The sequence below is a fragment of the Cynocephalus volans genome, chromosome 1, assembly GCF_027409185.1.
Source record: "Cynocephalus volans isolate mCynVol1 chromosome 1, mCynVol1.pri, whole genome shotgun sequence".
NCBI lineage: Eukaryota > Metazoa > Chordata > Mammalia > Dermoptera > Cynocephalidae > Cynocephalus > Cynocephalus volans.
This window is the reverse complement of record NC_084460.1, coordinates 181,168,617-181,289,732: the sequence shown is the minus strand read 5'-3', so window position 1 is coordinate 181,289,732 and position 121,116 is coordinate 181,168,617. Positions and strand designations below refer to the sequence as shown.

General features: G+C 39.9%; 3 protein-coding genes, 1 long non-coding RNA gene and 1 other non-coding gene across 6 annotated transcripts; 3 read left to right on the top strand and 2 right to left on the bottom strand.

Annotated features, from left to right (window-relative positions):
• Nucleotides 1–16,416: 16,416 nt before the first annotated feature.
• On the bottom strand, nt 16,417–78,439 carry MRPS6 (mitochondrial ribosomal protein S6). Of its 2 annotated transcripts, none has more exons than XM_063114214.1 (3): nt 78,349–78,439; nt 33,178–33,317; nt 16,417–17,035 (listed from the first exon to the last, which is right to left on the bottom strand). In XM_063114214.1, the coding sequence occupies exons 1-3, from the start codon at nt 78,391–78,393 to the stop codon at nt 16,843–16,845; spliced, it is 378 nt and encodes a 125-aa protein (XP_062970284.1). In that variant the 5' UTR covers nt 78,394–78,439; the 3' UTR covers nt 16,417–16,842. The 2 variants fall into 2 exon arrangements, with proteins under 2 accessions (XP_062970284.1, XP_062970294.1); XM_063114224.1 differs by lacking the exon at nt 78,349–78,439 and adding an exon at nt 75,170–75,320.
• Nucleotides 48,612–78,438, bottom strand: SLC5A3 (solute carrier family 5 member 3). Its single transcript, XM_063114201.1, has 3 exons — nt 78,349–78,438; nt 77,487–77,766; nt 48,612–58,378 (listed from the first exon to the last, which is right to left on the bottom strand). The coding sequence occupies exon 3, from the start codon at nt 58,048–58,050 to the stop codon at nt 55,894–55,896; it is 2,157 nt and encodes a 718-aa protein (XP_062970271.1). The 5' UTR covers nt 58,051–58,378; nt 77,487–77,766; nt 78,349–78,438; the 3' UTR covers nt 48,612–55,893.
• LOC134365816 (small nucleolar RNA SNORA51) lies at nt 64,214–64,344 on the top strand. Its single transcript, XR_010022183.1, has one exon. It is a non-coding gene; the product is annotated as a small nucleolar RNA SNORA51 (small nucleolar RNA).
• Nucleotides 78,392–80,535, top strand: LOC134365685 (sterile alpha motif domain-containing protein 1-like). Its single transcript, XM_063081927.1, has 3 exons — nt 78,392–78,420; nt 78,537–79,634; nt 80,498–80,535. Exons 1-2 carry the CDS (start codon nt 78,392–78,394, stop codon nt 79,186–79,188), a joined length of 681 nt encoding a protein of 226 aa, XP_062937997.1. The 3' UTR covers nt 79,189–79,634; nt 80,498–80,535.
• A 1,396-nt stretch (nt 80,536–81,931) lies between these two features.
• Nucleotides 81,932–92,744, top strand: LOC134390640 (uncharacterized). The gene is made up of 6 exons (XR_010024878.1): nt 81,932–82,301; nt 82,436–82,533; nt 85,340–85,561; nt 88,646–88,712; nt 91,000–91,103; nt 91,727–92,744. It is a non-coding gene; the product is annotated as an uncharacterized LOC134390640 (long non-coding RNA).
• The last annotated feature ends 28,372 nt before the right edge of the window (nt 92,745–121,116 follow it).

Here is a 121,116-nt window from a genome sequence, read left to right as displayed (position 1 = left end):
ACACTGATTTCTTTACCCTCAGCAAAGTGCGGGAACCTACACAACAGCAAGCACTCAACGGTGCTTAGACAGGGAGGCTTGGGTTGAGATAGCTGTATATTTAAATTTTTTTTAATTGAGAACTATAAACTATATATTTATGGTGTACCACACGATGTTTTGAGAGATATATACACACACATTGTGGATGGCTAAATCAAGCTAGTCAACATCTGAATTACCTCACATATTTTTGTGATGAGAACAAAATCTACTCCTAGCAATTTTCAAGAATACAATATATTGTTATTGACGACAGTCACCGTGATATACAACAGATCTCTTCAAAACTTATTCCTGCTAACTGAATTTTGTGTCCTTTGACCATCTCCCCAGCCCCCAGGCCCCCAGCATCTGGTAACCACCATTTTACTCTCTGTTTCTATGAGTTCGACATTTTTAGATTCCACATATAAGTGAGATCATGTGATATTTGTCTTTCTGTGCTTGGCTTGTTTCTCTTAACATAATGTCCTCCAGGTTCATCCATGTTATTGTGAATGACTGAATTTTCTTCTTTTTTAAGAGTTGACCTATTTATTCAAATCGAAACCTTTCCTTTGTTCCCTCTACTGAGTCTTCCTGGTTTACACCAAGGACCTTCTTCCGGGCACTCTGTGCTCCCACAGGGGACTGAGCTGCCTCTGACAGAGTCCTAAGATGAGCATTAGCATGTCCTTGTAACTAAAGGAGTGATCTGGTGTCCTAGGCTAGAGCTCAATGCCCACCCACTCCTTCCTTGTGGATGACCCTCAGGCTGGTTGGTTTTCTTCCAAATTGGTGCCAACCTAATGATGTTTCTGTGCTCAAAATTATGCCAGGAGCCAGACATTGACTTCCTATTATATTTTATGAAACCCCATTTGTATTATACTAACCCATCTATATTTTTTATCATCTGTAAAGTTGGTTCTCTTTTTGATACAAATCTGCTTTATTTTCAGATTAATTCTATTTATCTAAAACACAATTACGCATAGTTTAAATTTCATTTTACTCCCATTGATATGTCCTAACTATTTTCTCATACTATCATATGTTGATTTTTAATGATGGCATAGTAAATCCATACATAATTTATTTCTACAGTCTCCTATTGTAGAACATTTAGGTGGTTTTCAACTTTTTGATTTTATTAAAGAACAGTTTGGTGAACATCCTGTACCTTAACTCTGTGCACCATCATGATTCAAGGTAAATGCCTTCGAGTGGAATTGCTTGGTCGCGAGGATGCTTTCTTTATGGCTTTTGCTACCTACTGCCAACTCACCCTTGGTTTGTGTTTTACATCTACAGGTACTTTGCTGTACTTTTCCTTACTGATCTTTATCCAGTTTTGGGCCAGTCCATCCCAGAATGGATGGAAGACAGGGCTGTCAGAGCTGGCTCTTTTAAAACGAGAGATTTCACAGCCTAGGAAGTTTTAACTGGAGCCAGATCTCTGCATCCGACCCACTGACTAGCAGTTTGGCCTTGAGCTGGTTGCTTAACTCCTCTGTACCTTGGTTTCATCCACTGTAAAATGACAAGCATTAGCATCTTGGGTATAAGGTTATTAAGAGGACTAAATGAATTAATTGTTAACGTTAGTACAATGCTCAAAACTGGGACTGGCATATTATAAATGTTATGTGTGTGTCTGTTAAATACAAAGATGTGAGGCAGTGTTCAAGTAGAGGGTACTGCTGGTCAAAGGGTGAGAGGCAGAGGGGTGCCAGGGAGCCAGCATAACTAAGTCTGCAGGAGGGATGGTGATGCGGTGACCAGACAGAGTGATAGAGTTTGGACGTGTTGTCCCCCTAAAACTCATGCAGAAATCTGATCCCCAATGTGACAGTGTTGGAAGTTGAGTCATAAGGGCAGATCTCTCACGAATGCATTAATGCTTTCCCTGGGGGGTGGGGTTCCTGAATGAGATCTCACTCTATTAGTTCTGCGAGAACTGGGTGCTTAAAAGACCCTGGTACCTCGTCTCTCTCTCTCTCTCGCTTCCTCTCGCTATGTGATCTGCTTGTACCCTCTGGCTCCCTGCCACTTTCCGCCATGAGTAGAAGCAGCCTAAGTCCCATGCCAGATACAGCTGTCCAGAATCATAAGCCAAATAAACATGTTCTTTATAAATTACCCAGTCTCAGGTATTTCTGTTATAGCAACACAAATGGACTAATACACCAGGTCAGGTTTTATAGGTCATTGGAAGGACTCTGGCCTTTGCTCCAGGTGAAACAAGCCCTCAGAGAGTATGAGCAGAGGAGTCGTGTGCTCCTTTGCTGGGCTGAGGTCAGACCTGAGGGTGAGGAGCAGCACAGGGAGCCCCAAGAGAAAGCGCAGCAGGTTGAATAGTGTCTCCCAAAACTCAGGTCCACCTGGAGCCTCAGAATGTGACCTTATTTGGAAATAAAATCTTTGCAGATGTAATCAGTTAAGGATCTGGAGATGAGATCATCCTGGACTTAGGGTAGGCTCCTAGATCCAAATCTCATATCCTTTTAAGAAGAGAGGAGACACAGAGAGACCCACACAGGGAAGAAGGCAACGTGGAGACAGAGGTGGAGATTGGAGTGAGGCAGCCACAAGTTGCAGAAAGCCAAGAACAACAAAAGGATTCTCCCTTAGAGCTTTTGGAGGGAGTACGGTCCTGCTGACATCTTTACCTTGACCTCTGACCTCCAGAATCATGAGAGAATAAATTTCTGTTGTTTTATGTCACCCAGTTTATGGTACTTTGCTATGGCAGCCCCAGGAAACTAACAGAAGAGGCTCTTGTTGTGGTCTAGGAGAGAGATGGTGTGGTTTGGACCCAGTACTGGCAGTGGAGGTGATGAGAAAGGTTGGATTCCGGATATGTTTTGAAGTGAGACAACAGGATTTGCCCAGGGGACCAGATGGGAGAGGTAAAGGAAAGTGAGGAGTCCAGGATGACTCTGAGACTTCTGGCTTAGCCAGTGAAAGGCAAGGAAGGCTCTTGGAAGAGCATCTTGGCTGGGAAGCAGGAGCTCAGATTTCGGATGCGTGAAGTTTGAGATGCCTGTTAGGCTTTCAAGGGCGGATGCCATGTAGGCTGTTGTAGATGCCCGTGTGGAGCCTTGGGGAGAAATCCAAACTGAAGACAAAAATTGGGGAGTATATATATAGTATTTAAAACCAGAAAGCTGGATGAAATCACCAAGGAGCGAGAGCAGACATGCTGAGCCTGGGACCCTCCAACACAGAGAGAAAGAAAGGAGGAGGAACAGGCAGAGGAGCCCACGAAGGGGCCCAAGTCAGGACAAGTGCAGCCTGTGACTCCCTAGAAACAAGCGAAGGAGGCGTTTGAGGGGGAGGGAATGAGCAGCTGCATTCAGTGCTGCTGATCGGAAAGGAAAACAAGGGCAGAAGAGAGTGGATTGAGGGACCCTGACATGAGCAAGTTGAGGGGGTGGAGGCAAAAGCCTGATGTGAGTTCAGGGCATGGGGTATGCACTCCTATACAAAAGGATGGGCTTCTTTTCTTTTCTTTCACCATTATTTTCATTAAAAAGACTGAGAAGAGAGGAAATGACAAGGACCATAGATAACTCTTTTGAGGAGTCTTTTCCAGGAGGAATTAACAGCATGTTTTTGATGGTGGGAGTGGCCAGAAGACAGGAAATTTGATTATGCAGGAGGGCAGAAGGAAATTTGCTGGGACCAAACCTTGGGTGCCAGAAAGACATGGGCCCTCTGTAGTATCATGAGTTCATCTGGGAGGGAGTTGGAGGATGTAGTTACAGATGCAAGCGGGACAGTAGATGTTCAGGCATTTGTGGAACTTTTGCCTTCATTTTTTTCAGTAAAATAGGGAGCAAGGTCATCAGCTAAGAGTAAAACATAGGCAAAAAGGTACTGGAAGACTGAGAAGGGAAAGAAGGAAATATTTACCTGGGAAGGTAGAGAATTGACGGAGTAGGGAAGTATTGCTGTTCCAGGAAGCACCAAAGGCCCAAGTGTGGTTAGTGGCCCTGGGACTTAGTCAGCAGAGATGTGTTTTTCTCCAGCCATGTCAGCTGCATAGGTGAAGGCTGTGGGTAGAGTTTGAACATAATCAACAAGAGAGGATCAAGAGAGTTGAGGGAGTGATAACAACAACTGATGGAATTTAAGCTGGGTAGGGAAGGAAGTGGTGGCATGAGGAGAGAGACAATGAAAAGATGGTAGGATTGGTAGGTCCCAAAGGGGTTCAGAGAAGGGATTGTTGGAACTAGGGTACAAAAGGGAGTGAGCTGGAAAGGTAGGAGTGGGATGTTTGAAACGGAGACTTCGGATAATGTAGCTATTGGTAATTATAAGATCTAAGGTATAACCAGGGAGCGGGTAACTAAGGTAGGATGGACAGCAAGATGGAGATATCAGATAGCCAAGAGGCCAGGGAATTAGAAAGAAGCTTAAAAACCTTGTTAAAGATTCTCCAGACCCAACTAAAGACCCCATAGGTTTTGCCAGAGAGTGTGATTTAAATATTTGAACTTATGAGCTTGTATATTCAGATCTTTATCAGCTAGTCCACATGTTAGTGTCTGAAGGACAAGCTGCTGAATGGCTCAAAAAGGTCAGTTGGAATAACCCCTTGAGACTTTGATAGGGCAGATGAAGCAGGTCAAACTGGAGCTCAACAACTATGACAAGGCCCTTCATGAGGCCATCCCACAAATTTTTCCAAAAAATGTAGGTTGGAGTAAAATTCAGCAGTGTAGATAGGGCCCTAATGAAATTTGAAAAAGACTTTAAATTTGAAAAGACTTTAAAACAATACTCTGGTATTTCTGATAATAGTTTTTGAGACCATCGAAATAATTCCCTCTTAAATTCTAACTTTCTTAATGCGTTTGATGAAGACCTGATGACCTTAGTCAAAAGACACCAGGTAAACTGGGCAACCACCCAAACACACGATCTTGTCAATGTTGCTGATAAATTGTCAAAAACTCTCAAAAGAAAAAAAAAAAATCTAAAATAGTAAAAATGATGAGCCTCCAGCTTCAACAGCTGTCTGGCCAAGCCCTATGACAAAAGAAAATGAATGCCACAAGTGAACCAAAAAGGAGACTGTTTTTATTGTAAGAAACCTGGATATTTAAAGAAGTATTGTAGGAAACTTAAAATGGCAGCAAGAAAACAAGCCCTTTCAGACTTGAATAGGGCTTGAAGGAACCATTCGGGGTTTTTTCCACTCCTAACTAACACCCTGGGAGAAATGGAAATAATAATTAATGGAGAACATACCCAGGCTTTCATTGACACAAGGAGCCACCCTCTTTGTTCTCAACTCCACCACTTTACATAAATCCTTTCCTCAGAGTAAAAAAACCATCCAAATGGCAGAAGTCTCTAATAAGCCCATGACTGTATATAAATCTTTGCCCTTGCAATTTCAGGCTGGTCCACTATATGGCCAACATATTTTTCTGCTTGTCCCTTCTCCTTACTTGGTAGAGACTTTTTAGAACTACATAATACACATATCTCCTTTTCTTCAAACGGGAAAATGTATCTGCAATGGAGCCAAAGGACCAAGCAACTACAAATAAAGATGTTAACTGTCCAAGTACAAATACAAGCTACAATAACTCCATCAGATTTTTCAGGTTATAAAGAATCGACCCAATTGTCAACTCTGCCTGATTGTCTTTGGACTCAGTGCTCTATTTGCCTCCACTATCCCTATTAAGGTCGAGGTGGACTGACACAAACCTCTAATATTAAACAATAGCCATTGAGACAAGAAGCCACTGAAGGTATTAATCCCACTATAGCCATTGAAGGTATTAATCCTACATAAAGGGCTTCTTTGTTTCATGCACTAGCCCATGTAACACCCCAATCCTCCCAGTTTAAAAGCCTAATGGAAAGGATAGGTGATTTGTACAAGCCCTAAGAGCTATCAATAATATTGTGATATGACACCCAGTGGGTGCCTAATCCTCACACTTTCTCATCAGCCATTCCTACTAAAAATGAAGGCTTTACTGTTGTTGATCTATGCAGTACATTCTTTAGCACTCCAATAGATCCTAGTAGCCAATATTTATTCACTTTTGGCTGGAACAACCATCAATATAACAACTGTCACGTCCTAGGGCTACATCGAAAGCCCAACTTGTTTTTCTCAGATATTAAAATCTGATTTAGCTGATTTGGATTTCCCAGAAAGATCCACACTTATTCAGTATGTGGATAACCTCCTCTCTTGTTCTCCAAACCTCCAAACCCTGAAGGATAACAACCTTTATCTCCTAAGACTGTTCGTTTGTTTGTGTGATTATGTGTTTGTTTAATAATGACACAAACAAGAATAATAGCATTTACTGAGGGCTTTCTATGTGCCAGGACATCACCAAATACAGCTTTGTTACATCCCCAAATTGTTCTTTTTCTTTATTGAAACATATTGATTGTACATATTTATGGGGTACAGAGTTGTATCTCAATGCATGTATACAATTGTGATGATTCATTCATTCAATCATCATACTCATGCTTGCAAAACCCAATCATTTCTTTGTGATGTGCACAATTTGATCTCCACTCTTCTAGTCGTTTGGGAACATGCAGTAAATCATTGTTAATTATAGATTCCCTCTCCCCCCTCACCTCTATTAAGCACAATTTATTATTATTATTACTTATTTGTTTTGTTTTGTTCTCTTTTTTAGCTCCCACATAAGTGAGAACATTCAGTATTTCTCCTTCTGTGACTGGCTTATTTCACTCAACATAATTTTGTCCGTTAGCTTTGAAAGGCCATTAAGTTTCCAAGGAAAAGCTTCAATTTTGTCAGCACCAAGTGAAATATCTGAGACACCTGATTTCTAAGGAGGGACTGATAATACACCCAGATAGGATTAAGGGCATCCTAGCCTTCCCAAGATCCTCTACTAAAAAACAACTATGAGATTTGGGGGACTGTCTGGACATTGCTGAAACTGGATACCTAATTTTTCATTAATGGTCCAGCCCTTATATGCTCTTATCAAAACAGACCAACGAGATCCCCTTAGTTGGATGGAAAAGGATTATCGACTTCACAAAAAATAAAGGAAAGACTCATCTCGGCACCAGCCTTAGGACATCCCGATAACAATTTGTCCTTTTTCCTCTACGTACATGAAGGTAAGGGAAATGCCTTGGGAATCCTATCCCAAAAACATGGAGACCAAAATAGACCTGTACGATATTATAGTCAACAGTTAGACACAGCAGCTGAAGGTTTACCCCCCTGCATGAGGGCAATCTCCATAGCTGCGCTACTCTTTAAGCAATTGAAATTGTTATGGGTTCTCCACTTACTATTTATGTCTCACATTCTATAAAAGCTGTCTTAAATTCTCATCACACTCAATATTATTCTGAGCTGACTTACCTGTTATGAAGCTCTTTTATTATCTTCCCCTAATATCACTCTCACTGCAACCCCCACTCTTTCACCCTTCTGCCTCTCCCTTCTGATGAGACACCTCAAGACTATATTACCCTAACCGACCTGATCTTTCTCCTAGGCAAGACCTGCAAGAAACACCAGTGGGTAATGCTAATTTAATTTGGTTTACTAATGACTCATATTTAAGGGATGAATCTGGAAAATATTCTGCTGGCTCTGCAATAGTTTCTTTAACTGAGATGACTGAAGATAATCTTTTGCCAGGGATAGCTACTGCTCGGCAAGCAGAATTGATTGCCCTAACCAGAGCTTGTCAGTTAGGTGAAAATCAGAACAATGTCTATACTAATAGCAGATATGCTTTTGGGGTCGCCCGTAATTCCAGCCTGCTATGGAGACAGAGAGGGTTTCTAACCTCCTCTATATAATCCATCAAAAATGGACAATAAGTTTTTGATCTTCCTGAGGCCATCAAAAGCCTAAATCACTGGCTATCATGAAAATTCCCAGACACTCTAAATTATACACCCCAGAAAGTAAGGGCAATCATTTCGCAGATGCTGGCTGTGGCCAAGAAGGTTGCCCTAAAGAAGATATCCAACATATGAGAATATCTTTACAAGTTTATAAATTAATTCCTTTCCTCTTAAGGGAAGCCCAAATGGACACACCTCAAAGTGATCAGGCCTTATGGGAAATAAAAGGGGGGGAATGTGTTCTCCTAAAACCGAATTATGCTATGCACCTACTGAAAAGCCTGTCTTACCTACAGAACTTCGGTTTCCATTTTTACAGTATGTCCATGAGTTAATACACTGGAGCCCAGAAAAGATGATAGCCTCGGGAAAACAGTATTACTGGAAACATTCCCTTAACAGTAGCTGAGAAGGTCTACTCTTGTGCCACCTGTCCTAAACACAACCCAGGGAAACGGACACATGGCCCACCTGGACATTTTCCTACCCCCCAGGGCCTTTCGAGGTATGGCAAATGAACTTTATCCAACTGCCACCAACCCAAAGTTACAAAAATGATCTTGTTTTGATTTGCATGTTTTCTCATTGGATAGAAGCCTTTCCATGCAGAAGGCCCACAGCCTTTAGAGTAAGGAAAATACTTTTGGAGAAATTATTTCCACTTGGGGAATTCCATGTGAGCTTCACAGTGATCACAGAACTCACTTCACTGGACAAATTATAAAATCCATTTGTGATATTTGGCCTATCTAATCAATATTTCCATTGTGCATACCACCCCCAGTCTTCTGGATTGGTAGAATACACCAGGGGCACAATAAAAACTCAACTGGTCTTCCTTGGCCTAAAGCTCTTCCATTGGTATTGCTTGTTGCTTCCTACCCCATTTGGGAAACATCAATTATCTTCTTCTGAAATAATCACTGGAAGACCCATGCATTTAGAAGCAGTAGAATAAAAGGGGACATTTTACATTATTGCCAAAGCCTGACAAAATTTCTTGAAAAAAATACTAAGTTAGTCAGAGAGTCCTTTCACAGCATGTTTCTGGGAGATGAAAATTGAAAACATGACTTACAACCTGGAGACTTTATTGGAAATGATATCAAATATTCTCCACAGCCACGCTGGAAGAGACCATATCAGGTATTGTTAACCAATCCTTGTGCAGCTAAACTTAAAGGCACTGGCTCATTTATTCATATTTCTCATTTTAAAAAGGCACACACACATGAATGGACTTCTTCTATCACAGGAGATCTTCAGATGAAGTTGACTCACAACCAACTTCCCTCTTCCAACCAGGACAAGAAGCAGACAAAATCTGGGTAGACTGCTTTACCCCAAGATTCCAGACCAGGCCTGTATAAGTCTAAGACATCAGTTTTAACAAATCCTTACACTTACTTTATAATTGCTATCCTTCTTGTTTTAGGAATTTTATGTATTCTAGATATTTTATGCCGCATGAATGTGTGCCCTTGTATTTTTCAGACTTTTGGTGTTAATTTGGGGAGTATCTATACTCGTAGGTCTTTGCCAGACTGTAGGACTCATCACCTGGCTAAAACTGTAAAATGGCCTTCATTTACTTTTCTGTTCTCACCCTTTTCTCCCAATCTTTGGCATGGCATGACAATATATTGGTCAAACTATCTCAGAGTGTAGCTAAGGGAGGAAATTTGACTGATTGTTGGATCTATCACATTATTCCTATATTTATTCCTGACCAATATATGCCACTAGTGATACATGTCACTAATTTTACAGATGTTCCTAATGTTACCCTTTACCCAGAACACCCCCACCCCCACCCCCCAGAGTTAACCTTCCAGGACCAGTTTTCATAATCCCAATACTTCTACTCCATGCCTCAGTCTATCTCAAATCACAAACCTTTTTCCCTCAGGACTGACTTTTAAACCAAACCTCACCCCTGGGCCACCCCAAATTTATTCTTTCTTAGTTGATAAATGTATCGAGGAAAAGAAAAACAAATCCTTATTGTGCCAATGACTTTGACCAGTAGGTTATCATGTAATGGATCCTGGAAGCATCAATACATGATCTTGTTTTGTATGTGCTTCTTTTTCAAGACATCTTATTTACTATATATTATTGATTTATTAACACTGAACTCAAGGCCAACAGCACTGTAACTCATGCCTGAACAAAGCTTATCTAACACTTATATTCTCCCTAAGACACATCACACTTTTCTTGAGCTCAGGAACTAGACAGCACTTCAGCAACACTGGGGGCCATCTTAAACAGTGAAATCACCAACAAAAAGCACACAAATGCAAAAAACATGGCACTAAATATACCATGAAAGACATTTGTTTACACTATGAGAGCTGAAACAAGAAGGCAGCATTGTTCTGTTCGACCTTGACTGGGAACAGACTCATCAGGCAACCCAAGTTTTTTGCCACTCTCTATATATATCTGTGAATGACCACAAAAATGCCACCAGTATTGATTTTTGGTGTTACAAATATATTTTAGCAAGTAGACAACTCTGCAAATATGGAATCTGCCAATAATGAGGATCGACTGTACTGATTAACAGAGCTGGACACCTCTATCAGAATAGTATCTAGTCTTCCACAAAGAGATGCTTACATGCTGGGATCCATCTGAACAAAGGGTTCTGCATCCCAGTCAAATCAGTTAGCTCAAACAGGAGCTTTATGGAAGCAATGGAGCCTCCTACTTATTTGGAACCGAGGGGTTAAGAGCCCATTTTGCATAATACTTCTGGCATTGTCTGCTGAACAATGCATCCTTGTCTTTTCCTCACAATGGAATTGTCTCAGGGCAAACCTTCTTTGGGAAATGTGGTGATGCCAGTGTTCTGGGGACAAGATTTCAGATGCAATACCAACACCAATTCTTCCCCGTTTTAGCAACCCAAAGGACTTGAATACATTGTAGATGAAGTTTGGTTTCAAGAGTCTGACTTTTGTTAATCTTGTTGGGTTGCAGGGGAGCTGGGAATGTGCAGGATGGTTGTGGTGTGGCTCTCCAAAACCCAAAACTTCACCACCACTCACAGTCGTCTTGATTACAACACTGTTTTCCTCCTGTGGACTAACAGAATACCTCTTGCCTGTATTTGGCCCTAAGTCCATGTCCCTTAAAACTTCATTTTCAGAGAGCAAAAAGAATGCTGGCAATTTAAGCCCAGCAAATGACTGTGCTAACCTCTGGGGCTACCTTTGCTGTTTTCTTGTGATTAAGTACAGTGCCTATTCTGTTTAGAATTAGAGTAACAGTCAGCCCCACAGAACCCACTACCAGGTTATGAAACCAACAGCTATGCTTATCAGAAGATGAAAAGAAGTGTGCAAAGAATAAGCCTCTGAGAAATTCTTTTAACCCTTCCCCATCTCCCTGTCCTAACAACAACCAAGTTCTTAAATCGGTGATGGAATCAATCCTCAGCAAACTAGGCAGTAGAACTTGGTCCAGGGCATGGAAGGGCTCTTTGGGACCATCTGGTTCACTGCCCACATTTTCCATATAAGGACAGAGAGCCAAGAGAAAAAAAACTGTCCATGGTCAAGTGGCTGGTGGGTGGCAAAGCCAGGGCCTTTGAGCAGGTCTCTGAGCAAAAGTTCTATGCTCTTTCCACTACTGAATTTTTATCAAGGTGACCAGAATCCCACAAATTGCCTTGGAAAACATCCCACCAACACCATCCTTGCCTGTTGCCAGGTGCAGAAGACAGGACAGGGATTGGCAGGTAGCTTTACAAGGCCATTACAGGTGCAGTAATCTCTCTGCTGAGCCTTCCTACTACAAATGGCAATAGCCCAGACCACAGCAGAGACAGAATGAGTTGTACTTTTCAAATGCTCCCACACATATCACTTCAAAGCACACCCTGTTCAGTTAGGGGTCACTGAGCAAACATATCCACTCTCTAGTCCTCACCATCCACCTTCATGTGCACATCTGAAAACCTTGCCTCGGCCCTCTTTGTACTTCTCCACAGTGAATCTGTAGAATCACTTCTTTTCTCACAAATATGCAGGCAGCATGGGGTTGCTCAATTAGGAGGCACATCTTATAGCACAGGACTCCTGATCCTTCAAGAAACCCTTAGCAGCCACAAAGTCTCTCTTCACTGGCAGTGACTGGACCCTACCTGACTTCCCAGTCTCACCTCCAGCTACAGCCCCTATGGCTCCCACACTCCAAGCTCTTTCCCATCACACTAAACTCGCCTGCTCCCGGGGGTTCCCAAAACACAGTCTGGTTTACCCACCTCCCTGTCTCTCCCACCCATGCTCCACACTAATTGTTCCCATGCCAGCTGAAATGCCAGCTCTGCTGGACAACTTTCCAGCCCCACCCCCATTCCAAGCACTAATGAATCCAGGTCTCCCAGTTTCCATACCACTTGGATGGAATCTCAATTATTATTTTAATTATGGCCTGTGTTGTGGATAGCTGAATTATTTCCACCTCCCTTATCTGTGACAGCTTGAGGTCAGGGACACTGCCTGTTCCTTCTTTTGGGTCCTGCCAAGGGCAGCACCTGCAATGTGCATGCTCTATAAATACACCTCTGGAGCAATGTGGAGAGAAAAAGGCTCTGTGGGAAATTATGGAGCAGGGAGAAAGGTGCAAAAAGGACACCTGGTTTCCAGGAAACACTAACATTTTCTTCTGTTGTTCTCAGGTCTTCCTTTTAAAGACCCGAGATTAAAACACTTCCAAAGTCTCAGGTCTACTCATCCTCTCCTACAGTGATGAAGTCTGGGACCAGGGTCTACATGTGCAATAGGAAGGACCCAGGGGATTAGGTCATTCAGGGCCAGCCCCTCACATCATGGCCTGGGCTCCACAGATGGGCGGCGTCCACCTCCGGAAGGGTGTAGCCGGCCAAAAGTGGGCTTCAGAATAAGACAGTCATGGCTCCCAATCCCAATTCCTCCTTTGTGGCCTTGGATAAGGTACTTACTTTCTCTGAGCCATGGGTGCCTTCTCTGTAATGTGAGTGGAGTGTTAGGAGGGTAAAGGAGTAACCTGCACACTGAGCTCTTGCTGAGGGCACTCTCTCATATTCCTCAGGTGGGCTGGGGTAGACAACTGCTCTTCTAGACTCCTCCAGAACTAGCTCAGAAACACAACTCATGCTTTCAATATTCCAGTAATCTTTAAACCAAATATTTCATCTCAGCCAAAATAACTGGTATTTCAGCAAAAATCTAAAAGACTTGCTTGGGCTCCATCGTCCCTCCTGTTGGCATTCCCCGGTACAGGGCTTGTCTTCATTTAGGCCTGCCAAATGACCACACCTGTGACTTGGAAATGTATGGGGAGCAGCTTCCCAGGCACACGTCGGAGACTAGCTTCTCGGGCCCTCAGCCTCCATCTCATTTTCCACCTCTCTGAGCCCACCTCATGCACCAGCACTCCTTCAAAAAACAACCCCCTGGTTTGTCACAGGCCTGTACTGTAGCCATTACCTCTGGACTCAGGCACTGCTGACTCCTGGAGGCATTACTGTCACAGGGACTCTCACAGTCCTCTCAGGAGCTCTGCTCTGGTGGACTTGAGTCAGCACACTTTTCTCCAGGCAGGTGGCAGGGCTGGCAAAAATAAAAGTCTTTCAGGAAATACTGGAAGGAGGGAGGAGTGACTTTACAGCCCTGGACAGAGAAAGCTGAGAGGACTGTGAGGGTATCACTTACATAGTCAGCCCTGAGCACTATCTTTAATGCTGATGAGAAGCTCCTCTTAAATTGCTCTAAGAAGTCCAAGTACGGTGTCCTAAAGTGCAGCTGGGTCAAGCCAACAACACCAGTCAAGTCAAAGTACAGATGTTCCTCGACTTACGATGGGGTTAAGTCCTGATAAACCTATTGTAAGATGAAAATATTGTAAGTTAAAAATGCATTGAATACACTTAACCTACTGAACATCACAGCTTAGCCTACCCTAACTTAAACACGCTCACAACACTTATTTGAGCCTACAGTTGGGCAAAATCACCTAACACAGAGCTTATTTTATAATAAAGTGTTGAACATCTCATGTAATTTATTGAATCCTGTACTGAAAGTAAAAAACAGAATTGTTGTGTAAGTACTCAGTACTCGAAGCACGGTATCTAATGAATGAGTTATCAATCTTGCATCATTGTAAAGTAGAAAAATCCTAAATTGAACCATCACTGAGTAGGAGACCATCTGTACTTCTGGAAGGTTAATCCTGCCCAAAGTGGACCACAAATAGTCAAGGTTACAAATCCAAGGAAGATGCCCTTTTGCGAGGACATGAGCCCAAAGGGAGCATCTGGGGATGTCACTTCACCTTAAGCCGGCCCTCTTGCATTTCTGTAGCTCATTTCCCCTCAGCAACCCCTATCCCTTCATGTTTATACCTCAGAGGCCTCTGGCCTCCCAGATCTGGCCCCTCAGTTCCTTGTCATGTCCTTTTTCTTGCCTTCCATTCTGTTCTCCAGCTCAGGGCGTCAGGGTGCCCGCACATGCTGTCCATCCTCCGCCTACATCATGTGGAACGTCGTCATCACTCCCGCACCCAGCTGCCTGCCCCACACTTCCTGTTGGCAGCACTTGCCCATATGGTAGCATACCACTTAGCCTGCCTTCCCAGATAACTATCAACTCCACGAGGACAGGAACAGCAGGCTTTGTTCACTGTTCTTCTTCCAGCACTTTGCTCATGATCTTCCACTGAGGAGTGGACCACCAAACAGCACCCTGGACCACCACCAGCCTGGGCAGGAAGACTTGACCCTGGACTCGACAGCAAACAAGCAGCCTTCAAGTCACCTGCACATGAAACCTGCTCCAACCCAGGCATTCTGACATGCCAGAGGCGGCAAGAGGGCAAGAGCCCCTTAGTTCCCGAGGGCCAAGCTACGAATCAGCAGATCAGAGGGGAGGAACAGTGGCTTCATTTTGGAGCTTCCAAGGAAGGGAACTGGCACACTGCACAGCTGTCCTACTTAGTCTCCTTCCTAGCGTTCTCTAAACTGTGCCACAGGATTCTGAAACTTGCATGACCTGGAATGCTCAGTGGCATCAACTGTCTTAAGGACTAGCAAATGCAGGAAAAGAAAGTGCCAATACCACACTTAGGCCACAAGGACAAATGCTACTGAGTGGTGACAATTCATCCCAGACACCCAGGTGCCTTGTTTAAACCTGAGAGGGCAAAGACAACCTCAATATTACTGGATAGAAAAGACCAGATGGCATCAGGGTCTCCCGTTCAAGATCCCAGCTGTCCTGTGGTAGCTGTGAGGTCAAATCTGAGTTGGTTTCCTTATCCAGAAAACAGGGATAACAATGCTCCCCATGGGGCTGCTAAAAGGACTAAATGAGACCAAATGTGTGCAGCACAGCATATGGCATGCAGTGTGCGCTTAACATGCTTTGAGGAAAATGGGAAGCGTACCTCAGATATAACACCCGAGCAAATGGAGACATAAATGGTCTGGTTCATGCTCTTGCTAGCCCTGGTGGGGCCTGTGCTTTCAGAAAATTCCTAATAAAACAGGAAGTAGCATATTTTCCCAGGTGACCTCTACTTTATCTCTTTTACTTCCAGCCTACAGTTCTTAATGACCCTCTTTATTGAACGACTGTCTTCAAAAAGACTTTTTATAACTTTATGCCCTGGAGGAAGTTGAAGCTGGATGCTGTCTGGGCTCTTAGGAAAAAGCAAGTGGCAAAACTGATGACCCAGGGCATAGACAAGCAGCTTTACAGAGGGAGGAAACCCTGAGCTAGGAGCTAGGAGACCCGGCCCTTCCTGGCTGCATGAGCATCTCTCACACGTCTGTCTCCTTCAGTCCTGCCACAGTTAAAAATGAAGCAGACGCCAGATCTCTCAGCCCCTTCCTGCTTTAAGATGGTCTGATAGTATAAATCAATATAACTAGAGATTCTTAGTGACCAGCACTTTCTCCAACATTTTACACGCAGAAGCTCTGTCGTCTGCGTTGGTGACAGACACCCTGTGCAGGGCACCCTCTGGGAAGGTAGAAGGGCTGCTCAAGTCTTTCCAAATTCACCATCCCCGAGGAGACTGAGGATGAGATGTGAGCGACTTCCAGGAAAAAACTCCACCCTCACCCATCACAGAAGCCATCCAGCTGCCAGGTGGCCACTTCCTCAAAGAGTCCTGCCCAGGGCTGAGGGACAGTAGAGGCAGCAGGTGCCCAGCAAAGAAATAACAGCAGTGCCAGAGCCCAAGTACCCTAGAACACGTGTACCCCTACAAGGAGCACCCATGACAGTGACAAGTAAGATGTGAGAAGAAAAGTTACTGATTGTGTAGAAGGCCCAGTGGTCAAGGAACAGACACATCCCCACCCTACCACCCCTCCTCCCACTCTCTGACCTCCACCAGGTAATTGGGCAGTACATCCCACACAGCGCTAGGCACCCACAGCAAGACTAGAGCTGCAAGGCCTCAGATAGTACACTGTGCTAGGGTAGGTAAAGAGAAAAAAACATCTCCTGGAGTTTTAAAAACCATGTTTATTACTCTGTTCAAAAGTTGCCCTTATAGTACAGTGGCCATCAATTTTCATTTTTGCATGGTTACACAGTCTGAATGACTAGCTCACAGTCCAAGGCAGTTTTATGAGTTGTGCATTTCAAAGTGGTGTTACTGTTGTAAGGGTAAAAGTTCTCACTGACAAAGAAATTATATTAATGAAACCAAAATCAAGAATGATCTGCTGGTAGCACAGATTACGAAGCAGCTCTCAGAGGGCAGTTCCCCTACCTCACACAGCAAAGGTGACCAAGAGCTAAAAATACCTTAGAAAAATCAAACGGGCACATGCAACACACTCTTAAAAAGGCCAAGCTTGTAAACTATTCATCCATGCTGCTCAAATGTTACAGAATTAAGTACATGGCTAAAATCTCGTCAATCTTCTCACTTCTTCTTCCTCTTCGTGGAATATAATTTTTCTTCAAGTGGGATGGGGACAATCCCTTTACAATCTTTCACTTCCTGGGCCAGAGGGTGTTTTACAATATTTGGTCTAATAACATCAATGTCTCGAGACAAGTGTTCCATCATGTTTTCAACAGTTGCTGTTGGTGCATAAAAATCCACCAAGAAATACCTGCAATAAAATAAAAATATGTAAATTCCTGCATTCTGAAATATAACAATTCTACTATTTTGATCAATGTTTTCATTTTTACTCTTCCCAGAGAGACATCAATGACACACAAACATAGACATCCTTGTCAAAACAGAAACTACTAGGTGACCAGCTAAACGGAAGTGTAGTATACCCAATCTCTCTTTCCCTATGGCCTTTCCCATTATACTCTCATGACAATTTGAATCCAGACAAACTTTATGGCAGCAAAATAACATTGTGACATTACAAACAGTAAGAAATACTAGAAGTATGGTAAATTACAGTTGCAAGGACAGAATTCTCTAACTCATAGACAAGACTAAAGTTCTCAAATCATCTAGTTGATGGTTTTTGTAAAAACATCTATTAGGCAGTCTTCCAATTCTGCAAAATATTTTACAAGTGACTTAATGCAACTAAGAGATCCAGTAAATACCATCAACCACACTTCACAAATGTGGAAAAGGATTAAGAAAGGCAAGGGACTTGTTCAAGAACTGACAAGGAACAAAAAGAAAATTACTTAAACCTTGGGTAAGAGAAAGAATTTAATATTCATCTACTCAGGTCAGACTAATGCAACAGGCACCCCATACAGCACTGCTAAGCATACTCCCATCCTAGGTCTCTGCACACTTGCTGTTCCTTCTGTTGTATGTTCTTTGCCCAAGTTCCACATACGTCATCCCTCACTTCTGTCACGTCTCTGCTCTGTTCTCAGAGAGGCTTTCTATGACCACTTCTACAGCAGCAGCACCACCCTTGTCCCACCCGCCAAGCCCCGTTAACTCTCTATCTCCCTTAAACAAGGCTTTATTTTCTCCCAAGCCCTTTATCACCACTGGCATAGTATATATGCATTTACCGTCCATCTCACTCCACTAAAACATAACTGCCTTAGAAAGAACTTTGTTGCTATCCCCAGCACCCTCAACAGAGACTAACAAAGCAGGCCCAGAATAAATCTTTGACAATGACGGTATTAGCATGAAAAGTGGAATTCTCATAGAACACAGTCAAGACTAAATTGAAAATGGACAAATTCAGCAAGAAAGAAAGTTATGAGAAAAAGGATGGCATTTTTTATAATTCCATACAAAGAAGGTTCAAAACTTATAAGAAAACTGCCTAAATGACCATTCACTCTTAGCCAAGCCTAGTGGAAAAATCACCCAAGTAAGCAAATAATTACAAGGACAGAAAAACATATATCTAGCAAAAATACTAATCAAAAGAAAGCTCAAGAGGCTCTAGTAGTATTAGATAAAGTAGACTTCAGAGCAAAGAAAATTACCAGGGATAAAAAGAGACAATACATAATGATGGGTTCACCAAGAAGACAGAACAACTCTAAATGTATATGCACCAGACAACAGAGCTTCAACATAGAGGAAGTAAAACCTAACAGAACTGAAAGGAGAAATAGACCACAGCTGGAAACTTTTAACATTCCTCTTTCAGTAATCAACAGAACTAGTATACAGAAAATCAGCAAAAGACAAAGAGTGAACACCAAAATCAACCCAACTGGAACTAACTGACATTTAAAGAACCCTTCACCCAACAACAGCAAGATATACGTTCTTCCTAAGTGCTCATAGAACATTTATCAAGGTCAACCATATTCTGGTCCATAAAACAAGTTTCAATAAACATAAAGGGATTTAAGTTATATAGAATGATCTTAGGGAAATCTCTAAATACTTGGAAACTAAGCAGACATCTAAATAGCCAATGAACCAATGGGTCAAAGAAGAAATCAAAAGGGAAAGTACAAAGTACTTTGAACTAAAGGAAAGTAAAAACATATCAAAATCTGGGGGATGCCACTAAAGCAGCACTTAGCACTGAACACTTATGTAAGATAAAAAGAAAGGCCTCAAATCAATGACTTTAGCTTCCACCTTAAGAGACTGGGGGAAAAAAATTAAATCTAGTAAGATGAAAGAAAGAAGGAAGATGGGTGAGAGGGAAAAACAATAGAGAACATCAGTGAAACCAAATACTAGTTCACTGAGATCAACAACAAAATTGACACACCTCTAGCCAGACTGATCAATAAAGTAAGACACAAATCACCAATGTCAGGAATGAGAAAGGTAAAATGACTACAGATTTTACAAATATTAAAACGACAGTAGGGAATATTATGAACAATTTTTGTAATGAATTTGACAATTACTATGGGTCAAATGTGTTCCCAAAAGTTTATGTGTTAGAAATCTGATCCCCACTGTAATAGTTTTAAGAAGGTGAGAAATCTGATTATGATATTTGAAAGGTAGGGCCTTTGAGAGGTGACTGGATCATAAGGACTGTGCCCTCATGAATGGACTGATCCATTCATGGAATAATGGGTTGATGGTTTAATGGGTTGTCATGGGTGTGGTTCTGATGGCTTTGTAAGGAGTGTGAGTGAAAAGGTTAGTTTTCTCTTGCTCTTCTTGCCATTCCTACCATGTGACACCCTTTGCCACAATGGGACTCTGCAGAGTTTTCCCACCCAGAAGGTGGTTCTCACCAGATGTGCCCCTTGGACCTTGCACTTCCCAGACTCCAAAACATCTCAGGTTCTTTATTAATAACTCAGTTTCAAGTATTCTCTTATAAGCAACAGAAACAGACTAATACAATAACTCAAATAAAATTATCAAATTCCTTGAAAAATGCAAACTATCAAAGCTCAATTAAGAAGAAACAAGTAACCTGAATAGCCCCATATCTATTTAAAACATTAAATTTGTATTTAAAAACTTTCCCAAAAAGAAAATTATAGGTCCAGATGGCTTCACTGGTGAATTATACCAAAACATCAATTCTGACATAAACTCATCCAGAAAATAGGAAAACATGTCTCAACTACTTCTCTGAGGCCAGCATTATCCTGTACCAAAACCACCAAACAAAGATATTACAAGAAAAGAAAAAAAAAAAAAAACAGACTGATATCCCCCATGAACACAAGTGAAAAAACTCTAAACAAAATTTTAGGAAACTGACTACTATAATACATAAAAAGAACAATGTATGATGAACAAGAAGAGTTTATCCCAAGAATGCAAGACCGGTTTAATATTTGAAAATCAATCAATGTAATTCTCCATATTAACAAACTAAAAAAGAAAAACCATATGATCACTTCAGTAAATGGAAATAAAAGCATTTAATAATGTCCCATAGCCATTCCTGATAAAAATTCTCAGCAAACTAAGACTAGAAGGAAACTTCCTCAACCTTTTAAAGGGCATCTTTGAGAAACCTATGACTAATATTTCACCAAATGGTGAAAGTCTGAATGCTCCCCCCCAAGTTTGGGGACAAACAAGGGTGACCACTGTCACCATTTCTATTCAACATTGCGCTGATTGTTCTTGCCAGTGCAACAGGCAAGAAAAAGAAGTAAACAGCATCCAGATTGATAAGGAAGAAGTAAAACTGTCTTTACTTACATATGACATGATTACATAGAGAGAAAATCTACAGAAATTTATAAAAAAGATACTAATAAATGAGTTTAGCAACATTGTAAGATAGAAAATCAATATACAAAAATCAACTGTATTTCTATACACTAGTAACAAATAATCAGACCTTGAAAGTAACTGTGAAAGTGTTAGGGATAAATCTGACAAAAGATGTATACAAGACCTGTGAACTAAAAACTACAAAACTCTGCTGAAAGAAAAGTTACATAAATGGAGAGAAATACCTTGTTCATGGGTAAGCAGACTCAAAATTACTTAGATGTCTTCTCTCCTCAAATTGATCTATAGATTGAGAAGAATCGCAATCAAAATCTAACAAACTGATTGTAAAGTTCATATGGACATACAAAAGTCTTGGAACTAAAACAACTTTGATAGAGAAGAATAAAGTTGAAAGACTCACACCACTAATCTTAAGACTCATCATAAAGCTATAGTAATCAAGACAGTATGATATTGGTGTAAAGGTACACAAAATAGATCCAAAAAATACAGTCTAGAAACAAACCCATACATATGTGCACAACACAGGCAAAGATTTTCCACAAAATTGCAAAGGCAATTCTGTGGAGAAAGGATAGTCTTCTCAACAAATGGTGCTGGAACAATTCAGTATCTACAGGCAAAAAAGTGAACTTTGCTCTACACTTGTGCCATATAAAAAAAGTTAACTTGAAATGGAACACAGATTTAAATGTAAAACTTAAAGCTATAAAACTTCTAGAAGAAAACACAGGCAAAAGCCTTTGTGACCTTGGTTAAACAAAGATTCCTTAGACATGACATCAAAAGCATAATCCATAGAAGAAAAAAATGATAAATTAGACTTCAGCAAAAGTTAAAACTGCTCATCGAATAAAAAGTCAAGCCACAGACTAGTATTTTCAAATTACATGTCTGAGAAAGGACTTGTATGTAGAATATAAATATTTCTTCAAACTTAAAAAACAAACAAGAAAACAAGTTTTAAACAATGGGTATAAGATTTGAACAGACAATTCACAGAAGATACATGATAGCAAAGAAATCCATAAAAAGATACTTAAAATCATTAGTCATTAGAGAAATGCAAATTAAAACCACAAAGAGATACCTACTAGAATGATTAAAATACAAAGACTGACCATACCAAATTTTGGTAAGGACTTAGAGCAAATGACACTCTCATACACTGTTAAAGGAAATGCAAATGATACAATCATTTTGAAAAAAACAGTTTGGCATTTTCTTAAATAAATGTACACCTGCCATTATAATCAAGTCATTCCACTCCTAGACATTTACACAAGAGAAATTAAAGCATGTGTCCACACAAAAACTTGTCCACAAACGTTCATAGCAGCTTTTACCTGTAACAACTCCAAAATGGAAACAATAAAAATATCCATCAACATGTAAAATGACAGCATACAATGGCCTACTACCCAGCAATAAAAAGTAGTAAATTATGGATACACACCATCAATGAACCTCAAAATAATTGTGCTGAGCAAAAACAAACAGGATAAAAAGAACACACACTGACTATCTCTATCAGATTCTAGAAAATATAAACAAAGCAACAGCGAAAGAAAGCAGATTAGTGGTTGCTTGGGATGGACAATAAGTGGAGGGAAGGATCACAAAGGGCAGGAGGAAACTTTGGGAGTGACAAATATGTTTATTATCTTGACTGTAATTCCATGGGTGTATACATATGTCAAACCTTATTAAATTGTACACTTTAAATATATGCAGTTTATTGTATGTCAATTATACCCCTATAAAGTTGTTGATTTAAAAATGGTATTTAGGAAGTTGATGGGTAGGACTTTGTCAATGACCTGATACAGGGTGGAGACGATAAGGGCGCAATTACAGCTTATGTAGACTCCCAAGGTTCCTTGAGAAATGAAATAAAAGGGTGTATAAACTCCTCCACTATCTTGTAAATTTCTTGAGGCAGTGACTTGCACACTTGCTCACTGATGAGAACACCATTTGGGCTTACTCGGAAAACTATATACCAGCCTGGCCAAATTTTCTAAGGTTTCATTGCACTTGCTTATTTCTACTCCATATAGCAGGTAACAGGGTTGCAATTACCCAATTTATGAATCGCTCATTTGTTTAACATCTAATTATTTATTACTTACCTTGAGCAAGGCTCTGGAATCTAGTCTAAAAAATAAGTATGACCAACCTCAAATTATCTCCTCCTTTCCAACCCCCAGCCTTTTACTAACTCACTCCCTCTGCCCCCAAGTAATTTCATTTTGGCCACTTGGTGGCCGGGACAGGGAATTATCACCCTACACAGCCTCCAGCAATTCTTTCTTCCCGTGTATCCATCTGTTCTCTCACTTAGTATTCATCAAAAGTCCCTCCAAGACTACCATGCAGAAGTTATGACCTTACCCTGTCTGCGAACACTCTTACCACACTTTAATCTGAGAGAGGACTTCAAAAAGTTTGTGGAAAAATGTAATTAAAAGACAAAAATAAAAAATATAAACTTTTTCTCAACATACACTACCTCAAGTTAAGACACTTTTGTAAGCAATACCAGCCATTTAATCCATCCCTAAAGAATTGAGGGTCCTGGGAATTTAACCATATCAATGCAGTCTCTTTTATATTAACTGAAGAAAAATAGGTGCCCTTTAAAGATTTTTTAAGATGGGGGGAGAGGGGGGAAGTCAGAAGGCATCAAATCAGGACTGTAAGGTGAATGCCTCGTGATTTCTTGATCAATCTCTCACAAAATTGCCCTTGTTTGATGAAAGGAATGAGCAGAAGCATTGTCATGGTGGAGAAGGAATCTCTGGTGAAGCTTTCCCAGGTGTTTTCCTGCTAGTTTTGGCTAACTTTCTCCAAACACATATACTACACAAATGTTATTGTTCTTTTGCCCTCCAGAAAGTTAACAAGCAAAATCCCTGGAGCATTCCAAAAAACTGCTGCCACGACCTTTGCCCTTGACCGATCTGCTTTTGCTTTGACTGGACCACTTCCACCTCTTGGTAGCCATGGCTTTGATTATGCTTTGTCTTCAGGATCATACTGGTAAAGAGCCATGTTTCATCTCCTGTTACAATTCTTCAAAAAAAAAGCTTCAGTGTCTTGATCCTACTCTTTTCAAATTTCCATGGAAACCTCTGCTCTTGTCTGCAGCTCATCTGGGAACAACAGTTTTGGTACCTTACCCATCAAGCAGAAAGTTTGCTCAACTATATTTTTTCAGTCAGAATTGTGTAAGCTGAACCAGCTGAGATGTCTACAGTGTTGGCTATTATTTCTGCTGTTAATTGTCAGTCCTCTTCAATTACAGCACGAACAACATTAATTTTTTTTCCTCACAATTTGATGTGGATGGTCTGCTGCTGTGGGCTTCATCTCCAACACTGTCTCATCCCTCTTTAAAAAGAGTTACCCATTTGAAAACTGCTGATTTCTTTGGGACACTGTCCCCACAAAGTTTTCATTAAGCATCAATGATTTTATCTTTCTTCCATCTAAGCTTCACTGTAAATTTGATGTTTGTTCTTGCTTCAATTTTAGGACAATTCATGCTGCTCTAATAGGGGCTCTTTTCAAACTGATGTCTTCTCCTCCTTAATGTCTCAAACTAAATCCTGTTCAGAAATGTTATAACAAGGCAGTACGAGTTTATTTTGATGCAAAAAAACTTTGCCATCAATGCATAAGTTTTTTCATAATATGCATTTTCCAAGAACTTTTTGAAGACCCCTCATATAGCAGGTAGTTTTCCTCTGAACACATATTCATTCTCTTCTGGGCTTCTTCCTCTTTCTTTGCCTATTGTCTAGAGAAGAGTCTTCCTCTCTCGGATTATTTCACTTAAAGCCCTGTTCTGTACTGGTAGCTTAAGGTAGTGTGCTGGTAAAATGTCATGTACTACACGGGGCACTATGGATGAAAGTGTTTATTTAGCAAGGTCCTGACACTCTTTGGGCACCCAATAATCCAACCACCACCATTGCCAACCGTGGAAGCGTTCCAAGTCCCTCCCTGAAGAAAGTCCCCAGGTGTCTCCTGCTCTCCTAAGTTTAAGCCTGCCCTTCCTTACAGTCAAGTATTCAACTTATTCAAACACCATCTCTGGGGTTGTCCTGGTTTTACTTAACAATATTGTTAACAGCAAGCATTCCTTTCTTCCATTTTCCATTCAACTGCACGTCAGCTTCAAGAGGCAGTTTTGTGGGCGAGCCTAGGAGTCTAAACATGTTCTAAAACAAAGTGTGTTTAGAGTTTCCACCAACCAACTCAACTGTCCACAAATCAATTTTCATATAGTCTTCCTGCACAGTATTCTGTATACACTGGTACTCATCAAACAATCCTAAGAAATACACTTTAAGCTTTTTTTTCTTTTTTGTCTTTTTGTGACTGGTAAGGAGATCGCAACCCTTGGCTTGGTGTCGCCCGCACCGCGCTCAGCCAGTGAGCGCACCGGCCATTCCTATATAGGATCCGAACCCGCGGCGGGAGCGCCGCTGCACTCCCAAGCGCCGCACTCTCCCGAGTGCGCCACGGGGCCGGCCCCACTTAAAGCTTTTAGATACCATTTTGTGATAAGGGTAAAAAGAATACCCAAGGATGGAAACTAGAGGCCGGATATACCAGAAACTTCGTATTTCAGAACTTAAAGTGTCTTACATAAGACTCTCTAATTTTCCTTAGAAGAGGATGAAGGGAAAGCTGAAGCTCCACTGCACATGGCAATTAAGAAAAGGGAAGAAGAGGAGGAGGAGGTGGTGTTGAGTGCTGGTTTGGGTCCAGTAGCCCTCTCCCCAGCAACAACTACTCCTCTAGTAGTTTTCAAAGTGATTTCCTACACACTGCTGTCTCTGAGTCTTACAGTCTACTGTAGTTAAGAACACAGACTCAGAAAAGCTAAGTCATTAGCCCAAGCTCACTCATCTACCAAGTAGCCATAGCCAGGATTCAAACAGAGCAGGTCTTTTGACTCCAGGACACAAGATGCCTCAGGCAGCTTTGAGACCAAATGAGTTACAGACTCATAGAATCTAAGTGCTGGAAAGGACCATAAGGACAATGCAGTCCAACCCCCTTATATGAGGAAACTGAAGCCCAGAGAGGAAACTGATCTCTCAGGTCAAAAAGTGAGTGACAGGCTCTGGACTCCAGACTGCACAGTTCCTCCCTCTGTCTACCACATCTCTTGCTACCTTGCACTCAGCATTTTGGAGGTTTCTCAAAGATAAAGTGAAGTCCTATATAAAGGCCTGGAAATCCTAAGACTGTGCTACAGCTTGGCTTTAAGAGGCTCCCTATTGCTATCAAAACCCCTCTCGCCTTCACCCTCTTAACCCATCTTCTGACTCCCCTCCACTAGTCATGATACTCCTTTAGCAACCAAAAACAAACAGGGTTGCTGTCCAAAATGCAAATGGGTTGTGCAAACAACCACACCTTGTGACCATCATCTCAGGCTCATCACCCTGCTGATCTGTGCATGGGGCTGATGTGGGCAGACAGCTTCCATTCCCATGGTCCTTTACAACACCGTGGAAATTTCCACAGAAAGAAAACACCACCAAAATAGAGAAGGGGGAAAGTGGCTCACAGATGAGCAGATCTTACTGTATTCACCACTCTCAACTGAAAATTGAATCTCTTACCTCTCCACCTCTCCTCCCAGGAAACCAAGCTGCCCCTCCCCGACCATGAGGGAACCAAACAGAAGTCCAGGACAAACTCATTCTCTTGTCTGCCTTAGTGGGCCAGGCACAGAGGTAAATGGTCCATTATGCTTTCCCACACAGAAAGGACCTTGACCAATTTCTAGTTGCTTCCAGTATATATCCTTTTTTCTTAGCTACTTATCTGGGCAAACTTAACTGGTCAATGAGTACCTCTACAGGCAAACCTCAGGAGGAGGCTAATAGGATAAGGCCCAGATGGCTTCATCCTCCTGGAACATGTAGTCCAGCTGGAAAGAGAAGTCACAGGGCTGCTGTGCTAACAGAAACCCAGGCTTACACTCCTTCAACAAGTCTCCCACTCCATGGGAGACTGTGTATGTGACAACAGTGCAGCGGTCATGCACATTTGACTCCCGGCTTCTGGGCTTTGCTAACTACAGATGACCAGAGGAATGAGAATGAGACTTTTTTATAGAGGTGTAGCACTGAGTACAGCCCTGTATTTCCATTTTTACACATGAAGAAAGTAAGACCTAGAAACATCCTACTTGGAGTTGTGGGTCTGGGCAGTTTCTGATGCCTACAAGCACCCCTTTCCGATGACAGCACAGGCACATTAGAGAACTATAAAAATGGGAGCTAGGATGAAAAAATGACCTTGGAACCTCATACCCACTTCCTACATCCTGATGAAGGCTTCCATGGATGAACAATTCTGAAGGTCAGAGGAGCTACAGTTTAAGGGAAGGAGACAAAGAGAGGAGCTTCATATCCACAGGGGACTCTGAGAGCCCGCTGTCCCACCTTCATCCTGGCCCTGACAGAGGGGAGGATCAGGAGGACTCAAGAGTCACAATTAGATATCAATATTTGCTTCTTCTCCTAACCAATCTAGGCAGAATCAAAACACAAGACCACAAGTCTAATATGTGTAGACTCTTTCTTATCTCCATCCTCACAATAAACTCCAGACTCAAGGTAGAATAGTTCAGAATTATGACTGCACTGCAACTGCCTCGTCATGCCCCAAAGCTGATATTCCAGTAAGAAACAACAACAAAAAACCAAAGTTCTCCAAATAGTTAATTTTCCATTTTCCACTTTTACTCTAATCAGTGATTGAATCAGTAAGTGGATAGATCATTTTAAAAGAATCCAGCTCAATAATTGAAAATCCCATTATATTACACATTCCCAGCACCTTCAACCATGTGCTACAGGGCACAAATGAAACAGTTCTGCACACCAGGCTGCCAGGGTTGATGTAAGCACTGCCATCGCCTTGAACACAAAGCTTAGCAGAGTTTATGTTTAAAGATCTGTTTTCCCATGCGTGGTTCTACTTATAGAATCACTTCGACCTTCAAGGTCAATGTCAGCTTTACCCAAGCATCTCTCTTTTCTATACAAAAACACTTAACTTTTATGCACATCAACTCTGCAGAAGTGCAAGTTAAGGAGATGACTGATACTGGGTGAAGTATTAGTCCAGAAGAAGAGGGGAGATGCCATGGTCCAGTCACTAATGCATTTCTCACTGCAGATGCCAATGTTCAAAAGCTGGAGCAAGTAGAAATTGCCCATGCGGTCTTCAAGGTGATAATTTACCCTTGTCTGCAAAAACTCTACTACTATAACAAAAACCCCGTAGAAATCTGAAAAGACAGAGAAATGGTTCTGCCAGGATAGACTGTGCTCAAACTGGAAAATGATACCACCAAGAACATTCCATACACAGCAGCCTTGTCAGAAGGAAACCAGCAGCTCTCAGCATTCTAGCTCCTCCCTATCACTCAGTCACCTTCTGACATAAGGCTATTCGGACTCCTAGAGCTGCCAGCTTGTAGTGCTCTTAAATGTAAAGATTGTATTCTTTTTTTTAATTTCACGTTTGTCTTAACCCTGTATTTACAAGTTCCATAAAAAGAGCTTGCTTGAATTTGAGTAATATTCTTTGTCTCTGTCTCTCGCAGACACCCTCCCCTTCCCCCTAGCAGACAAGTGGAAATTTCCAATGAAGTGCTCAGTGGCTCACAGTAGGTGGGGGGGTGGAGAGGGGAAGGGGAGGGCTTTGCAGCCCTGAAGCATCTAGGAGCCTTTCTGAAGACAGGAAACAGATCTGTTTGAATGCCAGTTCCTAGACTGTCTCAGTTAAACCTTGCTGGATTCATTCAGGGTTCACTGAGGAAGTGAATTATTCACCTTAATACCAATGTACCATCTGCATGGAAAAGCCTCATTTCTTTTTATATCTGTTGGGTATCATACATTTTAAAAACCGCTAAACCTGCTGCAGAATCCTCACAAATCTTGGGGCACCACCACTAAAAAAAACCTCCAAGGCCATAGCAGCCCTGCCATGAAGTCCACCGCAGAGGTACCTACACACAAGAATGGGGTTGGGATGTTGGCCTTGACTTAATGCTGGCAGGAAAGCACAAGAACATGGAAATGTTAGCTAACAGGAAAACTACAGAGGAGAATCAATCTTCTATAGAGTGGGTGCCAGCACTCTTGGAGTAAGCTGCAGACACATTTGGGGAACGAGTCAGTAAAATTCCACTGATTCACCACAGAGCCAGTTATTTTTATCATCCTGCTTACCCATAAATAGAAGGATATCTTATATGTAGGCCAGCAGAACTTTGCTTTAAGCACCTATGCAAATTTTAAAACAGATGAAAACGGGGAAGGAAGGGGCAAAATAGACAAGAAAAACCCCTTTCACTACTGAAGAATTCTTACACACAGGAATTTGGAAGTCAGCCCAATCTCACTACAGTAACACAAGAGTCAAAACCAATCTGAAGCATCCTTTTACAGATAAGCACAAGCCCAACCAACACTGAATATGGACCAGTTTCTTCTGTAGTCCCATCTCCTGCACCAGAAATCACTCAGTCTCAGTCCAGCCCATCTAGTGGAAGGAAAAGCTTAAACGATGTGAGCCCTGGAGTAAGACACTGAAGTGGTGCTGGCAAAGAGTGGCTTAAAACGCCTGCCCCCTTTTAACAAGAATGTAAATAAGCATACGCTCCCTCCTACATATGTGACTTCCTCCCCTTTCAGATGCTGAGGAATACAGTAAGAACACTCCACAACAACCTTGCCTTTCACACAGGGTTGATGAGGATATCAAGGGGAGCATGTGAAGGCAAAAGGGGAAATGATCTAGGGGGCCTGAGAGAGACCAAAGCAAACCCAGAGCTAAGACTGATTCCTAGACCTCCTGAGACTCCCAACTCCAGGTTGTGCTCCAATGGTTTCCAGATGCTGCCCGGTGACAATAGGTGCTAAGGCCAATAGTCTCCATCTGGAAAGCTGGCCTAGGAGGAGAACCAAACTTCCCAACCACCGCAACGTAACCAAGCAGCACCAGGGGCATCTGATCAACTTCTCCCTGTTCCTAAATTCACATCACCTGGGAGACAATTGACTTGGGACATGATTTCCCTTGGAAAAAGTGTTAATCAGTTATAGGTGTCTGAAATATTGTCTCCATCCCTAGTAAGGGTGACCTGACCCAGGCCTCATTCTACCAGGTAGAACAAAGAATTGCATTTTTAAAAACAGGTTTAAAATGGTCCTCAGCTGTATATAAATGGCTTACACAATTCTTCTGACCCCCCGAGATTATGAATTAAGTAAATTTCTGTGGACCAGTCTGGAGACTTAACCATCAAGTTGTTCCAATGGGAAAATAAGTTCCCAGTTATAAACAACAGACTTACAGACAAATTTCTGGAAAATAACCTGTTTTGAAAGTGGGGACTGACCAAATTAATATTTGGAATATAATGACTATATTTTTATTTTTGGCATAAACTGGTAATAGATGTTATAGTAATAAACATCAGGTACCATTTCCAAAGTATACCCTCCTCCTCTGGGAAGACTTCCCAGATAACCCTAAAGCAGCAGGATCTCTCCTACCTAAGCACTTTTCTACTTCCTCCTTTCTTTCAGCCTACTTGCACATGTGTAGCAGGGGGACTGACTTTGAGGAAGGAGGTGGGGAGAGGAGAATGACAGAGGCAATCACCCAACCTGTTGGGAAGTAACTGCAACAGGGCCTCCTGACACTTACTCCCTGCTGTGCTGGGCACCTTCACTCACACTCCTGTTATTGGTTAGCACTACGCAGCCAAGCCCCAGATTAGACAGAAAATTCCTTGAGACCAGGAACCACGACAATCACAAGAATCATCCTGAGACCTACGGATACCACTAGGACATCCATTTCTCCCTGTAAAATATAAAAGCAATAAACACATGATACCTACAACGCCACAATGGAATGTGGATTTTCAGAGGCATCTAGGCTCACTCCATTAGCCAACTACACACCAGCATTACGATTCAGACAACCCCTCACCAAAATTACAGATACATGTCCTGGCCTAGGGCTGTTCAAAAAGAGTCAAAGCTTTGAATGCTAAATACATAAACAACACGTCCAGTCTGTTTCTTCTTAACCATTTCAAAAAAGTGAGCCTTCCCAGCACCTAGCACACCCTGGCACATAATCCACTTAATAAATATCTGTTAATACTTTGTGTGGCTATGTGCAATGCACATAAACAACGTGCCAAGTGAACAAAATGCTGGTGCAAACCTGGTCAGGGTTAGTGACTATGGAGGGGACTGGCTGAAGCTAGTATCAGACTAACTTTAAGCTCCACACTGCAGACATCTGGGCACACCACCCAATTCCAAATTTTTATCCAGGTAAATCCAAACTGCACTAGACTCTCATATCCTCAATCCCCAAAAGTCACTATGGAGACTATTAATGGATGTTACAATAATAGGTAATATAGTCAAGTAGAATTGATAAATGAAGAGATCTTATAGAGGAGGCTTCTCACTGTTTATATGTCAATGTATGTTGTGACTCTCCAGAAGGGATTAGATCATGCAAGGTTTCCCACATTTAATTGATCACACACACACCTTTTTTTTGTTGTTTTTTTGGTGGAGAATCTCTGTAGAACTAGTGTTCACAGACCACACTTTGGAAAATCTTGAACAAATAAATACCAGAAACTGATTTATCCTAGAAAAACATGAACCTTCCCCACTGCGGCTGGGCACCACCTTTCTGTGTCTATATACAATACACATATGTAATAAGGTTTATGAATATCACTTCTTCTTTGCTGAGGAGTCTAAAAGTAAAAGAACCAGAAATAAAATCTTTAAATTGTCAATGAACTAAATAATTGCAACACAGTTCTTCGTGAGGCACATGCACCTCGTCAGAAATCCAAAATGCAGGGCTAGCACTGTCAGCAATTCTAGCTTAGTCCCAGGTGGGTTCTTTCAGGGCCTGAATTTATTCCACCCATAAAGAGAAACAGTACCCCCCACACCCTAGCACTGCACACAAAGGTCTGAAAACTAAATGAGTTAATATGTGATTCTCAAAGTGTGTGCCTCAGACAAGCAGCATCAGCATTACCCAAGCACTTGTTACAAGTGTATATTCTAGGATGCTGGTCACGCCAGCCCTCAACACAGTCAGATCCTCTATTTGGAAAAAGGGCAGAAGGAAGACCCCTACTGGACACCCCTGCAAGCATCACATGAATGTGGAAACTGACTTTTCTCCCTGTTCAATGCCTTTCACCTGAAAACCTGACTAATAACTCTTGGCTAGATTTTATATTCCTCTTTAAACAAAAAGGCAAAAAGATTCATAGCCTTGCTGTTAAAACCACACCCATTAGTGGTGAAGATAGAAAGTAAGGTTGTATACACACACACACTATCTCCATCCCTCACTGTTGATTGTGGAAGAAACCTAGCCACTGTGCATTTTCTGTTGCCTAGCAACGCCTCAGGCACTCTCTTCAAAGGTGTTCTCAAGAAGCTGAACATTAGCACTAAACACAGAGAGGCAAGCAAAAGATGAAATCTGCAGTACGTGCCGCATCTCAGCAGAAGGTTCAAATCCATTAAGAAAGCCTTGATGTGAGACGTGACTCCACTCAGGTCCCAGCTCATGTACTGCACCTGCACAAGACCACTAGATCTGCGTGATTCAAAGCAGCACTCTGTCCACAGAACACATGTGCGGATCTCACTTGATCCCCATGACAATATAGATAGGAGAACGACTACCTGATTTAGTACTCAAGGAAGCCAGAATCAGAGAAGCTAAATGACTTGCTGAAGGCCACAAGAGCTGGTGAGCACCAGAGAGAGAATCAAGTCTTCTACTCCTGGACTTTTCCCACTGTGCTAAAAACTGATTCCCATCTTCTCTAACATCTACTTCCAGGAAACCTACCAACATTAGAAGATCCTTTCCCCAAACCAGAAATCATGGGCATAAAAAAAGACACCACGGAGGCTTAGAGAAGCTTTAAATTGACACTATAAATTGTTCTCAAAGAATTTCTACAAAGGTAGTTATACTACAGAATCAAATTCTTGACATATGTTTGAGGAAGCTGCTGTACACTGTGGGAGAAAAAATTCCATGATAGAAAACTGATCATTAGCCAGAGTAGGTAAAACCACTTTTCTCTTGTGGATTAGGCTCTGGTTATGCACACTAGTTGAAAGAGACCCATTTTGCTTGTTATCTGTAAGCTACATATTTACAAAGGATGTACTGAGTATGTGGACAACGCATTGTTCACTGAGGTGTTTTAAAGGCAAAGTTAAAGCACCAGGGGAAAAGCAGTGCTTAGGCTGACAAGAAAAGCTTCCCACAACCAAGAGCTTATAAGGCCAGTGCTCCTAGAATGGCCTGTTTCTGTTCTCTGATTATAGTCCGTTAAGGGCCAGCATAACTGCATCCCACTTGCAGCCAACATTGCTAGTGTGTATGCCTGAATGACACCTGGCATGACAGGGATCTGACTGTGAAATTATAATAATTTCAAAGATTAATTAAACAGTATTCCTTACTGAGCCTATCAAAGACGTTTTTCAAGCACTTCATGAAGAAACTTACCCCCCTCTTGTGTGCTGTTGACTGTGGATGGAGATCTTATAAGGAAGCGCTCTTTCGCCCAGGTTTTCCAAATTCCTCACTATGGCTCCTCTGTCCATCAGGGCTTCTATCGTACGTTTCAAAGCAGCAGCAGTATCTGGCTGTTTTTTGTTTTCATTTTTAAAGAGAAGGAAAAAACCCATCAGAATCAATACAAGAACTAGAATGATTAGGTCTGGTCAGTTCCAATCAAAACAGCTCTACTGGTAGGGATCTTTGGGTAAAAGCAACAGAAATTGTTTTTGGCTAACTTAAAAAAAGACAGTTATTGTAAGGATACGAAACAGTTCACAGATACCAAGGAAAATTTGAAGAATCAGAGTCCAGAGAGTTCAGGGACCAGAGCAGCTCCGGAGATGTGGGAGGCAGGAACTAATGAGTGGCTTCTTCAGAGCACTTCGGCCAGGCTGAGTCACTGCCAACTACTGTCAGTCCTTCATCCCATGCCTCGAAATGCAAATTCCAGGAGAAGAGCATCCTGTTGGCAGGACACCTTAATAGATCATCCCACCAAAACCATAGCCAATGGGAAAAGGGGATATCCCCCAAAGGAAAATTGGGAGATTGTAACCAAAAGGGGGAAAGATGAGTACAACCCAATCTCTGCCGTCACGGAGTTTATAGTCTAACATAGGGCTTAACATAAAAACACACATAAGAGCAGAAGGCAGAACCCAGAAGTTGGCATAGGGAGCGGAGGGCTCAGGGAAGGAAGCAGCACACTTAGCAGGCAGAAGGGTTTCATTAGGGAAAGCATACCTGAGAAGAGCCCAGACGGTGGCAACCAGAGTTACAAAGAACAAATGAACGAGGAACTGAGCAAAGGAGCAAGGGCAAGAAAGTATGCGTGCACTGAGGAGTAGCTAGGAGTCCAGTGCACAAGGCCAAGGCGAGGGAGGGTTGAGAAGTCAAACTACAGGTTGAGTACTAGTACATAAGTAATAAAAGTCTGTTATAAAGAATAAAATTCAAACACTATGAAGTCCCACCATCCAGAGACAAAGACTTTGAACAATTTGGTGAATTTCTTTCTAGATATCTCTCTAAGCATACGTATACATAAAAAAATGTTGGAAGAAAAAATACAAGGGCAAATCTGAAAAATGTAACTAGTGCAATGTGGAAAATAAGGGCAAGATGTGGCAAAAGAGGGCAACAAAATGTGGTGGCTGGGAGAATGGCCTGAAATCTGGAGAAACTGGCTGGGAACAATAAAAGTTGAATTTGGTTTAGGACGCGCTGAGTCTGAGATACTCATAGCTCCCCTAGGGTGTCCTCTCAAGATGTCAATCTTAAGCTCAAAACAATAGTCAAGTTAGAAATACATATTTTACAGTCATCTGCATAGAAGGCCTCCTGAAGCCTGAAGAGGAGGAGAGGTCGCTGGAGGGAGGATGGAGGTGAGGAAGAGAGGTCAACTACAGAACCTTGGGAGTGCAAACATTTGGGGGCTGACAAGAGTCCAAGTCAGAGAAGCAAATAGAAAACATATAGTCAAACAGGACAAGGAAAATCAGGACCCTGCCTTTTCACAGAAACCAAAGAAAGAAGAAGTCTCCAGAATGATGCGGCAGCGGGTGGAGATAAAGAAAAAGCCACAGTGTGGTGGCTGCATAGGCACTTAGCAAGACAGGGCCAGAAGGCAGACTACAAGTGTTCCCACGGAAGAGGTGTGTGGAGCTAGAGGGGCAAGCAAGTTTGAACAAAGTGTTTTAGGAGAGAAGAAACATGAGCAAGTGAGCAGTTAAAGAGTAATGGACCAGTTGAGAGGATAAAGTGTAGGATTTAAACAACAACAGTAATGGCAGCTATGATTTACTGCATAACTTCTATGTGCCTGACATCAGCCTAGTGCTTTTTTACTATTACACATTTAATCTTCACCAAAAAAAAAAAAAAAAAAAAAAAAAGGGCCAAGAGAAGGTTTACAGATTTGTAATTGGGCCTCACAGAGATGCCTTGACAAGGCAGGTAGTTAAGTGGAAAAGCCTGCTGAAAGGAAAAGAAAAACTGCCAAAATGCAGTTGGGAGGAGGCCAGAGCACACCTTGGCCAAGGTAAGGGGCACTTCTCCCACAGAGGCAGAAGTGAAGAGATGCGAGCAGGATTTTGAAGTGCAGGAACTTAAGGAAAGGCTACCTTCCAATGGCTTATTTTGGGTCAAATGAGAAGAAATTGCAGAAGTTTAAGTGTGCATTCTGGTAACAAAAGAAAATCCACTATATTTTATAAAGTTTCTTTCTAACGAATACTGCTAAAATGTTATGAATGCACAAAGTACTAGCTTAAGGCTTAGAAAGAAATTTTTACTTTCATTTCATACTGTAACACACCAGGGATTTTTTAAAAGTTCCTACTGAATGTTATGTTTATTTACATATTTAACCAACCTTATGATAAAATAGAAATGTCCTGAAAAAAATAAAAATAAGAGCCAAAATCTCTTCCCATTAATACTAACTAGGTAAAAAGTCTATGGCAACTTTCTTTATGATTGTGTTGGACATATTCTTATACAGTTCTAATCACAGGGATACTAAATTCTTCACCCATTTCATTAGTTCACAAAGACATTTCCATATTTCTGCAGAAGCCTAATTATTACCAGCAGAATACTACTTCATTTCATTTAAAATGCCATTTCTTGAGCTGGCATTATATCAATTAACTTGTGATAAGTTACCATCTATCCAAATTTTTTAAAAGGGTATGATTTAAAAAAAAAAAAAAAAACTTTGATTACCATCTCTTGTTAAGCTACCCAAATCATACCTTTTAATTTCAATTTTGCCTGAAATTAAATGGCCACATTCACTTCACTGTAATTTCAAATTACCCAGAAATTTAAAAAAGGAAGAAGCAAAAATACTTCTTGTTTATTAAGCTTGCTCAACATGTCCCATATACTTTACCTCACAATTAAACAGAGTCAGTAAACCCATGGGCCAAATCTGGCTCACTACCTGTTTTTGCAAATAAAGTTTTATTGCAACATATAGCGACACTCATGCATTTGCACAGTGTCTACCATTGCTTTCATGCTAAAGACAGATCTGTAATTACATCAGAGACGATACGGCCCCAAAGCCTAAACTACTCACTATCTGGCCAACCCCTGCTCTACAATTTGATGGGTTGAGGGAAGCCAGCAGGGCCTCAAACCACTGCCCCTAAAATGCATCACAAATAAAACCATGAGCCTGGGCCACTGACTGAGGTGCACAGGTTGAATTCCCCATGGGATGAGTTTATCAGGTGGACACACAGGACAGCACCTAATGAATACCACCACCCTGGCTGTTCAATTTACCACAGGGCTCAGAACTGATTCTACAAATTCACCATTCCATCCATCAAGCTACTAATCTCCTAATCAACCCAGGTTACCAATGGCAACTTTCCTCGTTTAGTGAAACCTACAGATCTATTAAAATAAAATTCTTAGGCTTGGTGGAAGAAAAGTTCTGCTCAATCCAGCACAATGTTCAATTTGTAAAAGCATATGGTTTACAGAAAGCAAATTATCTTGCTGCCATAATTCTCATTTACAAGGTCTCTCTGAATCATTTAACTCCAACTATCTAAGAGAAGCCATGCATGCTTCATAAGGGTTTTTCCCACTCCATTTGAAAGCAGTATCCCAAGACTTTCCTCCAACCTACCATATATGTTGATGGAACACAATTTTGACAAGGCACAGAAAGGGTACTGAAAACATTCATTTGAAAAAATACAGAAAAGAAACAATTCATGAACATGAATGGGAACTAGGAAAACAGAATTCTAGTCTCAGCTCATTCACTAATGAGTTATACAACCCTGGATAAATTGCTAAAATTGGTCTACTGTAAACTCATGCCTCAGTTTCCTCATCTGCTAAACTACTGGTTCTCAATTTTTTGTTTCTACGAGCTCTACATAACATTCATATTGCAATTCTCAACATCTCTTGGAGGCAAAGTTTAATAAAAGTCTCTCTCTCTCTCTCTCTTTCTATGCCCTCAATCTGATATCCTCATCATCCAAAAGTGACCCTCCCACCACATGTACTCTACTCCTGATGTCATTCTCATTTACTTCCAACAGCATTTGTGGCAATCTATAAATATTCTTTCACCAACTAGAATGTAAGCTTCAGAAGAGCAAGGACCTTTATCTGTCTTGTACACAACTGGATTCCCAAAGTCTAACTAAAACAGTCCACATCACGGAATAGGTGCTAGAAATAGTTGTTAAATGAGTTAATGTATCAAATGTACCTCCCTAAGTGGGACTCTTGCTTACTTACTCCTATCTTTTCTCAAGGAACCCTAAGTTTCCTCCTATCTCTAAAACAATTTGAAGATACTTTTCACATACAACAAAGCTCAATAGCAGGGTAGTCACTGTAATACTGAAGTAAAATTACAATATGTACTAGTGTTTTCCCACTTTTTCATGTAGCACAAAAATGCTATTAATACCAATATTGTACATCAAAAAGATACAGAATTCATCTAGAAGTGAAACTAAATACTAAATATTTCATACATTTCAAAAACATCAAGTTCAAATATACATACAAATGTAAATGTTAAAATAATACTGTTCTAATTATTTGCTGATAAGGTAAGATAAAATACTATCCAAAAAAAGATTAACTGATCAGTACTTTAAAAAAGAGAACTAATTCTGGAAAAATTAAAACCAACTTTTGATCTTACAATCAATAATTACTAAAACTCCTAGTGTTTAGCCTACAAAATACTTAAGGAAAAACCCAACAGCTAATTTCAAATATTTTCAGGGCTATTATACAAGAGATAGATTTATTTTGATTAGACCCCAAAGGTAGACTGGAATCAAAGAGTAAAAATCAAAGAGAAACAGAGCTTTGATCTATACACGGGAATACATTTCTAAAAAACTACAGCGGTATGAAAATGAAATGGGCTCCCTGTGAAGTAGTGGCCTTCCCATCACTTGAAGGATACAAATAGACATGGGATGGCCATCGTATCAACATTTGCACTGGGAGGGAGATTGAACTCCACTACTTCTAAAGCTCCTGCCAAGACGGAATTCCAATACTATTCTGGTACCACTCATCATTCTGAAGGACATGCTTAAGTGAAACTAGCTTTTTAGAAAACAGCAACAGTGTGGGAGTGAAGAATGCTGAGTACTAGTAAAAGTGCCACTGCATGGACTTATGCTAATGAGCTAGCTGTTTTAGCCACTACTTCTTTTACAATGATCCCCTGAAAGGATCCCTGGGAAGCCCAATGGTCCTCAGACTACATTTTGAAAACCACTGTTCTAGAGGTTCTAATTGGCAAAGTTTCTATCACAAAAGATGAGAGCAAAAAGATGGGAAGAACTAAAGAAGGTCATCTCTACGTGCCCCCAAAATAAATCCCCATCCAGTAAAGGTTATTTCAGCTAAGAATTCATGTGAGTATCATAAACAACATTGTTGGTCAATGTCCAGTGTTTAAACTGATTAAACATATTTTCATCCCCAAAGAGAAACTTGTCAGCAAAATTATCTTACAAATTAAACTCTATAGCAGAGTTTTGAGCCAGTGGCCCTCAGATGCACCCAGCCAGCACCACAACCCCCCCTCAGTCCACTGGGACATTAGAAACACACAGAATCCACATGTAACGGCACACAGCATCTGCCTACACCTTGCCTTCCTCGTATTACAAAGAGCGGTACAACCCCCAAGAGCAGTAGAACTTAGGGAAGATAGAACCAGGACAGAAAAGTCTCAAAACCTGTGAAAATGTAAATGTAACAGCCTTTCCCATTTTTTGCTGAATCTTAAATCCAAGGCTTATATCCTTTAAAAATTATTTAAATTTTCAAATAGAGAGAATGCCCTTAGAAATTCTGCATTCTCACAGCAATTTGAAAAAGAAAACCTGTGAGCTCTAACCTTTCAACAGTAGAACAGGCTTCCAGGGAAGGAGCAGTTCTGTCACTAGCAGACCTTGGAAGAACAAAATGGACAATCATCTACCTCATGAAGTGCCAGCCCTAATGACATCTGCAAAGCCCAGCTACAAAACTGGTTCCACAGGAACTGTTTGATAAATATTTTTGACTTGACAGGACCCCTTCTGTACCACAACCTGTTGAATCAAGAGTTGTAGTCTTCTAGGTAATTAAGAATTAAAAATTATCAACCATAGAAGCTATTTTAAAAATTAAAATAAAAGGACAAGTCTAAAGCACTATGAAACTTAAAGATACATAAAACATGTTCAAACATGGTTACTCACCTAAATGGGCTATTATACACCACATAACTTGAAGTGACTAGAAAAGTAACTTTTATAGGCTTTTTAAAGATCGAAGATAAAAAAACACTTTTGAAAACTGCTCTATTACTTTGCCCACAAATCATACTTAATAGACCATTTACAACAAATATGGAGTAACTACTGCACAAAGACTTAACAGGCTTTAAAAAGTGCGGGAGTGGGGAAAAATAGACAAACCAATATACATAAAGTGTACTAGGAAAATAAATATTGTAATGCAGTGAAAAACTATTTCTTTTTATAAGCCACTGTTGTGTGCTCTGCAAAAGCAAAAATAATCCAAATTTTTAAAATAATGTTGGATTAAATACTATAGATTCATAGTTCAGACTTTACAAGTGGTCATTTAACTGTTAAAGTTATTAAAACTCTTAAGAACTGCTAAATTAAGTAAAAAGTGCTCATAAATATTACATTTTATTTACATAATCATTTTTTAAAGAAATAATTACAGGGGGAGAACACCGAGAAATCTGTATCGGGGATCCATTTTTAAATAACTTGAATGATACATGTCTATAAAGAATTTTAAGCAACGACCTTCTCCAACTCTTATTTAAGGAATATAAAAGTTCTACTCTTTCTCACAGTTCTCACTGGAGTTCTCTCTGAATGTGAAATAGGGAAATGACCATCCCAGTGGGTGACTGCTTGTGGCAAAATACTACTTCATCAGCTGGAAACAATGCCAGAATTAAGGTGCCCATGCTTTGCTATTCTGAGGACATTCTAAAGTCCATTTCTATCCTCCCCAGCCCCTTTCCAGATGCACTTAGAGATGAATAAAAGATGGGAAACAGGAAGACTGGCAGGAGTCCTGGTTACTATAGCAGCAAGTAAATGAAATGCCAAAGCTTGTGAAACAGATAGCGAGACCAGGAATCAGGTAGACATTACTAAGCTACCTGTCTTACTGAATGCACTCCTTCATGTACAATCCAGTTTCTTGCCTTCGCCTTATATTTTAACTTCTTCGGAGGGTGGGGGGCGGGGAACAGCCTGGAATGAGAGAGAAATCAGGGAAGGTAAGGATTTTACTAATGGAGACAAAAGGTTTATAAGAAAATTCCATTTAGGTCCTGTGAATTTTCTAAATACCAGTGTAAGGTTTAGCAGAAATATCCGTCAGCTGACTGGGTTAAGAATTTTTTTAAATATGCTTTTATAGAATCAGAAAAATGGGTTTTGGCAAGAGAGTCAGATTTGCATACGCTGCTGAACAATAGGCCAAATGTGTGTCCATCAAATGGGCCACTGCAGTGGTGCTTAAAATCAAGAATTGGGAGAAAGGCACTTAATGGATTCTTCTGAAGAGCAGGAAAAACAAAGGGTGTAAGAGCACAAGGTAATTACAGGCATAAAAACATCCATCAAGATTCAGCTACTTTCTTAGATGCCACATATAAGTGAGATCATGCAGTGTCTGTCCTTCTGTGCCTGCTTATTTCACTTAAAATGATGTCCTCCAGGCTCATCAATGTTGTTGCAAATAATAGAATTTCATTCTTTTAATGACTGAATAGTATCCCATAGTGTATATATACCACATTTTCTTTATCCATTTATCCACTGATGGACACTTAGGCTGATTCCATATCTTGGCTATTATTAGCACTGCTGCAATAAACATGGGAGTGCACATATCTCTTCAACATACTGATGTCCTTTCCTTTGGATAAATACCCAGTAGTAGGACTGCTGTCATATAGCAGTTCTACTTTCAGTATTTTGAGGAATCTCCATATTGTCTTCCATAGTGGCTGTACTAATTTACATTCCCATCAACAATGTGCAAGGGTCCCTTTTCTCCATGTCCTCGCTAACACTTGTTATCTATCATCTTTTTGATAACAACTATCCTGACAGGTGTGAGGTGTTATCTCAATGTGCCTTTGATTTGCAACTCCCTACATTATGTTAAGTGAAATAAGCCAGACACAAAAATACTGCATGATCTCACTCACATGTAAAATCTAGAAGTTTATCTCTCAGAAGTAGAGAATAGAATGGGGGTTACCAGACAACCAGCTGGTTGGGGAGGGGAGGGGATGAGGAGATGTTGGTCAAAAGATATCTAATTACAATTAGATAGGAAAAATACCTTTAAAAATGTCCAAAATAGGCAAATATATAGAAATAAAAAGTGATTACTTGGGGCAGGGGGTGGGAGAGATGAGAAATGACTACAGTGGTTATGGAGCTTCTTTTTCGGATGATGAACATGTTCTAAAATTCATTGTGGGGACTGCTGCATAATTCTGAATAAACTAAAAACCATTGGATTGTACACGTCAAATGGGTAAACTGTATATGTGAATTATATCTCAATAAGGTTGTTTTAAAAAAGATTTGGCTACTTCCTAGAATTGTGCCTTTCCTCTGTAATTCCATGTGTCATCATCTAGGAGTCCGCCCCCTCCCCTAAATCTCTTCAAGGCTGCATCTCACATCTTCACCAGATGCTGCAGATGCAAAGAACTTGGCAGGCAGTATGTGTTCACTAAATGTTTGATGAATATGTGAGTCAAAGAAAACTTGAGTGCTGAGAGATGGAAGTTTCTAACTGTACTTAACCCAATCAGAAAGAAAGGATGAGAATGAGTCATAAAATTTAAGAAAAAAGATCTTCACTGCAAAGAGGAAAACAGCACCATTTTGTATTTGAAAGGCAGAGAGGCATAACAAAGCTAATGCACCTCCAGTTAGTCAAAAACAGAGATGCCAAGTAAAGAACTAGGAATAAACAAGGTGAAAGACAAAAACAAAAACAAAGGCACATTCAATGTTAAACAGTGTCTCTGAACTTCTAAAAATCCGTGGGAAGAAATAAAAAACCCAATGTATGCTCAACTCCTAGAGTGTACAGGAATATTACAGCAACAATAAAACCCAGAATCTGAAAAGCTAAAAAAACTTCTGGAAATGGAGACAGCAAGCCCTACATAGACACAACAGGTCTTTACAGGATCTGCCATAGGCTGTAACAGAGAGATTTCAAATTAGAATGGAAGAGGAGAAACCCCAGGGTAATGCCAGTTCTTATTTCATTGTTATCTATTTCTCATTACTACAGTCTAACATTAGCACTGTCTACCCAGGAGTACTGAATTCAACCTGGAGGCCTCATAGGAAAAGGGACCTCAACTGCCTCAAAGTTATCCAGAAAAAAAACAAAAGACCAAGATAGTCAAGGGTCTGAAATCAACATCCTGTGCAGCACACCCAGTGAATAGAGAACATTAGCCTGACTTTGAGACTTAGGAGTACTTTTATATCTTTAATACCTATCTTTAAGTAACACTTCAGAGGCACAACTGGGAGTGAAAGTCAGAGAGAGACTTGGGGTCAATAAGAAAACCCCTTAAAATAAGAACTTTCTGAAGGTAGAATACGCATTCTTGGGGGTGGGGTGCTGATAATGTTCTTTTTCTTGTGGGTGGTGGTCACATAGGTATCTGCTTCACAGTTACAGTTGATTCTCATTACTTGTGAAATCCATGTTTACCAATTTGCCTATTTGCTAAGACTTATTTGTAACCCCAACATCAACATTCCCAGTACTTTTCAGTCATTTGTGAACGTGCACACATGTGGAGTGGCAGGAAACTTGATTTGCTTGTCCCACACATTCCCCACTGAGAACGAACAAGGCAACACTCTGCCTTCTTGTTTCAGCTCTTATATCATAAAAATAGACTTTTTGCAGTCTATTTGGTGCCATGTACTTTTAGCATTTGTGTGCATTTTGTTGGTGATTTCACTGTTTAAAATGGCCCCCAAGTGTAGTGCTGAAGGGCTGTCTAGTGTTCCTAAGCGCAAGGCTGTGATGTGCCTTAGGGAGAAAATGTGTTAGATAAGCTTCATTCAGGCATGAGTTGTAGTGCTGGTGGCCTTGAGCCCAATGTTAACAAATCACCCACATATATTAAATAGTGTGTCTTTAAACAGTTACACACATAAAACAAGGTTATGCGTTGATCAGATGGCAAAAACAATGTGACCAGAGGCTCGCAGAAAACTAACTCTGAATGTGCCCAAGGGGCAATGATTCAGTATTCTCTAATTCAGTGTTCAAGGTGCACTTATAAAACCTCACTACCACGAAAAATGATAACCAACTGTATTCACTACATCTGTGTCATTTTATGGACTGGGTACATGTTATATTTCACGACAAAAATGCTTTAATGGGTAGGATTCATGCATTGCACAAAAGAATCAACTATACAGTTTCTAATGTCCCTTTGAAAGGTGAACAATCTTCATAGTTTTGTAAAGAGATATGCAGAATTTTAAAAGTCCAACTGCATTTCTGGTAGCCAACTTAGGGAAGGGCAGAAATGGGCAACAGGCTCTGAAATTTCAACATTCAAGGCTAAGTGAAGAGGGGATACTAGGACTACAGGCAAATTGGAGGATTCAACACGAGCATCTAATTATGTTCCCTTCTGGAAACCTACTAGAACTACTGTTTTTCTTGGCTTTACTGGGGTATAATTGACAAATAAAAATTGTACATATTCAAGGTGTGCAACATGATGTTTTGATATATGTATATATTACACAGGATTTTTTATGGGGGGGACATCCCTGCAAGAATGTCGGAGGAGAGAAAAAAAGGGACAACAGCAAGAAAATTTTGGAAGAAAGAAAGTAGATGGAGAAAAGCAACAAGGGGGAAAACCAAGAATCAACCATATCAACACCGAGCACTCAGAGTGGGGGTAAAGTGAGACTAAAATAAATATAGTTGGTTGGTAAGGAGTAGTCAGATCCCTAGATCCACATTTGAAGTTTTATTCTCAGGAGTGGATAAAACAGAAGGAAGTCTCTGGACTGGAAGACACAGACACAACTGTTTGATATGGAGACACCATATCAAAAAGGGATTAAGAAAAAAATACATACTGAATGCTGAGACCCCTGTGCTCTTCCTCCATGTGATTCTCAGAATGATGGCACGAGGCCTTTTACCCTTCAGTTTAAAACTCAAAAATATTTTCTTTGGGGAATATGATCTGTTCTAAAAGATACTGCAAGACTTATCCAACAAACAGCCAGGCCATGAAAGCAAAACAAGGAGGCCAACAAGTTCCACCCACACATTCGGAGCATTTTTAGTTCACCTTATTAAATATAAACAACCAAGGATCAGCACACATCTGAGATAAGCCTTACATGAAAAGACACAACACAACAGAAAAAACTCTATCCTGGACTAAATAAACAACACAGGAGAAGAAAACTCCAGTATATTCAGAGTTGAGAAGATACAGTATCCATGAAACCAATAAGAGGCTATAAAAAAGAAAGATCCAGAAAACAAAAGAGCTCTTAAAATTAAAACCCTGAGAGAAATTTTTTTAAATTTCTTTTTCAACACACAAGGATTGGAAGATAGTTTAGAAACTTCCCTAGAAAGAGCAAAACGACAGAGATGAAAATTAAAACAGACTTACGAAACTAAGTATACCAGAGTCCAGGAGTCCAAGAACTGAAACAAAAGGGGTTCCAAAAAAAAAGAGAATCATTATCCCAGAACTGAGTGAGTTACCATATTGAAAGAGCCCGCTCAGCAAGGCACATAATTGTGCAATTTCATAATGCTAAGACTAGACGCTAGAAAACACAGGTCTTATGCTTCCAAATTTCTGAAGGAAAGTACTTTCCAACCCAGAATTCTATATTCAGCCAAACTTTCAAACAAATATGAGGTAGAATAAAGACATTTTTAGACATGCAAAAATTATATTTAATTCTAAGAAGTTGTGGAATTGAAAAATATGAGCATGTCAACATTATCAGCAAGTTTCTTGCAGTGGGAGAAGGGAAACATGAACATAGAATGGGAAGGGCTAGAAAGAAATCTCTGGTGCTGGTTTAGAATGGTGGTCATCAGGAGATGTACATTTGAGTTTCCCAGCTCAGTACACTGAAAAGGCCCAGAAATCACGGCATCCCTGTATCAATGAGCAGACCCAGACCCTTCCTACTAAATGCCTGATCTCCAGAGATTGGGGCAGGAAAAGGATAATATGAGCCTGGAATATCCTGTTGTGCCAAAAAATAAGTACTCAAAAAATTATGGAAACATGTCACAAGGACACAAACTACCCTGAAAGGGGTTCCACTAGCTCAATCTGGAGACAATTAAGCAATATAATGACAGGAGTAAACTATGATCCACTGAATAAAATAACCCGTGAGTTCATACTGACAAATAAATGGGAAAAGAGGAAGCTCTTAAGTGCAATATACCCCCTTACCCCCAAAAAAGATACTAGAAAAATGGCTATTTTAAACCATTATAGTAGTAACTTGGGCAAAAATTACCAACGGATGCTAAAAACAGGTGTTCAAGTTTGAAAAAGAATAAGTTATTTACATAGTCTTTATCTCCCCACAAATTACTTATCACCAAAGGGAAAAAGAGTAACTTGACAGAGGAAAAACCTGATGGATACCACCTTAACCAAGTATCAAAAGTTAACGTTAACCATATGGGACAACACGACATCACATGCCTCCTAATGTGAATCTTTGAGGACATACCATCACTTATGTTGTATTCCTGCCAAAAGTCCATAGTCTGAATCTAATCATAAGGAAACAGATAAATCCATAGTGAGGAGGAATATTCACAAAAACTATTGCCCTGTACACTTCAAAATGTCAATACTGTGAAAGACAAAGGCCAAGGAACTGTTATAGATTAAAGGACACAAGAGACAAAAGCTAAATGCAATGGACCGGCTTTTGAATGCTTAAAAAAAAAAAAAAATCTGCCGTAAGACATTACTGGAACCAGCAACATCTGAATAGCCTTTGGATTAAAAATCACTATTACTTTCCAGATTTTAAGAATTATGTTTATAAGTGACTGTCCTTGTCTTAAGAAATACACCCCAAAGTACTTAAGGGAAAAAGAAGAATGATGTCTGCAAATGTTATCACTTAAGATCAGAAAAACGTATGTGATTCGAGAGAATGACAAAGCAAACATGGCACTATGCTAACTACTGGTGAATCTGGATGAATATGATTCCTAAATTCTTCATTTTGTTCTTACATCTTTGCTGTAATTTGAATTTCAAAATTAGAAGTGAAAAACCTAAGAATATTTTTATTTATTCAATGTTTTACACACAATTCTATTCTCGGTCAAAAAATGACAATAACCTGGAGGGGCAAACTCACTGGAAACCATTCATGAACCAAGAGAAAAAGAAACTGAGGTACAACCACTTCAAATGAGACAAAGAACAGTGTAATTTTGGGGGGTAGACACAAGTTTATACTGAAAATACTCAGTCACAGAAATATAAATTTTTCATTTTATTCAAAGTTGGTACAGAAGTGCTAACATTTCCATAAAATAATTACTATACTTCAGTTACACGACAAAATACCACAGAAAGAAATGTACTTTGCAAGAAATGTAGTTCATATTAAGTTTCCAAATACTTTTGAAGGCTAATGCAGCAGCTGGCAAAATAACACACAGTCCACAAAGAACAGTGTATTTTACAGTCAGTAATGAAAACTACATCTCTTTAGCAGATTTGCTTCATTTTTTTCATTTTTTTAAACAACAATAACACTTTTTAAAACACATTAAACCAAGATCATACATGTCTACAATTTTAAAAATCAGATTGTATACAGTAGGTTAGAATAGTCAAATTAGAACTGTCATGAATAGTTAACAATCAAATATACAATTTCAATGGTATTCCTTTCGATATGGAAGTAGCCTGTTTTATACCAAATTCTACTCTCTGCTTGCAACTACAACATTGTACAATGAGATGAACCAATTAATAAAACCTTAAAATTAAAAAAAAGCTGTGGACAATGGAGAGTAAATTGGAAATCAGTTTACAATTCAAAAAACTTACCCATAACAAAATTAATGTTCATCAACTTCATTTATAATCACATTTGGTCCACTATGCCTAACTGACTAAAATGACACATGTACACTCCCCCAGTGTACTGACTGGTCTCCTACAGAAAATCTAAACAAAGCATAATAGGCAGGACACTGGGAAAAACATTTCTCAATGTTTTTTCAATCTCTTAAAAATGCATTAATACTTACATATTATCAAAGTTACAAGATAAAAGCAGCAGTACTCTGCTGATATTTGGCTTAAAAATAAAGGAATGAATGAAGCAATTTCACAGGATATTATTAGAAAAGGAATTGGTTTTCTTCTTGAAGAAGACTACTAACTTTTGCACAGCAACTATTTTTGATATCCATCTTATCAAAAAAATTTTTTTAAAAAAGCACTGAGAAGCATAATACAGTTCATACGTGATTGCCAAATAGGTCTGGGTAACAGAAAATGGGAGGTTCCAAGCAAATGGTGGGTAAATCCCTGCTCCACTTCTGAACTCTGCTGGCCATCTATAAACTGAAGCAATAACAGCAAGGGAAAGCAGGGAAACCGATTCCACACCATTATTTGACACTAATGTAATATGTCATCACTAAAAAAAATAAAGCTTTTGCATTTTAACAATCCAACAGAAAAGTCTATGCACAAAAGACTTGTTAATCTGTTTGCCACTCAAAAGTTGGGAGATCTCACAGTGAAATTAGAAAATTCTAATTATACATACTTACACTGCTAAGACTACTTTTTACCACTTAGGCTAATTAAAGCAGTTTTCCATGGAATTACAAATGAAAGATATTCCTGCCAAAGGAGTCTTCAAAAGCATTTCTTAAAGTTCTTACAAACTAAATTTAAAAAACAAGAGTTAAAGGTACAGAATACATAATCTATAGGACTAACAGGTTATAACTGCTTTGCATTAACATATATTGCTAAGCCTAGGGTGTTCCTCAAACTTCTTTTACCTGCATTTCTGGCATTCCTTATCCCTCTCATCCCCAAGCCTAAAGTCTGACATTCTAAAATAATGCCATAGGTACACACCTGGTCAGCTCTTTGCTGGAGGAAGGAATCTCTCCCTCAAAGTGTTCAGGTTAACTCTTCTAAAACATGTCATGTCCTCTACACAAGCTATAGTCTTCATTCTGGACATAATAGAGTTGGCCAAGTCTTTCCCTAAGAAAAGTATACAAAATAGAGGAGAGTAGGAACAAAGAAGTAGTCACTCTTCTCCCATCTGAGTTTTATCTTTTGACATATGATTCAAAAAATGGGCAAATTTGACATATGGGCAAAATTCAAGACAAAGACATTTATTCATTTTTGATAAACATGGACTATTCAGAGTTTAGGAAAGTGAGGGGTAGGATAAAGGCAATGCTGAGTGGAAGAAAACATTTTCTTCTTTTACATGCACATTTGCAGATTTCATCTAATCTACTAGTCTTGAAGAAGGTAATGGGACAGGTAAAAGAATCCTTTAGACTCAGTGCTATTGTGAAAAGCAAAGTAGCTCATTTCACAAATCTGTCTCAGATAGTTTGATGTTCAGAACACGTGAATCAAATTCTCTATTAAAATGAAATACAGTTAAGCAAACAAAGACAATAAAGGTAATTTCACCTCTCACATACAAAACTACACAAAAACTAAAAACAAGTAATATCTGCCCTGTTAAAATGTGAATTCCTCCATGTTTTGGGGGAGCATTGTTGATGAGAGATAATATTTCCTAAAGATTTTTTTAAAAATCAACTCCAATGGCTCTACAGCTTACAGCAGTTTTGTCACCTGTTCCACCCACCAAAAACCTAGAAATCTATCCCTATTTCTTTAGTTCCACATTGTGGGAAAGAGCCCATTTTAGCTAGTAACCCAATATAACTGCAGCATTCCTGACATCTGTACTCTCTCCCTCCAAAGTGGTACAAACTTACTCACATTTTTGCTTTGAATCCCTTACCATTTAGGACCCATAACCTAGAAACCATATTGTTTAGGGCTTTCAATACCGTGGTTGTCATCACACCTCTGAGAGAAACACCTGGCGGGCTTTATGACTAGCACTTGTGGGATAGTGAGAATACTACTGGCCTTGTGCTTTCTACGTGTGGAGACATACGTGTGAACACGATTTTGTGCTTTCTATGGACCTTTAGTTTTTTCTCTATGATGGAATATTAACTGTTGTCACATATCTGTTCTCAGATATACCTATCAAATCTAAAATGGGAAAAATGATAAAATTAAAATACACTCACGGAATATAAGTAACTTTACATTTTTAATTATGGGTCTAAAAGAAACAAAGACAGACAAATAAATAACATTTAAGCTGCAACACAAATACAGAGTTACCTGGTTTCCCTGGACCTAAATAAAGGCTGCATATAAAGTATGTAAATGTGTTTTTTTGTTTTTGTTTTTGTTTTACTTCCTTCACTAGTTGTAACAAAATTTAAGAAAAGAAATAATAACAAATAAGAATCTACTATTAAGAAAGGGAAAGGTCCAAACTAGCTGAGTCAATACTGGCAACCAGAAGGCACTAATCCAAACACAAATTTCAAAAGCTGGCTATATTATGGAATACCATATATACTGGACTTTGCCAATTTGGGGCTTCAATAAGAGATAAACCTAATTTTAATCTCTAATTATTACAACAAAAAAGTGAATTACTAATGAACATTCCTCTTACAGAAGTCTAGGCTACACTTATAAATTGAAAAATTATCTAGTTTGTCCAAAAGCAATTTAAAAAAAAAAGTAAACACTCCTTTTACCCAGCAGCACTAGGCAACACAGTGACTTTACCAAGATAAATGTTAAGTCTCCAACTCAATTGTGGCTATCTGCTGACAACTAGTGCTGTTGTTGAAATTACTGAAATATACATTTCCTTTATTGACAGCATTAACTGAATGTAAACTGTCTTAAAGTGGGGAGAAGGGAGCTTCATTATCACAGGCAACCATTATGGTATAGTGCTTTTCTGCTTTCTATAGAGAGCAAAACCACTGCTCCTACACCAAGAAGAAGGATGTGAGACCACTGTGCTTTATCTCAACTTGCTCTTCAGTTGCTTACTTTAGCATCCCTCTCTTCAAACATGCTGTGAATTTGGTAATCAAATTTAAGAGTCATTACATAATGAAAGGTTATTGATTGAAGTCAATAGTCTCAGATTATGTATAGTACTCCCTGGCAAGTAAGCTGCATGAGAGTAGTAATGATACAGATACAAACCTTTTTTATTTCTGAGTAAAAGACTATATGACAATGGTTAAAGTTGTTGGTTACCAGATAAATGGGGTACTTACCCCAAAACAAAAACTAAATCACACCTTTTATGGAGGAGTTGTGATGGAAAGAGAAACAATTACATCAATTCTCACAACATTCCTTTGAAGGTGAATCAGTAAGTTTAAATCCTTATTGCCAGCATTAGAGAGAGAGGGGGGTTTAAATAAAAACATTTATATGACTAGGTGAATAATGGTGTGGGACTCGACACCGGCAAAGTCCATTAATTATTTTAAACCTTAGCTAAATTCTCCTCTAGGAGTCAAAGTAGCCAAAGAGCTACAGTATTCCAACAGAGGGAAGAGTTTGACAAAAACATACCAAATAAAGAGAAGTGAACTTAATGGAAGAAAAGGAATTTGTAACCTTGATTTAAGTTTATCAAGTCTAACCAAGTCTAGTAATCAAAAGATTACTTCTTATGCAATCCAGTCTCATGCCTACTTGTACAAAATGGTTTCTCTATATGCCAACTAGTTTCAAATTTTTAATTTTAATTACTGCAAGAACAAGTCTTTTTGGCAGCAAAACAAACTGTTGCCTCTCTGCATTCTGACACCATCATTTCAAAGGGACTCATGAATTTTCAGTTGCTCTCCTCCCTAATTTTTGAGGAAGTATTTTTAACAATAAAATACTGATGAATTTTTTAGCACTTTATTAGTCAACAAAGTCTGAGAAAAATTATTCTTGAGTATTAACATTTTAAGCAAATAGAAATTGAGTGTATTTAAACATAACTATATTTAATGAATCATTATCTGGATCTAATCCTTAATAGTGGTGCAAAGCAGCACTTTTGCACACCATGACAATATAACTAAAAGTGAACTAAGCTGACAAGAGATCAAAATAAGAACTAGGTAACTGTTGAAAGAAAGAATGGGTGAAGAACTGAAGAAGCAATGTAAGGGATGACAAGGAGAAAGACCAGTCTCTGAATAGCAGGTGGGTATACACACATACAATACATCCCGTTTGTAAAGTCTGCTTGGGCTAATATCAACACTGAAATGACTTAAGCAACTCAGCATCTGGCTAATGAGAATATTATGGGTCGTGAAGCCTAAAAGTGTTTGGGTTTTTTTTTTTTTCCCTACAAGATGATCACTATATGAAGTATGTCATTTTAATCTCTAATGCATTAATAAACTCATACTTTACCATACTTAACATCAAACCAGGGTTTAACAGGCTGAATCTTATTCATTAGTACCCTAATTTATATGAGGAGGGGTTTAAACTAGCTGATAGCCAAGATGCTTCAAGTTCTAGACTCCAATGAATAAGATTCTACATCTACAGATTTGAAGCTAATGTCTGTCCTTTACCAGTTTGTTAATGTATCACCCAGGTACTTATCGGCATCATAGTTTATCTTATTTCTCCAGAAAATTCTGTCCCGGCAAGTCTCTGTAGTCACATAATTTAACAGGAATGGTCTTATATACATCTTATCTCATCCCAAACCTAGACCATGGCAAAGTGTCAGTACTAGATACCCATACGGTCCCTTTTCCAGTCACCATACCTCAGATGAAAATGAGATGGAAGTAAAGTATAAGGGAATCGAGTGGGCCTAATACTACCAAGGAGTAACACTGAAGGATCTAACCCTTTGAGAGCTAATAATATAACTGGTTTATTTAGTGGTAAAGAATGAGAATAACCCATAGGTGCTACACTAAATGATATTCAAAGAGAAAGAGGAAGATCCACGCACCCAGTATAGAGAAAAATACCATGGACTATGAATGTAGAAACAAAGACTCTGCCCTGGACAAGATTTATGAGAATTAAGCTTAGCCTTAGGTTAAAGAAGTGAATAAAAACCTTTCCATCCAATTCGTAAAATGTGAGGTTTTACAGAGTGATGGGTCCCTGCTAATTTCTTAAAGTACCATCCCTAAGAGCTATGGCTACAATATCCTAGCCAGCCTTGTTGTGCAGAAAAAACAATGGATCCTTTGAGCCCAGTGAAAAGGAAGCCCTGGGAGATCAGATCTATCAAATTTAGGCCAAAGGACACAGCACCACTGCTATTGCTTGACAAAAGTGTCAACCTCCCCAGGAAAGAATAGCTAGGCAAGAAGAGATTGGCTCAGCTATATACTCTCTTGGGATGGCAGGACAGAGTACTCAGAGATGAACAAGGAAATCAGAGGTCCCTTGAAAGAGCCAATAACCATTCTGCATACCAGTGCAATAAGCCCTTCTCATCAGATCTTGAGACTAAGACTGCCAGAGAAGACAAAAATCTAAGAACTGGGGATCCCATTAACAGCTGATAAGACGATATTTTTCTCTACTTCTGAAGACCAGTGTCCTCACCTCATTTTTACTTATAGATACTATTTTAGTCAACTGTGAACCTTAGCTTGTACTAATATAAAAATATATACATGTTCATGTCTGGAGATCAATATCATCATTTAGGACCCATGTAGTCAGTGTAAAGTGTGAAGACTTCACTAGCTTAAGACAGTCTATGTGGCATTCCAGGAACAATCATTCTAACAAAATATAGACTGAAGATTAGTCCCCGGAAATGAAGTTACAATCAGCAATTCACACACTTATTCAAGCACATTATCTATTACTGGGAAGCAACGAGAAGGACAAGCTTCAGGGACTTCAGCCTAAATAAACTGATGTTTATACTTACAAGAATAAACAATTCTAATGGATATGCTAATAATCATTCCTTATTTACAGACATTAGTACTCTAAACTTGACCTATTGCTATATACACACAGATACAAGATGATGTATTTTATCTATCTTGCTAAGACAACAGCAGAGAGAAGGTAGGGGGACCCTAATACTCCAAACTATTAGAACTCGACATTAAATAAAGGGGGGAAAAATCTACATAAATACTTCCTATTCTTTTATACTGTAAATAGAAGGGATAGGAAGGCTGCCCAGCCAATATGTCAATTCTCGCCACTGAGTTACACAGCAATGTGTTTACAGAGTCGAAGAAAATTTCAAATCATACAATTTCATGCCAATTTGGATAACCCAACATCCTATTAGTTTTCCAAACTCCAAAAGGTTGTCTCGAAAGAATAGTTCCTTTGAGAAAATACGACAAACCATCTGTCCAAATACACCTGAACAAACCATGAGTTCAGATTTGGGGACCTAGTTTTTGTTCTTCCCAAACAGACTTGGTAACCTTGGACATGTTACAGTCTCAACCTCCATACAAGAAAAGGATGGTCCCTATCTATTTGATGCCAGGTTATAAACCTCAAGAATGAAATTGAGAAAAGAATTCTGCATGGCACTCTAAGCTCTTCAGAAATACATGCTATCCATAATGAGTTATTTTTTCATCTACAGATTCAGTCTATCAGGAAGCCTCCTGAAGATAGGAAGACATGCTACCTGATAATTTCTAAAATCAACTTCGGACTAATCAAGTTCATCATAATGAAACTAGTTTATAGACTCCAAAAAATTTTAAGACATTAGGACTGAGTTTTGATTCAAAATCTACAAAATCATCTATAAAATTAATTTCCCCTAAAGAATACAAGCTTAAAAAAATCATGCAATTTAAAAAGTATCAGAGATTAAAGAAAGTCAAAGAAAACAGTCACACAAGTAGCTTCCTTCATCTCTTACGGAGGACAAAGGGCAGTGTGGAGTACACACAAAGTAATACACAACCTGTAGAGCTTTTCTAACATCTTTTGTACCTTTTCTAAGGGGAAATAGCCTGTGAAAAACAGATTCTCACCCATGGATGATGCAACTAAGTATGAAGCCATGTCAAGATAGAGGGTCCTAAAATTACACAAGTCCTGTAATATCTTCCACAAGACACACTGCTAAACCCAGAAGTTCCTGTTCATGGCACCTTTTGAACATGCTAACCCTCCTATAGAAAGACTATACTGACAATCTACCAATGGCAAAGCATGTACTCTGAGTTTTCTGTTACTGACGGCCAATTTGTGTTGAAACATCCTCATGTTCTAAGTAATTATAACAACAAAAACATAGAGGCTGTGTACAGACGGCAAGTCTTTTCAGAAAAAAAAAAACTTATCAAGGATGCAATATGACTTCAGAATTAAATTTTCCCTCTAAAAATTCAACCTTAATATATCATGATGTAATCAAGTAGGGCAACCCAGCATACAAAGGCAGTGTCAATTTTTCTTCAAGTTTCTGGACATATCTTCCAACTGGATCCACTTGGGAAGGCTTTTGGCTAATAGAAAATGCTGCCAAATGACAAGAATAAAGCTAAAAAATTAGTGGAGGATGAGTAATAATATGTTTAGTTAATCAAACACTGTTTGGGGGCTGGTAATTCCCAAACTATATGGACAACCTTAATTTGGTCAATAAATGTGGGGATCATCAGTAATGTTTACTTCATTTTCTCCCCCATAATCACTTAACAATACAATCATGACATGAAACTTTATACACAAGACTTGGTGGTTATTAGAATATAGTTCACTTCAACTTCAGTCAAAGTAGGAAAAAAAAGGAACTAGAACATAGTCTTTCCTTAACATTTCATATACTGGTGGTACAAAAATACCTACAGAAGAACATTCTTCCTTTCTTTTGGCAACCAGAATCCATAGGCTCATGTTTACAAAATGCATCTGGCAAACTAACCAACTTGTCCTGAAACAAGTACCATACAAGCACATTAGTTAGATTTTCATTATTGATTGTACGATGTCTAAGAATTCAGTTGTGGTTTTTTTTTAACTGTGGTAGAAATTACATAGACAGAGGAAAAACTTAGAAATGAGCAAATCTTCTACTTCATTCAGATAAAAAGACCCAACAAGACTTGGCAGTACACACAGTATATCTTACTCATGAGATCTTAACATATATTCTGCTCTAACTGCTCTATGATAATAACTGGTCTCTCCTTACTTTGGTATGGAAAATTTCAAACCTCATTTGCACATTTCAGTCTGTTAAACAAGTTCTGTTTCATTTAATTTGAAGATTTACTTTCATCCATCTCTGGGAAAATAAGTCTTGCAAATAGATGATTTTCTGCTAAGTAAAATTTGGCTAAAACCTACAAAGTAAACAATGCCTGAGAGATGCAACAGTTACATAATTTTTTCCAAAGACCAGTATTTTAAGTTAGTATCTCACCATACTCTTAAGTTCATAAAGAGAAATAAACAAACATGAAAATTCCAAGTGAACACACAGCAAAAAGTCCAATATTTAGTATTAGTTTAACTTGTGGAGTCTCTTCCAACATTTGTAAACAAACAGCCTCCTCCTCCACCAGGTCTCTGAGACTTCTCTTGCTGAGGCTCTTACTTTTAAAGCCACAAAACCAATCTATGAACTTCCAGTACTGGCCTCCATCCTCTGTTTCTTTTTTTCTCTCTTTCTCACCCATGAGAGCTGCTTGCCCATTGGAATAAGCGTCTACCGGTGTTTCTGCCTCTGAATGACCTAAGGAAGCCACTGGGTTGCCCTCCTCTCTGCAGGTCACCAACAGATTAACATCTTCAGGCTGAAGACCCTTAATACTATCTTCAGATTTCCCATTGGGAATGATGTGGTTGATAGCCTCACTATTCTCATTGCATCTCAGAATGCTCTTTTCTTGCATTTTGTATGGCTCATCTTTCGGGGAGCAGCTCTCCTTCACCACCAGGCTCTTTTTAGACCAAAAGGTAGTGGTACGAATCTGTTCCTTTGCAGGAGGTGGCGTGAGAAGGCTAACAATTATAGTAATGAGTCCTGTGACCCAAAACAATGCCGTGGCCACATACATATAATGAATATCTTTGATGAAGCCTGGCCTGTTATCAGGTTGGTCACACTCTGGGGCACGGTAGGCAAAGGCCAGTATCAAACGGACTGCTCCAAGAACAAAGCCAGCCATTCCACCATAGAAAGCCCCTTGTTCATTGCAGCGCTTCCAGAAAATTGCCAGAAGGAACAGAGCTGCCACTGGGGGCGTCAGGTAATCTGCTACCTCCTGAATGTAAAGGTACATCTGGCCTCCTTGCATCTCCACGATGATTGGCACCCATGCTATGCTGATCACAACCATAAAAGCCACAAATATCCTCCCCACAATCATTAGTTCCCGGGAGCTTGCATTCTTGCGGATGAGTTTGTACACATCAAGGGTGAATATGGTACTGGCACTGTTAAAGATAGAGTCCAAGTCACTCATGAGAGCTGCAATCATCACTGCCATCATTAAGCCCCGAAGGCCAACAGGAACCAGCTTCATGACCAGGCGTGGGTAAGCAATATTGGAGCACCCAGCTCTGCTTCCACACACTTGCATGCAGTGCTCTGGGTTGATGCAAGCTATGTCATCAGCAAACAGTATCCTGGAAATCATTCCTGGGACAACTATGATAAACATTGGCAGAAGCTTCAAGAAGCCAGCCATAAGAGTAGAGCCTTTGGCATGAGCAATGTTTTTAGCTGCTAGGACCCTCTGCACGATGACTTGGTCAGCACACCAGTACCAAACTGAGGCTGGGGTCTGCCCAAGAATGAATCCAGGCCAAGGAACATCTTCATCTGTTGGATTCCGCAACATTTTCAGGGCTTCTTTCTTAGGGTGTACATTACAAGAATTTGTGTTGGAAAGGTTGTATGTCAACAAGATGGAAGTGACATTGGGTGAGGCCAACATGTACCTTCTCTTAACTTCCTCAAACCCGCCAATCTCCATTATACTAATAATCATAAGCGTGAGTGCCCCAACGATCATGAGCAGAGCCTGTAGAGTGTCTGTGTAGATCACTGCAACAAGGCCTCCGGTGACAGTCAGCAAAGCAGTCATGCCAATGAGCAGGATGACAGACACATAAAGGTTCCAACCCAAAGACTCCTGGATAAAGAGGGCACCCGAATACAGATCCACTGAGAGCTTGGTGAAGATATAGAGAATCAGAGACAAGGCTGCAAAATACACCTGAATCCTATGGCCACCAAATCGCTTGGACAAGTATTCAGGCATGGTGTATACCCCTGACCGGATGTAAATTGGGATGAAAACCCATCCCAGAAGTTGCAAAAGCAGTAAGGCATTGAATTCCCATGCGCCTACTGCAAATCCACTTGCAGATCCAGATCCTGCCAGCCCAATGAAGTGCTCACTCCCAATATTGCTCACAAACAGAGAGGCACCAATTGCTACCCAGGTCATAGAGCGCCCCGCCAGGAAGTATCCACTCACGGTGCTTCTGTTAGATTTCCACATGGCAAAAAAACCAATGCACATGACCAGGATAAAATATAGGGCCACTATGGCTATGTCTGCTGTCTCCAGTACAGCCCTCATTCTGGTAACTTGTGAATAAAAGCGTCCAATGACAGAAGTCTCCGACTTTTTATTTACTTATAATAACCCCAGCCAAGTCTGTAAACCATACGTGAACTGGACTACACAGAGCAACACAGCAGGTAGTCTTTGTCCTTTGGTTTGCTGTCTTGATGGTGGTGGTTGTGATAAACTTTGAAGGAGACAGTTTAAATTTTCCTCCGCTTCTTAATTGAGATTGAGAATTTAGCTCTTAATCCACTCTCCACAAGACCATCAGCATTTACTCAGGTGCTGGAGGAGAAATTCTGAGTTGCAGCTAAGTCTAGTGAAGCCTACTGTACCAACCCTGCAAGGCAGCAAAGACAAAAGACAAAGATTGAATTAGAGGAGGGTCTCACCAAGTGATGAGGAAACTTTCAGTCTAGTAAAACACGGCGCAACAAGACATTATTTATAAAAAGAAAAAAAAAACTTTTAAAATACACTTCAATTCCACAAGAAAGAGCAATCTATGCTATCACAGCTGATACTTAAAGTCAGGAAGAATATTTAACATTTTCACTAAGAAAAATTCATCAACCTCATAACTAAGAGGCCTAAGTTCTCCAGCAACTAACTTGCCCACTATGACATTGCCCTTTCTTGTCATACTGTGGTAGTCCTGGATTAGAAAAGGCATCAAGATCTTAAAGCACCCTAACGGGGAGGAAAAACACTAATTATTCATAATAACAGAGTGAAAATGAATCTTCAAATACTATGAATCCTGAGAGTATACAGGGCTAAACTTTACAGCCAGCTAGGGTCCTTAATTGAACAGGCAGGTGGTTTTTACTAGATGTTATCATCTACCTCCAAAGAATTTAAGCACAGAAAACCAAGTATTGCTCATTGTGTGCAAAATTATTGCTATAAAACTTTCCTAGATTCCTACTGTAAATATTTATCTACAGATGTATACAGTTATCATACAGTAACCCAGAATTTGTGAGATGCCTCCTGCCCTAATGGGAAGCAAGACATTCCACATAAAAAACTAGGAACATATGACTTACAAAACAAACCTAAAATTGTATTCTTTCTGCTAGTTTGAAAACACTGGAAGAAGATAAAAAGAAAATTTTTAAATGAGATAATTTCCTTCCCTTCTTTTTCATCAGGCAATATTTCTAAGAGAACTTCTGAGAACATAAACGCACTGATTCAAGGTTTGATTTTGCTGAATATTTTTTCATTTTAATGCTTTTTCATTGAAGGGTATAGAAAGCGGGGGGCGGGAGGGAGGAGAAAAGCTTTCTGGAAGACTGAAAAATAATTTGATTATTATGTCTTCCAAACCTCAAAACAGACATTTGTCAACTATTAGATAACAAGTCATCTACAAGTCATCTTCAATAAGTTAATCAGATATTTTTTAGTCCTGGATTAAGAAATCACTCTACAAAACAGACATTCAAATTTACCTAAAATCAAGTTTATGAATTTGATGATTTTTCTCCTGGAAAAGAGACAAATTCTGAAGCTTCAAAGTTAATTATAATTGTAGCTGACAGATCAAAATGAAAAATACTATTATTCAATCTAATGCCTTCCCCATGTTAACTCCTAAGTGATTTCTCCTTTTGTAATAAGGCAACCTCAGAGTAAAGTGTTTTTCCATGCTTGAAAAAGCAGTTGCTTTCTGATAAATCTAGGCTTTTTTCTTTTGAAATCAGTAGTAAATTTAAGTCCTACAAATGATATTAAAGCTACCTCTTTTCAAAACTGTTCAAAATAGACCACAGTACTAAAAATTTAAAAACACGCTTCTTACTGGCAAGAAAAGGAGCCCAGCATAATGCCTAAAGACCAATACTCTAACCAAAAAGGCTGGTAGGTCTAATTCATAAAGCTGCCTAGATAGAAATGTATTAATCCCACCTTCATGCCTTTTTTTTTGTTTTTTAACATAAAGCACTATAATAATTATACTAAGAAAACTGATTAACATCCTTCCTCCTAAAAGTCAGTGTCAATGGCTGGCATAAATAAAATTGTCAGACAAAAGCAAAAAAGATACGAAGTTGGGATTTGTATCACTTCACACCTGCCAAATCCTGAATTGGTCCTATTTCTATGATCACCTTTTCCACCCCCCAAAACTTCCGAGTTTCTAAAGAAATACTTCAACATTATTTAGAAAGAGTCACCTAGGGCCAGCCCATGGCTCACTTGGGAGAGTGTGGTGCTGATAACACCAAGGCCATGGGTTCGAATCCCTATATAGGGATGGCCGGTTAGCTCACTTCAGAGAACCTGGTGCTGACAACATCAACTCAAGGGTTAAGATCCCCATACCGGTCATCTTTAAAAAAAATAGAAAGAAAGAATCACTTAAATTTTTAATAAAACCCAATCTAGTGACAAACAAACATTATTTAAAAGGGTACTTTTATATGTTTCATTATAAGGGATAGCTCCTCAATTACAATGAGAACTGTGGCTGGCAGTTAGGAAATACCACCTTCACTAGAGCTCTCCACCCTATTACCCAACATCTAACCTAATAACCTATACAGATAAGCCTAGCTCACTGGTCATTAGACCTTTTTATCAGGTACTGCTCTTCTCTCAGTGGCAGTAGATGACCATATGTTTCCCAAGATGGAAGAGAGACAAAAATTCCTAGGAAATTTTTGTTTCTGTTTGGCGGGGAGGTAGGGTGAGGTATGTCATAGCAGCTGCAGTTACAGCAGTGCTCAGAAACAAGCCTTTCCTTTCTCAATCACTAGGGAGCACTGAATATCAATAACATCACTATTCAATATCACATATGATTTATGCAAGGCATGTATCTATGCCGCATTCTGCTCCCTGTTGAATGCTCAGACTGGTTGAAATTCCCATGCAAGGCCTAACCTCTAACTTATCCAGAAGAGCAGATAAACTAGAAAAGATGTTCTGCCCACAGGAGAGGTAGCAGGGCATGGCCAAACACTAGCTCAAGGCTGAGTTCTCAAGTCTTTCTGCTTGTTTCTCCTCAGACCCTTCAAAAGCCATTGCTGATGGTCCGTTTCTCACTGGATACCACAGCAGTCTGTGGGTAAGTTTTAAGATTTTTCCAACTTAAAATACATCCAGAAACCAACACCTGGCAAAGACTGGAAAAGGAAAACAAAGCTAAAAATAGGTCAATTTTGTTTGTAGAAAGATATAAAATACTATAATACAATGCAGCTAAATTTCATACTCTAGTCATAAAAAGAGACTGTTACAGCCTTGAATTTCTTCAGCCTTTCAGGAGATAAATTATACATTCCTTAAAAGTGGTTCCAAATAAAATATAAAATAAGTTATTTTTTTTCTTTCTTTTAAAGCAGTAACCATTTCTTCAATAAAAATACAATGAACATAATCCAGAGTTCCTTTATTTTTAGGAAGACTATATGTAGGAAAATCTTTTCTTCAACTAACATGAAGCGTTTTAACTTGTATTTCTGTACCTATGTGCCTTTTTTCATAGTTCAGGCAAACCTCTTAAGTGAGAGGGGCAAGTAATAAAACAGGTATAGTTACGAAAAGTATGTGGGTTGGTTCACTGGTAGTACATTTTTAAAAAAATACTTCTATAATGAGAGAAATATTTGTGGATTGTACAAAAAACAGTCCCCAAGTGGTGATGGGCAGATTTATCCAAACCTCAAACACAAAGGTGTTTTGAAACGGAGCAGATTCCCCTCAAAAGAAAGGGCTTCCTTCTCAGAAAGTAATGTTTTATTGATAGTTTCACAGAATTGGAATGCAATTTTCATACTATTTCATGTATTTGGATGAATTAAATTATAAATTAATCCAGAGAAGTATACATAAATATTTGCTACAGTTGACCAACTACAAAGAGGAAAAAAGAAGGTAAGACCAAATTTAAATCAGCTATTAAACTCTTTCAGATAACATAAAATATGTTAACCAAAATACAATTAGTTAAAATGACCAAATCTCTCTTTTACTATCTAGGGTGAACATATAATTTATCTTCCAAACTGGGAAATTATTCTGGAACAATATGTAAAATCCAGTATGTATGGTCACTCTATCTTAAAAAAATAAATTCACCTGTCATAAAAACCAAACAGAGAACAAGGAAAATGATCCCTAAACTCAGTCAGGACTCCAAGTCATAGTAAATTCAATGATACATGCAGGTGCCCTAAAAGTGACTGAACAACAATCCTTTCAGCTTTCGGATCAATTTTGGGGTCGTAGGACCATCTGAACAGGCCCGGCCTAGCACTCCGTCAATGGTAAGGCTTGATGAATCCTGCTCATACTCTGATCCAAATGAAAAATATTCACCTTATCAGGTAGCAATTTAAGGGTTATAAAACAGACACCTCTGAAAATGTGATTGCCTGAATTATAATCACCTTTACCAAAAACAAAGAAAAAATACCAGCATACCCAAGTCTTGTTTTCTGCCCACCTCAACCCCTAAACAGCAAGAGACAAAGGCTCTCACTACCACCAGATTTCATGATTCTGTAAGAAAGAAGGTGGGTTTAGGTACCACCATACATGTGTAGGTGACATGATATAGCAGAAAGCAGCCAAGCTTTGAAAGGCTGGGCTCCAAGCTCTGTCACTTCCTAATTGTCACTGCCAATCTTAGACAAACAACTAAATCTCTACGAGCTTGAACTGTATCTTTTGTAAAATGAAATCACTACCTAGCCCCTAATGGTTTAATAAAGAATAAGTAACATATAGAAAGCTCATAATATTGCCTAGTATGACAGGCAGGTGGCTCAGCAAATGTCAGTTTACTCTCCAAGTGATGGACTGGAAGTGATGATATCAGCTCCTTTCAAATTAAACTGTCAATTATGTGCCAAGCATATTAAGATCTTCACAAAAGTTATAACCTTCTACTAACCAGAACAGTTCTACTCTTATCCGTTTCCCATGGGGGGGAAGGGAGAGAAGGATGGATGGTTTTCCATGTAAGTAAACATTTCTTCTAACAAAATTTTATTCACCTAGAAAAGTTCATAAACCATCAGATTTACCACTTAATTCATATACACCCCCCATATACTCATTTAATCTGCTTCCATCAATATAAAAGTTTGTCTCACATGAATTTTTTTTTTTAAAGAAGCTAATAAATAAAACCTTTGGGGTATGGAGAAACAACTGTAAAACTACCACTGGTTGTAACTTTTATGTGGATAATACTAGATCATGTAAAAGGAGCAAACTCCACAACTTATTTTTTTGAGGGGAATGAAAATATGACCTAACAGAGTAGTAGTAGTGCCTGTGATACCACATCATGTAATTTCAATGACTAAACATTTGGGTAATTCTTAGTAGGAAGAGTTCAAGAAGCTCAGCACTATCCACTTGTGAAAGACTGTTTATCAAAAATAAGTGAGTTATAAGTCATGGGGATAAAAATTTAAAAAGCTAACACTGACTTACACCATGTAGCCACTGTGTCCAGAGTTTTGTGTGTATTACCTTAATCGTCACAACAATCATGAGTTAAGTACAATTTTTATGACCATTTTATAGATGGGAAAACTGAAACCAAGGAGGCAGTATAACTTGTCCCAGGTTGCAATTATTTGTGTTTAAGCCAGGATTTGCATTCACACCTATTTATCTGAATAGCTTCTGCCCTTACCCACTATGTAATACTATGTAATACTAAGTAATACTCCCTTACTGATAAAACACTAACAATATTAATTGATAAGTGATCATTCAACATCATGCATATTTTTTAAAATGTGTGTTCTTGCAGAGAACATATCCAAAATGGATATATAACAAATGTTAACAAGGTCAGACTGCAAAAAGAACACAGGATAAAATCCAGTTGAAGTATTTATGTATGATCATACTAGGGATCTTCAAAAAAATTTATGGGAAGATTCGTATTTTTTAATTCCATTTTTCCATGAACTTTTTGAAGTATCCTCACATATGAACGGATATGCAAATGGAGAAAATGAAGAGATTAAAAGAAGTCCCAGACATAGGCCACTTAGGTAAGTAAACACACAATCCAGAAAAACCTTCATGAGTCAGTTATGAGAGTTATCAAGGTTCTCACCATCCAAGTCCAAGCTTTTTGCCTGCATTCTCTTTATCAGGGTTAACCAGTCCTTCCACCAGAAATAAAAAAATTCAAGTCTCTCGCCTCCTGGTGCGTACTACAGGCTGTGTTCTTACACTGCCTGTATAAAAACAGGAGGCAGAGTAAAGTACCCCATGTACACCTCAGCCCAGGCCTTGCATCTGGTCTGCACTGTGAATAGCGGAACATGGAGTCCAGGAGGAAAATAAATGAAGTCTCATGGTCTATCCTACACTTGACCCAGTTACCATGGGCTATATGAATCCATCTAAGCCAATCTTTACCTGCTGTAATATCTTGAAGACATTAGATTAACAAACTTGGCCATATGATCTACACATGCCAGGGTTCTCACAGTAAAATCTATAAGCCACTGTTTTTACTGAATGAAGTGTTTGTGACCACCTATCCTTTTTGGGGATATAAATAATTTGGCTTGGCCCCCTATAACCTGTTGTATTCTCAACCTTCCCCAGCTCAGAGAATGGCAACTCCATCCTTTTTATTGCTCAGGCCACTCACACCAGTCATCCTCAACTGCTTGCTCACCCTCGCCCTCAAACCACGCACAATCAATTAGCTAAGCTTGTTGATTCTACCTTTAAAGTACATCCAGAATCAGACTATTTATCACATCGACTGCTAGCACCCTGGCCCAAATCACCACCCTATCTCATCCAGATAACTATCCTGGCCTCTTAGGTTGTCTCCATGCTTCTGCCCTTGGCCCATTACAGGGCATTAATATTAATACAGCAAGCAGTTGTCCCTCCGATCACAATGGACCAAACAAGCGTCTGGGGCAACACTCTGCACCCCAAATTTCCACAAGACTTGCTCTCCTCTCCTTTTATGTCTTTGCTCAAAAGTAACCCCCCAAACCATCTCAATCCTCCCTTCTGTTTTGCCATAACTCTCAGCACCTTCTAACATACTATAAAACTTATTTACATTTATTCTGTCTTCTCACTACTGAATGTAAACCCCATGAGGGCAGAGAATCTTGTCTGTGGTGTTCATTGATGTGGTCTGCATCTAGAACACCATGTTGCACATTGCATGCGCCAAATGTTCATTAAATAAATGAATCAAATATTAAAGACTAAGTACCTCATCAAGACTGCTAACCTTTCAATATTCAACAGCCATCAACAGTGTCTTTTCTAGGCAATAAGAGATGGCAGACCAAAACGGACAAGAGACTAGAGCACCACCAAAGTGATCAGCAATCTCAAAAAGCTCTAACTGAGGGTGTGTGGAATGACAAGGTAAATCAGACTAAGCAAACATACCCTTTGTTCAGATAAAAATCTCAGTGGGCCACGACTAGTAAAAACCATTATCTGGAGCCACCACCTTCCCCTACCTACCCACCACAAGAGTGGCTCACTTCCCTTTATCATACTAATTCCATTTCAGAATGTGCCCAGATTTTACAAAACAAAACCTGAATCTAATCCAATTTTCACCTATCAGTCTACAGAAAATACCTGGAATAGAAGAACACATAAAACACCAGGAAGCAATCAGCCAAATCCAGAAAAGGTGAAGAGTGAGGGAAACTATTACAGACTTGAGGCCATCAAGTAAATATAAGCCTGGTTGGGATTCAGATTCCAGCAAACCAACTGAAGAGAGACATGTGAGACAATTCAAGGAATTTGAAGATGGATAGTAGATGTTAAGGAACTGTAGTCAGGTGTGAAGACACTATAGTTGTTTCTAAAAAGTTCTTATCTATTCTATACATACTAAATATTTACAGGTGAAATCACACATCTGTGTTTGTTTTGATGCACTCCAGAAATAAATGATTCAGAATCACCAAGAGACGCTAAAACCAATGGAAGATTGTTGAACAAAATGTTCGATCAAGTTTGTTACTCCATAGATCACTTATGACCAAAGGGAAAAAGGTACCTTTACAGTGAAGCAACCTGGTGGACATCACCTAACCAAATGACTGCTTAACATCCCAAAGAGTAGGACAAACTGACATGCCTCCCAATATGATGCTCTGACTTCCCTATGGAATATTCCTGCCAACAATGTTTAACCTATCTCTAATCATGAGAAAGCATTACAGACAAATCCAAAGTGAGGGGTTCTGCACAACAGTGGGCCTGGACTCTCCAAAGTGCCACTGTCATTTATGACAAAGTCTTTAGAACTGTCCAAGGAGAATGAACAATAACTAAATGCACGTTCCTTCATTGAGTACTGAATTAAAAAACTAAGAAATGTTACTGGAAGAAACATCAATTTCAATAATTGAATATTTTGTAATAGGATTGTGTCAATGTTAATTTTGAGTATAATGAATATGTTGTGGTTAGGAAGGCCCTTATTCTTAAGAAAGACATGTCAAGATGTCTGTAACTCTAAGATGGTTCAGATCAAAAAAGATAAAACAAATATGACAACTTCTAACAATTAGTGATCTAAGTGAAAAGCATGTAAGTATTAAATGAAGTGTTCTTGTAAGAGTTTGAAATTTTAAGATAAAGTTAAGAAAATATAAAATACTCTAGCAAAAAAAAGGGGGGGTGGAGACAAAGTAAGATTGGTAAAATGATGATTAACTGCTGAAGTTGAGTGATGGGTACAATATGAAGATTCACTAAACTATTTATTAACTTATTTACTTTTACATTTGCCTGAGTCTGTGTCTTAATTCTCACTTCTATAAAATGAATACGCCCCTCAAGGCAACATCATCTAGATAAGATTACTAGATAAAAAGTCCTGTGGGGAAAAAAGCAAGCATTAAACAATTGTTATACACTGTCAATTCTTTCAGGAAAGGCTTGAAGAGGACCTCTGAAAAAACAAAAGCCTACTGAACGGAATATATGTTAACAGACCTACTCCAAGGCCTCTGCACACACATCAGGTCTTCTACCCCGGGAAGTAGCCATGGCTTGTTCTCTCACTTCATTTATGCTTCGGCTTTGCCAGAGCAGCCTAACTAAAATGGAACTTAACACATTTGTCCCCTTGCCCTGCTTTGGTTTTCTTCACAGCAATTGCTAGTTTATCTCCTTTATTAAAATGTAAGCACCTTGGAAGGTGGAACTTTGTATTGTCTGGCACTACATTCCCCAAACACAAGGTAGTGCTGGCACCTAGTAGGCATTCAAAACAGATATGAAGTAGTTCCTTCAATCTAAAAGGACTTTAACTGTACTATAACTATATAACTTATATAAATAAGTATAGTACTATACTCTGTGCACACTCCTTTTTACAGATGCAGTTATCAAAAGCATGACTTCTAATTTGATACTGCCTTTGGAATCCTGGCTTGGCCATTCACTGAACTGTGTGACCCTTGGCACCTTTCTGCTTTAAATTTTCTTTAGCAGAATGGAAATCACACTACCTAACCCTTATGGTAGCTGAGGATTGGGAGGGGGGGGTACACAAACACACACACACACACACACATATATATCTTGAGTACATACATACACATATAATCCCCGCTTCGATCAACTGCTAAGGTTAGGTATTATCACCACTCATTTATCCTCCCTCAAAGGCTGACCACCATAAGGTCTATAAGTAAAATATCCAACCAGGTCCACTTTGTGGTTCACCTTCATGTTCTTATCCTACTTGGGTCTGATTTTACTCTCGGACAAAAACCATTCCTAGAACAGATACTAAATACAAACATATACCTTTCTCTTCATTTTTCCATGTGATTGAGGCAGAAAATGTAAACACAAGCTTCTTCTTGGTAGATCAGATTCTAATTCTCCCAGGAGGCCAAGTTATAAACAGAAGATCCCAAAATTGGGATGTTTCCTCAGAATGATACTTTTGGTTGGGAAATTCAAAAACCTAATTTTCCCCAAGGTTCAAAGAATATAAAATTATCAAGAAGTAAAAAATAGGACCACAAATAGGATAACTTTAACAGTATTCAGGAGGACCGGTAAAAATTATGCCCTGAACTGAACCCAAGATGTGAAAGGAAAACAGGGGTATGGTATTCTATATTATGAATGCAGCTGGGTTTTCCTCTTGTATTTCAAAGACAGGATAAGGAGACGGGTATAAAAATCGGGAGAAATACGTTCAGAACTGCTTTTCCTGGATGTCAGAAAGCAAGAGATGTTGAAGTTACAAATAGCTTCCAATGATTTCATCCTAATAAATAACAAAGAAAATGACAGGAGAAATTTTTTTCCTCACTGTTAATCTTCTTACACACACAAACTGAATTTGCAAGAACTCCTGCCCCTACTTAGTCTACACATGAGAATGACATTCCTATGAGACCAACAGTGCTACCAGAGTCTGCCGGACTTAGACTGTCCCTAATGGAAACCTTCTGTCTTAAGCTTTCAAGATATTACACTTTACACAATTGCTTTCTTATATGACTGCTAACAAAACAAAAGGCAAGCAGTACAGCAACAAAAAAAATGACAATGGAAACAACCCATCACTAGGTCATTTACCTAACAGGGTCAAGCAATTGGAAAAACAAAACACTTAAGTACACCTTTCTTATAACATGCCTGGCAAAGAGCCTACCCTCAAATTTAGCTTTTAACTCAGACAACTCATCTTAAATCTGAATCAAAGCCAGTACTGAACAGATGTCTTATAATTCACACATACTCCATCTGAACACAAACTGAAAACAGGGCAGATTATCAGGGACTTTAACTGATTCTGTACCTTTCTAACAGAAGCAAAGACTGTACAAGGGTTCCCACAGGAGCATATTCCCAGCAACCAAGATGCAAGTGCAACACTGCATTTTTGATCACCACAATAAGAATTTTCTCAAACTGGACACATCCACAGGAATATGGCTATTATGGCTGCACTTGGGTTTCCTCACCTGACAAAATTAAAGCATTTTAACAGCCAGGGTAGGTGTCAAGGAGAACCTTTTAAAAACTGGAGTCTAAACAAACAAAACCAGGAATTGATTCTCGGGCAGAAGAGGTAAGTGACAGTTCATGATTGAGGGAATAGGGAAGGCCTTCTTCAGTTTATATCTTCACCTGCAATTTCATTTCTAAGCTCTGCACCAAACTCTACTGAAGTATTCCCAAAACGGGTAAGGATTCTCTTAGCTGGGGGACTGTAATCATAGCAAAAAGGATCAGGGGGAGCGGGGAAAAACACAAGTCCATTGTACAGTGAGACGAAAGGCAGGTAAGAACAATTTGGAGCTGAGTCTTTTAATATGCAATTTGAAGTTATATATCTAGAGTAGGGAAGGGAAAAAGACAAAAATAAAAATATATCAGCACTCCCTTGCTCTATATTCTTATCTAGGCAAGCACCTCAATTTTCTTCATGGTACAGGTTGAATATCCCTTATCTGTAATGCTTGGGACCAAAGTGTTTCGAACTTCAAATTTTTTTCAGATTTTGAAATATTTACAGAATACCAGTTCAGAATCCCTAATCTGAAAATCCAAAATCCAAAATGCTCTAATGAGCATTTCCTTTAAGCATTACACCTGCACTCAAAGAGTTTCGAATTTGGATTTCAGATTTGGGATGCTCAACCAGTAATACTATATTCCAAGGGCCATGGGTAATATCAACTACTATAAACTTTATAGATACAGTACGAGCAAAAAATGTGATTTTCAAGACAAAGCAGTCTTTGTCTAGACGTCCTATATCAAACCCCTAAGAGATTAATACAATGAGTACAAATCAAATTGTACTAATGCATGCTTAAAACAAGCAACCACCCAAACATTCAAAGACAAAGTGGACTGTGAATACCAATTTGATAGTTTACACTGTTAAGTCGTACTTCAGTCATATCCAACTCTCTGAAGTATGTACTTTAGCCTAAATAAACACACATAACCCAACAGTCCAAAATTAGATTGATACTACCTTTAAGAATTGAACATGCTTACCATCTACTGAGTAGCTATTAATCCTACTATAAACCAACGGCCAATTAACAAGGTGGGCTTTGTCAACATAAATGCTAAAAAAGATTTAAAGGATGTCTAAAGCCAATTGTCTAAATCAGAAATTACAAAACTGTAGTCATATCTGACCTACGGATACATTTCATTTGGCCCATAGTACTCAAATATTCTTGAATTAGTTGCCAACATCTTAAAAATCAGATTTCCTATAAAATCTGGATTTCCGGCTAGGAGGATAGAAAAGTTGGCAAAACCAGGCCCACATTCTCCATGGCAACAAGGGACTGGAGCGGAGTAGTAGGCATCAACACCACTAATTCAAATATGTACTGAGCGAGAACAATTTTTAAGGTTTTGACTCAGTCTGGGGTTCTGACAAAATAAACTTACATATAATAAATTTATCTGTTGGAGTCTCTTCATCAATAAAAATGGGAATAAAGGAAAACTAGGCAATGAAGTTTAGTAACTCTGAGACCACAAATCTATTTTAATGACATACTGAGCACCCACTACTTCCAAGGTCATGTTACCACTTTATCTTCAGATTCTCCAACGTACAGATTACTCCCGTTTTACAGATGAGGTACTGAAGATGTCAAAGGGTTAAGATCTCTAGGAAGTAGGTACAAGGATCCAAAACCAGGTCGATCCACCTCTAAAGTTCCTTCTGGTATCCCTGTCAGTTCTTTATTCCACCATAACACAACCAGTATCTTCACTTGGGATCTAAAGTTCTTTTATTTATTTAGAAACCAAAACAAACCAAAAAAAATCAGAGCATATACTGAAGCACAAGCCTTCACCCCAAGACAATCATACCCAATCAAAAAAAAACCATACATACGTACCTTAAATATTTTATTTAAGTTTAACACATAAATGCAAATTTATCTGCCAACCTTAATATGGGATCAAAGCACTTGAAGAATGGTACCGATGATTTGGAGTTTCTTGCTGATTGAAGTTCCTTCTGCTTGATCTAAATCACATCTACAAATGCATCATCTACAATTTCCAGTTTCACTTTCATTAAAGTGGAAGCTCTAAGAGATCCTTGTAATGCAGTTTACGTACAGAATTCTCCTAGACTACTGTTACTCTTCTTCCCAAGCTTTTAATTATTTCAGCCATATCTAATTCTACAGCCATTATTTATGACTCACCTTTTATCAAGTCTTCCCAAAGAATCCAACTTGGTTTTCAAGGAAAAAAAAAAGTTTGCATTCGTTTTATCAGTTCACACGATATTTAAATTATTATATAAACAAAATTACCTGCCATAAAATAGTCTCGAACATCAACACAACTTCTAGTAAGCATACAACTCACCCAGTGAAAGCAAAGTACAACTGACTTGAAAGCAACATACTAGCACAAGAGGTCAACATGCTACATCACATCAAAGAATTGTTTTAGAAATATGAGGAGTAATCCCCTCAAAGCAGCTAAGTGAGCATCTACTGTATGTACAAAGCATAGCAGAGGACAGAAATGAAACAGATTTGACCCTCAAGAACTTGTCATCTAGCAAAGAAGGTAAGACACACTCACCAGTTAACTAAAATACAAAGTAGAAAGTGATCCATGTGATGAGAGATAGAAAAACACCATGTGACCAAAGGAAAGATTATAGTCTATATTTCTAATGGTGCATATGTCCTTGATATTTAATTACCAAATGAGTTCAAATGAATTTGAGGAACTGGACAGCTTTTCACGGAGGTGGTGGGGTAATGCGGAAAGGGAGAGCATTCCAAACAGAAAAGCAGTACAACACAGACACCCCAGAAAACAAAAGGGAACAGTATTTATAGGGATCTGCAGTAGCTTTGTTTACTCAGTATATGGAATAGAGAATGGAAAAAATTAAGATATGAGGTTATAAAAATAGGTTGGAGTCATATCAGAGGTGGCCTTAGATACCAGACTTCATTCTGAATGTCTTTGAGAGAGAGGTGTGTGCTGTAATTTGGCAAGTGTCAACACAATCAACTAGTATGGAAATCAGAAAGCCATCATTATACAAAGGTACTTCAAGAAGTTTGTGGAAAAAACAAAAAAATTTTTGGGTGGGAGGCAGTATAGAGATCTGAACTCTTGACCTTGGTATTACAAGGCTGTGTTCTAAGCAACTAAGCTAACCGGCCAGCCCCTGATAACACACATTTTTACATGAACTTTTTGAAGACCCCTTGAACAATGCTTTCTATTATTTCCTCATTAAAAATGCATTTCAGTTTAATTCTTTTAAACTATCTCAAAAACATGTATTTCTGTACTCCAAAAAGTATATTTACATCAGAAGAGACCACCTAAGAAACTGCAATAGAGTCCAAGACACAAGAGCAGTTCAACTAGCGCACAGAAGAAACTATATGGGATTAGGGCTGCGGAATATAAAGAATCAGATTTGTTCAGCTCCAGATGACAGAAGACAGAGAAGCAATAAAGAGAAGTTAAGCGACAACAGAGACAAGTTTTAGGATCGCCAACTCATTAAGTTTTGAGCCACGCTGAGTTTGCAATGCCAACGGAACGAACATCCAGGCTATAACCAGCACAGCAGACAGTAGGAACACTAGTTTCAGCTTGTTACAAAAAATAATCCATCATCCACATGAAGGTCAAAGGTACAGTACGTAAAGAGAAAGGGAGGAATAAAAGGAAAAATGTCAGAGAACAGCATCATTAAGAAGCCAAGAAAAATGTTGAACCTAGAAAACTGTGTCTGGATACTCTAAACCAGGGATGGGCAAATTTCTTCTATAAAGGACCAGATAACAAATATAAACAAAAGAACAAGGTTATATTCCAATGCAACTTTATTTATGGATTCCGAAATTTGAATTTCATATAATTTCCACGTGTCATAAAATATTGTTCTTCTTTGATTTTTTTTTTTTTTTTCCCAATATTTAACAGTAAAATCCTTTCTTAGCTCAGAGGCCATAAAAACACAGGTGGCAGGTCAGATCTGGCCTATGAACCATAGTTTACCAACCCTGCTCTAAATTAAGAACAACAAGATTAACTGTCCTTTTCCAAACTCCTGAGCATAGTTTTTCCTTTAGATCAATTGGGAACGTACCAGACCTTTATTTGACTAATTTCTCTAATCTGATTCCCCTGAATAGGAGATAACAACATGTGTTGATAATATCTGTCTTCCACTAAAAGTACGTACTCCTTCTCTCAAACAGATAAACTCATGAGAATCTTAGAAATGAATTCTAATGCAAAGCCAATAACTAAGTGAACTAGAAAAAGTTTGATAATTAAATTGCAACAGATTTATGTAAAATATAAGTAATCACACCACAGTATTTCCTCATCCCCTCCCTACCCTTCCTTCCGTATTCCAGGTCTCTTAGATGAGTTATACCTGCACTACGAACACAGCAAAGGCACTAGATGAAAAACATTACTTTAGAATTTGTCCCTCACTGCTCTCAAACTTTGAATTTTCTTAAAGTAATTTTATAATCAAAAAGGTGAGAACATCCAAGAGCATCCTGCATATAAATACTAGACATAACCGAATTTTTAAAACCTATAAACAGTATTGAATGTATGCATCATGAACAGCAATTAAGAAAAAAAAATAGTGCAAAATGTCAACTTCTGACAAGCAGTCTCCACACATACAAACCACATCTGGTGAGGAAGGACTCCTTACCCCCAAGCCACTCCTGTACCTTAGCTGTAGCTAAGGGGCAGGAACAGGACTCCTTCTTCAATCACTTGCTGCAGTAATAAGCTGTAATCCAAAAAAACTGTAATACCACATAAAAGTATAACATTGTCCACAAGGCTCAAGTCTTTCATTACTGGGTAACTATTTTTAGTTGTCTGGTTTCAAGCAGACAAAACACAAAGAGAGATTACTAAAGATACAAACTAAGCTGTTCAGGGAGGGCCCATGAGAGGAAAAAGACTAACATTGCCATCTGACAGCTAGACGTTGATGTTTCCATTTGAACTGATGTCTCCCACCAACAGCAGAAATGTCATTATTTCCTAGTTACCAAATGTTGCCAAGCAAGCCAAGCTACAATGACCTAGGGTTGGCCAGACCCATACATGAGTTCATTAGCACCCTGTGCCTCCAAAAGTACCTAAAATGCAAACATTTAGTAGGTATTCCTTTCAGAATATCCTAACTTAGATAGTAATCTAAAACAAATAGAAAACTTCTGCCAGGTTTTCTAATCAAAAAGTATTGAGCGAAGAGAAACAGAAAAGAGATTCTTCATTGCACAACCAGAAAACCTATGCTTTCTATCTTTTAGGAACTAGATTATCACTACACTTTTCTATATCTAAATAAAACCAGGCTATACACTAAACGCAGATTACATCAGAAAACTACCTACAAAGAACTATTTCAATGAGTTATCTTAAAATATAAAATATAATCTGCTCTTCAATAAAATCAAAAATAAATGGGGAACACTGAATATAAAAATAAATGTTTTAATGAGAAAGAACTTAGGATTTCTATGGTAGCTATCTATTTTATTTCTATTAGGAAAACATATACAAGAGAATATATATATAAGTGCAATTTTACTGTACATGCATTCACTTAGCAATTAAGCTAGTTATTATCTAAATCATTAACCTTTAATTCATGTAAAAATTCCTGAGTGGCAATAAGAAAATTTCAGGAAAAATATCCTCCTAGGGTTTTCAGAAGTCTAAATATGCCAGCTGTAATTATCATCTGGGTAAATCGAATAAGACATGATAAAATGTTCCTAAATTTACTGCAGATTTTTCTCCTCAAAATTCCTCTTCCTGTACACACCCCAGGCATAAAAATCTTCTACTAAGTTTTCACAACTTTTCCTAAGCTCCTCTACACAGTATGTGGCTTTATCATTCATGTATTGGCAATTCAGTCCTTTACCTAACTGAAATTAAGTACCAATTTTCAAAATCTAATTACTAAGTGAAATCAAAGGACGTCAACCATTTTCCCAGACTCTCCAGAGAGGGGACTCAAATCAACGTCAGAGCTCACCCACCAAATAACTCACACTTCTCCTGTCTACCTGAATGTTCCCAGATGCGGTAGAGGTAGAGAACTCACCAGATCACAGGCCATCCATTTCTTTTTCAGTTGTTAGAAAAGGTCTTCCTCATTCTGAGATGAGACTGCCTGAGAAATCTGTAGCCTGGGTCTTTCCTCTGTAGCTATGTCTTTCCACATCACAGCCTTTGAATACTGTGTTTTCCAGAAGTGAATAAAACTCTTTTGATGCTATGTAAGTATAACAGGACTCTCAAAATATCTTTATTCTGGAGATGCTACTATTAATATGGTCTAAGCAAGTACTTTTTCAAATTGCTTGTCATCACCTTTAAAGCCTGGTTTCACAACATCCACAACTGTGTCATATTTCAGAATTTAACCACACTTTTACCTACTTTTCATGCTAAAGTAAAAGGAGAGAGAAAATAGAAATGACAACATTTTTATATACACATTACAATTCAAGCTAAACAGTACCTGCAAATAAATTTCTTCTTGGGAAGACTGGTACCTACATTCTTAAATGCAACAAAAGCAAACTCAGGATAATCAATTCCCAATTGCAAAATGAAAAAAAGATAGCATTGGAACTTCTGAGGAACTGACTAACATATAATTATACATATAATTCACTACAGACTTCTTATTCTACACACTACACCCTGAAATCTTTCAATGGGAATTCCCACAAGTGACTTTGCTACAGTGCAAGATGCTGTGAGAAGCTCAACACAGTATCCATATTTTAAATTTAAAATCTCTCTGTAAGCTCAATTTTAAGGAGTCAAGCTAGGGGTCATAGACAAAAAAAAATGGAGGTGGAAGGGGAGGGAGAAGTACTTCAGGCTTACAGAGTACCACAGAAAAGAAACAAGAAAACAGCTCTGGAAATCCAAGAAAAGGCTGGAAAAACTGCACTCTTTCAACTTCCATATCTGCTATAAAAGTTGCCTAACATTGCGTACTTCCTCAATTCCAAGACACATAAATGATTTGGGGGAGAAATAAACGATCACATTAAAGGGGCACAATGTGAGAGATATATGTTTCAGAAAACATGAAAAATTTCCAACTAAGAATTGAAGAATTGTTATAGTCTGCCTGCATGTAGAAGACAAACTGCCTCAGGTTTCCCCAGGGCCTGCTAAAAGTGTACAAGCCCACAGTCAGTGGCATTTTCCACCTACCGTTAACTTTTTTATTCCTATCTCCCCAAGTATCCATCCTATTTCACAATCCAATTTTCCTAAATTGAAAGTAAACAAAATTGTCACAAATCTCGAAGTCTGTTTGTTACACATTTACAACCTACTCAAAGATAAGTTTTTGAACAACACAGTGAGTTTTCGTTGTTTAATCTTACTTTGCCTCAAGAATCTCAACACTACTTCATCATTGTTACAACCTTTTATCTATGGGGGGGCCACCTCCTCCTCCTCCAGGGAATTTATCTTGATTATCTGCTTTCTAGGATCTTGTCTGCCCTTGCCCTCTTGCAAGGATTTCAAGGGAGGTATTTATTATTTTAACCCAACTGCACTTGGTTTATATGAACTAGAATAAAACATGTATGCTCCACAATCAAAGATTGTGAATCCTGGTTGTTACAGGACACAAAAAAATAGAAGTAGTATGTGTAAAGAAAATACACTTAACTGATAAACTTGTAGCCATGTTAACCAAGGTACTTGGCAGCTATGCCAAAAACAAAGAGTGCAGTCTTCATTTCAAATGTTTAGGCAATGAGCAAATATTATGCCTAAACCCTGCCTCTTTAGTGATCACCTGCTCCCTCCCTAAGACAAGGAAGGTAAACAAAAGAAATTTCAGTAACCACATTTTCCAAGTTCTACAACTCCTAAAAAGTATAGTTTAAAGAAAGGGTTTACACAATTTCCACTGAATTGAAATGTATCCTTAATAATGTCTTTTTTTTTAAATACTCCTATCTCATTAAACTACATATCCTGGTAAGAAGGGAAGAGAACCAAGAACGGGGGATATTTAATAGGCTAAACAATACAATCTCAACTTCTCCCAAATTCAGGGATAACAGGCTTGGGGACACAATGTCACGTCTGGCCCGACTCTCTCTGGACCTGATCAAGAGGCACTGGTGTCCTGTCCCTAACAATCTCCTAATGCTCCGTGACTGTTAGCTCTTCAGCAGAGCTTGGACCACGATCCCATGCTTTATTTAGTTCAATCGAACTTGGTATACCCTGAAACTGACCCAGAGTTGATTCAAATATAAAACGCGTCCAACCCTCTAATGTTGTATGTGGGAAACCATGCTTCAGACGCGGTACCAAAAAAAAAATTTTTTTTTTTTAATATCTAGGGTTGGGGGAGCATACACCACACTCTACGTTACCTAATTCACGGAAGAACGGGGATTTCGGCGACGACTTGAGAAGTACCTGACCCAGAACAGAGGACGAAGCGCTGCCTCCTTGCCGCTGGCCCCTGTTCTTGGCCGCGCCATCACCCGAAGTGAGCGGACTGCTGGTTCGCTTATCATCCCTCCAACTTGAAATCCCCTACCTCAAGATCAATCAAAAGCCGGGGGGAGGAAAATGTCTTCTGAAGGCGCAAGAAAGGCCACAACTTGGATGAATGAAACTGGGTTAAGGGCACCTGGAGCAGGATTTTCGCTGAAGTCAGAAAAAGAGAAGTCAAAGATTTTTTTTTTCAACGTGAAAGCGGTTTTAAGCGACCGGGGTACAGAGAACTGCACAGACACGCTTGGAAGGAACGTTTTATTGAGCACGGACATTCCAGGGCGGCCGGCGGGCGCTAGAGTGCAGGCGGGCTGCGGAGGCCGACGGAGCGGGACGCAGCGGGCGGCGGCGGGGCCGGCGACGAGGCAGCTTCACGACGAGCGGGGCTGGGCGCTCGCGCGTGTCCTCCCGCGGCCCTTCCACTGGACTCCCGCGGACCGGCACAGGGGCCCGAGCGCGGCCGCCCCGCCCCTCGCCCTGCTGCGTGCGGGGCACACCCTCCCGGGCCGCGTACACGCGCAGGCACACCCCCGCCTCCCGCGCGCACGCGGCCAGGCCGGGCCGGCCCCCCGCGCACCCCGTCCGCGCAGACGCCCACCACCCGCGTCCCCGGCCTCCTCCTGGGCCGCGCAGGGAGGTCCGGGGTCCCGGCCGCCCCGACCTGCGGGGGGCGGTGGCCTAGGGACTGCGGGGGCGCCCGCGCGGGAAGACGGGCTGTGAGGGAAGGTCACTTACCCGCTGCATGGCTTTCAGAATCAAAGCCAGCTCGTAGCGGGGCATGCCCGAACGCTGGGCTCGCGACTCCCGGCCGAGCTAGCTCCCGGGACGCACAGGGGCGGGACGGCGGGGACCTGGCGTTTGCTGGGCCGGACAACAGGCAGACGGCGAAAGCACACTCCGGCCCCGCGAGCCCGGGCTTAAAGGCTCTGGCAGCTGCGCAGACCGCGCGCCCCGCCCCCTCGGCGCGCCCCGCCCCCGCGCGGCCCGGCCGGCCGCCCCGCCTCCTCCCGCGGGTGGCCCACCGTGTCCCCAGCGCGCGCTCTCTCCGCATCCCGGCTCCCCGCTGCGCCACCCCCGCCGGGGACCCGGCCCGTCGTCCCGGAGCTGCGCGGGGGCGGTGCCACAGCCTCGGACTGGAGTGGCCCTCGGAGACCGCACGCCCCCTCGCTGCCCTGCCCCCGCCGGCGCGCCTGCTACCTTCGGCTCTCGAACGGGCTGGAACTTTCCATGCCTTCGGTCTCATCCTGGGCGGCGGGCGAGTGCGGGCCGCGAGTGCGCCTGCGCTGCGGTGCGGTCTCGTCTGTGCGCGCTCCCCTTGTCCGCCCGCGACTCTCCGGCGCTAGGGACCTTCCCAGCGGAAGGCGGTGTCGAGGCCGGACCCGGGGCTCTCCCACCCCACGGCTGCGCACGAGGATTCCGGAACGTTCCCGCTTGGGGTCGGTGTGGGATGCCGCTCGCTCCCCCCGCCCGCTGTCCGCAGTCCTCGCGCGGCTAATCCGGGCCCCTTCCCAGCGAGCTGGGGCGCAAGGCGCGGGCTCGGTCTGGCTGCGGCTCCATCCCTCGGAGGCTGCGTGACCTTGGGCGGGCTGCTTTTGTGTGATGTGGGGTGGGATGCCTGTGAGTGAGTTGATGCACGTAAACCGCGGAGAACGGGGCCTGGCACGGGGTGGTGCGACACGGACATGTGTGGTGTGCTCCCGGTGTTCTTTAAGTGTTTGCTTGGCGTTCGTTGAAAGGTTATGCTGAGTACTTGGAAGACCGTTTAGCAACCGTCTGAGATCGTGAGTGTGCCCTGGAGTGGGGAGAGGGGACTCCGGCCCTCCCCAGAATCTCCCCCAACACACGCTCGTGCTCACCTCTGCTTCCAGCCGCCAGCTGTGCTCTTACTGGCAGGAGATGGTTAAATGCAGTTTTCTCCATCTCCACTCTTTAGAGACTGCTGCCCCTGCCCCTGTTTGCCCCATTAAAAGGGTCTGAAAGTGAAATTGGTCGTCGACTTGAAAGTGCTTTGACGTGAATAGGTAAAATTTGTTGAGCACTTATTCTGTATCAAGCACTAAGCTGACGCTACTGCATGTGTTTCCTGAAATTCCCACAACTCTATGAGGTGATAAGATTCTCTGCTTGGCCAAACTTTAGTCAGGCTTCTGAATTTTCTGCTAGACCCATCTGTACACCTCCTTGTAAATTTCAGTTTTTAGCAAGAACCTGCATCCTGGATATCTGATCAGGTTCCTCATCCTACACCATCCCCAAGGTGATGTCCGATTACCCTGGCCTGTCTTCTTTCAGAATCCTGTTAAATCAGTCTAGCCAGAATCTCTCCTTATTCCTGATGTTTCCTCTTAGTAATCTTCCATCCACTGACCCCCACACTACTCCTTGGCTATAAATTCCCCCTTGCCCATGCTGTATTTAGAGTTGAGCCCTATCTTTCCCCCACTGCAAGACCTCTATACCTATTGCGGTGGTCCTGAATAAAGTCAGCCTTACTGTGCTTTAAATATGCGTCACTGAATATTTTCTTTAACAGAGGCGAATACTATTAACCCCATTTTAGGAATTAGGAAATACTGTATAGCCATGACAAAGTTATGTCACTAGCCCAAAGTCACACACATAGTAAGTGATAGAGACCAAATTTGGATCCGGACATACTCGTAGACACCATGCTACACTTCTGGCCTCCGGTTCTCCCACCACACAAATCAAGGTGCAGATATTATACAGTGGATTAATCATGTATTTCATGTAAGCCAAGAACAGAGTCCCTTTATCCTCAGACCCTACCATTTCACGTCTCCTACCTCCCATACAAAAGATGAGGAGGATGGTTTGAACATAAGCTTTTCTGTGATATCTGGGTTTTAACATTTTCTCTTAGACTTGTCAACAACCCATGTTCTTCTGAAGAGAAACTCCACAGGTGATTAATTAAGATTATTTGGTTAATGTCAGCTAACTTCGCCTTTGATTTAAAAGAGTAGCTTACTATAAATAAATAACAGAAGGAAACAACGAATTTCTGGACCTTCAAAAGTGAGTTCCAGATTTTCTAGAATGGTCTCCACTTCAGCTGACTCTCCTATTGTTAGTTACATGACCCAGTCAGGGAATGAGAATGGACCCTGCAGTATCTTGGAGCATGCTTCCTCTTGGAAGCACCACAGTTTTGTCTAATGCCCAGGGACAAGTGACATGGTTTCGTCCTCTACCGCTCCCTCTAACTTGACAAATAGTATAAGGAAATTAGCCTGATTGCATAATGCCTCAACACAGCACCCCCAAACCCTCCCAATCTGGTGGCCACCCACAGCCTAATTCCATTTCTTAAAGAGAGGACAGCTGCCCTGATTTTTCTCCTTCAACCTTTCTTTTAAAAGCACTGCAGCAGAATGCTGGTGACTTCATTTAAAAAAAAAAAAAAAAGATTTCTTAAAATCATGAGGAATGCTGCTGCAAATTGTGTCTTCCTATTATAACTACAAACATATTCAGCAAAACAACTTTTTAACTTTATGCTATGTATACTTAGCGTATAGAATTATAAAACATTACTGTAATATTTAATATATTAATTTAAAAATTACTGTTAGGTTCTCTCAGATACTTAATATGTTATGTGTTTAAGGTTTGACTAACCAGAAGTTTTGGTTAATTTGCAAGGAAGTTTTTTTGAGGGGGGAATAGGAAAGAAGAACAGAGGTTGAAATCCAGTGCTATTTCAAAAAAAGTCATCTAAAGATATGTCCAGGATCAGTTTAATCACCTTTAACTTATTATTTTATATTGCTGTGTAATGAGACTTGACCTTGATCATTAATTCTCAAAAATAACTATTATTTTTTATTACCAAATCTAACATTTCAAGCATTCACTATGAGCCAGGAACTGTTCTAATTGCTTTGCACATATTAATATTCAATTCTCACCGCAGAAATGGGTATTATACTCCCTCTATTTTACACATGAGGAAAATGAGACTTAATAGATGACCCAAATTATACAGAAGTTAGAGTCTGCACACTTAACTCCAATACTACACAGCATCTCGATGTTTACTACACAATGCAAACACCAACGATCAGTCATCAACAAACTGCTCTCAAGGCCCTGTGTACTCACCCCTATGTCACTTCAGTCTCCACTCCCAGCACCTATATAACTAGCCCTCCCTAGAGCACCCAAACTTTCCCTTTGCACAGGCCTCTCCCTTTTCCCCTCAAACGTACATAGGGTCTCTTCTGTCTAGACAAAAAGGCCAATCTTAACCCTGTTGCCCTCTCAACTTGCCATTCTTCTTTCTTCTTACAGCTACGTTTCTCCAACATGTGCACCCACACTGCAATTCCTCCCAGCCTTTGCAGTCTGTGTTCATCCACACCATCACCACCCATCTCCTATTACCAGGCATCATTGTCACGGAACCCTCTGCAATCTTAAGGGGCTCTTATTTGCTGTCCATGATCCTGCAGTCTTGGGATTTTTCTTAGCCTCTTGGTCCCCTTTCATGGCTCCTTTTTCTCTTCCTGCCCCTGAATGTGGCTGTTTTCCAAAGCAAGGAAGATTCCCAGCAGCAGGTATTTAAGGCAGTACCAGCACATAACCAGAGTTCCTGCCATCCAAGTGCATTGGAGTTTGGCTCTGAAGAACTTTAAGTAGGACCCCAGTCTACCATAACAGTACAGGTGAGCAGTGGAAGATGTATAAAATGAGTGATCTGCCTGTCTGTAGATAAGGAATCTGATAAGGAAACAAGGTAAATTATTTACCCCAAGCCATACAACCCTACTCTGGCACAACTCAAACCTTTGTTTACCAGATTCTTCTTCCTGTCCATGTGCTATGTGCTGAGATGCCAGTTTTACTGTTGCTAACAGATAAATCCACAGTGAGTGTGATCCTCCTATATTCTAAAAGGTGAGTTCTAATTGTAATTGGGAAAAGGTAAGATAAACACAAATCATTCTGCTTAGGCAACTTTGTGTCTCTAAATACACCCCTCAGGAAGTGGAGAAATGTGAACGTTTTCAGTTAATGGAGAAAACGATCCCACCATAGAACCAAGTCATATTTTAGGCTGTCAATCATCATTCTTACCATCCTATCATCTGCTCCCTGATGAAAGTGAGCCTCTATTTGTAGCAAAGTGCAGTCCACCTCCTGGATCTCCTGTGATTGTTCCATAGCTAACTGCTCCCAGCACCTGAACCTGTAAAACCCCATTTTTCTCTGGCTGGCTGTTAAGAGTGTGTCTGTGTTCCTCAGTCAGTGACCCAGAGGCAAGTCACAACATTTCAAACTTATTTTGTTTTTAACTGTTTTACCAATGAATCCATGGGTATTTCCTAAACCCCTTACACATACCCTTGCTTACCCTTTCAGCAATGCCTATTTGCCTTTGATTCCTTGTTTGTTTTTTTTCCTTCTCAGTAAGCATCTAGGTACTACCTACACTAATTTTTCCTAACTCAGCTTGCATGTGCAATCAGTTGTGTTCTTTGCAGAATGAAATACCATGTGGGAGCTCTTTAAACATTTTCTCATTTAATCCACCAGTTTCCTAATTATTTTTCTAATTTTTCTCAACTAAGTTTTTGGGGGGAGGGGGATGGTCAACTTTGGGCTTCACTTGTCAGAAAAAAGGTAAAGCAAAAGTTGCCTAAATGCAATGTTCCTTTATTTTCACCCCTTCCTCACCCTCCCCTGCAAAAAAAAAAAAAAAAAAAAAGCTATGGGATGTTTGTGTGAGATATTCTCCTTACCACAAATATGAAAAGAAATACTTACTTTTTTTAACTCTATGACTTTAAAAAGACAAAATACTTCCAGCATCTCCACCTGCTGAAAGAATTCATTTTTCTTCTAAAAGAAGTGTCTGCCAACAGCCTATCACAGGCCCACAAGTGTTCTTAACTTAATGTTGGAGGCATTAAACAGCTTTATGTTCTTTCTCCACAGTGCAAAACCCAGAAGAACACACGTAGAAGCGAGGTAGATTTAGGAAAAGGAACAAAGGCCGTCAGCGGGAGAGGATTGCAGGCGGGTGAAACGGCCTCGCAGGGGTCTCGGAGGGCGGGGCTTCCTGGGCGTGGAGCTAAACAAAGGCCCGTGGGAGGACACCTCCAAGTAAACCTGGGGGACAGCCACTAAGGGTGAGGCTGAAGAGCTGAGCCCGGGCCAGGCCTGCTCAGCACCAGGGAGTTTTAAGAGTGAAGGTGAAAGGATGGAACGTGATCAGGCCGGAGTGGATCGAAACAGGGCAAGCGGGCAGAATGCAGAGCCCAGCTGGGAGACTATTGTGGCCGACCACCGAGGGGGTGAAGGCGGGGCGTTAGGGACAGAATCAGCAGGATTTGGCCACTGATTGAATGTTTGAGGGGCAGCTCGTGGATTAAGTAACAACTATGGTCTTCTTGAGCAATATCCTGGACCAACTTTCCTTGTGGCCACACCCTCATGTGGTATTTTCTCAGCTCCTAATTCATAAGGCTCATATTACAATTCATTAGCTTTTCTTCTCAGGTTGTTTTGCCTTCATGAATCTTAGATTACAATCTTCTGATGAGCCGAGGTGACACCTTTTATTGCTCTAGATAGTCTCTATTTGGGACTTTAACCAAGACAAGAAGGGGGAGAGTCCCAAAGCCTCCAGTGACTTTGCTACCTGTATTCTCTGGCCACCCAAGGAACGTTGATAGGTGGGTGTCATGACACCACCAGTCAACACTCCCTGGTAAGACGGTCAACATACAAGTATCATCTCAAAGTCCAGCCCTCTGTCAGGACCATCCCACTTCCTGTTGCTGGGACTGACTGGACGTGGCTGTGTTTGTGTTTATCCAAACTGGAGAATGCCCTCGTTATAATCAGGCAGGATTGAATAGAGATTTAGTAAAAGGAGCAAAGCCCGTTATGTGCTAGATTACATTCAATAGTTACACAGCTCACATTGACTCAGTGTCTAGTCTGCCTTGACAAACAGAATTGTGCCCTTGATCCTTCTTTGGGACTTTCCTTTTACTAAGGAGGAAGGCAGGTAAATAAGATTGTGTGGGAGGCAGAGGGGGTTCCAACAGAGAACATATTCAGGAAGTAAGTGATCATTTGTAATGGAGAAGATAACTGGTAGTGAGCCAAATCTCTCAAAAGTAGCTATGAGGAAGATTTCATAGTTTAGAATCTATCAAGTCAGAATATAATACTTCAGTATTAGATAGCATCTATGTGTTCGACTTGCTCATATTTTTCAAAACAAACATAATGGCAACAATAGCAGCAGCATCTATGTCGCCAAACAAAATAACCCCAAAATTCTTCAGGTGCAATTGAAACTTTCAGCCTAAGTTTACTGAGACCTTAGGACAATATGCAGGAAATATCTCGGGAATTCAGCTCCCAACTGGAATAAAGAAGTTCACAACTGACCTTAATATTAAATACATAATCGCTAAGAAAACTTTAAATAACCATGTTACCCAGGTGCTCCTCTGTAATATTTTTGCAAATGGAACAAGTCATTTGCATCTGACAAGTCAATAGCACATATAGTTCTATTATTAAATGATACCTACGGAAGGTTAGGTTTCTGCAATCATCAGTTATTTGAAAATTCTCTTTTCTTTTATTTCCTCCTTTGCTCCAAAACATTCGGAATCTAAATGAGAAGGCCCTTTGGACCAGGGATGACACTTTCTTCTCAATCAAATATTTGCCTGGTTGACAGGAGAGAACAACCAGATGGGAGAATCTCCTCTGTTATTAATGATTCAGTGAAGAAGAAATGGATCCCAAGGTGCAGCATCAGTGAGTCCAAAGCATCATCCATCCGTCAGTATAGGAGGGCCACAGTCTGAAGGTGAGGAAGCCTGGCCTCAGCCTTGAAAGCAGTGCTATTAATTTTAGGCTGCAGGCCCACAGCTCTGTTTGGATTCAAACCAAACCCCAGGTAAGTGCCACATGCAGCACAAACACCTCAGACAAGGAACCCTGTCTTTCCCTACTTCACAGCTGCTCACCTGGTCACTGAGGCACATCCTCCATGCTGTGGCCAAAGGATCTTTCTGAAAATGGAAATCTGATTCAGTCTCTTCCAAGCTTAAATAATTCAGTGGCTCCCCATTGTCCTCAGGGTAAAGTCCAAACTCTTCTAGAGGGGTTACATGGCCCTTCCTTCTGTAGGGGCCACCTGACTGCCTCCGTTCCTCTTGCCACTTCTCACTTTCATTCCATCATGTGTCCCTCCTGGCCTTTGCCTTCTGCCTGGAACACATGCCTCTCCCTTCACTTAGTCTACTCCTGTTTTTCCCTTTTTAAAAAATTTATGAGATATATCAAACAGACAGAAATTGCATGAAACACATGTAGAGAATTTAAAGAATAATTGTTTAATAAACGTCCCAGAACCTCCGTCCGGGCCTCTCTAGAAACACATCCCCTCCTCTACCTTCTTTCTTACCATTTGTTTGCATTCCTAAGCAACAGCTTATTTCTCCCTTTTTTTTTTTTTAATGTTGTTTGTCTTGCTTTTTGCCCTAAACATTATGAGATTCATCCACGTTATTTTGTATAGCTGTAATTCATTTATTTTCATTGTTGATACTATTCCATCACACAACTAAACCATTATTTATCCATTCTACTGTTGATGGATATGGGTTGTTTTTAGGGCGGGTAGCTATTACAGATAATACTGCTGGGAGTGTTCTTGTATATGTAGACACATACATGTATATATGCACACATGCAAGAGTTCCTCTAAGTCCTGTACCTAGGAATGGAATGCTACCTCCCATAGTATGCAAAACTTCACCTTTTCTAGATAATGTCAAACGGTTCTCGAATGTGGTGATACTTGTTTGCACTTCTATCAGCAGTGTATATGGTTTTGTTAACTCCTATTCTCTGCTTGGGTCTCAATTTTGACCACTGTCTCACAGAAAGCCTACTCTAACCCTGAAAGACTGGCTCAGGTGCCCCTTATCTGTATTCCTATTGCACCTGTGCTTACTGCATCATATCACTAATCACACTTTGTTGCATGCACATGTGAGAAGTTGCTGCTCAGATCCCCAGCTGCTGTCCCTCTGCAGCTATTGCTCCAGTAGGGCTGAGGCCACATGTCTCTCACGCTGCTCCCAGTCAATGACTGAGCACAGTGGAGGTACAAAGTTAGGCTCATTTCTATCAATCACAGGACCCCTCTGACAAAGGATGTATGTCCAGAATATACAGAGAAATTCAAAACTCAGCAATAAGAAAACAACCCAACTTAAAATATGGGCAAAAGATCTGAACAGATACTTCATCAAAGAAGATGGCAAATAAGCCATCTAGGGATGACAAATAAGCACATGAAAAGATGTTCAACATCATTAGTTATTCAGAAAATGCAAATTAAAAATGTAATGAGATACCACTACGGACCTATTAGAATAGCTGAAATTAAAAAGACTCAGATGTCCAAGTATTGATGAGGAGATGGAGCAACCAACTGGAACATTCACACATTGTTGATGGGGATGTAAAGTGGTGCGATCATTTTGGCAATTTCTTAAAATGTTATACATGGACCTACCACACGACCCAGTTGTTCTAACTCCTAAGTATCTACCTAAGATAAATGAAAGTGTGTGTCCGTAGAAAGACGTACACACAAATGTTCATAGCACTTTATTTGTAGTCAAAAACTGGAAACAACTCAAATGACCATCAACAGGTGAATTGATAAGCAAATTGTGATATACCCATACAATGGAATACTGCTCAGTAATAAAAGTGAACAAATTATTGATGCATTCAACAACATGGATAAATCTCAAAATAATTTTGCTGAGTGAAAGAAACCAGACCAAAAAAGTGTACATACTGAAAGATTCTATTTATATAAAATTCTAGAAAATGCAAGCTTATAGTGACACAAGACAAATCAGTGGTTGCTTGGGGTGGTAGTAAAGCAGAGAAATTACAAGGGGCATGAGGAAACTTTGGGGAATGATGGATATATTTATTTTCTTGGTTAGGGCAATGGCTTCATAGATGTATACATATGTCAAAACTTACAAAATTGTATACTTCAACTATGCACAGTTTATTGCATATCAATTATACCTTTAAAAAAAGCTGTTAAAAATATACATTGTTCATATCATTATTATGCTCTGAGGAAAGTCATTTTAGGTCATTGTCTGATATACCTTTATACTCATCTTCCCCTGTTTCCACTTCCCCAGATTCCTGGATAAGGGGTATAGATGACACCCTCCTATGGCATTCAAGTCCATTAAGCCAAAACAAACAAAAAAAGAGTCCACATGGAAAGAATTTCATTAATTCTACAGGAGATGCAAACATATATAAGAATGGTCCATTTCCTAAGAAGTTATAATCTAGGTAGCAAGGTAAGATATAAATATGTTTAAAGTTAAATTGCCTAACAAGATTTAAGTATCAATCCTATACAATAGAAAACATATAAAAAGAGAGTGATTAACTGCCTAATGAAGATTATGGGAAAACATTTCCAAAGAGAGATTATTCTGGGCTGGGATAGTTTGGGACTGTTTCATGTGTGTTGTGGGATTTGAGTTGGAATATGAAGAATGAATAACATTTGGATGGATAGGAGAAGGAGAATAAGCACAAGATATCTTGCTGGGGACAAAGGATGGTGACATTGAGGGAATAGGTTTGACAGGAGGAAAGGTTTCTGTAGGAGAATCACAGGACTAACTCTACAAAAGTGGGCCCAGAGTTGTAGGGTCTTGAATGCCAGGCAGAGAGTCTAAACTCCCCAGCCTTGATTTCATCTTATCATGAAGAGGAACTTGGGAGGTGGTGAACCTGTCATCACTGAAATCATTCAGCAGAGAGTGTGTGAGCATATGTGAAGAATGTGGAAAGGAGATACTTTCCTTAAATAGATAAGTCCTTCCCAATCCTGAGACACTGGTCACAAATTCTTGGGCTTGGAAAGCATCTTTGGAGATGGCACAGGACATTCATCTGATGGCATCTTTGTTCCTCTTGGAAGTGGTACATCACTCACATCAGAGTCAACAGGACCAGGTTTTTGCGTACTTCACCTCACATTCAGCAAGGTAAGGAAAAATGATCCAGGTGCAGCCAATTAGATTCTTTCCCATGAAGAAGAATCCTGAGAAAACAGCATAGTGATGTGAGAATAGGTAGAGGTCATTCATCAGGCTGACCAGGCCATTCCTGCTCCACTGCTGTGGCTCTGCTTCCTGGTACCCAGCCCTCCAGAGCACTGTTAGTTCCTGGCCAATCCCCTGGTCTCTGCTCAGTTCTGTGATTCCTCCAAATTTCATTCTAATAAATTTCATTTTTGCTTAAGACAGAGTCTGTTTCTTTTGCTAGCAGCCAAGAATCCTGACTGACAGAACTCTTCAAATATTAGTGCTTTCATTCCCTGCCTCATGTGGGGCCATATGGAACAAATCTGTCCCCTCTTTCACATCAGCTCTTCATGTGTCTGAAGACAGCTTTCTGAAGTCCAATCCTGAGCCCTCCCTTCCCTAGGCTGGATGTCCCCTGTTCCTTTGGGCACTTCTCATCTCACACGGGGCTGTACTGCTTCACCAGCCTGGACGTGATTTCCAAAGGTGCTCAGCTGTCCATATTCAGATCTTTGTCACTCACCTTTGTTGAACGAGTGAATCTCATCAATTTAAAGCCTTGCTTTTGGCTACAATACCTTTCATAAGAAACAGTCATTCTTTTTTTGTTTCTTTGTGCAAAGACTATGTTACAGTTAGGGGACGGTTTCAGCTACTGAAGGAAAAGTCAAAATAATGGTGACTTAAACAGGATGGTTTATTTCTCTCCTAGAAAGTCTGAATGTAAGTAGGGCTGGGGACTCAGGTTCGTTCTGGCTTGTTACTCTCTTTTTACAACACGTGGCTTCTATCTTGTAGTTTAGCCTGGCTGTTCCCTCTCCCAGCACCATGTTCACATTCCAGGAGCAGGAAGGGAAGAGAAAAGAAAGGTCCTGGGTTATTCCTTTTAAGGAAATAGTCCAGAAGTTGCACCCATTGCTTATACTCTTATTCCATGGGCCAGAGCTTAGTTCTTCCTATGACCTTGCCTTGCCTTCAAGAAGAACTGGAAAATGGAGCTTTAGTTGTGAGACGATGATGAACCAGCAGCCATAGACTATATAATGCTATTTGGATATATTCCTATAAATTACTCCAAGTATACTGAGATGCTACACAAACACAAGTGGTTAATCAGCTGTAACTTTCTTTTATTCAGTCAATGTTGGGTAGTTTGCAAGTGATTATCAGGTTAAAGTTATTGGAAGAGTTGAATTTTAGGTAAATTTGATTTCATGGGCTTACCAGAGTACATACCTTGGATCAATCTTTGTAACCCAAAGATCAGATCTACACTGGAATTTTTCACTAATTGAGGCAACCAAGAAGCTATTTCTTTTGAAAATCGAACCCACAAGTTTGCTTCACACAATGTGTTTAATATATTTTCATGCATATTACATAGAATTATTTTGTTTACAAATAATGGAAACTGACTCTAGCTTGTTTAGAAGGAAGGAATGAATTATTATAAGTGTACCAGATGTCTCTGAGAACTCAAGGCACTGTGTAGTTGACTGGTCTCTGGAACTGACTAGATGTTCATCATCTTATGTTTCCATTTCTCTTCCAATTAGCTGAATTTGTCTCTCTCTGAAAGGACCCTTTTTATCTGCTCTCGGGTCTGTACAATAGATGATAGTCATTCTCAGCTCCTTGGTCTACATATAATCCTTCTGGCCTGAGGCTGTCCTCCAATTGGCACTCTGTTTAGCCTGGCTTGGATCAGTGATTCACCCTTGGGCCAATCGGCCAGGCCTAAAGGGTAGGTCAAATCATGTCACCATGGCTGCCATGGTAGCTACCTCTGAACTCTTTAAATTTGGAAAGTTATGGGTAAGGAGAAATAGTTTACAGCAAAGGGAGGCTAGACAGGCAGACTAATAGGGATCTCCTCCACCCATGCATGTTGAGGGTTGCCATAAATGTAGAAATGTAGCTGTGAGGTCTATGACATTGAGATGGATAGATAGAAACATGAGATGATGATGTTGGAGGAGAAACTGTATCTTCCTGAGGCTTTTCTGATCATAAGTAACAGAAACCTATCCAAAGGCTCTGAAAGGTTTGAATGTGTGCCCTACAAAATTCAGATGTTGCCACTCTGATAGTATTAAGGGGTGGGGCCTTTAAGGGGTGATTTGGCAATGAGGGCTCTTCCCTCAGGAGGGGGATTACGTGCCCTTTCAAAAGGACTTGACAAAGGGCCTTGTGCTCACTTGACCTCCCACATTCCACCATGTGAGGACATAGCATTCCTCCCCTCCAGGTGACACAGCATTCAAATTGCCATCTTGAAAGCAGAGACCAGACCCTCACCAGACAACTGAACCTGCCTGCATCTTGGTCTTGGACTTCTCAGCCTCCAGAAATGTGAGAAAATAAATTTATGGTCTTTATAAACTACCCCAGTCTCAGGTGTTCTGTTAAAGCAGCACACAACGGACTCAGAAAGGCTCTTAAGCATGTCACTTGAGATTTTTAATATTTGAGGAAGGCTTTTATATTCAGAGGACCACTTACAGTTACTTGTTTTGATTAATACTCAGCTTGTTAAAGTTGTAATATTTTAAAAACCGAAGTTTTTCATAAGCCTTTATGTTTAACTCACAGTCTTATCCTTGTTGATATCTAGTAATTTCTATATAAAAATAGAATTAATCACTTTCATTTTTTCTTTGATTAATGTTGGATTGACTCTTACGTTTGGCATAGTAAATCCTTCTAAATAATTAACCTAATTTATAAACTTACTATTTACCTTCCTAAAACATTTTGAGTGCATTTAAAATTAAAATATATCTGATTTTATATCAAATACTTAAAACACCAGACATGGCAAATCTGTAAACCTGACAAGTGAGATCTTTCTAAGCATTTAAGCAATTATTGAAATTTAATAAATCTAGTGAATGAAGCTTTCTTAAGATTCACGGTGGATAATTGCCAGCTGTTCTCTAGTGTTAATTCTCCTCCTTTTTCCTTTTTCCTCTTAGCTAAAACCCCTGAGTTTTAACTGGACACATGTCCACCCAGCCACAGATTACATTTCCCAGGCTCCATTGCAGCCAGCTGTGACCATGTGACTAAGTTTGGCCCAGTGGAATATGAGCAGATATGATGTGTACTACAACCAGGTCTTCTTAAAGATACTTGCCCTGGACTCCTCTTCTTTCCCACTTCCCTTGGATGTGGTGGTAAGCCACCATCAACTATGCTGATGCTGATAATACACTAAGCCAGGGAGAACCAAAGGAAAGGAAGAACCGTTTCCTTAGAAGACCTTGAATAGCAAAGCTGCTTGTCCTCCAGTTCTTGACCACTCACTACTTGACTGTTACAAAAGAGTGAAATAAACTTCTGTCATCTTTGAGCTGTTGTACTTCAAGTTTAGGCTATACTCCAGTAGTAAACCTTCAAAGACTATCCACAAACTTAATTAGTCATATCCTTTTAAACATTTCAAATTAAAATTGCAAGTCTAATATGCCAAGTCTCTGGTATGTTAGATTTTCTTCAATGTTTCAAGCTCTCTAAGAAACACACAGATTATAATGATGATTGAAAACTTATTTCCAACCTTACCACAAAAAGGAGTGCTGCATTCAGTGCATCTAAGATATAAGATGCAACATTACTTTAATATCACTAAGGTAGAAGAAACACCACTGTAGTGGATTGAATTATGTCCCCCCAAAACTCAATGAAGCTTGAATTGTGTCCCCCAAGTTTTATGTATTAGAAACTTGGCCCCCACTGTGACTATTAAGAGGGTGGGAAATCCTATTATGGTGATTGAAAGGTGGAGCCTTGAAGAGGGGATTGGATTGTAGGACCATGCCATAGTGAATGGATTAAAAATGGTGGTCATGGGCATGACTCTGAGGGCTTTAAAAGGAAGAGTCTGTCTTTCTCTCTCTCTGCTCTCTCTGCTTCCACCACCTTGCAATGTGAGACCCCTGGGTCACTGTCACCACCATCAGATGGACTTTGGACTTCCCAACCTCAGAAACTATAAGCAATAAATTTCATTTTTCTTTATAAATCACCCAGTTCCAGGTATTTTGTTATAAGCAACAAAAATGGACGAATATAACCACCGTTTGTAATTGTATGATGCCACTGATTGTAAAATGCATTTTAATTTTCCATGACGTTAAAATGAAAAACACCATGCGCCTTAGAATTGATAAAATATGGCAGTACTCTGATTTTAATTCAGCTCATCATTGATTCTACACTGATCTTTACATTTTCTTGGGGTTACAAATCACTTACCCAACCAAGGGGAGGAGGTTTGCTGTCTCCAGCCAACTGAGTCTGCTAGAGGGAGATTCAGGACCATGATGCAGTTACAGATTCAAGTTCTTGGCAGAGAAGAACTATGAATTCACACTGAGTTCAAGTGATAGCAGACACTGACCACCATCTCTGATCAGAAGGAGGACTCTCACTCGACTTTCTTGGGATCCATCTGAATCCATGAGAGTGCGTAATGTAATGTAATATACAAATGCTTGGTTCCCACGGAAGAGCTGTCCTGGTGAGTTGTGGGCAGAGCAGAGTTCACCAAAGGTGGCTGTTTGGGGGCGGTAGAGCTTGGGGACGAGTGCACAGAGCCAAAGGAAGACTGCTGGATCCAATGGCTGTGTTACCAGGACCAAGTAACTGAACTTCTCTGTGCCTCAGTTTCCTTATCTGTAACATAGTCATGTCTTAGGCATAGGGTTGTGGCGAGGATTACATGCACAGTACATGGAAAGCACAGGGACCCTGCCTGATGTATGGTGTTTGATAACAGTTTGCTATCATTATTACAATGAAAAGCACAGTGCTTTGAAAGAAAAATTAGTTCAGATCAAGCCCTGCCTGACTCTTGTTCCCCAAATGTCCTCTCCTCCCACAGCTGGAAAAACTTGACTCCATGTGGAGGCTCAGTGGCACTCCAGGAGCTGGGAAAAGGCTGACCTTAATGAACACAAGGGACACAAGGAACTCTGATATGGCTCCTTGGACTTGACATCAAGTCATCCTGCTGCTGACCAGGTCTGGACCTTGAGAATCAGGTCTGATGATGAACTTCTGACTCCTTCCCGAGAGGAAAGGTAGGCAGGAGAAGGGCTGAGGGCCTACTGTGCCCAGGCGTGGGCACTTTTGCACACTGCCTCTCCCATCCTCACACAGTGGTCGAGGTGGGAATTATCCCTACTTTTCTTATGAAAAAGAATAAGGACTAAGGTTCAAAAATATTCAGTATTTTATTCTAAAACCACCCAACTGGTCAGTGATGGAGGACATCTCACACCCCCATGTGTCTGACCTCAAAGCTCCCACTCCCCAAAGACTGCCGCATGTTACTCCTCAGATGAGGGCATTTCTTTGTGTATGCATGCATGCATAGAATTATTCCAGAAACAGTTAAATGTCTACTAGTGCTGCCCACTCTATGAGGGGATTAGAGAAGACAGAGGCGGGGGGTGGGGGGGGATGATCCTTGCCCGTAAGGAGTTTGTGTTCTCATTGGAGACGCAGACGAGGAAGCAGGTACAGGGCGCATGAACTTGCTTCCCACCTCAGATGCTAGAATGATAATATTCCGTTATTTTATCTTCTAAATTAGATCTCCTGGTTTGGCTCTGACCTACCAAACCTGACAAGTGATTCCATCTCAGTCATGCTTTGCCCAAGATGCTCATTCTTTATCCAAACTAAAGTGATGCATGGCAGGGTGGTGGAGTCCATCCCTCTGTGCCAAGCAAGAGAGTGGCATTTAGTGAGTCTGTTACCTAGAGCAGTCATTATATGTGACTGGGACTGGACACAGTGGTGCTCAAAACCACACACGTATCTGCCTCTTGGAGAAAAGCTTAAAAGGTAAATCAGCTGTTCTGGATGACTGAGTGAGTGAAGGAGAGGAAGATGACAACAGGGGCCTCTGGGTTCCTGCTCTATGTCATTGGGTGGACCCTGGCGACACATGGGGAGATGATGAGAGAAATCGTGATTTTTGTTTGGAGCAATGTAACATCCTGGTTGAGTATGTGGAATTTGGAATCAAGCTGCCACCATTCCACCCTGTCTCTGTTATGTCAACTAAGTTACCTCTTTATCAGTTTTCTTCTCTGAAAATGAGGAAAGTAAGAGCCCTGGTTCACAGGGCTGTTGTGAGGATGAAATGAGCTTATAAACATAAGGCATCTAAAGCAGTGCCCGGATCCAGAAGTATCAGCCTCCAGCACATGCTGGGTTCGAGGTGCCCTTGAGACTTTAGCAGAATGTAAGCTCTGGGCCTTGGTCTCACCACTGTTGGGTCCTGACACATAGAGGGTGCTAGGTAAAGATTTGTTGGCTGAGCAAGGTAGGGATTTCCTTTAGATGGGGGGGCTGTACTCCTGAGCTGGGGATATCAACCTGTGAGTTCCCTGTGGGGTGGTACCTGAAGCCATGGGCTGGGCTAGTTCCTAGGGAGGAAGATGGGAGGAAAAGGGGCTCCAGCTGGAGGCCATAGGTCCCATTTGGGACACAGGTCTCTGCCATTTCTGCCCCCACATCCTTTCCCGCTAATCCCTGCAGCATTAACCCCCTCAGAGGGCCTGAAACAAACTTTCTAGGGGGAAGAGAAGGCAGCTCAAACCTGTCCATGCTACAGTAGGGCAGGGAAAGGTGGCCTTCTCCGTTCCTGGGTCCATAGCTGTGCGAAACAGTAATATTGCAACACTGCTGGTGTTTGCTCCCTTCATCAGGTGGAAAATGTCCATCCTGCGTGGAGCCAGCTGTAACAACGGTGCCTGTCCTGATCCTATGCCTGGATCCCTATTTTACTACACCATCCAGTCCCCCTTCCTCTCCTCCCTCAGCTCCTGTCCGCAGACCTCCCAGGTACTGAGACTAGTCCCTGAACTCTGTCAAGAAGGTTACTCTGCCCAACACACATCAGCCTGACATTCTGGAGTTTCTCTGAGGGGAGACCTCATGATGCCACCTCCTGGGCTTGATTGTGTTTTCTCCTTGTGGCCTGGAGGTCCATGCTCAGCTGAGTGACCCACAGGAGGCTGAGTGCCCCACCCTCATGAGCCCAACCCTGGGGATGTCAGGGGCAAGGGTGGGAAATGGGTCTCAAGCACTTCCTGATAGCTATCCCGCATGCCAAGCTTTAAAGCCCTGTATTTAATTGTTTTTGCACATTTTAAAAGTCAGCACTCCAGGAGTAGAACCCTGCCTGCCTGCCCCACCCCAGGGAGGGGGTCTGGTTCCCAGGGGAGGTTTTGCCCAGTAGGCTCTGGCCCAGCTTTGTGACCTTCCCAAGATCAACAGGTAAACCCCAGGCCAAATAGGGAAGAAATCAGAGGGAGTGGGGCAGCTGGGCTGGGGCAGGACTGGAGAGCCCAGTGCTTAAAAGCTTATGAAGAGGAAGGTAGCTTTCAAATTAGACTTCAGGGTCTTAAAAGGTTGTCATTTTTATGATATACATTTTTCTACTGTAAGATCAATATAACCTCATTACAGAAAATTTTGGAAACAGGAAAAAGTAGATGCTGTAATCCCACAAACCAAGCACAGCCACTGTTGGCGCTTGAGATGTTTCTTTCTACACTTCTTATGGATATGTGTTTTTATTTACATCATTTTACCCACACTGTACATATAGTTTCGTATTCCATTTTTTCCTCGATATCTAATCATGAGAATGTCTGTGTTCTTAACTAACCTTCATAGCTATTATTGAAAACTGCTAGGGCTGGCCTGTGGCTCACTTGGAAGAGTGTGGTGCTAATAACACCAAGGCCACGGGTTCGGATCCATATATAGCGAGGGCCAGTTAGCTCACTTGGAAGAGTGTGGTGCTGACAACACCAAGTCAAGAGTTAAGATCCCCTTACTGGTCATCTTTTAAAAAAAAAAAAGAAAACTGCTGCATTACATTCCACCCAAAAAAATGCCATTGTCCACTCACTCTTTTCCCTGCTCTTGGAAATTTCAGTTCATGCTTTTTCACTTGTTATTTTTATAACTAATTCCTAGATAAATATCTTCATGCACCGGCATTTTCTGCATCCAGGAATGCTTCCTTTGGTTGTCCTCCCCAGATGGGATTTCTCAAATTTTTAATGGCCCCACAGATGTGTTGCCACTGTTTTTCCAAAGGGAGCATCAGCAGTGTGGAGCAGGCCACAGGTTAGAATCAGAAATAGGGGAAACTGAGGCCTGAATAGCAAGGATTCTCGGTATCTAAAAAGCTGCAATAAAATTCCTCCAAGAATAGGGTAAGAAGTCAAAAGGCCTAGGAGGAAGAACTAGGGAGAACTGGAAATGGCTGACTGATGTGAGAATCTGTGCCAAAAGAAGTGAGTAATGCATCTGGGTATAGCATATCCAGCTGCACCACCCCAAACAGCTAATTGCTTAAGTGCCATACAGTAGAGACAAGGAGGGCGGGAAATTACAGGCAAAGTACAGGTGAAGGAAGGCCAGGACCCTAGAGGCATAATATTTAAAGAAGAAGCTCTAATCTCTTGGGAGGTGGCATGGAAAGTTACTCGAAGGCAGAAATTGCCTCATCCTGATGGTTGCTGGAAACTACCCCACCCTGCACCTCACCCAGGGCACCATATAAACAGGGAGTTCCAGCACCCACTTCCTTCTTGGATCCCAGCTGCCTGCCTAGACCCATCCCTCTCACCTCATACTATCTTGGATTTTATCCTTTCAACTTTCAGCTTTTTTGGCCATTCTTCTACCCTTCAAGGTAAAAATAATGGCAAGGTCCTTTCACACCTGATGTTGACTCCCCCAAACCACAATTCTGGTTCCTCTACCACCAGCTAACTAGCTCTAGGTCACCGCTGCTGATTCCTTCCATGTGCCCCCCAGGACTGCCCTGTAGGGCTCCCTCCTTGAGCTCTCTTCTTGCTGTCTGGTTTCCAGCACTACCTAGATGCTGTTGCTGTCCCTATCTTCTTCCAGCCCAGACCTCTCTCCTGGGCTCCAGGTCCTCATTTTGACTGATGATTAGATGTTTCTACCTGCGTGGTCCAAATACAACTTGGGCTCAGGAGTCAGCTGAACCCAGTATCTCCCCTTAGGTCATGCCTCCTCCAGTCCTATGTCCTGTGAGTGGCACCACCAAACACCCAGGCCTTATGCAAGAGATTTGCAAACCTCCTAGACTTGACCTTGCTTCTTAGCTCCCATCCAATAGCAGGTCACCAAGTAGCCGTCTCTTCCTCCTGACCCACCTCACACCAGAGCCCTCAGGTGCATTCCCACGGTCACCACTTTACCTGCCTCCCTGACCTGTTCTTCCCTCTTCTATGGGGTGGCGCCTTCTCAAACAGCAAAAGGATCGGGTCCCTTCCCTGTTGAAAACCTTAACTGCCTCTGCAGCAAGGGGTGCTGGGGCAACATTCCAAATCCATTCATTCATTCACTCATTCAGCAAGTATTTACTGAGGGCCTTCCATCTGACAGGCACTGTGCTAAAGCAGATGCAGGGAAATGATGTTCAATGAGGTCATCTGTGAAGAGCTCTTCTGTGCACATCCCGTTTAACCTCTCATTGCATCCCCGCCTTGTACTACCCACCACCTTGCCGTTCCCCAAAGCATTGCACTTCCCTGCCTTTCACAAGTTGTTCCCTGGCCTTGTATATGCTTTCCTGTTCTTTTTTTGGATTAGTATTTGTTCTTCCCAACTCAGCTGCATTCTCAGCTCCTCCTGAAAGCTTCTCTAACACCCCGCCAACCCTCTTTACATTTACCTGCCCTTCCTCTACGCCACCAGCACCTGTGTTTGCCTCTGTAATAGTGCGTACCACACAGTGTGGTGACACCGTTTACTTGCCTGTATTCCCTTTCCCACCCATTTCCCTATATATACGTAACACACACATACGCACACACTTATAAGTCCCTTAAGGTGAGTATTTTTATTACTAGTGCCCATTAATGCCTGGCACATAGTCCACTTTTGGTAAATGAACTATTTAAGGATAGTGTATGTCATTCCTGTTTTGAGTTAATAAAATATCATATTTAATATATTTATTCATACAATTCATTACAAATGCAAGTAACTATCTTGTTCATCTTGGATGCAATGTTTAATAAACTCTTGAGAGAGTAGCATTAAGTCCATCGGGTCAGTGCCTGCTGAACAAATTTTTATTGAGTGCCTGCTATGTGCCAGGCATCATTTTGTCACTGGGTTTACAGCAATGAAAAAATTAGACAAAGTCCCTCTGCTCATGGAGCTTGTATTCTAGTGGGAAAGGCAGACTATAAACACATCAGCAAATGCTCATGGAGCTTGTATTCTAGTGGGAAAGGCAGACTATAAACACATCAGCAAATAGAAATCTCAGAGAATGATGAATGCTGTGAAAAAACACAACAGTAATGTGAGAGAGCTTTCTTGGAGGTGGGAGAGGAGCCCTCTACATCAGCTGGGGTAATTTGGGAAAGCCTCTCTTTACCTCAGCTTCCTCCTCCATGAGTTGGGAATAATAACAGCAGCTCCAGCACTGGGATGCTTGGAGGATTACATGAAAAAAATATGGATGCGGCACTGACACAATAAAAACTGTCCTTATTGCAGGGTTTTACACAGGGGAGAAAGATGATCTAATTTACATTCTTAAGGGAGCCTTCCAACTGCAGGTGGAGAATGGATTCAGGGGTGGAGGGGTCCTTCAGGGGGCCATTGCAATGGAAAGATGGAGGTTCTGCCTGCACATTCCTGGAAGCAGATCCTGTCAAGAGTCCCAGAGATTTACTGACACTTGCCACTGGAAAGGCCACGTTTAGAAGATGTTCTCTCGGAGAGGAAGAGCACATGTGTGCCTGATGGAAAGTGTGAAAACATGCTGCTTTCTGCTGTACACAAGAATCACACATGTCTTGCATCGAGTTCTTCTGCATCCATCACACCTGGGCAGATGTTTGCATCTGCTTCACAGCTGGTACAACTGTATGTCTCACTTTCTCCAGTTCCTCGACTGTCTCTTTGGGGTTTTGTTTCCAGCACTTAGTCTATTCAATTCCTCCTTAACATCTCGCAGCATTTCCCCTGCAGCTTCCCAGAGTCCTACAAGCTCCTTGACCATTGTTATACTTTTGAGATTTTTACACCTTAGATGAACTAAACCTATAGGAACACGTATAATCCTTAGATTAGGTAATCAACCACTCAGAAATGCACACGATTCCTACAAACATGATCTATTCGGCTCCTGTTTATGGTGAAGTCTCTGAATGCTATCGCGGTCTGGTTTTTATGCGATCATCAGATGTTTGCCCACTCGCTGGCTGGACTGAAACATGAAAACTACCAACAGCTCTGCCTTGGGGATCACAATGATATAAAAATATATATATGTTTGTTAAATGTACGAGCAAATTCTTGAAACTTAAGGGCAGCCTCAAGAGTGGAAATAGGAAAGAGATGTCTATGGAACATTCTAAGGGAAGCTGCTCAAGACCATCTGATTGGCATCTTAGGTGGCTTGGCTCAAAACTCTGGGTTTGATCTCTACCTCTTTTCTTTCCTCCTCTTCTTCCTCCTCCTCCTTCTTCTTTTTATTTATTTTTATTTATTCATGCATATAGCCTCCTTAACAAATACCCAGTTCCCTTCCTAGAGGTCACCACTGTTTTTAGATCGGTATGAATACTTCTGAAATTATTTTTATGTATTTCTACACATGTATGACTGTACTGTATATGTAAAAATATATAGCATTGTTCTGTTTTGCTGTAAATGCATCACATTGTGTGCATCATTCTGCAGACTGTTTTGTTTTCTCAATGATAATGGTACATTTTCAAAAACTCTCCATGTCACTGTATATAGATCTTCTGTATTGTTAAAAACTGCTACTCAGAATGCCATAATTTACATGTATCTTAGTGTACTTAATCATTCTTTTTTTTTTCTTTTTATAATCATGTGTGTCTGTGATAAGACCCAAACACAGAAAAGGGAAAAAACAAAAATGTATAGTTCAATGGTTTATCTCAAAATGAACATCCATATAACCAGTTCAAGAAATAAAATAGTACCAGCACCTCAGAAGTTCCCTCCCTATCCCAGTCACCGCACTTTCCCTCTCTGATAAAGGTAGCCACTATCCTGATTTTTATGGAAGTCACTTCCTTGATTTTTTAAAAATTAGTTTTACCACCAAAGCTTCTATCACTAGTCACTGTAGTTTAGTTTTGCCTACTTTTTGAATTTAATATAAATGGAATCTTGCAGTATGCATTCTTTGTCATTTGGTTTCTTTTACTCCAAATTATATTTGGAGATTCATGCGTGTTGTTCCATGCAGCTGAAGTTCACTTGTTTTTATTGCTTACCATATTTTATTTGGTGAATACACCACAATTCACAATTTTTATCCATCCTACTGTTAAAGGACAGTTGGGCTGTTTAAAGTTTAGGCTGTTGGGAACAGCTCTGCTTTGAACATTTTTGTACATGTCTCTTGGTGCATGCCCATATGCACACATTTATATTAGGCATATGTAGGAGTGGAATTGTAGGGCCATCTTGTATGCATATCTTCAACTTTAGTAGGTAATGCTAAACTATTTTTCAAAGTGGCTATAGCAATTTATTCTCCTACTGGCTGTGTGTAAGAATTCCATTGCTTTACATTCTCACCAACATTTGTATTATCAGTCTTTTTAATTGTAACCATTCTGATGGATGTGTAGTGGAGTCTCATCGTGGTTTTAATATGCACTTCTGGAGAGTTTTGCTCTCTAGATGCCAAGCCTCCAGCACTCGCAATGCCCCATGGAAGTTGAAGCCACACCTCCCACATGTCCCCTCCAGCCAGCTGAGCACCTCAGGAGAGAACTACACCCAGGCCAGCGCCAGCAGCCCAGCCACCAGCAGTGGCCCCACCCTCTGCAGTTGGCTCACCTGCTGCTGCCCAACCCCCAGCCAGGTTGGATGGCCCAGATGGCAACCACTGCAGCTGGTGTGGCTGTGGGCTCTGTTGTTGAGAACACACTGGGCCATGCCATCACTGGAGGCTTTGGTGGAGGAAGTAAGGCAGAGCCCTCAGGGCCTGACATCACTTGCCAGGAGCTTCAGGGAACCCAACCAGTGCAGCAGCAGCAGTTTAGCATAAACATATAATTGATAGTGAAAGTATAAAGTGTAAAATCATCAGTTAAACTCCTTTTTTATGAGTAGCTTGCTTTTTTTGGAATTGCAATGGAAGATGGTGTTCTTACTGTATAAAAGTTCATTGTGATGGTATAGAGTTAGGAGCTGGGCACATGTTTGTGTGACCTCCTAAAACCAACTGTTGTGACGTCGTTGTGAGTTAATTAGAATAAAGTGATTTTCTTCCAAAAAAAAATAATTTGTATTTCTCTGATTTATAGATTTACTGGTTGTTTGGATAACCTCTTTTGTAAAGTACCCATCCAAGTGTCTTGTCTCTTTTTCAACTGGGTTTTCTTATTCTCATTGGTCTGTAAGAGTTGTGTGGATTTTTAAAAATTCTGAATAGTTGTTTGCCTTTTACTCTCTTAATGTTGTCTTTTAATGAACAAAAATTCTTAATTTTAATGAAATACAATTTATCAATCCTTTTAATGGTTAATACATTTTGAGCCCTGTTTAAGAAGTCTTTCCCTACACCAAAGTAGGAAAATATTATACTACATTATCAACCAGAAGCTTTATTTTGCAATACTACATTATCAACCAGAAGCTTTATTTTGCAATACTACATTATCAACCAGAAACTTTATTTTACCTTTCACATTTAGATCTACAATCCACCTGAAACTGAATTTTATGTATGGTGTGAAATATAGGTCAAGTTTAATTTTTTTCCATATGTCCCAGCACTATTTATAGAAGAGAACTTTGTCAGATATCCAATGTCCAAATACACATGTATCTGTTTCTAGATTCCTCATTCCTCTGTTCTATTACTTTAATCTATTTGTTTATCCATGCACTAATACGCATTATTTAATTACTGCAGTTTTATGATAATTTCATATCCAGTAGAGCAAATCCTTCCACCTTGTTAGTCTTCTAAAGAGTGCTTTGCTATTTTTGGCTCTTTGCATTTTTATACCTGTAGGTTCTTTTGGATATTTTACATATACTATGATATCATCTGTGAATAATGAGAGTTTTATATTTTCCTTTCCAATTCATGTATCTTTCATTTCTTTTTATTGATTTTCTTCATTGGCTAGGAGATTTGGTACAGTGTTTAATAGGAATGAGAGTGGACATCTGTGTCTTATTCCCATTTTTAAAGGGAAATCTTTCAACATTTCACCATTAAATATGATGTTTGCTATAGGGTTTTTTGCCTAAATAATCTTTATAAGATTAAGGAAGTTTTCTTCTATTACTAATTTTCTAAGAATTTTTTCATGGATGACAAATTTTTTCAAAATCTCTTACTGCATCTCTGGGATAGTCATAGTTTTTTTATTTTGTTAATGTGATGAATTGCATTAATTAACTTCCTAATGTTATTCTTGGAACAAATTTAAATTGGTCATAATATTATCTTTTGTATGGCTGGATTTAGTTGGCCAATGTTTGTTTGGGATTTTTGCTTGTGGGTGCTAGAGTGTGATTGACTTGAATTTTCTTTTCTTGTGACATCCTTGGCAAGTTTTGGCATCAAGGTTATGCTTTCCTCATTGGGCAAGTTTTGGAGAATTACTTCTTTTTCTATTTTCTGGGACTGTTTGTATAATATTGGTGTCATTTCTTTTCCAAATATTTGTTAGAATTATTGCTGAAGGGCCAGCCCCATGGCTCACTTGGGAGAGTGCGGTGCTGGGAGTGCCGAGGCCACGGGTTCGGATCCTATATAAGGATGGCTGGTGCACTCACTGGTTGAGCGTGGTGCGGACCACACCGTGCAAAGGGTTGCAATCCCCTTACCGGTCAAAAAAAAAAAAAAAAAAAGAATTATTGCTGAAGGCTTCAGAGCCTAGTCTTCTTTGGGAGAAGATTTTAAATAATGGAATCAATTTCTCCACCAGTTATTCAGATAATCGTTTTTTCTTGAGTCTATTTTGATAAGTTGAGTTTTTCTAGGAATTCCCATTTCACTCTTGGCATAAAGTTGTTGCATAATCTTCTCTTGTCTTTTTGATGCCTATAGATCTGTAGTGATGTCGATATTTTAATTTCTGACTGTTCGGTCTACTTTAAATGTAATAAGGCCTGAATATTTACTGTCACACAAAAGCCTTTCCTTTGTTGTTTCTATCCTCTGGAAAGCCAGATTTCATTTGTCTGCCTTTCAAACCATGCTCATCCATCAAGACTATGTATAAGGTTTCATGATCTCCAAATTTCTGTGTAGATTTTTTTTTTTTTTTTGGCAGCTGATTCGTACTGGGATCCAAACCCTTGACCTTGGTGTTACTGGCACCAGCTCTCCCAAGTGTGCCACTGGTTAGCTTTCTGTTCCTCACTGATTGCCCTCTTCTCCAAACACCTATCTATTTTTATTTCTACATCCCAATTTGTTACTAATTACATGCTCTTTGGTTTTATTGTTCTGCCCCTCCACCCATCAAACTACGTATTTTCTGAGGGTAAGGACAAAGACAGACATTTCCAAGTTTCCCAGAGAACTTGGAAGGTGATAACTATACAAAAGGGCTTAGTCAAAAATGCTGCTTGAGAGATAATAGATTAATCCTATTGTACATATAAACTCAATGGTAAAGAAATGTCACAAAAAGAACGAAGAAAAGGTTTGTTGATAGAACAGTAAAATAACATTCTAAGATAGGAAAAATAAAAGCACAACTGAAATTTCATGTGTCAACCCCAAGTAATAAAAGAGTATCACCCTTTTACAGCAGCCTCCATTGCAGTCTCTGTTGTCATAAAAATAAAGGTGTGAATTTAATATGTTTACATAATAAAAGTGAAACTACAAAGTTACAGTTCATGAAAAAACAAAGGGAAAGAAATAAGCAAAATGAAATGAAAATAGAGAAGAAAATTAATTCTAGCTAGAACTGGGAAAAGCCCCAACCTTTTATTACAAACGCTGATGAATACTATCCAGCTATGATGCAATGTGGATTCGATTGCAAGACAACTCCAGGAGTCCCTATAAAATTCTGCAGTGCACAAGTCTAGTGAATGGGACAGGTAAACCTACCTGGAGAGCCATTGGAAATGGGAAAACATGCAGACATTAGGAATACTGCCGAAAACATGAGGGAACATTCAACAAATTCTAGTTTTCATCATCATTTTTTCTTGTGAAGATTTTACATCGTAGAAGCAAGCTTCTGTGAACATGGAAAGGATATCTTGGAAAAAAACTTAAAGTACCTCAAAATAACTTCAATGGGGGCACTGAATAGCAACATGAACCATTCTGAAATTCAATGTATGCATTAACTAAAAAATTCTTCAAAAATGCTAGCCAAAGAAATTCACATATTAAGACTAAGATATAACATGATGTGAGATCTAAGAGAGTCAGCTACTTAAATGAGTTCCAATAGACAATAATTCACTTGGGGAAGAAGCCACAATCCAATAAATAATAGAAGAATATTTCCCTACACTAAAGAAAGACTTGGATCTGTACATCAAAAGGACCTACCAAACACTAGGCAGGAATACTAAAGAAGATAGTCAACAAAACATGTCACAGTGAAATGTCTGAATCTCAGAGGTGAAAAAATCCTACACACTTTCAAACGAAAACAAAGGACTATGCATTGAAGGTAGACATTGAAAGGCTCATCAAACGCTAGAAGAGTGAAACATTGACAGAATTCTGAGGGAATTCTAGAACACTTTCTGATTTTATGATCACTGATGAATCACAGCCAAACTGTGATTCATCTGTATCATAAAAGGGCAACAAGTTTGGACAAAGATTTATGACAAGAAGGGGAAGATTTTGTATATACAAAATGTAATAGCTAACATTTATTGAGCACTTGCTAAGAGTCAAACATATGATAATCAAAAAAAAAAAAGACTTTTGGAATGCAGTAAAGTAGAGCATTTATCACTCCCTTACCCTTCCCAAGATTATTACTCAAGTGTATAATCTAATCAAATAAAAAAAGAAGAAACAATAAATACATCAAGAAAAAAAGTCTAATATGTAATAGTAATAAAAATAATAGCCAACATTTACTGAGGGCTTACTCTGATTCAAGTACTATTCTAAACAACTTTACACATAATATCTCTTTTAATCTTTCTCATATCATCACGGGGTAGGTACTATTATTATCCATTATAGAGATGAAGAGACTGAGACACAAGAATAACTTGTCCAAGGTTCACAGCCAGAAGGCTGGCAGAGTTGATCTTTCAGCCCAAGAAGTTCATTCCACAGCCATCTCTGATCCATCTCTTTACTCTATTGATAAACGACAAAACCATCCATTCAACACTATTCTAGGTGCTAGGGATACAGCAGTAAATAAAACAAAATGCCTGTCCTCATCATGTCTGCATTCTTGTGGGCACACAGTCAACAAACAAGGCAGAGGCAGTCTCAGAAAATGAGAAACAATAAGAAAGCCAGTGTAGCTGCAGTCAAGTGAATGCAAGAACAGTGGGAGATGGAGCAGGAGAGGTGCCCAGGAGTCAGATCACCCAAGAGGCCTGTAGACCATGTGAAGAACTCTGGATTACACTCCAGTGTGATGCAAAACAATAGGAAGAATCTGTCTTCAGCTTGGAGACAAGATTGTAGAGAGGAAAGAGGGAAAGAATCTATTGTGATAATCCAGAAAAAAATGAGGTGTTGCTTTGTACCAGGACGATATTGGTAGAGGAACTGTAGATGTTCTTTGAAGGTAGAACCAAGAGGATTTGCTATTGTGTTGAATTTGGGGAGTGTGAGAGAAAGAGAAGATTCAAGTTTGACTCTAAAGTTTTTGACTTGAGAAAATGGGTGGATAGGGTGCCATTCATGGAGATAGAGAACACGGGAGGAAAAGTAAATCTGGGGAAATAATAAAGAGATTGATTTTGAACGTGTTAAGTTTGAGATGCCTGCTGGACATCCAAGTAGATTTTAGGAGAGAGGTTAGGATTGGAGTTATAAGTTAGAGAATTATTTGCAAAAGGTGATGTTTAAAGCAATGAGACTGGAGGAGGTCAACTGAAGTGTGAGGTAAATGAAGAGAGAAGAGGTCTGGAGACTCAGTCTTGGGGCACCCCAATATCTAGAGGTTAGGAAGAGGAGGGAAATCAAATGAAAGAGAATGAAAAGAAACTTCTGAGAGGTAGACAAACACTGAGATTAGGCAGTGTTGTAGAAGCCTCAGAAGGAAAGTGGCTTTAGAGAACTAATACCAAAAAAATCATTAATGATGTAGTTATGCCATTTAATTTAAAATTGTTTAAGGGAGGCTGAAAATAGAACCATAATGTTTAAAAAAAAATTCCTAAACAGTCTGAGAGGTAGCTTAAGGTAGTAGTTAAGAGCTTGGGAAAAACAAGATAATATGCATAAAACAAACATGGTACTTGGTACTTAGCATTCAAGTAATAATTACATATCATTTTCATTATCATCATGAATAACAAAATCTGGGTTGTAGAGAGGTGAGTTGGAGAGTAAAATCATGTTAAATTTCTCAGGTTGTAGAGATGACAGAGGGGAAGGAGGGTTATACAAGCTGTTTAATTCTTGACGTTGATAGAGAAATGTGTGTTAAAACAGGTTTGTTAAAATGTAAGAATATCTAACAGAATATAATATTTTCTCCTATTTATTTTTTTAATTACTTTATTTTTTAAATCAAGATATATTTACATATCATAAAATTTGCCTTGAAAAACAAGTCACAGAATGGGAGAAAATATTGGCAAATCCCATTAAAGTGTGAAATTTAGTGTATTTTAGTATATTCACAAAGTTGTACAATCCTCACCATTATCTTATTTTAATCACCACAGAAAGAACCTCCATATCCATTAACAGCCACCTCCTATTTTCCTCTCCCCCATCGCCAGTCCCTTGCAGCCACAAATCTACCTTCTGTCTCTATTTGCTTATTCTGGGCATTTCATATAAACAGAATCATACATTAGCCTTTGATGTCTGCCTTCTTTACATTTAGCATGTTTTTAGTGTTCATCAATGTTGTATCATGAATCAGCAGTTCATTCCTTTTTGTGGGTGAATAATATTCCATTATATGGCTATACCACATTTTGTTCATCAGTTGATGGACATTTGTGTTGTTTTAATTTTCTGGTTATTATGACTAATGCTGCTTATAAACATTCAAGTACAATTTTTTTTGTGGATGTGTGGTGTCATTTCTCTTACACACCTAGGAGTGGAAATGCTGGGTCATAAGAAAACTCTATGTTTAACTTTTGAGAAACTGTCCAGCTCTTTTCCATAGCAGTTGCACAATTTTACGTTCCTACCAGCAATGTATGGAGGGTTTAGTTTTTCCACGTCCTTGACAACACTTGTTATTGTGTGTCTTTGATTATAGCCATCCTAGTGAGTGTGAGGCAGAATCCCACTGTGGTTTTGATTTGCATTTCCTTAGTGACTAATGATATTGAGCATCTTTTCATGTCCTCATTTGCCACTTGTATATCTTTATTGGAAAAATATCTATTCAATTTTTTGCCCATTTTTAAATTGGGTTATTTGTACTTTTATTGTTGAATTGTAATAGTTCTTTATATAGTCTAGACACTAAATTCTTATCAGGTATGTGATTTGCCAATATTTTCTCCCATTGTCTGACTTGTTTTTTAACTTTATATTGTACTTTGAAGCACAAATTTCTAAAATTTTTATACAGTCCAATTTACCTATTTTTTTCTTTGATTGCTTGTGCTTTTGGTGTCTTATCTGAGAAACTGTTGCCTAATCTAAAGTCATGAAGATTTACACCTATGCTTTCTTCCAAGAATCTTACACTTTTAGCTCTTAGCGTTAAGTTTCTGATACATCTTGTTAAATTTCATATGTGCTGTGAGGTAGGAGGTCCAATTTCATTTCTTTGCACATGTGGATATTCACTTGTCCCAACACTATTTGTTGAGAAAACTGTTTTTCCCCATTGAGTTGTCTTTGCACTCTTGTTGAAAATCAATTGACTATATATGTACGGGTATATTTCTGGTGTCTTAATTCTATTCCATTGTCTATATGTCTATCCTTATGTCAGTATGACACAGTCTTAATTACTACAGCTTAAGCTTTGAAATTGGGAAATATGAGTCTCCAACTTTTTTCCTCTTTTTCAAGGTTTTTTTCACTATTATGCATCCCTTGTACTTCCATATGAATTTTAGGATCAGCTTGTCAATTTCTGCAAAAAATGTCACCTGGGGTTTTGATAGAGATCCCACTGAACCTGAAAATCAATTTAGAGAGTATTGCCATCTTCAATCCATGAATACAGGTTGTCTTTCCATTTACGTAGGTCTTCTTTAATTCCTTTCACCAATGTTTTATAGTTTTCAGAGTAAAAGTCTTACACTTCTTTTGTTAAATTATTCATAATTATTTTTTGGATGCTATTTGTAAATGGAATTATTTTCTTAATTGCATTTTTTTTATTGTTCGTTGCTAGGTATAGAAATACAGTTGATTTTTGTATATTGATTGTGTATTTTTTGTTAACTCCTTAGAATTTTCTGTATACAAGACCTTTTTTCCCCTTTAGCTCTTTAGCCATGGTTTTTTAGATTTTTTTTAACTTTTTTTTTTTTTTTTTTTTGGTTGCTGGCCAGTATGGGGATCCAAGCCCTTGACCTTTGTGTTATTAGCACCATAGTCTAACCAAATGAGCTAACTGACCAGCTCTTTTTTAAACATATTTACCATATCTGATTTGAAGTCATTGTATAGAAACTAAGGGGTGGAACAAGATGGATGACTAGAAGGATCCACCACTTATCTCTCCCACAAAGAGAATACAATGAATATGCAACTATACCTGGACAAAAATAACTAGAGAGAGCAGGAATACATCAGAGGAGTAACAGAGACTGGTGAGTGCCACATACAGAATGAAAGAAAATTCCTGGCTTCCACCACCCCATCCCCCAGCTGGGAGCAGCAAGGACCCAGGAGGAATTTTTGCCTGCAAGAGAGAGGTGAGTTTTATGGCATCATGGTGCCGGCGGTCCAAACCACAGAGGAGTTGTGCTGCTTTCATGGGCAGCATACCCAGTGTGGGGAATTGCTGGGAGTGCATGTGACTGAATTGATCTGGGGAGGGAGTTCACACTGAGCCACCCCCAATCCCTGGGTCCCAGGCTGCTGCACCAATTGCCATTTTGGGATCATACCCAACACCCGAGTGCATTTTGTTTTGGGGCCCAACAGCCCCAGCGGTTCCACAGCCCTGAGGTCTCATCATTGCTTTGGGTCACATACACCCAAGTCCACACAGTGTCCTGTGCTCCAGGAACAGGTGGTCCAGAGCAGCAAGGGGGTATGCTCAGGACAGAGTGGGCAGGTGCACACATTTTCTGGAGCCAGAAATCTGACTAATCGGGGCCTTTGAGCACTGCTGGTGGCCCCACCCTCTTCAATGAAGCACCTTGCAATTCTCACAGCTGCACAGCATCACTCTGTGGCCCCAGCAGATAGGCATAGATCTGTGCACCTGAGCAGGAAGGTGGTGGAGACCCCATGCACCTCTCTCAGGGGCACAACACTAGTGAGCCTGCCCAGAGGTGCCCACCTCAGCAAGGGGGCTGCAGAGGAACCCATAATCTATCTTAAGGGCACTGGGGTACTGACTTTCTGGAGCCTAAGAGCTGACCAATCAGGGCCTACTGCCACTGCTGGTGGCCTCACCCTCTTAGTGAAGCACCCTTGCAAGTCTCACAGCTGTGTTGAGTCACTATTTGGTTAAAGCAGACACACACAGACCTATGCACCCCAGCAGGGAAGCTATATAGGCCCCTCACACCTCTCTTGGGGGCACAAATCCCCAACTGCTACACCAAATGAGCCCACCCAGGGCTGCTTGCCCCAGCAGGGCATGCTGCAGAGGGACCCAGCATTTCTCTTGGGGGCACAGCAGCTGCCCACAGACCCAGTGACCTCACACAGGGCAGCCCATTCCAGCTTAGTAGCTTCAGAGTGATCCAGTGCCTCTCTTTGGGTCACAGGGGCTTGTCCACAAGGATAGCGGCCTCACTCAGAGAGGCCATAGAGAAGTGGCAGTAGAGAACCCTAGCATCTCTCTTGGAGGTGCAGAGTCCCCACACATGACCACAGCAAGCTTACCCAGAGTGGCCCTCTTTTGCTGAACAGCTACAGGGAGTCCTAGCATTCCTCTGGGGGGTAAAGAGTCCAACCCAAAACTGCTACCACCTCATCCAGAGTGGCCCACTGTAACAGTGGTGCTGCAGAGCAATGCAGTGTCCCTCTTAAGGGTGCAGGGCCCACCCACAAACCCAGCAACCTCACCCAGAGTGGCCCACTTCAATGGTGAAACTGCTGAGCACCCCAACATCTCTTCTAGAGGCACAGGGTCCTGCCCATGGCCCCAGCAACCTCACCCACTTTTGCCCACTTCAGCTTCAGTGCTACAGAGCACCCCAACACCTCCTTTGGGGATACAGCACCCAACCCAAAGCCCCAGTGACTCCACTGAGTCATCCACTCTAGCTGAGGAGCTGCTGAGCATTTCATTGTCTCCCTCCAATTCCAAGGTCCTAATCTTGACCCCCAGAAATTCCACCTAGGGTTACCCATTTAAGCTGAGGAGCTTCATAGCACTCCAGTGCATCTATCAGGATCCAAATCTAAACCCCCAGAAAGCCTACCCAGGCTCACCACTTCAGCTGAGTAGTGACAGGACTTTAACTAATGCTTCTCCCAAGAGCTCAAGACCTCATCTACAACCCCAACAACCCAGCCCAGTGTTACTCACTTGAGGAAGGAACTGCTGAGTGCACTAGTACCTAGGCCATGGAGGCACTCAAAGACAACTCCAACACTGAATATAGTCAGAGTAATCATGCAGAGACTACACTACTGTGTTTAGTGGAAGCAAACCTAAAACACCCTATACAACTCTCACTAAAGAGCACAGGAAGGAAGGCATCTCTCCCCTCAAAAGCTACTCCAGAGTATTAGAAGAAGTAACTGCCCCACCAAATGCCCAGACATCCCTGTAGGGATACTAGAAATATGAAACAATGAGAAAATATGATACCCCCAAAGCAATACAATACCTCTCTAGTGCCGGGCTCCAAAAAACAGTAAACCTATGTAATGCCTGAAAAGAAATTCCAAAAAAAAATCTTAAGGAAACTCAATAAGATGCAAGAAAATTCAGATAGACACCATAACAAAATGAGAAAAACAATCCAGGATCTGAAGGAGAAATTCAACAGAGACAGATATCCTTAAAAAGAACCAAGTAGAACTCTTGGAACTGAAAAATTCATTCAATAAGATTAAAAAAATACAACTGACAGCTTAAGCAACAGGTTAGAGAAAGCAGAAGAAGCAATTTCTGAACTTGAAAACAGGCTTTTTTGAATAACCCAGGTGACCAAATAAAGAAAAAGGAATTTTTTAAAATGAAGAATGCCTACAAGATCTATGGGATAACCTTAAGTATACAAACATCTGAATTATGGGTGTTCTGGAAGGGGAGGGAAAAGGAAAAGGCATTGAAAACCTATTTAATGAAGTAATAGCTGAAAACTTTCTAAGTATTGAGAGAGATATGGACTTCCAGATCCAAGAAACCAAAAGATTCCCAAACAGAATCAAACCAAAAATGTTCTCTCTGAGATACATTATAGTTAAAGTTGTCAAAAGGCAAAAGCAAAGACAAAGAGATTTCTAAAACAGCAAGAGAAAAGCATCAAGTCACCTATAGGAGAATCCCCATCAGACTAACAGTAGATTTCTCTGCAGAAAACTTACAGGCAGGAGAGAATGGGATGACACATTCAAAGTACTAAAGGAAAAAAAAACCTGCTAGCCAAGAATACTATACCCAGCAAATCTATCCCTAAGAAATGAAGGAGAAATAGTATCTTTCCCAGACAAACAAAAACTGTGGGAATTCACCACCCTAAGACCAGCCCTGCAAGAAATCCTCAAGGGAGTCTACATCTGGAATCCACAGAATGATAATAACCATCATGAATACACGAAAAAGAATAAAACTCACTGGCAGAGTAGATACATAAATGAGAAAGAGAAAGAGAATATATCCTATCACTACAAAAAAAAAAAACACCAAAAACAAACAATAAAAGGGAAACAAAGGAACAAAATATATATGAAACAACCATTAAAAAAATCAATAAAATGCCAGGAGTAAGGCAATACCTTTCAATACCAACCTTGAATGTAAATGGATTTAATTCCTCACTTAAAAGATATAGACTGGCTGAATGGATTACAAAACCAAACCCAACTATATTCTGACTGCAAGAAACTCACTTCACCTATAAAGATACATGCAGACAAGCAGTGGATGGATGGAAAAAGATATACCACACAAATGGGAACCAAAAATGAGCAGGAGTAGCCATAGATATATTGTATAAAATTGACTTTAAACCAAAAATTACAAAAAGAGACAAAGAAGGTCATTATATAATGATAAAGGGATTAATTCAGCAAGAGGACATAAAAATTATAAATATACATGCGCCCAATATCAGAGCACGCCAGTATATCAAGCAAATGTTATTGGATCTAAAGAGAGAGATAGGTCCTAATATAATAATAGTTGGGGACTTCAATACCCCTCACTCAACATTGAGCAGATCATCTAGACAACAAATCAGCAGAGAAACACTGGATTTAAACTCCACTTTAGACCAGTTGGACTTAACAGATATCTACAGTACATTTCACCTAACAACTACAGAATTCTTCTCATAAGCACATGGCACATTCTCCAGGATAGAACATTCTCCAGGATAGAACATTCTCCAGGACAGACCTCCCTTGAGGCCACAAGTCAGGTATCAACAAATTTTTAAAAATTGAAATAATTTCGAATATCTTTTCAGACCACAACAGAATAAAACTAGAAATCAATAACAAGAAAAAAATTGGAAATTATACAAATACATGGAAATTAAACAACATGCTCCTAAATGACCCATGGGTCAAAAAAGAAATTAGGAAGTCAAAAAATTTCTTGAAACAAATGAAAATAAAAGCATATCATATTAAAACCTATGGGATACTGCAAAAACAGGACAAACATGGAAATTTATTGCAGTAAGTGCTTATATCAAAAAAGTAGAAAGACTTCAAATAAACAATCTAATGTTACACCTCAAAGAACTAGAAAAACATGAATAATCCAATCCCAAATTAGCAAATAGAAAGAAATAATTAGGTGTAGAGCAGAACTAAATAAAATAGAAATGAAAAATAAAAGATTAACAAAAGTTGGTTTTTTGAGAAGGTAAATAAAGTTGACATACCATTAGTTTGACTAACTTAGAAAAGACCCAAATAACAAAAACCGGAAATGAAAAAGGAGACATTACAACTGATACTACAGAAACATAAAGAATTACTAGATACTATTATGAATAACTTCATGCCAGCCAATTTGAAAATATGGATGAAGTAGATAAATTTCAGGATCCGTACAAACTACCAAGAATGAATCAGGAAGAAATAGAAAACCTGAACAGAACAACAACAAGCAATGAGATTGAATCAAAAATCAGCAGACTCCCAGCAAAGAAAAGCCCAGGACCAAATGGCTTAACTGCTGAATTCTACCAAACTTTAAAAAAATAATTAATACCAATTCTTTTCAAACTATTCCAAAATATCAGAGCAGAAGCAATTCTCCTAAACTCATTCTATGAGACCAGTACCACCATGATACAAAAATCAGGCAAAGGCACAATAAAAAAAGAAAACTACAGGCCAATAACCTAGATGAATCTACATACAAAATACTAGCAAACACAAGTCAACAGCACACCAAAAAGATTATACATCATGATCAAGTGGGATTCATTCCAGGAATGCAAGAATGGTTCAACATACACAAATCAATAAATGTGATATACCACATCAACAAAATCAAGGACGAAAACCATGTGATCATCTCAAGAGACACCAAAAAAGCTTTTGACAAAATTCAACATCCCTTCATGATAAAGACTCTCAACAAATTAGGAATAGAAGGAAAGTATCTCAACACAATAAAAGCCATATATGACAAACCCACAGCTAACATCATCCTGAATGGGGAAAAGCTGAAGCTTTTCCTTTAAGAACAGGACAAGAAGACAAGGATGCCCACTCTCACCACTCCTATAGCCAGAGCAATCGAGCAAGAGAAAAAAATAAAGCGTATTCATATTGGAAAATACGAAGTCAAGTTGTCCCTGTTTGCAGATGACAAGATGTTATATATAGAAAAACCTAAGTACTCCACCAAAAAACTTTAGAACTGATAAATGAATTCAGTAATATTGCAGGATACAAAATCACTATACAAAAATCAGTAATGTATCTATACACCAACAACAAACTAGCAGAAAAAGAAATGAAGAAAACTAGCCCATTTACAATCACTACCAACAAAATACAATACCTAGTAATAAATTTAACCAAGGAGGTGAAAGATCACTACAATGAAAACTACAAAACACTGATGAAAGAAATTGAAGAGGACACAAAAAATGGAAGGACATTCCATGTTCATGGATTGGAAGAATTATTCTTGTGAAAATGTCCATACTACTCAAAGTGATCTACAGATTCAATGCAATCCCCCATCAAAATACCAATGACATTATTCACAGAAATAGAAAAAGCAATCATAACATGCATATGGAACAACAAAAGACCCTGAATAGCCAAAGCAATCTTGAGCAAAAAAATAAAGCAGGAATCATTACAGTAACCAGACTTCAAAATATACTATAAAGCTGTAGAAACCAAAACAGTATGGTACTGGCATGAAAAGAGGCACATAGTTAAATGGAACAGAATAGAGAACCCAGAAATTAGTCCACATATTACAGCCAACTGATCTTTGACAAAGGCACCACAAACACGCATTGAGGAAAGGACAGTTTCTTTGACAAATGGTGCTGGGAAAACTGGACATCTGTTTGTAGAAGAATGAAAGTAAACCCCTATCTCTTGCCATATACCAAAATCAACTCAAAATGGATTAAAGACTTATATAAGACCTGAAACTATAAAACTGCTAGAAGAAAACACAGGCAAAACATTTCAGGATGTAGGACTGGGCAAAGACTTTATGAACAAGACCTCAAAAGCACAGGCAACAAAAGAAAAAATAAACAAATGGGACTATGAAACTAAAATCATCTGCACAGCAAGGAAAACAATCAACAGAATGAAAAGATAACCTACAGGATGTGAGAAATATTTGTAAACTATGCATTCAACAAGGGATTAATATCCAGAATATGTGAGGAACTCAAACAATTTAATAGTTAAAAAACAATTAAGCCAATTAAAAAATGGACAAAAGAGCTGAAAAGACAGTTTTCAAAAGTAGAAATACAAATGACCAGCAGCAGTATGAAAAAATGGTCAACATCACTAATCATCAGACAAATGCAAATCAAAACTATATTGATATACCATCTCACCCCAGATAGACTGGCTATTTTCAAAAAGACAGAGAATAACAAATGCTGGTGAGGATGCAGAGGAAAGGGAACCCTTCCATATTTATACACTGTTGATGGGATTGTTAATTAGTACAGCCATTATGAAAAACAGTATGGAAGTTTCTCAAACAACTACAGATATAATTACCATATGATCCAGCAATCCTACTACTGGGTATACACCCAAAGGAATAGAAATCATCATGTTGAAGGGATACTTACACTCCCATGTCTATTGCAGCTCTATTCACAATAGCCAAATATGGAAACCAACCTAAATGTCCATTGATGGACAACTGGACTTAAAAATTGTGGTATATATGCATAATGGAATACTACTCAGCCATAAAAAAGAATAAAATTCTGCCACTCGCAGCAGCATGGATGAGCTTGGAGAAAACTATGTTAAGTAAAATAATCCAGGCGCAGAAAGAGACATACCTCAGGTACTCAGTCATAAGTGGGTGTTAAAAATAAACAAACAAACAAACAAAATAATAAGTTGAACTTTCAGAAGGAGAAAACAGAACTGTGATTACTAGAGGTGGGGAAAGGAAAGGGGGTGGGGAGATAGCAAGAGGTTGGTTAATGGACACAAGACTGCTAGATAGGAAAAATAAATTCTAATGGTGTATAGTCAAGCTAGCCATCTATAATCAACAATAATTTACTAAATGTTATTAAATGGCTAGAAGAGAGGATATTGAATGTCCTCACCACAAAGAAGAAATGATTAAGTTTTGTAATGATGAATATACTAAGTTCCGTGATTTGATCATCACACATTGTATACACGTATTGATATTCAACTCTGTACCCTACAAATATGTGTAATCAATGCATTTCAATAAAATGAATAAACTAAAATCAACTAATGAAAGTATGTGATAGAAATTATATTAGAAAAACTTAGTTTGTAAGAACTACTAAAATTAAACTCAAGCCTTCATTAATTAATAGCCATGAGCTTCTTGGCAACATAGCTCTTCACCTGCTAAAAGTGAACCCATTTATTTTTTACTATATATACATTTACATGTATACCTTCATAAGAATACAGTGCAGTGAAATAATGAAAGCATGTATTTTTTTTCTCCTTTTTTTTTTTTTAAAGATGACCAGTAAGGGGATCTTAACCCTTGACTTGGTGTTGTCAGCACCACACTGTCCCAAGTGATCAAACCAGCCATCCTTATATAAGGATCCAAACCCGTGGCCTTGGTCCCATCAGCACCACACTCTCCCAAGTGAGCCACAGGCCAGCCCCAAAAGCATATATTTTTAATGTAAGTCTTGGAACTGTATTCCTTACTTAGTCTTAGTATTACACACAATATTACATATTATACATAGTATATTACATTAATAATTTTAATTTCTTTTATTAAAAAATAAATAAAAACTTTGTATAGTAAATCCAAAGTCTGTGCTTCCTCAGGGACAATTTATATAGAGCGCTTTTTTCCCTGCATATGAGACATAATTTCTCGTTTCTTTGCATGTCTCCTAATTTTTTGTTGAAAACTGGACATTTAAAATAATATAAAGCAGCAATACTGGAAATCAGATTGTACCCTAGATTTGTTGGTACTGTTTATGAAAGAAAATGGCATCAGTTTGGTCAAGGCACATAAAATGGAGTCAGGAGGCCATTTTAGCTTAAGCTTCAGGCCCATCTCATCCAAGGGCACTCCTGAATTTTTGAACTCTACAATCAATCACATCCAAAGACTCCCTGAACTTTTAAACTTTTCTAATCAATCAGGAGGGTCACAACCTCCTGGAAGAATAATGACCAACACATCTGCCGACCATCTGTTGACTGTTATTCCACATACCTCCTGTCAAAATGAAGAATTTCCAGCTGAGGATCATCTCATGAACTGTTACAACCAATCCCCTATTGCCAAGACTACTTGCAGGTGCTAGCACCAATCATAATGTTTTACAGACAATATTTGTAACCACCTTTCCTTCTGATTGGTCCTTTTTCTTTTATAAGCCAAATTTCTTCTTTGTTTCTCCAGAGCACTTCTCAAGGTAGGTTGAAAGTGCCTCTGGGCTGCAGTCACTCAATTTGGCTCAAATAAACTCTTTGTTTTTTAAGCCATGCCTCAGTTTCTTTCCAGGTTCACACTTTATTATTGATGTTGTTTGTTTCTTTACTGACTCTCTTGAAATAATTCTATAAAGTGTATATTCTTTGTTGTGTGTAGCCATTGAAGTCTCTGATGAGTTAGCTTAGTGGTTAGCTAATGAAACAACAGAGATTTCCTTAGATAACTGGAACCAGTAAGGCTCCCAGTCTATGCCAAGAAGTTCTGTGTGTTTTAGGGGACACCTTCAACATTCAGTCAAGTACTTTACAACATTATCTCAGTCTTCACTTCCTGCTTGAGCAGAGCTTCAAGGTCAAAGATGAGAAGTAGAGCTTTATCAGGTATTTCCTGAACACACACACTGTCCTGGGCATTCACACAGTCCCACACATTTGCATGGCCTTCTGGATTCCCAGGAATATGTTGAAAGTTTTCAAAGCTCCCCCAAGGACATCTCATTACCCTGCTTTTCCTATTTTTTTTTAAAATTCTTCTTTTTAAGTTGTGTGGTTAGCCTATTCTTTGTCCCACTATTATTCACCACTTCAGGCAGCCATGATGTTGAATAATTGACTCTGATTGTTTTCAACAAAGACTTGTTTGCACTGGACAAGCTCTGAGTGAGCTCAACTAAAGACAGCCTTGCAAGTGGGGTCTTCCAGGGAACCACCAGATGGATCAAGTAATGACAACTCTGAGAATGGGGCTTTGAAGTAGCTCTAAGCACATCCTGTCCCTTTCAGTGGCTGCTAGGCTTTTCACTCTGGTCACTATGATTGAAGGCTGTTAGATTTCAAGGCTACTGTGGTTCTGAGGAGCAAGGTATAGGAATACAGCAAGTTTAAATGCCACGAAGCTCACTGTCCTTACCAAGATTCAGCTGAATAAATATTCCCTAGATGGCTGCCAGCCTTTGTTAATTCCCAGTGTTCTGAAAAAGTTGACTCTAACATTTTTTGTTAGTTTTCTTGTTGATTTTATAGAGGAGAGAATTTCTGGAGGTTCTTAGTTCATATTTTTGCTGATGTACTAGAATATAAATTTGATGGAGACTTTCAAGCCTCTAGAAGTGTGCAGTACGGTAGCCACTAGCCACATGTGGCTATTGCACCCTTAAAATGCGGTTAGAGCAAATTAAGATGTGCTCTAAGTATAAAACACACCGGATTCCAAAGACTTACCACACAAAAAAGGAGTGTAAAGTATCTCTGTAATAATTTTCACTTTGAATATATTTTGAAATGGTAATATTTTGGTTATATTTAATGAAATAGCATGTATTATTAAAATTAATTTTACTTCATTAAACATTTTTTAATGTTTGTGGAAAGCAGAATTCAAAGATGATCTCCAATGAATCATGCCTTTGTGCTTGCTAGAAAATTTTAAATTAAATATGTGGCTCTCAATATATTTCTATTGGACAGTGTTGCTCTATAAGAAAAATAGTACAAAGGAAACTATTAATATGGTAAAATAAAACAAAATTAAATCCATTAAAAATTGGAAGAAAACAGCAAGAAAGAATAACAATGAGAAAATATAAAACATGGTCATAGGAATGAGACTAAACTCACTCGTGTCTTAGATGCTATACAGTGGACTACTCACTCTGCAGATATTGAGAAGAGAGTGCACTGTCTTAGACTGGTTCCCAGGAAACAGAACCTGGGATGGAGATTTCTAGGCTGGAATTTTATGGGGAAAGGTGCTCAGGGACAATAAACACCTGTGGTGGAGTGAGGACAGCAGGAGGGGACAGAAGAAGTTAGAAACTGAGACGCAGTTGGAACGGGGGTCTCAGGAAATTCTGGAGCTGGAAAGACTTTTCAGAGTGAATCTGAGCCTCTATATTCCACATTGATCAGCCCTTGGATATGACCTGCCCCCAGGGAGAAGGTGTAACCTTGGCCAAGGGCAACTTCTGGGGAAGGACTTAGCTGAGACCTGTCACCAAACAACTTTCTGACAGTTGGGGAAAGAGTGGCTAGATGTGAAGCAGGATCTGAGGAAGCACCTCACCATCCACCAACGAAGTTGCCGGCCGTATTTTAAGTGAAACTAAGAGGATTATAGAAGCTATATGTGTTAAGCATACAGGCGTTAGAAAAGGCACACATCGAATCATTAACAGAGATTTTTTGGAAGAAGGTGAGGGAAAGGGTTGGCAGTGGCTCAGGTGGCGGAAGTATGTACTTTCAGGTATTCTAATTTTTAAAAAAGTAATTTTGTATTACCAGGAGAAAAATAAATAAATATACGGAAACTAATAAGAGATTTCTAGTATGGGCATGTCCCACGGTGATCAACTGTGGGTTAAGGGTTGAAAAACCTTCTGAAAAACCTTAGAATTGCTTTCTGAATTTCGCCTCTGCCATGTCCCTAGACTCTAACATAGACCACAACCCCAGGCAGTTCTGACATCAAAGAGAATGATGCCACCTTCATTGAATTCCTACTGTGTCAGATGGAACACTGAACACTGCCTCACTAAACAAACTTGGTATTTTAAAAGCCATATGTCTGCTTACTTTATCTAGCTGAATTATTCCAGTGGCTTTCTTAGTAACAACAACAAAAAAGTAGCAGACATTAATTCTGGTCCTTGTATCAAGTCAACAGAGTGTCTTCTCCAAATTGGGTAATCTCAAGCA

What these genes read in the sequence shown, in the direction of transcription:
- SLC5A3 (XM_063114201.1), bottom strand. Translation starts at nt 58,050, where the DNA reads ATGAGGGCTGTACTGGAGACAGCAGACATAGCCATAGTGGCCCTATAT.
- LOC134365685 (XM_063081927.1), top strand. Translation starts at nt 78,392, where the DNA reads ATGCCCGAACGCTGGGCTCGCGACTCCCG. An exon ending in CGCTGGGCTCGCGACTCCCG is followed by an intron (nt 78,421 to 78,536) that starts GCCGAGCTAGCT and finishes CCGGGCTTAAAG; the next exon opens with GCTCTGGCAGCTGCGCAGAC.
- MRPS6 (XM_063114214.1), bottom strand. Translation starts at nt 78,393, where the DNA reads ATGCCCCGCTACGAGCTGGCTTTGATTCTGAAAGCCATGCAGCGG. An exon ending in TTCTGAAAGCCATGCAGCGG is followed by an intron (nt 33,318 to 78,348) that starts GTAAGTGACCTT and finishes AACAAAAAACAG; the next exon opens with CCAGATACTGCTGCTGCTTT. An exon ending in CAACAGCACACAAGAGGGGG is followed by an intron (nt 17,036 to 33,177) that starts GTAAGTTTCTTC and finishes ATTTTATTGCAG; the next exon opens with GTATTTCTTGGTGGATTTTT.